This window comes from Antechinus flavipes, chromosome 1 (genome assembly GCF_016432865.1).
Source record: "Antechinus flavipes isolate AdamAnt ecotype Samford, QLD, Australia chromosome 1, AdamAnt_v2, whole genome shotgun sequence".
Lineage (NCBI taxonomy): Eukaryota > Metazoa > Chordata > Mammalia > Dasyuromorphia > Dasyuridae > Antechinus > Antechinus flavipes.
The window spans coordinates 544,964,599-545,108,777 of NC_067398.1; positions in this window are offsets into that span (position 1 = coordinate 544,964,599).

A 144,179-nucleotide genomic window follows, 5' to 3' on the forward strand; every position below is an offset into this window, starting at 1 on the left:
TTTGGGTTGTTTTTTAAAAGCACACTTTCACAGTTTTAAAATCACTTTGCTAAATGAGGAACATAAAAATTATTATGTACAATTCAGTTTGTTCATAAAATTGTCTCACTTGGCACATTATATTTAAAATTAAGTTTTAATTTGTTCAACAATTTCACAAACATTTATTAAGAACCTACTATGTGTAAAGCATTGTGAAAAGCATTTGATATGCAAAGATATACAGCACAAATCCTATTCTCAAGGATATTGAAAGGTATAAAAATAAGTATGGCTCAAAGAAGAGAGCAATAAAATCAAAGTATAGGCAATGCGTCAAAGTTTATTCTGAGGTTGTAAACTCAAGGGACTAAAAAATTGGTAAGGCCATTAATAGAAAGATGGTAATTGGGAATGGGGGAGGGTAATATTATGAGTTCAGTTTTGAACATGTTAAGTTGAAGTGTCTCTGAATAATGCAAATAATATCCAGTACTTTGTTGAGAAAAAATACTAGAAGACTGAAGAAATTTAGAAAATCTATAAAGGAAATGTAGATTTTGAAGAAATCTGAATAGAAGTAATATTTGAAGTCCTGGAAGTCAAAATATAAAGAGAGGAAGCAAAAAGAGGAAAAAGAAGAAAATCGAGGACAGAGCCGTGAGGGATAAATGAGATACAGGAAAATGAGAGGTCAGCAAAAGAGCCAGAGAGAAAAAGGGAGGTTAAAGAGAGGAAGAGCACAGTGTCATGGAAGACTAAAGGATAATTTATCAAGAAGGAAGAAATATAATATGAAAATGTTTTGCATAATTGCATGAGTATAACTTATATCAGATTGCTTACCATCTCAGGGAGGGAGGTAAGTCAGGGAGAAAGGAAGGGACAGAATTTAAAATTCAGAACTATTTTTTAAATGTCAAAATTTTTAATATATAATTGGAGGGAAATAAAGTACTATTTTAAAAAGGAAGGAGTATCATGGTATCAAATATTATAGTGACATCAAGGAGAATAAATACAAGAAAACGTTAATTTTTCTTGATTTTATTTGAATATTTCTAAATAAAATCCAATTTCTTCCACTTGTTTTAGAAGTTGGAGGAATTTGAAATGGAAGGAATAAGAAGAGTCACAGTTTATGTCATGCAAAAGCACTTGACACCATGTTACTGGATAGATATGCTTGGTGGAAATCCAGACTACATATCCACATCAATCATTTGAAGATGTTCCACAACATGTTAATATTTCCTTTCTTCAGCCAATGAAGTAATTTATTTTATAACTTAATTTAATATATGGCTACCATGTGCCAGGTACTATGCTAGATAAAAACAAAGATTAAATAACCTCAAGGAGTTTACATTCTAAAAGGGAAGACAATATGCATAACATATACAAATAAAATGTATAAAATAAATACAAATCAATATAGGAGGATAGCAATAGATAGGAATATGACATATCTTATATAAGAGATGTTATGTGAGCTGACCTTTGGGGGAAACAAAAGACTCCAAGATACAGAGATGAAGAAGGAATACACACCAAGATAGCAAAGGCAGGAAAATGAAAGTTGGAGTGAATTTGTTGGGAATGGGAAGAAAACCAGTTTGGCTGGATCAAAAAATATGTGAAGGTAAGCAATGTATAATAAAGACAATATGGTAGATTAGAGACAAACTATAAAGTGCTTTAAATGCCAAACAGAAAACTTATTTAGTCCTAGGGATAATAGGAATCCCATGTAGGTTTTTGAGCAGAAGAATGATACAGTCTAATTTGTACTTGAGGGATATCAATTTAACAATTGTATGGGAAAGATGAAAGAAGGTAATGACTTGAGGCAAATAATCCAATTGGAAGACTATTATAATAATTGAGGAAAAGTATATGAGGGCTGAAGTAGAGTAGTAGGCATGTGAGTAAAAAAAAAAGGGGGGGCAACAGATGTGAGAAGTAATGTGGAGGTAGAATCAACAATAATTGAAGATTAAATGGGAGCACGGGAGAATAAGGAAGTGAGAATGACTTCTAGTTTGAAAACAGACTACTTATAGGAAAGTTCAGAAGAAGTATGTGAAAGGGAATCAGGGGGAATATAATAAATTCTCTTTTGGAAATGATGAACTTGAGATTTCTAGAGGTTCAAAAAAGGATCTCAATAGAGAGACTTTGGCTGGATATATAGATTTGAAGTCATCTAGTTAGAAATGATAATTTAACTCTTAGAAACTGATGAAATCATCAAAAGAAAGAATGTAGGGAGAAAAGAGGGCCAGGACAGTTTGGGGGCATAACAACAATTAGGGGCACCATTTGAATAATGATTCAGCAAAAGAAATTGAGGAGTAATCAAATAGAAAGGAAAGCAAAAGAGAATAGTATCACCATAACCCATCATGGAAAGAATATTTAAGAAGAGCAGATGTGCAATGTCAAGTGCTTCAGAGAGGTCAAGAAAAATAGAGGAAAAAAACATTAAAAACCATCAGCATTTATTGATTAAGAAAACATTAATAAATTTGAGAAGGCAGTTTTAGTTGAGTGATAGGGTCAGAAACTAGATTGAAAGCAGTTGAGAAGTGAGAGAAAGAGAATCAGTGCAGATAGCTTTTTTTCTAAAAATTGGGCTGTGAAAGAGCCAAGAAAGGCTTATATCAATTAATAGAGATGAGCAGAACCAAAATAATGTATATTATATAACAACATTGTAAAAACAAATAACTTCTAAAAGATTTACTAATTTCCAGGAAAATAACCAACCAAAATTTCAGAGGGTTCATGATGAAGCATGCAATTCACCTGCTAAAAGACAGATGAAGACTCAGGGTGAAGAATGAGAATTCTTGTTTGTTTTTTTAACATGGTCCATGTATGAATTTATTTTGCTTGACTTTATTCATTTGTAACAAGTTCTTTCTTTCTTTTTTTTTCTCAGTGGGATGAAGAGATACTGGAGGGAGGGAAAGAAGGCAATTGAAAAAAATTAATTTAAAAAAGTATATAATTGGAGACTAGTGAAAATTTTTTTTTGCATTTTATCCACACAGTAATATAATCCCAGGTATTCAGTCAATGCTCATTTTAAGCATATATTATGTACTTGACATTGTGCTAAACACTAAGAATACAAAGAAAGGCAACTGATAGTTCCTACTCTCAAAAAGCTCATAGACAAGTGTAGGAGACGACATGAAAACAACTATTTACAAACAAAATACATACAGGAAAAAATAAAGATAATTAACAGAAGGAAGGCTTTAGTTTCTTAAAGAAGGTGAAATTGTAACTGGGACTTAAAAGAAGCCAGGGAGTAAAGATGAAGAAGAAAGAGTTCCAGGCATGAGAAATACCTAGTGAAAATCCCCAGTCAGGAAATGGAGTATCTTGTGTGAGTAACAGCAAGAAGGCTAGTGTCAACAGATTGAAGCATACATAGCATCAAAGAAGTGCAACAGTAAGATCAGAAAGAGGAAGAAGTCAAGTTATGAAGGGCTTTGAAAGTCAAATGGAGAATTCTCTGTTTAATCTTCAGAGTGATAGGAAGTCCCCAAAATCTATTAAAGCTTTAAGTGACACCTGGAATTTAAGGATGGACTAGAGTGGGGAGAAATGAGACAGAAAAACCAATCATCAGACTATTGCTAAAGTCTAGACATAGAGTAAATACTTAATATATGTTTGTTGATCAATATATTATTTTCTGGGTATAGCTTGGAGCATATAATTTTAGCAATCTTTTCTAATTTGGGGATTCTGGGATTCTGCAACCATGTGTTATTTTTATTATCATCCCTAAAATACTTTCAATGACCCTACAAAAGATGGTTGCATAGCTAAATAGTAAGCTAAGTATTGAAGGTGAGATTTGAACCTACTCTTTGCTGATTCCAAGTCTAACAAGCTATCTGCTACATTATGCTGGTTCTCAAGCTAATGTGACATTTTGCTAATTAAAGAGACATATAATATACAGAATTGGGAAGGGAGGCAATAGGACTACTTCCAGCATTTCCTCCCCTGACCACATCTGCCTGTTATCAGTGACTATACTGTAGAAAAAACTATGTAGTGAACAAATAAAATAAACTGGACTTCCTGGGTCACCACAGAGTATTATCTGCCCTGTAATGGTGGTGCTTTGGTCTCTGATTCTCTCAGTTCTATAACCCATCTCTGTTCCAAAGCTTAGTTCTGTTCTATTGCCTTAGATAGATTCCCCCACACTTTTCATTTCTGCTAGGGAATTGGTCTAATTATAGTGACTGCTTTGGAGAGAGCAATAGTTTCAAAACATTGCCTGAGGGATACAAAAGTTGTTTTATTTCATAATTAGGTGTTTCTGTCCCGGGGGCATTTTATAGCCGTGCCTTGAAATAACAGCCATTATTTTATTACAATTTTCTATTTTTTGCACATAAAAATATTTAGAACATGTTTTTAGCTGAGCTTTATTACCCATAACACCAGGAGCTTCCTGGTGTTAGGGATGATGGAATGATCTTTGAGGGCTTCCCTTTACTGTTATTTCTTTCTTATAGTGTATGTTTTCTCAGTATATGGTACTATAGAAGAGATTTACAGTAGAAAACATCTATCCTATATGTGGGGAGTAACCCCACATGTTGGAAAAATGACATACAAAGGGAGAATGAATGGATTCTGTTCCCACAATTTTTAACTGTCCTTTGTCTCTGGCCAATAGGAAATTATCCATAACTAATGGACTTAGGTTTGGTCAATTCTCTACAGGCAGTAACATTCCAATAACTGTTAGAAATAACTAGACAGTGAAAGATAGACTTTTTCTTTCTGTTGGATTGCATTTCATACTTTGTCCTTTTTATAAACATTAAGCTATTCTGGTATGCACAGTGATACTTTTGCTTATTTGTCATCCATTCTGGAAGATTATGCAATCCCTCATGAAAATGAAACCTCATTCTCAGTCATGCCATAATTTCTATCTATTCCCAGGTCAGATTCACAATATGCAGCCATGATATTTTGTAGGTACCATGTCTGCATATGCACATCCAATCTTCCACATAGGAGGTAGATGAAATCAATGTGATTTAAAGGATCCCAGAAAAGCACCCTTTCTTCTGAAATATCTATTCCAATGAGCCTCCTGTATAGTCTGTAATTCATTCTTCTGAGTCATGAAAATAATTACCCCCAAAGGAGAAACATATTCAATTCTATCAAGCAGCATAGTATTCTAGGAAAAGCACTTGTTCCCATTTTCTCCTCAAGCTATTTTCTTATAACCTCCCTCTCTTAACAATTAGACTTCTGAAGGGGGTGGGAGCTACCTTCACTGCCTTTGATTTATCACTTTCTATTCATTTTTTGACTCATCATAATTGAACTTCCACCCCATCACTTAATTGGAATTGCTCTAGCCAAAGTCATTATATTATTTAATGCCATGAACACTTTTTCAATCATCTCCCTTTCTTCCTTTGAATTCTTTCTCCTCTTTTTTTTATCATACTGCTCTCTTTCTACCTTTTAGACAATTTAGACAATTCCTTCACACATCCATATCTTGCCCATTAGTTGCCATGGATTCAACTCTCATTTTTATATAAATAACTCTCAGATTTATGTATGTAGCCTTCATCTTTCTCCTGATATTTAAGGCCACATCTCTAATTTCTTGCTTACTTTCTCCACCTAGATGTCCTTAAGTTTCTCAAACTCAATTCATCTAAAACATAATTCATTTCTGCCTTTCCCACCTATTAATTTCACTATTTCTCTTGAGAAAATCATCATCAGTTTTACAAACATCTCTCATATTTCTCTTCTTCTCTCTATTCTCCCTTCTGCCGTCTTAGTTCAGGCTTTCAGCACCTCTGGTCTAGACTATTGCAATAGACTCCCAACTGGCTTCCCTGCCACAAGTATCACTCTACTTCAATCTACTCTCCATACAGCTGCCAAAGTGATATTACTAAAGCACATCTTACCATGTCACTAGACTGATCAAGAAACTCCAGTAATTTCTTTTGCATAAAATACCAACTGTTAAGGACCACACCTAAGTGTGAAGGGGCAGATCGGTTCTCCAAAAGCCCCCACAGAGCTCGAGAGCAGCATATGATTATGCTATTGGGGGAATATTAAAAGAAAAAAAAAGAGGAATTGTTAAGGACCATGCCTAAGTGTGAAGGGGCAGATTGGTTCTCCAAAAGCCCCCACAGCTGTGAATCATAACATAAGACTCCTGAAGGAATTGCAAATCAGCCTTTACTGACACAGACATTGCTTGTGGATTGGGAATGAAATAAATTGGAGGCAAGAGAGAAGAGGAGAGAGGTCAGAGATTGCAACTACCTCTCAGTCTCCTTGTATTATTATCATCCTCTCACATGAAGGGATCCATTCTGCTGATCTGAGTTGGATCCCCAGCAGCCACTGGCAGGTGGCTCCCATAACATTCAGCAGCCACTAGCACTTGCTCATGTAACAACCAACTCCTCTGGCCTTTAAGCTTATCAAAGTCTATTGTAATAGTCCAGATATAAAGTGATAAGACCACAGACTGAAGTAGCTGTGATATGTGTTATGTGGTGCATGAGTTTCTTTGGAGAAGATACCATCTTTTGACATTTTTGTATTCCCAGAACTTAGAACAGTATATTGTACATAGGAGGGGCTTAATAAATGTTTATTTATTGATTCTCTTAAGTATGAATGATATGTGTGAAGCAAAAAGCAATGGAGAGAAGCATGGTGAGCACAGATTGGCTGTAATATCTTTCCATTCTTTACCATGGTAAAAGGAATGACATCCAAGAAATGTGCAGTCAATAAGGAGGTGCATACATCATTCATCAATCAATCAATAAGCATTTATCAAGTACCTACTATGAGCTAGACACAATGTTAGCCACTAAATTTACAAGCTTAAAGAATAAAACAATCACTATTCACAAAGATTTTACATTATCCATTGAATGATTGAAACAGCATTAATTAGTGCTTATTATGTGCCAGTCACTATATTAAGCAATGCAAGTACAAATACAGAGAGAGACAGTCCTTGTTCTGTAGGAGACAATCATCTCCTGATACAGAGAAAGGAGAAACAACTAGTCTGGAAAGTCAGAGGAATGATGACTTGGTATAAATCCATGAATGGACAGTATAGAATAGTTCTGTACCTAATTTTTTTAAACCTAGGAAACCTTCAGTTCCTTGGAGAGAACTTCTATAAAACATCTAAGGATCAACATAAACAAGAATCAAAATTATTGATTGAATTCCTTTTATTTTGTTTCATCATAATATGAATGTCAAGATTGACATGATGGAATTACTCTAGTAATATGTCCACTTATAATTAGTCATTGAATAGAGATCTCATTTAAAATACATTCATCTAAATTAAGGTTTCCAAATGATCTAAAAGCTACATGATTTTTGGTCCCATTAGTTCACTTTTTTGCAAATGCAGAAGAAGACTTCCTGTACATCACTAGAGATTACTCTATTCTCTTTGTTTCCAAGTTTGTCCTAGTCAAAGAAATCCTCACCCAGGGACCACCATATTGGTGATGGGTCTCTCTATTCTTACTTAAGCTAGTTCTTTGAAAAAGAATATAGTCTTTGGGCCAAGGTTGTATTCAAAGCCTCCAAAAATTCTAGATTTCCTTTGTTTCAATGAGACTTGAAAGTAGGCCTATATGAATGGTTCATACAATATGTACATTATATGGCTGTATATTGACATTTGCAGATAGCATATTTCCCTTCACCAAATTGCTTCTTGGTAATTTCATAATTTGAAAATTATTTCTCAGGAGCACCTTGGTTTTATGTATTTAATGATGTTAGCCTACTTCGCATAAAAATTAGGTTTACTTTTCTGTATTTAAGACCTGTTACTCAAATTGAATACACTGAAATGGTACATTGCACACACTTGACACACATACACACACACACACACACACACACACACACATATTCAGAAAGGCAAAAAATTAAAATCTAAAGGCTTTTAAAGTCAAGTAAAAATCTTAAGACCAGGATTTGTATAGAAAAGTAAATGGTTAGAATGAACCTGAAGAATAAAAGTAAACTATAAAGTTTAGTTAATATTTGAGCTTGCTTTATATTTTATAAAATGTTGAAAAAACAGCCATACAAAATCTTATATGAAATGTAAATGAATAGTCATAATCAATTTGGCACCAAGAAAGTTTAGAGTAATTTCTATCAGATCTTATTTTTGTTATTAATTTGATAGAAGAATTCCTGAATCTGCTACTTTTTTGGAAAATAGAAAATAAGTACAACAAAACACATAGGGCCACAGAATCTCAAAGCTGACTAGAAACCCAGAAGTCTACTAACCAGCTCATTCCAGTAGACAAGAATCCTCTTTATAATACCCCTGTCAAGTTTGTCAAGTACTAATTTGAAGACCTTCAATGATGGGGAACTCACTATTACATGGGGCAGCTGAGTTCACAGCTTCAGAAGAGTATGAGGAATTTTTATCTTTAAATTAAGTTGAATATTCTGAGTGACTGTATAGAAACTCTGCTAAATTCTTGGATGATTCTATTGTTTATATCAAGTCTTCTGTATGATATACTATAATTGCCATGAATCTAGAATATCAGAGCGAAAAATTACACCAGACATTATCTAAGCAACCACTTTCATTTTACTGATGATGAAACCTAGATCTTGAGAGGAGTAAGTAAATTTTCAAAGTTCCCATAGCTTTCATGTATTATTAGATCTGAGTCATCTGATTCCCATTCTAGTGGTATTTTCCATTAGAATATACTTCCATCCAACTCCAACAAATTCTCTCAATAAATTCATGCTCAACAATGGCAACTTCATTATTTGAAAGAAGAGAAATGACTGACAGAATTAAGAACTTTTTTTGCCAAGAGAAAAAGTTCCTCTGTACAACAAAAACTCAGTTTACTAAACAGATATTAAATGCTTACTAAGAGAATGATTGAATGAAAATATGTTTATTAAACTCTACAATGTGCCAAGCACGCTGTTAAACACTAGGGTTTCAGATAGAAAAGTCAAACAGTCTCTGCTCTCAAGGAGCTCACATTCTAAATTCTCTAACTGTAAAAGAAATCACCATAATAATAACTAAAATTTAAAGAGATAGGTTAATTGCTTGGGGAAGAGGGTCTGCTTATATTTCCACAGGTGGAGAAGGAATCAGATGGCTGACAATGAGACTGTTAAAAGAATTTTAAAATCTTCAACTTTCAGTTCCTGAAAAACCAGCAACAATCATTGGATTCCCTGAGATGAAACAGAAAGAGAAAAATTTCAAAACAAAGGAAAATTAAGAAGCATCTGACACTGAAAGAGCATGGCTGACAATGAGACTGTTAAAAGGACTTTTAAAATAGTCAGAAATTATTGGATTTCCTAACACAAGATGAGACTGTTTTAGTTCTTGAAAAACCAGCAACAATCATTGGATTCCTTGAGATGAAAAATTGTTGATGAGACTATTGCAGTACTTCAGAGCTTACAGGAACTATTGGATTCCTGGCACATGAACTAATGGACAATGGATTCCTTTTGGACTATTTCTAGAACTTATGGACATGTGTAAATTCTCAGGTTGATTCATGTTATTTGTTACATTACTACTAGCCTGTGTTATATTACTATGTGCTTATGTGTTTTATGTAATTGCAAGAATCATTGGACTTCTTAAGATGAAAAATTGTTGATGAGACTATTGCAGTACTTAAATTTTCATGTTGATTCATGTTATTTGTTACATTACTACTAGCCTGTGTTATATTGCTATGTGTTTATGTAAATTATGTATCATGCCTCCCATATTGATGGATTTACGTATACCATGTATATCTGTTTCAAGTTCTGGTCCATATTGATGGATTTATATGTACCTGTTTCAAGTGAGCCCCTTTAGAAACCCGCTAATCTGATTTGACTTCCTATTTCCTTTGGTGTTTTCATCTCCCTTCCTGAGGTGTCAGGGAAGGCGTGATCCCCTTTTTTGGGGGGTTCTCACCTCCTTGAGAAGTCAAGTAGGTCATGACCACCCTGTGTTCTAAAACAAAAGAAAGGGGGAGATGTTGCAATCTTTACAAACTGCTAACTCATTAGAGTTGATGTTTTGGGCCAGAACCTGAAACAAGGTACTAAGTAGAACTAATTAATACAATGCTTGTGTTAACACCTTTACTCATTGGAATTCACAAGTATGGGATATTCACAAAGTAAACTGTGTAACTTTGTGAATTCACACCTCCCTTGAAGCTCTTAGGGCCAGAGAGCACTATGGGAGAAAACCCATAATCCCTCTCTCTCTGGTATATAAGAAGAAAGCAGAGGCCCAGTGGGGAGAATCCAGCCAAATTACATGGAGAGGGGAGCATCAAGTCAGAAGAAGCCACGAGTTGGAGTTGAGCTAGAGCCAGGAGAGAATTACTTCAGAAAGCAAGAGAGACAGATTCATCTTTGTGCTGTGGTGGTGCTAGAAAACTGTAGGATGTAGAGCAAGACAGATTAAAAAGGTCTGGAAGATCTGACAAGAGAGCAGCAAAGCAAATAATAAGGCTCAGTGATTCTCTACTGGGAAAAATTAAATTGTTGATCCTCATCTCAAATAAGTCTGCTGGGCAGTCAAATAACAAAGGTGAAGAAGACCTTCTTCTCACTTCCATCTCCTGCTGCACCTGTCATTTTTGTCACGTTTGACTTTGTGACCCCATTTGGGGTTTTCTTGGCAAAGATTCTAGACTGGTTTGCCATTTCCTTCTGCAGCTCTTTTTATATTTGAGGAACTGAGTCAAACAGCATTAAATGAATTGTGCAGGGTTACAAAGTCAGTTAAGTGTTTTAGTTCAGATTTGAACTCATGAAGATAAGTCTTCCCCAAACCTGACTCTCTATACACTATGACACCATTTAGTTGCCACTGATAGTGAGTAATCCTCTCATCTTTCTTATTAATTCACTATTCCCTCTCCACATTGGCTCTTCCATACATTTTCATCTTTCTTCAAACCCCTCATAACTTTCCCTCTCACTATCTTCTCAGTTGAGAACTTTACCTCATATTTTATTTTTTAAATGAAACCATTCTCTATGAGTCTTTTTTTCTTCTCTCTTCTGTACTTTTGTTCATTTCCTATCATTTAGATGTTTTCTGTCACCATCTTCTCCTTTACTCCTATCTCACTGAAACCCTGTCTCACTTATTTTTTTACCTTTACTTGCACAAGTGATCCCATGCCACCCTATCTATTCCAATAAATTGCCTCTTTCTGTCATACTTCTGTCATTTATCTTCAATCTCTCCCTATCTAATGGCTCATTCTTCACTGCCTATAAACATGCCCATGTCTCTCCTATTGTTAAAAAACAAAACAAAACAAAACAAAAAACCTTACTTGATCCTTCAACTCACACTATTGTTTTCCATCTCTTCAGTCCTTTGTAGCCACATTTCTTGAAAAGGCTACCTTTATTAGGTGCTTTCATTTCCTCTGCTCTCATTCACTTAACTTTTTTATAATCTGATCCCATCATTCCACCAAAACTATTCTCTCCAAAATTGCCAGTGATCTCTTAATTACCTAATCCAATGGTCTTTTCTCAAATTTCACACTTCTTCATCTCCCTTCAGCCTTTGGAACTATTGTTCAGTTTCATTTCCTTGATATTCTTTTCTCTCTAGCTTTTTCAGAACATTAATCTCTCCTGGTTCTTCTGTCTGTCTATCAAACCACTCCTCTATCTCCTTTGATGAATTCTTATCTAAGTCACATCCATTTACCATGAGTATTTCACAGGGCTTTATTATAGGCCCTTTTTTTCTCTCCCTCTATTCCACTAATTCACTTGTTGATCTCATCATCTCTAATGAATTTAATCATCATCTCTATGCTGATGATTCTCAAATTTACCTGCCCTGCTCTAACCTCTCTGCTGACTTCCAATCTAATATATCCTACTTCTCTTCAGATATCTCAAGCTGAAGGTAAAGTAAAACATCTTAAATTAAATATGTCCAAAATAGAGCTCATTATGTTTCCTTCTAAATCCTCCCCACTCCTCACTTCCCTATTGCTGTAAGAGTTTGCTATAGAGGACAACACTATCCTCCCAGTCTCTCAAGTTTGCTACCAAGGTATAAACTTCTACTCCTACTCTTATCACATATATCCAATCTGTTGCAACATCCCTCAAATATACTCGCTTCCCTTCCTAATATACTATGATGCAGGTCCTCATCATCTTATACTTAGACTATTGCTGTACTTTGCTGATCTGCTTGTCTCGAGTCTCTTTCCCACTCAGTAATGAAATTGCTTTTCTTAAAGTCCAGGTTTAACTATATCACACACACACACACACACACACACACACACACACACACACTCTCTCACTCAACAAATTCCAATGGCTCCCTTTCAACTCCAAAACTAAATACAAAATCTTCTATTTGCCATTGAAAGCTCTTCATAAACCTGATCCCTTTCTACCCTTCCAGACTTCTTGTGGTAGTAGGAATCAATCAATCATAGATTGTAGAGACAGAGAAATGAAGAGGAGACAACCTCAAGGAATAAGAAGATGAGGAATAAGCAAAAGAGACAGAGAAGAAACCATTAGAAAAGTAGAATAGAACACATGTGTGAAAGGAAAGCTAAAATGGAGGGAATATTCAAATGAGGTGTGGATGATTAACAATATCAAATGATGCAGGGAATTAAAGGAAGATGAGGATTTGGTGATTAGTAGATAATTAATGACCTCAGAGAGAAACATCTTAAGAGTGGTGGGTAGGGAATCCAGATTGCAAGAGATAGGAGAAGATAAATGGATGGAAAGGAAACAAATGTAGCCAATGAAAATCATTCCTAGAAATTTCACAATGATAGCTTTATTTAAAAAAAAAAAAAAAAAAAACAAAGAGTGTCATATAGTATAAAGGGATAACTAGATTAAAAAAATATTTCTAGGATTTTTGAGTCTTGGGTAATTTTATAGGACTGAGAGGAGATAGGTAGAAGTTTGAAAATATATTCAAGAGAAGAGAGGATTGATGATGGACCAAGGTTCTACAGAAGTTTAGAAAGATTTTTTTATAGAAATAGATTGATGATGTAAACTCTGGAGATCATCATCTCCAAAGATCGTAGAAGAGTTATTCTTCAGGCCCCAGATTTACTGATAAATGCAGATTGTCATTTGCATTTGTGACAATCTGCATTTATGCAAATCAAATAAAAACTATGCAAAATAGGAAGGAAGAGGAGAAAAATAAAAAGGATGAGGAGAATAAAATTAAGCAGGAGGAAGAAGAAAAAAGGGAAAGAGAAGGAACATAAAAAGGAGGAAGAAAAGGAAGAGGGGCAGGAGGAGGAGAAGAAGGAGGAGCAGTAGAGTGAGGAGAAGGGGCGGAGCAGTAGGAGAGGAACAGGAAGGGGGAAGAGGAGGGGGAGGAGTTAATATTCTACACGGGGAGCTCACTATTTTTCATAAACTGACCGACAACAAATCCCTGTACAACAAAATCACCTTGAGAATTTGAGGAATAAACTTCAATAAAATGAGAGTTTTATTCCAAGCAAAACTATTGCCCCAAATAAACTTTTATTCATAAAAATTAAAGAGCAATATTTTTAAAAAGTAACTTATTGATGTTTTTTGCTTTTTAAATTATCGTAACTCCCACTAATATCCTTTCCTCTCCTACTTCTCAGAAACTTATCCCAAATAACAAAAGCATTTTTAAAGACAAAAAAGGAGAAAAAAATAAACATAATTAATCAATACATTTAAAATACATGCAATGTATAACATGTTAAAAGATTCTGCCATCTAAAATATTCATAATCTCTAGGATACTTGAAAAAATGCTTTCAAAATATAGAAATATAGTGAAAGAAATCAAAACCACATGGGAGCAGAATGAAGTATTTATTTCCTTGATATACCATCTGCTCCTGGAGTTGTCCTGAAGCTGTTTTCAGTGAGTCTGCAAAAAAGGAGCATACATCCCAATATTTGCATTTGATTACAAAAAAAGCACTTATTTTAGCAACATATGCAATTATTCACACATTAAACATAGCATTAAATATAATATCAGGAAAGAGACTAAGAGACTTGTCTGTCATTTCTATTGATCTCTGTCAAAAAAAAGATGAGATTAACAATAATAATACACATATGTATGGTACACACACACTATATATGTATATATGTTATATATGTTACATATATAGTATGCAACTATAGTTACAAAGCACTCTTCTATACATTTTATTTTTTAGAATTATGGAATTAAAACTTTGGCATTGACCTCAAATGTTATTTTGTTCAACACTTATCTAAAGCATCAAGAGCTGCCTCCCTCTTACCTCCTTAAAGTCTTGCTCCTTTTGGAGGCATTTAGAGAAAAAAAATTAACCACATTCAAAGTCATCCATTCCACTTTGGGGCAATTCTAATCATTAGGAATTTTTTCCTTATTATGAGCCAAAATCTTCCCTCTTTTTAACTGCTGCCAATTTGTCCTAATTTTGACTTTCTATAAGTGGAAGAAGTTGAATTTCTTGACATCACTTATTTATGTCTTATCTCATAAGCTAATGTTCACAAATGACAAGCAAGATGGTTTCAGAAAAATCTGGAAAAAACTAATATGAAGTCCTGCAAAGTGAAACGAGAAGAACCAGAACTTTGTACATAATAATAGCAATATTATAAGGAGATCATCTGTGAAAGAATTGACTGCTGTAAGACAATAATTCAAGACAATTTCAAATGACCCATGATGAAAAATCCATCTTCAGAAAGAGAACTGAAAAAGAGAGAACTGATAACTTTGAGTGAAAATTGAAGCACAATTTTTAAAACTTTTTTTTATTTTTATTTTTCATTTCTGTGTGTATGTTTTCCTTTATATCATGGCTAATATGGAAATATTTATCCCTTTTTTTCTCCTCCTTTCTCCTGCTTAATTTAGTTCTTCTCATCCTTTTTTTTCCCTCTTCCTTTCTATTTTATATAATTTTTCTGATTTGCATAAATGCAGATTGTCATAAATGCAAATGACAATCTGCATTTATCAATAAATCTGGGCCTTGAAGATAACTCTTCTATGATCTAGAATACAAGCAATTCTTAAGGGGTAGAAGAGGTATTGGAGGGAGGGAGAAAATTTGAAACACAAAGTTTTTTTTAAATGAATGTTAGAAATTTTTACATGTAATTTTTTTTCATTTTTCTCTATGCCACTATTTTGTTCTTTTTTTAATTAAAGCTTTTTTATTTTCAAAATGTATATATGGATAATGTTTCAACAAGTTTCCTTGCAAAACCTTGTGTTCCAAATAATCCACCCTTTCTCTATCTCCTCCCTTAGATGGCAAGTAATCCAATGAATGTTAAATATTATATGTAATTTTAACAGAGTGAAAAATATGTATTAAAAAGGAAAGAGAACAAAGAGAGAGACAAAGAGAAAGAAACAGAGAAAGAGAGTAACTTGCCCAGACTACCACAGCCAGTATATCTAATAGGCATAACTTGAATCCAAATCTTCTTGACCTCAGTGCTAGACTTGTGTGTATTACACTATACTGCATTCCCTAAGTACTGCCTAAGGGAAATAATAATGGCAATAGCAAAAAAAAAAAAAAAAATCTGAAACTTTGATCTTGCCTTAAAGTTTGCAAAGTTCTTTACATTCAGGATCTCTCCCATGATGACACAACTAACAAGAATTAGGAGGGTTTGAATTCAGGTAATAGGATCATCGGCCTTCTCTTTCGCTGCTTTTTTGCTGCTTTAGTTCCTCCTTCGGCTTTTGAGAGATATACATACTTGAGATACTCAGATCGCATTTTTTGCTCTCTCTTCCTCGCCTTCTGTCCCCCAAAAAGCGGTTCCTATTTTTGAAATCAGAAGAGCTGAGGTCAAGGCCTAACTTTGGCTGTTTAACCACGGATAATCACCTTCTTGGAGCCTCACTTCTGAGTCTCCCACAATAATAATACTGGAAGCTCCCCCTGCATGCAGGAGCTGTGGAAGAAAACATCTTGAACATCTTATAGTGTTACATCAATGTGAACTCTGATTATTAAATAAATCTCCCTGCCCAACCACACTGCTCCACCCTACACAAGGGGACCATTGGGCTCCCTTTGCTCTTTGCCTCATTTTCAAATGGCTCCTATATAAAAGCTGAACAAATTACAACCCACCCACCAGCTCTGCCAGTGGGTCTGAAGCATGACCATAATTTTGTGCCAAAAGTACATATGCAATCAAGGGAGAACGGGGGACCCTTCCTGTGATACGTAGCCAGCAATCTCTCAGTTAGGACCAAGGGTGTGGTAGCCAACCATGAAAGGTTTTATAATGAAAAGTGGGGAGAGCCAAGACCAATGGGGGAAGATCTATTCTATTAGAATAAAGAGGTCATAATGAAACTCTTTCATACACGTATTGTTGTTCAGTACTTTGAATCATGTCTAACTTTTTGTGTCCCCATTTGGGTTTTGTTTTTATTGTGGTTTGTTTGTTTGTTTTTTTACAAAGATACTGGAGTGGTTTTTCCTTTCCTTTTCCAGTTTATTTTACAGATGAGGAAACAGAGGCAAACAGGGTTTGTCCAGGATCAGCTGGCAAGAGCCTGAGGCCATATTTGAACTCAGATCTTCCTGATCCTCCAGGGCTAGCACTCTATCTCCTGCCCAACACAAATAACAACAATTAGGAAAACTCAGAGAAAATACAACCAATCCATAAGTCAAGACAACTGAATGACCTAATCCAGAAATTCAGACCAAAAATAGGATAGTCTGATTATGCTCAAACTAGAGGTCACTGGTTGAATAACAGCAGTATCAAAGAAACTTCTATAATGCTCCTACACCTTGTAAATTTTTCTGGCTTTTTAGTTTTTGCTTAACTTCCATTGAAACAAGTCATCCGATTTTTTTGAAACAATGTATTTGATCACAGGCCACATTAAATAGTGTCTAGTCTCATCCAAAGACTGTCTTAGTCTAATTAGCAACAGTATTCTTCCTTACGTTGTTGGCATGCAGGGTGATTTGGCAACATGAACAAAACATGGATTCCAGGAGAAAAATACAGAGAAGTTTTTTTTGGATTGGGTTGAAAACCTTTGCCCTTCTTCCTGCATGTCCGTATTTCCATTAAAAGTCTCACACCAATCTGAGTATCATTAGGAAAAAGTACAGTCTGGTATTTCCTTTCCTTTTCTTGCAATTCAATGGTTATTTAAAGAGCACTGATACTCCCAGGGAAACAAGGGCTATTTTAACTGCACCAGAAAATGCACTGAAAACCTCAACAAGCTAGCTGCAGCCATATCTTTGTTTGGCAACCTGAGTATTCTCATCATTTAGGCCTGTTCATAGCAACACATAAAAGACTACTCCGTAGCCAGGGGTAATAGCTGATCCCATAATCTGGCACTAATACTTAGAAAGATTAATTACCCTATTAAAATCTTAGACATTCCTAAGAAAATCTTTGTAGAAACGTTTTAACTCACAACAAATGCAGCCTCCTTGGTGCCATCAGCTTGTTACACAATAAAGGCTCTCACCCTCCCACACTTATTCAGCACTGTTTCCTGGTGTATTCAGCAATATACAAACTGGGGAACAATAGTGCACACACATACACACACACACACACACACACACACACACTCTCACAAACACACACTGACACACGTGCATCCACTCACTCACACACATACATGGGCCGAGAGGTTGAGCTGCTCCCCAATACAAAGGAATAAAGTCGAAATGTGGCTGGGTCGTCCAGATAAAGTAAAAACTCCTCCTGTCTATAAATTGGCTGCCTCAGAGATTAAGCAGCAGGGGGAAAAACACTGACTGATTCAAAAGCTGCTGCTGTGTCAGAAACCAGAGGTACCTAAGAAGATTCAGGTCATAATCCCCACACAAATTATACAGCCAATTTATGAAATGATGAGAAGGGTTAAATTCTTGGAGCTTGGTATCAAAGTTTCTTCCCAGAGTACATCATTACTGATTAGAGTTGAGGGGATACTGGGCAGTTCCTAGTCTCAAATCCCCTGTCAACTTGGAATCCCCTAAAATCTCTGGAGTTTCTTCCTCTAGGTGATTAGAAATATAATGGTGGTCTCAACAGAAATATAAACTTTGGAGAAAATGCCGATTTAGAGAAACTGATAGACAAAAGATTTCATTTAGGTAACATTGAGTTTGAAATGCCTACATATCCAGGTAGAAATATACAAAAGGCAATTGCTAATATAGGGTTGTCATTCAGGAGAGAGAATAGGGATAGATATAAAGAGTTGAGGGTCATCGACATAGAGATAAAAGCTGAGCCCATAGGGGCTAATGAAATCATCAAGAGCAAAAAAAAAAAAAAAAAATCCCAAGAAAGATCCTTGAGCAAAACCCACAGTTAAACAATAGATAAAGATAGGAGAGTGATGCAGCAAAGGTAACTAAAAGGGAAAGATAGGATGAGAACTAGGAGAGAGAGAGAGTCTGAAAAGCCCAGAAGGAAAGAGTACATAGGAAGAAGGGGTGGTTAGCAGGGGCAAAAGCTAGCAGCCTAGGAAGTTTATCCGGAGTAAGAGAAAACCATACAAGAGCAATGAAAAGATCATCGGTAACCTTGGAAAGAGCAATTTCAGTCAAATGGTAAAATTGCAAGCCAGATTGCAAAAGGTTGGAAAGTGAGTGGGAGGTGAGGAAATGGAGGAGAGGAGTCTAGGTTGTTTTTTCGTCTACAAGTTAGGCAATTAAACATACAAGAGATATGGAATGATATCACATAAGGGTGAAAGAGTCAAATAAGATTTTTTTTAAAGGCTAAGAATTCTAGAAATATTTACTGTCAGCAGAGGAGCCAATAGGTAAGGAGTGACTGAAAATGATAGAGGATGTTAGAAGGGGCAACTTCCCAGGCAATTATCCCAGGATACTGGAAGGGATGATGTTGAGGGCACAAGCGGACCTATTGGTCAGACACTGGAGCAAATGATATCAAGGGGTTTTGACGTAGAGAATAGGGAATAAGTTCATACAGAATCATCTTGTTTTTATAGAAAACTAGGAGGAAAGGATTTCTATTGAGAGAGTAGTAGAAGAATGATAAAGAGAAAAGGAAATTTGAAATAATATCTTCAAGAATGTGATAGAGATATAATAAGGAAATAATAAAGGGAATGCAGTGAGATGGTGCAGTAGCTAGAGTAACTGACCTAGAGTCAGAAAGAGCTGAGTTCAAATATAGCCTCAGAGTCTTACTCATTGTGGGACTGGCCCAAACACGTAACCCTCTTTGCCTCCATTTTCTTATCTGTAAAATGAGCTGAAGAAGAACATGGCAAATCACTCCAGTATCTCTACCAAGAAAACCCCAAATGGGGTCATGAAGAGTTGGGCCCAACTGAAATTACTGAACAACATCATATAAATAAGGTACGAAAATTTATATTAAACCTGTTCACCACCATTGTACAACAGATCTTCTCTAATAGTAACCAAGATGATGATAGCTGGGATGTGGAGCAGCCTGAGAGTCAATAGGAGCAAGACGTAATTCAAAAAAGTGGAATCAATAGTGAAACTCTAACTATAGATCCAAGACCACAGAAGAGAGAAAATGAAAGTATGACCTGAAATAACAGGGTGGGCTTGAGTGATTGGAAGTTAGAGGTAGGGTGGGCTGAAGTGACTGGAAGTTAGAGGTAGGATGGGCTGGAGTGAGGAAGTTAGAGACTGGATGAAAAATGGATTTAGAAAAATTGAAGGACAGGAAGAGATAGAAGAGAAAGTGGTAATGAGAACAGAACATCAGAGTTCTGGATCACGGAGAGTGAATACTTAGGAGTGATTGTCAGATCAAGTAAATGAACATCCTAATTTGTAAAATGAAGGTATAGGTCATGGGAAATAGTTGATTAAAATGCCAGAATGTCTGAAAGGACATCAATGTGCATATTGAAGTCAATAAGTAAGTGAACAGAGATTATGAATGACAGCAAGATTATAAATCAGAGAACTACCCAAGAAAGGAAAAGAAGTGGTGTGGGGGAAATAGCCTGAGTCTGATAGCCTGAAACAAAGAATCTTTGACTATTCAAGCTAGAATATCTAAAGTAAGAGAAAAGAAACAGGCAAAGAAAATGAAAATGGAACAATGTGACCTTATCTTCATGTTTTGGAGCTGCTGATGAGAGCAGTAGAGAACACAGTAGAAGTAGTCTTTTTAATGTCAAAAAATATTGCTTTATTCCACAGCATCACCAGCCAAAATAAACACATTTACTTCTGAACTTTGTATGAATGATAAGCTTTCCTAATCTAGCCCTCTCCTGCCTTTCCAGTCTTTTTACACCTTACTTCCCAACATGTAATTTTTGATCCAGTGATTCCAACCTCTTGGCTGTACCACAAACAAAATGCTTCATCCCCCAGCTCCAAACATTCTTTTCTGGCTATCCTCATAACTGGAAAGCTCTCCCTCTTCTTCTCTACCTACTGACCTTCCTGGCTTCCCTCAAGTCCCAACTAAAACCCTATCTTCTACAGGAAGCCTTCTCTAACTCCTTTTAATTGCAGTGTCTGACCTCTGCTATTTATTTACAATTTATACTATATATAGCTTGCTTTGTATATATTTGTTTGCGTGTTGTCTTCTCCTATTAGATTGTAAGCTCCTTGAGGGCAGGGCTTATCTTTTGCCTCTTTTGTATCCCCAGTGCTCAGCACAGTGTTTAGCACATTAAGCAGATAATTAATATTTATTGATTGATTGATTCCAAGGATCAAGGCAAAAGAAAGAAGGGCAAAGGAAAAGGAGATATTGCTCAGGAAATTCTAAAATATATAGAACATTTTCCAATTAACTTGTATTTCAATCTCTTCCATAACATATAAGAAAAAAGACCATGAACCAGAATACAAAATGCTATACTAGGATTTAGAAAGTATGGACATAAAAATGACCAAATATATTGGCAGCATTCCAAGTCTGGCAAAAGGATAAATTTGATTATAAAGACTTTTTCATCTTTGAATTGCATCATGGTAAAGTGAACCCTTTACAAACAGAATAAAATAAATTTGACATTGATCACAATAGAAAGTTCAGCATGCTATAAAACAAAGAGCCCTCAACTGGAATTTAAAAGACCTGTGTTCTTCCACTAACTAGACATGTGATCTTGGGCAAGTCATTAACACACCTGACACTCAGTTTTCTCAGTCATATAATGTGTACTGAATTAAGTTAAATTAAAGAATCCTTTTATTTCTAAGGTGTGATATGTCAGCCTATGGCCTTAAAACAAACACAGATCATAAGAATAAAGGGGAGGGAGGAAGACAACTTGCAACTTAAACATGATTCTTGTCCTGCTTCATTCACAACAGTCTGAACAATACATATCTTTCCATCTCAATTACATTTAATATTAAGTAAAGCATACTCTAAGAGTCCCCTTTTTGACTAAATGCGTCTTATAAATACAGAGTCAACAAAATAGATTAGGAGTAGAATTTTGCAGCTCTACCCAAAAGTTACCAAAGACAAAACACGTAAACATCAGGTTTTCTTGCTTAGCAAGAAATTGATAGAATACCCAAAAAATATCAGGTTAAGTTATTTTTTTGCTAGCCTCATTTCCTCTCCTGCACAACCTTACTGCAGGAATATTTTTGGCAAAGATCAAATAAGACAAAAAATAGTTAAAAAGATAATTAGCAACACACAAGAAAACAATATATAAGAAACGAAACAGAAATAAAAACTATATCTTCAATTGTCTTCATACAAATTCTCAAATTATAACTAATAAAAAGGTGAATGGGAAACAATTCAAGGAAGCTACTTTAACAACATTTATATGTATATATATATATGCATATGTGAATATCTATAGATATATGTAGATATCTTAATTGGAATATATGTATATAAAATACAAACCTTAATTGAATCCTATTTAAATATATATTTAAATCCACATAGATATATGTCTATAGGTATATACATATATATCTAAATAGAAAAAGACTATATATATATATATATATATATATATACAGGCATATGTATATATTTATGTATTATCGTTTACTCCTGTAAAGCAGCCTGCAATTCCTATATTTTAAGTCATGATACATAAATCCAATTCTCTTTTTTACTGCAGATATCATCTTATTAGGTACTCAATTCTCTTCCTATTTCTATTTTGCCCTGTCATATCTCAAATTCTGGTTTGGCCATTAATTACAAAGAGATTGTATTCAGAAAAATAATCATAGAATCCTAGAAATAATGGTACAACAACATACTTCAGACTCTATTGTCAGGAAGATAAAGTTTATCTTCAATATTTCCAACTCCATGTTTCTATTACCATTAACCATATTCTCTTTTAATTGTCTAGTCTTTCTCTACACTCCAACCTTCAAAATTTTACTCTTAGGAAAGAAAATTATAAATCTATTCTTATAAGATAGCCTGACCAGCCTACTCACATTTTAACAAAAGATAAAATTTTAAGACAAAGAAATGACTCTAATTGTGAAATTTCAGGAACTAGTGAGAAGGTAAAAGGATATTTTAAAAGAAAAATCTTTCCCATAATAATGTGAAATCACATTATATTACATTATTGAATAATTTGATAATCATACCTTAATTCTACAATATGATGTCATATTATGTAGATGATCACCTATTTTACTTAAATGTAAGGCTGATCATAATAAGAGACTTCAGGAGGTCATCTTGTCAAGCCTTCAGAAGCCATTGGCAGAACTGCACATAACAAGGATAGATACGGTTCAGCGATCTAGAATTTTAACAAGAATGTCATCTCCAAAATAATAGGGAGCTTTTGGATGAAATTGTAAGGAGGGAAGCCAAGATTATTCCGCCAATGAAGAAAAAGTATACCATCCTAAAGACACTTGTACAGTTCTAGAGTAAACTCAGGTTATTGCTGAGAATAATTTAAAAGAATAACACAGATATTCATAATTATGTAAGGAGTTTAAAAACTCAGATTAACTGAAGATGGAGATGAATGATAAGGATAAGCAAAAGAGATATGTCATAATCTCAGTTAGGGGCAAGACAGGATCAAAATATAGGTAGATCTATTCCTTAGAGTGGGTAGGATAATGAAAATGATTGACAGTGACCCTAAAGGTCATATAGACAATCTGATAAAGGAAAATGAACATAAATACCAACTTGTTAAAGTTGTAAAGGTCTTAAACAGGTACTTAGGAAGAGTTAATATACACTGACTGCCTGAAAAACAAATAGGAGAAGCTCTATCAGGGTAAAAACCAAAAAAGATGTTTATTGCAACTTGTCTTGAATATTCAGTGTTTGTATTTCAAGTGACATGGTGGAAAGATTCAAGTAATTCTTTGCAGCATTCTAAATTATGTCCATGGACAATGGACAATGAAATACTCCTCTATTTAGGAAGAAAAAAAAAGTAGGATTTCAATGGGGAAAGAAGCATGTTAAGGAAAAAATAAAAGGAAAATTTGTTGACCTGATGACAATAATAGAGAAGTCTGTTGTTTTGCCAGGGCATGTGTCCAAGACATAACAAAGAACCTCCCAAGACTTGTTAAAACAAATGACTACTACTAAATTTGGATGATTCATGGGGTCACAACTGTTACTGCCAGAAAGAATCAAAATAATATTGCCAAATATTACAAAATCTTGGGTATGAAACTTGAGACCATAGGGGCAACAGTGTTATTTTCATCATTGCTGTCCATTGAAAGCAAAGAATTACAGAAGAATAAAATTGATCTGGGAAAAGAATAGCTACCTAAGATTGTATCTGTAAATGGGAATTGTATTTCTTAACCATGGTTTAAAATAGAGGCATAATAGCCACTTTGCAAGGACAGAACAAAGCAAAGTAATGGAAGATTAAGAGTGCAGAATGAGACATATGTGTGTGTGTGTGTGTGTGCATGTCTGTGTATATACAAAAAAAATACATAAATACACATATATACTTATATACAGCAAAAAAAAAGGAATTTGTTTTACTTAACTATGCAAATTTGTGGGAGAGAATGAGTTTTTCTTTTCTATTTTTCAATAGGGTAGGGAAGGTAGGAGGAAGAAAAATATATTTTTATTATTAAAAAAACCCAGAAAAGTAGGGAAGAGATGCTACAAATTTGGAATGTTCAATATACCCTCACATGAGTATTGTTAGTTTTGCATAGCTATTTTATTTTTTATAACAGACTTACCATGGAGTAGGAATAAGTTATGAATGTTTGTAATGTAAAAATAAAAGACAACAATAAAACTTCTAAAAATAATAATATATTTCCTGGTATCTTGAAGCTAATCAAAAGGGATTAAAAGTAGAAACAAATGGGGGGGGGGAACTGTTTATGTATTTCAACAGGTAGATAACATGGGAAACAAATAACAATGAAGGAAGAAAAATAGTAGCTGGGACATAAAGAAGACAAAACCTCAAAAAAGAGACTACTGTAATAAAACTCATGCCTCAAATGTCCACAGGTTAGACAATAAAAAAGACAAACTAAAAGCTCTTTGTAAGTAGGTTAATTTGACCTCAAAGGTATTACTAGTATCCCATTTGATAGATTGAAACCTATAACTGGAATATGACTCTGGATGGTTTTTGCTTTACCAAAAATAAACTGTAGGATAAGAAGGGATAGAGATGGGAAAGGACTCATATTAAGAAGATATAATTATGTAAGAAATTCAGGAACTAGAAGAGAAAAGCATACTGAAGGGCATCTGGATAAAATTCAATGAAAGGACAAACAGGAGGAATTTTTTTTTATCAGTTTACTATAGATCACTTGATCAAAAAGAGGAAATAGAGGAGTATGAAAAATAACTCAAAACTTAGCACAGGGATAATATATAATCAAAATGGGGGGTTGTAAATTGGAGTATTCTCCTTCATAAAAGCAGAGCAACTAATAACTCTTTGACTTTCCCCAATGACAATTTCATCCATCAAAATTTAGAGAAACTAACAAAATATTATTCTGGATTTGATTCTGTCTAAGGAGGAATTGATTGTGTGGAAATGACAGAAAAATTATGGGAATATGATCACACCCTCTTTAAAATTGTTATAGAAAACAAGACAAAAGCTGGACATGGTTTAACATACACCTTGGATTAAGGAGAAAAGTTTTCAAAGCACCAGAAGATACTACAAAGGAAGTCAGCTTCAACAAAATTCTCAAGAATCAAATTATGAAGGCACCAAAACAATTCTGATAAAAAGGAAAAATAGGAACTGTCTGAAGAAATCAGTGTGAATGCACAAATAGCTCATCAACAAATATATTCAAAAGATATCTATGTATATTATATATATGTATGTATTTAAATTGTGTATAACCTTTGATGAAGCTACAATAAAACTAGTTATACATTCCACAGAAGTCAAAGAAAGAGAAAGGATACATATGTATAAAATAGATACATAGATAGATAGATATAGCTATATAGATATACATAATAGATTTTTCCATAATAGCAAAAAAATTAAGTGGGTGTATACACATAATGAATGTAATATTATTGCATCATAAGAAATGACACAATGGACAGTTTCAGAAAAAAAGAGAAAGGTCTTCAGTTATAGAATGAAGTGAAATGAATGAAGCAGGAAAGCAATTTATAAAATAGCAACAACTACATTATAAAGAAAAAAAATTTGAACTTAATTTTGAAAGACCTTGGAACTCTGGTCAATGCAACAACAAATCATGATTTCAGAAGATCATAAATAAAGTAAGCTACCCAAATGCTAATGGAGAGATAACATATTCAAAATGTAAAATGTGGCATACATTTTTTAACATAGCTAATGAAGGATTTTTATTATTTGACTGTGTGTTTGTTATGAGATTTTCATTTTCTTTTATTATTATTCAGTTTGGGCTGGGAGACTAAATGCAGAAGGGAGAGAAAATAAATGCTTGTTGATTGAAAAATAATTAACATAAAGAAGGAAAGATGGAATCTATAACTCAAAAATTAGTATGTATAAAAGATGGGCAACAGGATGCCTGACACAGAGCAAACCCTTAGTAAATGTTTGTTAATTGATAATCAAAAAGAGTTGCTGTAAGAATAATTTGAAGTAGACTGAAGTTCAGAATGAGCTGTGATTGGCCAGAACTAAAGACAAGAAAAAAAAATGGATCTTAATTTGTTATTTTAACTGTATTGAGAGAATTGGGAGGATCAAAGAGAAAATAAACCACTTTTTCAAGGTGCATGGGAAAATGAAAACTAACCACACAGAGAAAGTAGAGCTGTCCCCCTCTTATTTTCCTTCTGTTTTCTAATTTCCATTTTGAAATGGAAAGGACAGAACAAAAATGGGCACTAAGAATCTGACATCTCACTCACTTAAGTGAGAAAATAGAAAATATTTAGCCACTCTTGAATTCAAGTCACCTGACCCAGATAAACAATATCTTTAAACTGTTGCTTGTGATTACTGCACTACTATCAGGGATATCTGAAAGACTGTAGAAAATATTAGACTAAAGAAGCAAAAATGTCCCAGTATTCAACAAGAGAAAGGAATTGAGTATGCAAGCAATAGACCAGTGAGCTTGACATCTATTTGGGAGAAAATTCTAGGATATATTCTTAATGAATTGATTAGGGAACTAGACAGCTGGGCTTCATTGAGAACAGACTAAACTTATTTCCTTATTGAACAGGGTTACTTAATTGATAGATCAGAAGAATGCCGTAGATTATATCTACTTAGATTTTAGTCATTTATTGTATAAAGTATCACACATTATTCTTGTAAAAAATATGGAAAGAAGGGTGCTAGATCAAAAAAACAGCAAACTGAATGGACTCACAAATAGTTGAATGATTAGTCTCAAAGAGTAATTCTTAATAACTGTCAACTGAATTGGAAGTGTACAATAGAATGCTACAGGACTATTTAATATTTTTATCTCTAACTTAGGAAATCAACCAATCAATACACATTTACTAATCACTCATTATACCAGGCATTGTGCTAGGCACCGGGAATACAAAAAAACAAAAACAAACACACACACACACAAAAAAAAAAAAAACACTCCCTACCCTCAGGAAGCTCACAATAGGGAAGATAATATATAAATAATTGTATGCAAACAAGGTATATAAAGATAAATAGAAGTAATTAACAAAAAGAAATCTCTAAAATTAAGAAGGATTGAGAAAGTCTTCCTATAAAAAAATGAGATTTTAATTGGGTCTTTAGTTAGGAGGATAACCAATAAATTGAATAATAGAACAAAGATCCAAAAAGATTTCAGCAGGCTAGAATGATAAGCCATATCAGATAAGATAAAATTTAATAGGGATAAATATAAAATTTTACATTTGAATGGAAAAATCTATTTCCCATGGGCAAGATTATAAAAGCTGGACTAGACAAAAATTAGTGTAAAAAGAAAAAGATCTGAATGAATTGTGAAAACTGTGCTGTGGATGGCAAAGTTTTGAAGCTAATGTATGGTTGGGAGGAATTAAGAAAGACAAAGTGACGAAAATGAGGGGTAGGAATAATTCTGTATTCTTCCTTGGTCATGTCACATACCTGATGTAATGTGTTCTGTTCTGGTACCATAATTTAGAAAAGATACAGAAAACCTGTACATCCAGATACAGATCATCCATAAGTCAATCACAATGGTAAATAGGAGCATATAAATGTCAAACTAGGATCAAGCAAAGTAATGGGCATACCAGGGAGGAGAGGAAAATATTACTTTTGATCAAGTATTTAAAGTATTTTCATGTGGAAAATGAATTAACTTGTTCTGATTGTCCCTATATTAAAAGAACTAGGTCATATGATTAATCATCTCCAGAAAGAGAACTGACAAATTCTTAGTACAAATTGAAGCATAGTTTTTTTTTTCACTTTATTTTTCTTTGCTTTTTTCTTTCAACATTACAATATGAAAATATGCTTTTGCATGATTTCACATGTATAACTAATATCATATTCTTTTCCTTCTTAATAGATGGGGAGGGGAAGGAGGGAAAGAGAGAATTCAGAACTTTTTTTAAATGAATATTTAAAATAAATTAATTAATAATAAATTAATTTTGAAAAAATTAAAAGAAGACTGAGTCAGAATTCTCACAGAGGCAAGATTCAGCTTTTTAAAATCACAGCTAATAATAGAATGGTATGCCTTTGGAAGTAGAGGGTTGGCCTTTACTGGAGGTCTTAGGGTTATAAACTTAAAACTGAATAGGAGATCATCAATCAGGTGTAGCCCCTAAGGTGTTTAAGCAGAAACTGAATGACCACATATTAGTGATATCTCAAAGGAAATTCTTATTCAAATAAAAGATGAACTAACCAAAATAATCTTTCTCAGATCATATCAACTCTCCGCTACAGAAACTTTTGGTGACTTTATATTACTTATGAAAGAAAGTATAAACTTCTTATCCTGGAATTCAAAGACCATCACAATTTGATTCTGATCTTCCTTTGGAGATGTGTCTCATATTATTCCTGATTCAGATACTCTACATAAAACCAAAACTGAAGTTATTATCCCTGTTCTCATCCTGCCCTCTTCTGGCTCTATGCCTTTGCTAATGTTTTCTCATATGCTTGAAATGGACTCCTCATATCCTCATTTTATCTTGTTGACATTTGTCCCTTACTTCAAGACCTAACTTGTCTTATCCACGAGAAACTTGAAAAATCCCCCATGCTTTGAATGTACTTCATGCTTGCCTCTGTCTCAGGAAGTGATTTTTTTTCTTTGTTCTCTTCCTTCCACCACATTCTAACCTACCTGAAGTTTTTTGTTTTTTTTTACTCCTTCAAATGTTGGTATACAGACACACACCCACACACATACTATATACCATACTACATTGTAGTTAACTACTTTGAATTTAGTTGTATTTTCTTCATATAATTATGCTTACATTACATTATATTACATCAAATATACATTATGTATATTTATTTTGTATATACATGTACTAATACAACCAGGTCCCATTTAATATGAGTAATGAATACTCATGAAGTGGTCCTGTGAATTCAACTGTGTATTATTTGAAGTTATAATTGTATAATTTTAATGGGAATAAGCAACTCAAATTCAAATATGTGCTCATCATCATTCTTCCACCAATAGAATGTAAGCTCTTTAAGTGAGATGAATTGTTTCATTCACTACATTTGTACCTACAAATAGATTCTAGCACAATTAATAAATATGTGTTAATTGAATTACTCACTGATTGCCCTCTCAACTCCTCAAATGTCTCTGAACCTCTCCTTTACCCTTATATTTTAATTTGTTTTATAGGGATTGTGTGTGTGTGTGTGTGTGTGTACATTTTACCTCCTTGTCCTCCACCAAGAATTTGACAATATGCTTGTTGAGGTTTGGAACTATCTTATTTTTGTTTTTTTATTCCTAGTGCAATTCTCAGACAATGCAATTCATATGTAGGCACTTTAAAAATACTCTTTAAACGATTGATTGAGAAAAATCCTTATAGATCACCACTATCAATTCTATCACTTGAAAAATGACAAACTCATCCATAATTAGATTTTAAAAACCACATGGACTCTGAATGCAGATCAATGCATATTTTTCACTTAACTTCTTTTTCATTTTTTCTTTTGATTTGCTTCTTCATTCATAACTGTGCTAAATAAGAAAATACATTTTACATGATAGCCCATATAAAAACTATATCAAATTGCTTTGCTTACCATCTTCAGAGGAGAGGAGGGGAGAAAGGGAGAAAAAAAATGGAACTGAAAATCTTATAAAATTGAATACTAAAAGTGTTCTTGACATGTCACTGCAGGAAAAAAAAATACTATTTTAAATAAAATTAAAATTTTCAATTGCTAGTGCTTCTGGCTATTGCCCAGATACCATGACCAGATTTTATTGACAAGTCATTTTGGCCTGAGTTTCTAACCCTAAATTGCCCCAGACCTCTGCAGTTTCCTAATCTCATAAGTCTGGATTCCTGATCCTACCTGCCTGTCAATGTTACCTGCTCTCTCCTCCCTACCTTCACTAAATTTTCTGGACACAACTCCTTTCCTGCCTAGATCCACAAACCCTACCCGCTCTTTGCCTTTGCTAACTTCTCTGGTATTGACCATTAACCTTCTTGCCTTATTGTATCTGTCAATGTTATCCTGCATGATAGAGTCCTAGTAGACTTTCCAATCCTGGCAAGAATCATTGTCTCCCATGTCCCAGAATTCCATAGCCATAGAAAGTAAAATCTTTCTGCATTTAGTTGCCCTTGATTATCCCAACAATGGAGAAGGGCCAAAACATAACAACTAGAGATTCCCATAATGGATAGTTTTACCAGTCTGGAAGCCTTTTTTAGTTTTCATCATAAAATAACAGCTACCATCTTGGCGTGGTCTGCCAGAATCTGTTCGAGTACCGTCTCATTTGGAATTCCACCTAGAAAACAAGCATCTCTTCAAAAACATGAGCTATATAGTTTCTCTGTATTCTTTGTGCCTAGAACTTAATGGACTTAATAAGTAATTGTTCAAGTGATAGATTTATTTGGAAATATGCCATCTTACAATATCTAGTCCATGCTTGAAAGTGGGTACTTCTCCCACTTTGCATCACAAATCTTGAAACTAGAAGGAATCACAAAATATTATTTAACAACATACTTAACAATAAGGAATTAATAAGGTCATCTTACAAATGAGACCTAGATACTTTGAACATTTTGCCCAGGGTCACACACCTATTAAGAAATCAAGTGGCAAGGAAATCTAGGTCCCCTGGTGACTTTTCTGCTCTACTCTACTCGCCCTTGTCCAACAATGATTTATTCCTGAAAGCCCAAATTTGTAATCGTTTACTATTAAATATATAGAGATTGTATGTATTTGTGTGTGTGTGTTCATGATTGTCCCAATTAAATGAGATCATCTAGCATGGACAAAACTGGAAAGAAAAGGAACCTTTAACAATTTGTACTCCCTGAACTCAGGAGCAAAAACCATAATTGCAGATCAAGATTTCAAATCTTTGCTTCAAAGTATTTGAGAAGATTTTTGTAACATGGAAATGTTTTGCATGACTACACATGTATTCAGTCCTTTTTTATGTTTGATTCTTTGTAACCCCATTTAGGGCTTTCTCAATAAAGATAACTGGGGTGATTTGCCATTTCCTTCTTGAGTTCATTTGACAGATAAGAAAACTGAGGGAAAGAGGATTATGATTTTCCCAAGATCATACAGCTAGTGATTGTCTGAAGTCAGATTTGAACTCAGGGAGATGAGTCTTCCTGACTTTAGTTCTATATATTGTGTCACTTAGATACACCAAACAAGCATAATCTATGTCAAATTGCTTGCCTTCTTAAAGAATGGGAAGAGGAGGGAGGAAGAGACAGAATTTGGAAAAAAAAAATTGAAAATTGAATGTTAAAAATGTGTTTATTTGTAATTAAGAAAAATGAAATAAAATAAAAATCAATTACATACATGTGCATATATTTGTATGTATTTAATTGTAGAAGGTGGCAGCTGAATCTGTGTGCTCACCTGGCTCCATGTCCATGCAGATTGAACCTGAGCCCTTACCATCACTTTGGGACTTCAATTATTAGGGAATAAATTGAGGAATATATTGGGAAATCAAATGATGATATCAGTAAAACACTTAAATGTTTTTAATTATTAATAGAAACAAAAACCAAGAAAAATTATGGGAATAGAACCAGTTTCAAACTTCAACTTTATCTAAAAGATTAATGGATAGCTATGTCCTCTACCATTACACTCTAATGCTCACTAATGAATTTAGGGTATAATTATATAGTTTGCATATGACAAATGCCAATTTCCAGAAGATTTTTCAAAAAGTAGTTCAATTCAGGTAATAAATCCTCTCCTGCAAGCTGATAAACTTTTTTCATTGCTCTCCCCCCCACTCCAATCCACTTTGGAATTACCGGCAGGATACCAAAGCATTGATCATTTCAAATAGACAAGTGACACATGTATAGAGCTGGGGTTATAGAAAGAAACATGTTTAACTTTGGTAAAAGTCTTTAACCAAACCACTTTGAATCAACTTTGCCTTTCCTGGGCTCAGCATGTGTTTAGACAAGGAATCGATCAATCAGCCTAAAAGGATTTGCTACATCAAACATCTGTCTTTGCATTACACTGATAGCATCATCCACGCTCTCAAAGGCTGTAGATAACTTCATCCATCTTCCTTCTCTCCTCCTTTGGAACAGGGGTTGTATTGACTTTAGTTAGTGCTTTATTTTTCCGATCTAGAAGAAGCTATTTCTATGATACTTCCACCAGTCCTTTTAAATCTCCCAGCATGAAGACTTCCCAGGGGTAATGGTTCATTTTCACTGGAGATGATGTTACTGACATCTCTGGTGTGACAGAAAGTCCACAGGACTTGGAATAAAAATATCTGAATTCGAATTTCACCTCTGACACTTACTAGTTATATGAGATTATGGGCCAATCACTTCATCTCTCTGAGCCTCAGTTCTTCTTCGACAAAATGGGGATAATGTCTATGATATCTATCTCACATGGTTATTGGAAGATTTAAATGAGATCATGTAAGGAGTTTCACAAATCTTTAAGTTCCACATAAAGTGTCAGCTACACACTTACTATGTGTGTGACTTCATGTAAATTAGTTCATCTTTTTGAATACTAGTTTTTTCTTAATTAAATAATGCCCAAACTACCTACTCCTTATGGCTATTGTAAGACTCAGTCGAGCAATTTGACCTTATGTAAATATAAGCAACCATCAAACTATCAAAATGTACTAAGGCATAACTGCATAACTAACTTGCTTAGAAAGGGAAAACCCACTCACCTATCTTCATGATTAGTTTTCTACTACCCTCTACTCAAATGGCTCTTGATTGTCCAATCTGGATTCATCCTACTAAGTGGGACAAAAGAAAGAAAACTATATTATTATTTAATAACCCAAGGCAACCTGGAATAATGGGAAGGGCATTAGATTTGAAGTTATAAAAACCAGGTTCATGTCCAAACATTGCCCCACAAATCAGGTGACGTTAGGCAGGTAATAAATTCTCTAGACCCCAGTTTCCTCATCTGCAAAATGAAATGATTTCTCAGATCCTTTACATTTCCAAAACTATAGTTACTCCCCCATATTGTCACTGTAGAAACAACTCAAATGGGCCAGAAGAGGAGAGAAAGCTCCAGGTCCTGAAAGGCTTTGAGAAAGCGGTTGGCTTTAAGTATAGAATAATAGGAAAAGTTATAATCTTGTAATACTTTGAAGCCAGAGGCTTGCAATGAGTAAAGTGGAACCAGTGCTATTAAATCTGGGACTCTGCAAGGTTTAGGTCCCATTGAGCCTGCCCTGAACATCACCACAACAAGATGACTTTCCAAGAGTTGGATTTGTGTTGTAATGAGCCACCTGTCTCCCACTGTTGGAACCCCAAGGGGAACAGCACCAGCCAGCAAATACATTACTTTTTTTCTCCTTCTAAACTTTTCTAGGTGACAGATGCCAAAAGCCCCTCCAAAGGACTTCCAGAGGACAGAACAGCTCCAACCCCAACCTGTGCCTCATCAGGAACTCCCAGGAGTAACCAATCTCATTATTTTCCCTAGTCCATCTATTGGGAAAGAGAAACAAGCTATTTCTTCCCTCCCCCATTTTTCCCTTCCCCCATGCCATTTCATCTCTTATTCTAGCTACACATGATTCATTCCTGGGTTGTTTTGCAAACAAACCGGAACCCCTAGGCAATTGTTATCCTCCTTTGTAAAGTTGGGTGCCAGGTCCCTGCCCCAAGGATTTGAATCCTGTCATCCTCCTAAGGATTATTCTCCCCTCCAAACCTGGGTATTTGCCAAAGAAAGTTATTGGCTGCCTCCCAGAAGGATATATGGGCTGGGGGACCAAGGTATCTGGTTTTATGATTCTATAAGTAATCTGCATTGATCTCCTTGGCCAATTCTCCTAAGGATTCCTTTTCTTGATTTTGCTTTTCTTATATTTGTGCATCTTCCTTCAGAGGCTTAATCATTTTTCCCCCATCAAAGACATATCCTTGGATATTATTCATCTCACTTCAAACTTCATGCCCTTCCTGCTCAATCCTCACATAAAGCAAATAAATGAGTAGTCTATTTCTCACCCATCATCCTACAATTATCCTCATGATGAAACCTGATCGTTCCTACCTGTCTGATGACAGGGAATCATTAAACCCTTCCTGGGCCTTAGCTTCCTCATTTATAAAACTAGAGAATTCAATTAGATGGTCCCTGAGATCTCTTTCAACTCTAGACCCATGGTCTTTGACCCTATAGCTGGATTCCCCATTCTCTTTGATAGGAAGGCAGCACTAAGCATTGCTTTCTAGAGGCTATCCGACTTTCCACCGTCCCTCTGGCCAGGAACAGGGAAGACTGAGTTATTTCACTTGCAGCCAGTTTCTTCCTTGCTGGCAGCTGGCATGTCCTCCTGCATTTGATGGGCTGGGGCAAAGTGCAGTGATTCTAACAGCCTCTAAAACAGCATCCAGCTCCATCCCATGCCTTCCGGCCCACACTGCTCCTGTCGCAGTGATTACCCAGGCAGCAGTTGTATGGTAATTAGGATCCTCCTGGGCCAGCCAATCTGAGTCAACGGTGGATGCCAGCTGCTCCATCGCCAGCAACATCTTCTTGGCATCCATTCCTCCTCGGCACTCTTCCTCTCCCCAACTCCATCCACTGGAAATATTCATTTGGGGCTAGGTCCAACTAGACCTCCCCTCTGCCACTGCAAAACTAAAGTCATTTAACTCGCATTTCAGGATCCACACCTGAGCTCATTGCGCTACGGCAGAGACGGCTGGCCTCCGCTGCTTGCTCCCCCACAGCTGCCTTGCTCCTGCTACTGCTGGATTTGCAGGGGCAATCTTAGCACCATACAGGAATCTGGTTTTTTGTTGGTCTACCCACGGAAATACAAATTTCAAGAATATTAGAGTTGAAAAGGTCCTGAGAGGTCATCTAATCAATCATCCAACATTTCCCAAAACTACTTTCCTTGGCATCCCGATGTCCAATATAATCTGAAAGGTAGTTCTGTCTAAAAATGTCCATGCCAGTAATTTTCTTCCCCTTGAAAATGTCAGAAGTGGAGAGGGAGGGAGAAAAATTTGGAACACTAAGGTTTTTATAAGAGTGAATGTTGAAAACTATCTTTGTGTATATTTTGAAAATAAAAAACTATTATTAATTTTTTAATAAAATAAATGGCAACCTTAAAAAAAAAAGAAAATATCAAACAAGAAGCAGCATAGGATAGTGGATGGAAAGCCAGCCTCAGGCCTAGGAAGATTTAGGTTCAAGACCCATCTTTGATATACATGGACTGTGTGGCCCTGAGCAAATCACTTAACAGTTCTCTAGGGAAGGTGCTAACCTGCATTGATGGCAGGATTTTCTTTATTCAATAACTTTCTATATTAGTATAATCACAGATATAGTCCCAAACTCTACATTATGAATTTAAAATTATATATATATATATATATTCATATACAAAATAATAAATTGCTCATTTTTAGTATAAAATGGATAATTTTTTCTTTTGATATTTCATCTGGCCCTTTTTATTCTGGGTGTAATCCAATATCCCAAGCTTTTCCAAAACAAACAACATTTGGAAGGGATGTGGGAAAAATAAGATATTAACACACTGTTAGTGAAGTTGTGAACTGATTCAACTGTTCTTTTTTTTTTTAAATAAAAGCTTTTTATTTACAAGTTATATGCATGGATAATTTTACAGCATTAACAATTGCCAAACCTTTTGTTCCAATTTTTCCCCTCCTTCCCTCTACCCCCTCCCCTAGATGGCAGGTTGACCAATACATGTTAAATTTGTGCAAGTATAAATTAAATACAAAATAAGTATACATGTCCAAACAGTTATTTTGCTGTACAAAAAGAATTGGACTATGAAATAGTCTACAATTAGCCTGTGAAAGAAATAAAAAATGCAGGTGGACAAAAATATAGAGATTAGGAATTCTATGTAATGGTTCTTAGAGTCCTTTCCCTGGGTGTAGCTGGTTCAGTTCATTGCTACTCTATTGGAACTGATTTGGTTCATCTCATTGCTGAAGATCCATCAGAATTGATCATCATATAGTATTGTTGGATTCAACCATTCTTTACAGCAATTTGGAACTATGCCTAAAGAGCTATAAAAACCATGTTGGTGAGATGGTTCAAGCACCAGCCCTGAAGCCAGGAGGACTTCAAATCTGACCTCAGACACTTAATGCTTCCTAGCTGTGTGACTCTGTGCAAGTCACTTAACCCCAATTGCCTCAGCAAAAAAACAAAAACAAACATATATACCCCTTGACTTAGTTAAATCACTATTAGGTCTTTTTCCCAAAAGAGATTATTTTTTTAAAAAGGAAATGGACTTATATACTTATATACACAAAAATATTTATGGCAGCTATTTTGGGGGAGATGGCTGAACAATTGTGCTATGTGATTGTGATAAGCAGGATGCTCTCAGAAAAAACCTGGAAAAACTTACATGAACTGATGGAAAATGAAATGTACTGTCTACAAAGTATGTCAAAGTTGTGGAATGATCAATTGTAAATGACTTAGTTTTTCTCAGCAATACAATAATCCAAGACAACTCAGAAGAATTTTTGATAAAAAATGCTATCCATCCCCGCACAAAGAACTAATGGTGTCTGAATACAGACTGAAGCAAAATTTTATGTGTTCTTTATTTTTCTTGATATAATAGCAAGAAATTTTTGATCGGTATCTCCTTTCACATGGCCAACATGGAAATATGTTAAAGCACGACTACAAAAAAGATATTAATGATTTAGGAGGAGGAGGAGGAAGAAGAGGAGGAAAAAGAAGAAGAAGAGAAGAAGAAGAAGAAGAAGAGAAGAAGAAGAAGAAGAAGAAGAAGAAGAAGAAGAAGAAGAGGAGGAGGAGGAAGAGGAAGAGGAAGAAGAAGAAGAAGAAGAAGAGAAGAAGAAGAGGAAGAAGAGGAAGAAGAAGAAGAGGAAGAAGAAGAAGAAGAAGAAGAAGAAGAGGAAGAAGAGGAAGAGGAAGAGGAAGAGGAAGAGGAAGAAGAAGAAGAAGAAGAAGAAGAAGAAGAAGAAGAAGAAGCAACATATCTCAAGCCCAAAAAAATGTTCTATGAGCAAATTAGCTAGAAAATGTTGGTTTTGATTTTACCCTTTATTTGTTAGATGAAAAACATGAAGCTCGGGGAGGTTGAAGCTTTTTCAAGATGGTCATAATTACTATATGTATAGTGCTTTAAACTTTGCAAATTATCTAACAGTATTGAATAATTAATATTCAAACATTATTTCATCTAAAGTCCACAATATCCTTATGATAATATCTCTATTTTAAAGATGAAAAAACAGAGACCCAGAAATATTGTTATTTACCTATGGTCAAAGAGCTAAAGAATATCATAGGTTGTATCCAAGGTTCTATTACTCTGTTTTCAAAGCTAGCACTTATCAAATGAGATAAAATTTGTAAAACATTTAGTTCAGTGTCTCTCACATACTAGACATTTAATAAATGCATGTTCCCTCCCTCCTTTCTTTTATCCAGCTAGGATATCCAGTTCTCCTCTCTTCTAGATAGTTAAGTGGGGCAATGGGTAGACTCCGAGGCCAGAGTCAGCAGAACCTGACTAGAATCTAACCTGAGACACTAATTGGTTTATGTGACATTGCATAAATCACTTGACCTGTTTGCCTAAAAATGTAGGTGATTATTAAATGAGGATAATAATAGAACCACTTGCCGAGTTGCCATGAGGATCAAATTAGATAATAATTGTAAACCACTTAGCATGATATATAATAAGTGCTATATAAATTATTATTATCCAATTTATATTGCCATACAATTCACAAAGTGTTAGGGAACAATCCTAGAAATAATTGAAAACATTACTGTTGAGTCATTTTCAGTCATATTATTTGTGACTCCATTTGAGGTTTTCTTGACAAAGATATTATAGTAGTTTGCCATTTCCTTCTCCAAGTCATTTTACAGATGAGGAAACTGAGGTTAACAAGGTTAAATGACTTTCCCAGGATCACACAGCTGGTGTCTGAGGCTGGATTTGAACTCATAAAAATGAGCATTTCTTATTCCAAGTCCCGTGCTTCATCCTCTATATAACCTTGCTGCCTCTGCTATAGGACATGGAAGTACATATTTAAAATACATCAAACATAGTTATTTAAAATCTTTCCCCTACTTACTCTTTTTTCCCTTTCACCAATTCTGTCTGTCTCTGTCTGTGTCTCCCTGTTTCTGTGTCTCTGTCTCTGTCTTTGTCTCTGACTCTTGCTCACTGGCTCCTGTACGCTCGCTCGCTCTCTCTCTCTCTCTCTCTCTCTCTCTCTCTCTCTCTCTCTTTTCTCTCTCTCTCTCTGTCTCTCTCTGTCTCTGTCTATCTCTCTGTCTTTGCCTCACTCTCTGTCTCTGTCTCTGTCTCACTCTCTGTCTCTGTCTCTGTCTGTCTCTCTCTCTTTCTTGCTCTTTTGCTCTCCCTTTCTCTCCTCTCTCTTTTCTCTCTGTTTCTGTCTTTGATTATCTCTGTTTAACTTGTTCCTTTTATATTTGTTCAATGGATTACAATTATCATGATGACTAACTTACACAAGCTTTAAAGAATCTTATAAAAAATGTTTTTGTGGTTCCATCTTTCTAACTTTACAATGATAATAATCCCTTTAGATCTATAAAAATGCTTATTAAAACCAACATTAGAATTAATAGAATGTGTAGTCTCATCCAATCTAGGCAAAACTCTATTATTACTATTAGGATTACTGTCAGTGGGTTTTTAATTCTTTCATTAAGGGGGCAGTGTCAAATTAAAGACATAGAGGTCCCAGTTCTACACTTGGAGACCTATTAAAAGCTCTTCTTGTGAAGAACCCAAAGGCAAGATATCACTAATATATTTTTAATATCCTCAAATTTATTATTATATATTTATGACTCTTTAAACTAGCAGAAGCACAGTATTTTCACCCTAATATTTTACACCAAAATGGCAAAACTAATGGCCCCATAGTGCCATGAAAAGGACTGTGGTTCTTGAAAGCTCAGACAGCTACAAGCCAGTTCTGGCTGATCCTCCCAGCCTGAAAAGGCTTCAATTAGGGGGCCCCAAACAGAGTAGGGTGTCCAAGGACCAGTCTCAGTAAGTACCAAGAGGCTCCTCACTAGCTGGTTGACTGTGACATGACTGCTTTTTTGGTCAAAGCAATTCAAGAAACAGTTCATGAGCAAGGTCTTTTCATCTGAGTCAGTGGAAGGAAAATCCACTCTGAAGAAATCACATATCTTCAAAGCTTAGCAAAAGCTTTCTTCTTAGGTGTGTTTGTTTCCTTTCAGAATGCCACTTAATACAAATAAATCCTAAATTAAATTAATAATATATATAATATTGGATTAATATTAATATATTATAATATGAAATAATAATATAAACTAATATATAATAAAAATGAATATAATTATAAATTAATATAAATCAACCCTACTTATTAAATAAATTCTCTGGTCATTTTCATTTGGAGAAGCAGTGTGGGACAATAGAAAGAGTCCAGATTCTGTTATCATATAACTGGTTTCAAGCTCTTCCTTTAACAATTACTGCCTGGGTGGGGTTGAACATATTACTTAAACAGTCCAGTCTTTGTTTCCTTATCAGTAAAATAAATGGGCACGGCTAGATGATATAATGGATAGAGTGCTGTGCTTTGAGTAAGGAAGACTTGAATTCAAATATGTCCTTAGGCACTTACTAGCTATGTGACTCTGGGCAAGTCAGTGCCCTGTTTGCCTCTGTTTCTCATCTCTAAAATGAGCTAGAGAGGGAAATTGGAAACTACTCAAGTATCTTTTCCAAGAAAACCCCACGGGCGATCATGACGAGTCAGACATGACTGAAGTAACTGAACAACAAAATGAATAGGATGGATTCAATGAACCCTGAGGTCTTTTCCAGCTCTAGATTTGAAATCCTACTTTACAATCAACCTTCTTCCTTCTACAGATATTGGCTTGAAATGCAAAGAATAAATAGATTTAAAGGGTGAACAAGTCTTGAAAGATGCTGAGAGAGCTGATGTTGAGTTTCTCTTCTCTTTGCATTCCACAACAAACGTGTACCATGTCATTTGAAGGTAAAACAATTTTTAAGATAGCTAATCCCTCAGCTAAGTTTTGAACAATTCTGGTTACTTTTTATATGAATAATCATTTACATAAAAGCCCTGTCTCCACTTTAACCATAATCAATCAATCAATAAACATTTATTAAGTGTCTATTACATGCCAGATACTGGCATTACCTTGCAATTACTATTTCATTTGACTCTGACAACAAGCCTCAGATGTGAGTGCTATTATTATCCCCATTTAACAGATGTGGAGAGTGAGGCAAATAGAGGATAAATGACATCTTCCAGCTCATACAGCTAATGGCTGTGTCTGTGGCTGAATCTGAACTCAGGTCTCCTTATTTCAAAACCACAGTTATACTCTGCAGTCCCACTGTGACCCAGAGGCAACCTTGAAGATGTTGGAGGAAAGTTCCCTGATTTAATGTAATTTAAACTAGGTGACATCAGTCCAAATCTAAGCCTGGTATTCTTTGTAACCTGGTACGTTATTTTCTTTAAATTACATACAAGAGCAAAAGATCACATGCATACATGAGAAATATGAATATGTGAAACGGAAATATTCTTTGGACTCCTGACCTTGTCAGTTTAACATTTTTACCTCATACGCGTTTCTATGAATATTCTGCAATTTGATATTTTTTTCTGAAAACTAAAGTTAGGTCCAAAACTCTACCTCACTATAAAATCATCATCCAAGGTGACTTCTGCACCTGTTAAATAATACTTATATTACTTCTTTGTGGCAAAGAGTTGTTTTGAGGAAGGCTATTTGTTACCTTAAAATGCTATGCTTAGGTAATCTGTTTTGTTATACTAGATGTACTGGAATTCTTTAAAGTTGAAGTGGGTCCCTTGCCTAAAGGCTATGCCTTCCAGTTCTGTACTAATTTCTATGACTGTCAGAAAGGATTATAATAATAATAGCTAATATTTAAATCACAAACAACTCCAGTGTCTTTGCCAAGAAAACCCCAAATGGAGTCATGAAGAGTTGGACACAAATGAAACAAATGAACAACATTAGGTAGATTTATTATATGCTACATTATACTAAACACTTTATAAGTATTCTCTTATTTGATCCTCACAATGACCCTAGGAGATAGGTGCTTAGGTGATCCCCATTTTACAGATGAGGAAACTAAGGTTAAGTGACTTGCCCAAGATAACACAGCTAGTAAATATCTGAGGCCATATATGAATTTCCTTCATATATGAGCCTTTCTGACTCCATGTAATACCTAGATGCCTCTATGTGTAGGATTATCCATTCTATTGGTAGGAAACTAAGTATATTGAAATATAGACATCAAAATTTTTAAAGCAAATTCATGTAGCACAGATTATGAAACCACCCTCACCGCCAACCTCCCACCCATCCCCTTAGAGTGCTGACTATTGAGTAAGACAGGAAAAAAAAAAATACACCATATGACAGTTCTTAGTACCACCATTTAAGAAGGACATATATACTTTCTGAAGGACATTTATCCCGTTTCACATAGTTTTCCCATTTAGAAGTTTGTTAGTTAGTAATGTCTGACTTGCACATGTTTAATGTATATTGGATTGCTTGTTGTATAAGGAAGGCAAGTGAAAAGGAGGGAGGGAGAAAAAAATTAGAACATAAGGTTTTGCAAAGGTGAATGTTGAAAACTATGTATGCTCGTGTTTGGAAAAATAAAAAGCTATTTTAAAAAAGAAGCAATCTCTGAGATGATTTTGGGGAGGCAAGGAAAATTAAACCAGAATTGAACTTTAAAGTTTCAAATTTATATTTAGATGTGGGGGGAAAAAAGAGAAAGAGAATTTAGAATAAAGTAATATTTTCATGGGTTTTATACTAATGAAGTTCATTAAAATGTAATTAATGAGTTGGATGTGAGGGAAGAGGAACTTAATGCAAGTGTATAAGAGTGTGTGTGTGTGTATGTGTGTGTGTATGTCCACTCAAATATATGTAAGATTTATAGTGGAAAAAACATATTTTGATTTAATGGGTGCCCTCACAGTGAACATGTTTGCATTTTAATAGCGGCTTTCTGGAAGTACTGAAGCTTAACCCAAGAAGTGAGCATTTCAGGTAGTAGATTGTAGAGCATGAGGACCGTCAAATCACACATATAATAGTGGGCAACTAACTGCTCATTTACTATATTCACTACGTGAATTTTCTTTAGAAGATGATGATGTGCATTGAGAATAAGATTTAGGATTGGAAGCTTCGGGTCCAAAGCTTGGCTCTGCTATTTCCTGTCTGTGAGATCTTCCGCCAAATCATTTAACCTCTCTGAGCCCTAGTTTCCCTAGCTGTAAAATTAGGGAATTGGACTAGTTGGCCTCTGAAGTCCCTTCCAGGTCCCAATCAGACAACAAGCATTTATTAAGTACCTACTGTTTGCTAAGCATCACGCTAAGGATCCAGTACAAATAAAGTGAAACAACCCCTAATTACAAGGGGAATTCTAATGGGGAATACAACAAAACACGTGTATAAGTATAAAAAAAATTAGTATGGGAAGACTCAATGCCTACTATAAACCATTTTAAAAAGCCAAAGAAGTCCAAATTCATTTCGGTTCTATTTCCATTTTTGAAGATGGATGATTACCGGGAAAGCCTTCGGAAATTGAGCAATTCCATGTAGTTGCCCTCCCTCTCGTGGCCAAACTGAAGATTGCGGCTTTGCCAGGAAAGGCGCTTACAGAGGAAGGCAGCAACGGGGGCTAGTTATTGCCCAGTAATTTATGCTAGGCTAATATTAGCCCCTCCGTCCTAAGCTACTGGACAAGGAGCTTCACAAGGCCCGCTGCTCCGTCGGAACATTTTGCTTGTTTACAGTGATCGTGGCGCTTCTACAAGACCATATGTCCTTGCCACACGGCTTGGCAAGGCTCCCCCAGTGTTTACCAAATCTATTTTGTATCCCTTGCTAATAATAGTCCGGTGGGTCCCTAGGCAGTGTTGGAAACTGTGGGGTTCTTGTTTCTGCTGTTATTCCGTGTTCCGCCTTCAGCATGTGAAAGCCTTCTTAGAGCCTGTGAAAGGGCTAACACAGAGCTCAAAGTTTCCCCAACGCCGTTATTTTGGGAAGCGTTTATTTCCAGGGCTAAATTGCACTCTTTTGACAAGTTAACATTGTGTGAGGTTCTGCACTTTGTCATGTGCATGCTTTAATTAAACTATTTCTTTGCAAAGAAACTTTCCAATTCAATTAGAGGTGGGTGTAAACCATTTCTGCTATCTGTTTCCTGATCAGGGTGATAGCATCCTAATATTTACTTGATCCTGCGCTATTTGAAAGAGCAAATGATAGTCATTGACTCAGTCTACATAGAAAGCCAGGTTAAAACTGAAAAATGCAATCAAGGAGTTGTTCCAGGTTTCCTGTTGTTTACAGGACAGAAAATAATTAACTAGCTTGAATTATTTATTTCACTCAATAGTCCTCCAGTTTTGGTATCATGGAGACATCTCGAGACACCGTCATTTATTTCCCCAGTTCTATTTTAACATTAGGTTTCATACACTTGGAAATCTATTTTTCAGTCTTTGATTTGAGACTCTTCTATGACATTTGGGGAGAATGTATCCCTTTAAGAATGGGCAAACAGCTGTCTCCTTCATTACTATACTATCCCCCCAAATCAAATAATTGGATGCCACATTTTAACATTTCTTTTATAGGAAAAAGAAAACTGGGAATAAGACCTGACTCTCTCTCTTTCTCTCTCTTTCTCTCTCTCTCTCTCTCTCTCTCTCTCTCTCTCTCTCTCTCTCTCTCTCTCTCTCTCTCTCTTTCTCTCTGTCTCTGTCTCTCTCTATACACACACACACACACACACACACACACACATATACACATACACATACACATACATATATATATATATACACATATATATATTGGCACAGGAATAAGAAATAAAACTCAGAATAACAACTTTAAAATTCTAAATCTCCCTCTCTGAGTTAAAATTTTCAATACCAAACATTAGAGAAGGGCTTACATTTATTTGCTTTAATTTTAAACAAAATTCAAACCCTTATATCAGAACATTTTTATTAAACTAGTTTCTGTTAATGCCTTTAATTCTCAAGGGAGAATATAGAATGTCATTTTAAGAGTAGAAAACAAGGGATGGAAACTCTGAGAGTGTGAGCTGTTTCCTTTAACTATAAAAGTCGTTTTCAGTATTGGGAAGTCCTAAGAGGAATGCAGTTGGTTTGGAGAAAGTTTGTCCTCTATTATGACTATGGTTAGAGGGAGAAAAAAAGTCACAGTGCCTGAATTGGTGCCAGAAAAATTAACAACAGTCCTCCGTGGTGGTGAGTCAGCTCCTATGGGGTGTAGTTGTAATTCTAGGAAATTTGGATGGAAGCCAAACTGAAGAGAGTCATGTATCTCTCAAGGCTTGGAGAACACCGTAACAGCAGCTCCAAGGACACAAAATACCTAGCATAAAAGCAGCTATATATAGCTATAAGATTATGGTGACTAAGAAAAGAACAATTTGTCAAAGCTTGGTGTTTGCCACAGAAAGGCGCAAAGCCATATACACAACCCCACCTGTCTATTCCACACGTACACTTGGTTGTTTTTCTGTTTGGATTATTTTTTCCTCATGTTGCTGAATCATTTTTCAGTCATTCCTGTCTCATTGTGACCTCATTTGGGGTTTTCTTAGCAGAATGCTGAAGTGGTTTGCCTTTTTTTTTTTTCTGTAGCTCATTTTACAGATGAGGAAACTGAGGTTAACGGAATTAAGTGATTTGATCAGGATCACCCAGCTGGTGTCTGGGGCCAGATTTGAATTCAGGAAAATGAGTCTTCTTGACTTCAGACCTGGCACTCAATCCACCGTACCACTTGGATGCCTCTTTTTTTTTTTTCTTATGTGCCCAAACTCTTAAAAAATATGAAGATCCTTAGTTTTCTGCTTTATTGAACAAGTCTATGTCCACTCAATATCAGTAACCTAAAAAGCAAGTTAAATGTGTATTTAAACATAACAGAAGTTTTGGTTCCATATTTCAAAGTGAACAATTTACTGAATGATTCCCTTTCCATTTAGCTTCTACTTTCTCTTCTTTAAATTAAAAAATAATAATAATTAAAAAAAAAAAGGCTCAGGGCAGTGAGTTGGTGCAGTGAATAGAGCATCAGCCCTGAAGTCAGGAGGACCTGAGTTCAAATGTGATCTCAGATACTTAACACTTCTTGGCTGTGTGACTTTGGGCAAGTCATTTAACCCCAATTGCCTCAGGGGGAAAAAAAAGCCTCCATTGAGAAATTTGGAGCTATGCCCAAAGGACTATATACCCTTTGGTCCCACAGTGCCATTACTAAGCTTATATCTCAAAGTGATCATAAAAGAGGGAAAAGAACCCATAAGTACAAAAATGTGCATAGCAGCTCTTCTTGTGGTAACAAGGAGTTGGAAGTTGAATGAATGCTCATCAACTAGAGAATGGTTGAATAAGTTATGGTATATGAATAAAGGAATATTATTGCTTTATAAGAAATAATGAATCTGCTGATTTTAGAAAAGTTTGGGAAATTTTACATGAACTGATGCTGAATGGAATGAGCAGAACTAGGAAAACATTATACTCAGCAACAAGTCGTATGATAACCAACTGTGATAGAATTAGCTCTGCTCAGTAATGAGGTGATCCAAGACAATTCCAATAAACTTTACATGGAAAATGCCATTTGCATCCAGAGAGAGAATTATGGAGACTGAATACAAATCAAGGCATGCTATTTTCCCTTTTTTTTTCTTGGTTTTTTTTTTCTTTCTTGTGGTTTTTCCCTTTTGTTCTGATTTTTCTCTCCCAGTGTGACTCATGTGGAAATGTATAAAAATGAATGTACATGTATAACCTAAAATATATTTTTAATTATTCTACTAAAAAAACCTCCTTTTAAAATAAATAAACCATCTCCTTAGCACTCATCCCTTCTGGGAAGTTGTCTGTAGTTAAGTTTAGGGATAAGGACTAGTTCAGTAATTTCATTGAAAGTAACCTCCACACAATAGTGCCCGCGCCTTTACCCTGTATCCTCCTATAGTTGTAGTGTTAGGTGAACACTGCCAAAAACACTTAAGAAAAAAAAACAACTAGAAATGTCCAGAATTAGACATTTTTCCATAATGATTCCCTAGGCATTATGGAATAATGAAAAGATCCTGGATTCAAATCAAGTCTCTGAAGTTTATTACCTGTGAGACTTTAGGTGAGTTCCAGTGCATCAGTTTCCTTGCCTGTAAAATAGAAATCTTGAACTACATAAAAATAAGCACTTATTAAGTTATTGCTAAGTACTTGACATATCTTATGTGATCAAAGCAACATTTTTGGGAAGTACATGTTTCTATTTTATGCTTTGCTTGGCATGAGTAATCAGAAGGCCAATGAACAAAGTTCTTTCTGTTATTAAATCTTTCAAAAAATTATGAATGATTTTGATATCAGCATGAGGGGTGCCTTGTTGCAGAAAAGCTTTAAGGCATCCTTTTGCTCTAGAAAATCAAGTACAGAGCCCATCAACAATAAACACAGGGAGATCTTTTATTCTCTTCAATTTTTATCAACTATGTGACCATAAAGATGGTGTCTACTAAAAAAAAAATTGTGAAAGCCTTTCCTTTTCCTTTTTCATACTTTTGACAATGGTGCATGTACAAATTTTTCTCAAAAAGATTTTGCAGAGGTAAGAAATTACACATATAGGACTACATCTATTGAACTTTATTCATTTGACTTTTTTTCAGAATTGCTAATGGGAAAAAAGCAATCTCTTACTAGACCAAACCAATAGAATAAGAAGGCTCTAAGTATTTTACAAAAACATAGAACTTGGAGTATGTTTTCCCTATGAAGAAGCTAATGATTTCATCTTGAAAACCAGTAAAATCATGTACTTGGAGCCTTCACTGTGTGCTTTGCCCCCAAGCAATGTCTAAATTGGGATTGAATGGAGAATAAGACTGAGAATAGGTTCTCTGACCTTTTTTTTTTTTTTTTTTTTTAACAGACAAGCCTGAAATGATCACTACCTTTTACATAATTGCCCAAGGGGACTTTGCCTGTTTTTAAATCATTTCACTAAATCAATACACCAACTAATATAATCCTGCTTTGTGCTTTCTCTTCAAATGTTAATTATGGGTAACTCATTCCTCATATATTTACTTCTTCAAGGAGCTGGGATTTTATTGATGAAGTCTAACTATATGGACCTCAAATCCTCTGAAACTTAATAGATCACCTCCAAAAATTGCTGTGCCCAAAAAATTTATAATTCTTTTTTTTTTTTTTTTTTGCTGCTGCAGTTGGGATTAAGTGACTTGCCCAGAGTCACACACTTAGGAAGTATTAAGTGTCTGAGGCCACATTTGAACTCAGGTCCTCCTGATTTCAGGGCCAGTGCTCTATTTACTGTGCCATCTAGCTGCCCCCCCCCAAAAAAAAACTATAATTTTATAGCCAATCTGATAATTCTGAGGCAGTATTACAGGGTGACTTCTGTGCTAAACTTGTAATCAGAAAATTTTGGAACGTTTGTGGTAGCTCCTTTTGTAGTGGCTAGAAACTGGAAACTGAAGGGATACCCATCAGTTGGAGAATGTCTGAATACGTTATGTTATATGAATGCTATGGAATATTATTGTTCTATAAGCAACGATCAGCAGGATGATTTCAGAGAGGCCTGGAGAGACTTACATGAACTGATGCTAGGTGAAATGAGCAGACCCAGAAGATCATTATTCAAGGTAACAATAAGATTATACAATATTTAATTCTGATGGACATGATTCTTTCCAACAATGAGATGATCCAAGCCAGTTCCAATGATCTTGTGATGAAGACACCAACTAGAGAGGAAAGAGAGAGGACTGTGGGAATTGAGTGTGGACCACAACAGCATTTTCATTCTTTTTGTTGTTGTTTGCTTGTATTTTGTTTTTTCTCATTTTTTTCCTTTTTTGATCTGATTTTTCTTGTGCAGTAAGATAATTGTATAAATATGTATACATATATTGGATTATATATACATATATTTAATTTGTTTAACATATATTGTTATATATGTTCATGTATATATATTAATATAATTTCCTTAAATGGCAACATATATATATAATGCCATTTAAGGGACAGGGTAGGGGGAAGGAGGGAAAAACTTAAAACTCAAAATTAGAAAAAGAATAAGATAAATTAATTGCTGTAAAAAAAGAAAATTTGGGGTTCAAATACTACCTCAGATAATTGCTACTTGTGTTATTTGGAGTAAGTTACCTCAACCTTTCTGTGTCTCACCTTATTTATCTGTTAAATGTGTAGTTAGACTCAATAATTTCTAGGTTCCTTTCCTAAGAATCTCTGTGTATTTGCCTGGGGTTTATCCTTGAATATTCAGCATATAGTCATCTCTTAGGTCAATACTTGAAGCTTTTACAAGTTGGCAGCACCTGTCAGAGCTCACATTCCTTTGGCAAAGTCTTCTAGGACCCAGGGTCACCCCAGGCAATGATGGTGAGGCATCAGATGAGAATGTGGGTTTCCCAGGTAATTTTTATAAAGCAGGTCTGGGTGAATCATTTTGCAGTGGCTATTTTCCTTTCCTATGAGGTCCATTGATTTATTCACCACACCACCTATTTGCTAATTGAGAAAGGCTTCATGCAGGTGGCAGGGTTTGAATCTCATCACCATGAAGTCTGGCAATCTGACAGTATTACTTCCCACCCTTGACAACGGTCAGAAAACTTTCTCTATGGTTCAGTCTACATTTCTACCACAAGTAATTAAGAAGAAATCTAATAATTGCTTGGTTAACTTTATTGCTATAGGGAAGCAAAGCAGATTATTAAGGTTCCAAAGTAGAATCATTCTCAGAATGGGTCAAATTAATTGAATAATTCAATCATAAACAAATATTTATGAAGCATGTCCCATGAAGCAGGTACTGGTCCAGTTCTTGGCAATACAACCACAAGAATGAAACAATCTCTATTTTTAAGGAGTTTACACTTTATCAAGAACATGTTTAAGAAAATATAAAATGAGAGAATAAATATGAACAGATCCAAGGTAGTTCAATTAGGACAGAGGAGTACTAGCAGTTGAGGAGACTAGAAAAGGCTTCATTAGTTTCCAATTTCCTCCTTTGCATTACTCTATGTTCACATGGCTTCCATGTGAATATTCAACAAAACTAGCTTTGATCATTAAAGGAAAAAAAGCCCTACTCAGCATTCTAAGTACTATTGCAGCCAGCTTCAGTAGACTGTGATCAAGAAACTGGGCCATTTTAATTTGAAATCATTCCAATTTTTCATAGTGTTTCTACAAGAAGGAATAAAGAATTAGTTAAGAACAATGGCACTAATGCATGTCTACATAGCATAAGGTAATGTGAAGGGCTGAAAAGCATTTGGGGGATTGGGATCACCTGTGGCACTGGTAACAACAGCAAACATGGAGACCGAGATCATGAGGAGCAGCACTGTTGGGCAATGGGAAGATAAAGAAGTACATGACATAGTTCTTGCTTATAAAGGGTTCACTTCCTAGACAGAGGGACAGAGTATATCCATGAAAGGATAAATAACTATTCTTAGTCTGTTTAGGCTATGAAGGATAGAAAGAAGGGAGGGAGGGAGAGATAGGAAAAGAGAATAGGATGAAGGAAGGAGGAAAAGAAAGAAGAGCAGATAAGGACAGTGGGAAGGAAGGAAGGAAAAAAGGTTAGATGGGAGGGAAGGAAGGAAGGAAGGAAGGAAGGAAGGAAGGAAGGAAGAAGGAAGGAAGGAAGGAAGGAAGGAAGGAAGGAAGGAAGGAAGAAGGAAGGAAGGAAGGAAGGAAGGAAGGAAGGAAAGGAGAGAAAAAAAGGAGGGAGAGAGGAAAGGAGGCAAAGAAGGGAAGAAGGAAGGAAGGAAAGAAAGGAGGAAGGAAGGGAGAAAAAGATTCTGTACTAGGCACTGTGCTTATCACTTTCCAAATATGATTTTATTTGATCTTCACAACTCTGTGAGGTAGGTGCTATTATTATTCTCATTTTACAATTGAGCAAACTTGGACAGACAGAAGTTAGGTGACTTACCCACAATCATATGACTAGTAAGTGTCATGTATAAGTTTGGATATGAAATCAGTCTTACTGACTCCAGGTCCAGTGCTTTATCCACAGCATCATTTAGCTATATTTGAGGAATGCTTCATGCAAAAAGAAGAGCTTGAATTGGGTTGTAGGAACTGTCTAGAACAAAAGCTCTGGGCTGAGAAAGAAATCTATCAGAAATGATCTATATTACCTGACTCATGAATCATCTATACAATTATCTCCAACAGGTTTTTCAACCCCCAATACACAATCACAAAATAATTAAAATCCATCTTTTAAATATTGTTTTGACAATGACAACTGGAATCCCTAATCCTGGTCTTCTGTACATGTAGCAGAAAGAGTAATGGTCAAGAATGGACGTAGCAAATTCATTGCCAGTGCAAAGCTTCCAAGTGTGTTCAGAACAAGATTAAAATATATTTGGGGAATGTTTAACAGAACAAATTTTTAAAATAATACAGCATAGGCATTTGTGATATTCTAAGTGAAGATGCTTCCAGAAGCATACATTTTTCTATTTGAATTTGACACCCCTGATCTAAGAGTTGGGAAAAACTAGATTAAAGACTAAGGTTTGACATTTTGTGGGCAAGTAACAGCTCTAGACCTCAGTCTCTCCCTTTGTAAAATGGGAGCATTGAGCTAGATGATCTTCAGATACCTTCTAATTCTAAATCGATAGCTCTGTAAACTTCCAATTCTGCCATCCACAGAGGATATATGACATCATGATATAAGAGCATTGAACTAGAAGATATAAAATTCCTGAGTTCCACTTTGAGTTCTTCTTTTGCTACCTGTATGGTCATGGGCAAATCATTTAACTAATCTGTTTCAATCAATTTCCTCATTAGTAAAATGAGAAAGGGAAAAATTTTATGTTGTGTTCCAACTTTAACATTCAATGAGAAATATTTCCCTAAGAAAATTGTCACCATTAGACACATCACTTCAACTTCAATGGGAGAAGGGGAGAAAATCAAAATCAGTCAAGAGTAATGAAAAAAAAGTTAATGTTGATCTAACCATTCTGTAGAGCAAGTTGGAGTAATAATAGGAAAAGTCCAGGTCGAATAGATTGCCTGGTGCAGGAAGGGAAATAATGTCCAATGAGGCTGAAAAGATAAGTTGTAAATATGCTTAGGCCAGGTGGTAAAGGGCTTTAGAACTAAACATAGGAGTTTATATTTAATCCTAAAGGCAATAAGAAGCTACTGGTGTTGATTGAGTAGAGGGATGATTTGGTCTGTTTAAGGAAAATCTTTTAAATAATAGTATATGTGTTTCTGGAAGGTGAGAAATCTGAAACAGGGAAACCACTGAGGAGACTGTGGCAATAATGTAGGAACTAGATAATGGAGCCCTGGACTGAGATGGCCATAGTAGATAGGACCCCCAAAACTTGTTAGTTATCATAAAAAAAAATGTCTGGCCTCTTGGGCTAACATTTCTGGAAAGTTTAAAAAAAAAAAAAAAAGCTGCGAGATTCATAGTCCATTAATTTTCACTTCCTCCAGAGAGAAAATTTCTACTCTATTCACTTTGCTACTTGACTCATCACTGTTTAGCCCCTAGCATTTCACCAGTGCTTAGTCTTACTTCTTGCTATTCCAAAAAAACAAACCTATACATGCCTGCCTCGTTCCCATTTATATTCAAATCCACCTCAGACACATACTAGCTTGCTGGGAAACCCTAGGCAAGTTATGTAGCCCACCTTTCCTCATCTGTAAAATGGATGTAACAACAGAACCTACCTCCCAGAGTGATAAGGATAAATAAGAGATAATATTTGTAACGAGCTTTTTTAAACCATAGTATGCTACATGAATGCCTAGCTATTATTATGATTATTTTGTAGTAGCAGTAATAGCAACAGCAGAAGCAGCAGTAGTTGTAGTAATAGCAGTAGCAGCAGCAATAGCTGGAGTAGTGGTAGCAGTCGTAGTAGTGGTAGTAATAGCAGCAGTAGCAGTAGTGGCAGAAGTATTTTTATTAGTTGTACTAGGAAGAGAAGCAGGAGCAGTAGTGATGTAGTAGCAGTAGAAGTACTAGTAGAAGAAGGAAGAAGAAGGAGGAGAAGGAGAAGGAGGAGGAGGAGGAGGAGGAGGAGGAGGAAAAGGAGGAGGAGGAGGAAGAAGAAGAAGAAGAAGAAGAAGAAGAAGAAGAAGAAGAAGAAGAAGAAGTAGCTAACATTTATATAGTACTTACTATGTGCTAAGTACTATATATAACAGCAGCAGGAGCAGAAGCAGTAGTAGTAATAGCAATAGCAGTAGAAGCAACAGTAGTTGTAGTAGTAGTAGCAGTTGTGATAGTAATAGTAGTAGGAGCTGCAGTAGTAACAGAAATAGAAGCATTTCATTTTTCTTCACAACAACCAAGGAAATAGGTGTGATTATTATCTCAGCTTTATAGATAAGGAAGCTGAGATAGATAGAAATTAAGAGATTTGTCCAAGCTGACAGAGTTAGTAAGTCATATTTAAATTCAGGTCTTCCTGATTCCAGATCTGATTCTCTATTCAGTAATAATGAGGAGGAAGAAATGGAAGAAAGGAGGAAGAGAAAGAAGAGGAGGAAGAGGAGAGGAAGAGGAGAAGGAGAGGAAGAAAGAGGATGTAGCAATGGTGTTGGCGATGGTTCATAAGGGAGAGAATGTGGTAGAGCAAGAGAAGGAAGAGGTGAAGAGGAAGAGGTTTTATGCTTTCATCTGAAATCACCTCTTCCCTTCTTTCCAATCTTTCATGTCCCATTCCTTTAAAAATCTCCTTAAAATCAATTCTTCCAGGAAATCTTCCTTAGTTAAAGACAGAAATTGGGAATGAATCTTTGATTTCCTTGATATTTGTGTACAATAGTGTACTATCCTTTCCAATGATTTTTCCTGGTATGCATCTACATTAATCTAGTAGAACAGCAAGGAAGGCAGGGCAGTAGAGTATCTCCAAATAAGAAGCATTGGTTTCTCATTCCAGCATTTCCACTGACCAAATGAGGGACTTCCAATTTTTTATTATCTCTCTGTAGCTTCATTTTCATCATCTATAAAGAAAGGGTTTCAAGCTAAATTTTAAAAAATACTTGATGATGATGCCCTAATAATGCAATGAAAAGGTTTCTAAATAATCTCAACATAATAATCACGCCAAACAAATCTTAATGTTGATCAATTTGACTTACCATTCTAGATGGCAAATGGTGAAGAATGCTAGCAACTTCCAGAGAAAAACTTGGAGCAGAATGAGACATGCATTTTGGTACAATATGGAAATGTGTTTTCTTGAATAAATACATATATTAGAAAAACTGTATTTTTCTTATTTTCACTGAGGAGAGAAAATTAATGCTACCCAATTGAAAAAAAAAGTAAATTAAAATAAAAGTGTATTTTAAATTTATCTAATTGACATGTAACATCCATCAAGAACTTATCTTGGCTTAATGTAAGGCCTTCCAGCTCGATACCTGAGTTGGAGTTTCAATAATTTCACAACCACTTCACTTAATACAATTAAACCTCAGTTTCCTCTTCTCTAAGTTGGGGACAAGTAATCCCACACTGCAATGTGAAAAGGAAAGTAGTTTGTTAAGTTGTAAAGTGTTCCACAAATGTGAGCCATTCCTGCTAGGCTGAGGATGATGCTTTTGTGAACCTACTCAGATAAAAGAATGTAGGTCAGCCTCTTTACTGTTTGCCCACAGCAGCCAAAATCCTAAATAACAGCAGGGCCTTTTTTAGTGCAGGGATCAAAGTACCCCTCTGTGTAAAGTGCTCATTGTTCATTAGTGAAATATTGCTTGCACCTGCGCCTCAGAGGTGTATCACTTTCTGGGCTCCCCCCATCCTTCACCTCAGTTTCAGCAGGCTGTAGCGAGATCACAGAGGCCAGTCACTTTGGTGACGACGGAAGCCACGCTCTGCCAGTCAAAAGCTGGATCCAGCTGTGGCTTAGGTCCTGTGTGAACCAGGTGTTCGTTGCTTACTCAGGATCCTGCTGCCAAGACCTGGCTCTGGGCTAGGCCCACAGCTGTTCTTCCAATCCCAGGCCCTGTCTCACTTCTTGCCTCCCCAGCAGGGGCCTGAGAACACAAGTCAAGCCTTCTAGGAAACTCAAGGTAAAAAGGGGGAGAGGAGACTGGAAACTTTGAAAAGGCCAGAGTTAGGGGCTTGAGTCACTGATGTTTTATGGAGGCCATTAAAGAGAGAAATCAGACAAATGGGAGAAGAGCATGTCATCTTCCATCCCATCTCTCAGAAGGATGCCATAGGAGTACATGCTGGAAAGGCAAGAAAAGAACATCAAGAAATAATGATTACAAAACAAATTGTTTTGTGTTTATAATCATTAACATTAATAATATTATTAATATTATTATTTATGATCTATATGGTTCCCTACCACTGAAACTAATGCCAGCATTATTTTCAACATAGTCATCATGATAAAATAAAAGTCTTAGATTGACACATAAAGTCCATTAAGAGCTTTAATTCTGTCTTGTCTTATAAAACTATTTAGTCTTCTTCTAGACCTCTGATTTTATCAGGGCCCCTCAGTGAGGCAACTTCTCTACCAGAGCTAATCAGCAATTATTCTTGCCGGAATACTGAGATCTCAAGTCTTGTCATCCAGCCAAGGGGTATCCAGAAACGGGAGTTTCTGATTCTGAAATTAGTTCTCTATAGGTTGTCATCCAACTCTCTGTAATACTAATACTTATAACTGAGCATTATATTTATTTTAGGTTTGCAAAGAATTTTTTCAGAGCAACTTGCAAGGTAGATAGTGTAAGCATTATGGTTCATATTTACAGATGAGTAAATTGCTGACTAGTGATATTCAGGATGAAGGCTTGTCACTATAATATACTTTTCAGTGATTCAGCATTCAGATTAAGCCTCTAGGATCGTAGTTCTAAGGCTGGAAAGGACCCAAGGAGCTTCTCAGTTTACAGGTAAGAAAGTTGAGGCCCAGAGAGATTTAGTAACACTGGAGGATCACATAGGAAGTGTAACCAAAGTGAGATTTGAACCTAGGTTTTCTGACTTCAAATCTAGTATTCTTTTCATCCCACTTCTCCTTGGAAAAAAGGTAGCAAAGGTTAAAATAGACACAAGAATTCAGTTATATTAACCTTCCTTTCATGATGCTTAGTATACATTCTAATAGAGGGGCAAGATACAAGCACCAATAATTCCACCACAGAATCTGGACTACCAATAAAAACAAACAAACCAAAAAAACTTCATTATTCACACATTTAAACAAAATGGAGTCAAGAATTCTTACCATCTATCCTATTTCTGCAGCCTTGAGATCCTAGAACCACTAGGAGCTGTCATCTAACCAAATGATTCATCCCAAAAATCTTTGGACCTTGATATTTATCCCAATGCTCAATACTTAGGATTTCTGCACTTTGTACCCACCCCACAACACAATTCTTTTATGCTTTATCACTTCCCTAGTTCACCTTGCTATTGCTTTAGTTTAGGGAACTTATTAGAGAGAAAACCTCTTTTATCAACACAAATTGACCCTTCTTCTAGAGTTTTAAGAATTGCCTCCGGCACTTAGAGACCGAGTAACTTATCCTGGATCATCATGTGTTAGAATTAGGATGTGAACTCAGATTTTCATGGTATCATACAATCGGATCAATAATCATTATGCTTCTTCTTATGGCACTTAGTACTTAAATATTTTTTCACATTCAAACAGAGGTGCAAAAAAAAAATAGTGTCATCTAATATTTGAAGTAAGTGGTTCTTTGAGTAAAAAAATTTCAGTAGTTTCCTCATCTGTAAAATGGGAATAATAATAGCACCCATCTCCCAAAATGTTATCCATAAAGGTCAAATTGGGCAGCAAGGTGACATAATGAATAAATCACCAGGCTTGGAGTCAGGAACACACTCTTACTAATTGTATAATTCTGCACAAATGACTTAAATTCTATTTGCCTCAGTTTCCTCATTTGTATAATAGGAATAATAATAGGATCTAACTCCCAGGAAGAATGTGAGGATCAAATGAGAAAAAAAATCTTGTCATAGTACAATGCCTGACATATGGTAAGTATTATATTTAAACAGCTATCATTGTTTTCCTTGTGCAGCATGATAATTGTGGAAATACATATAGAAGAATTGCACATGTTTAACATATATTGGATTGCTTACCATCTAGGGGAGGGAGTTGGGGGAAGAGAAGGAGAAAAAAATTGGAACACAAGGTTTTGCGAAGGTGAATGTTGAAAACTATGCATTTATTTTGGGGAAAAAACTTTATAACATAAAAATAAATAGTTATCATTTATGGTAGCTGTTTTAGAAAGTATGAAAACTGGGGAATATGAGACCCTTTGACAATTTATTGAGTTATATATAGTAGTAGAGGAAAGAAATAGAACTAGAGCTGTATTTGGGAGAGAGGTCACTATTTACTCAAAGAATATGATTGAATGTGTTGGTAATCTAAGTCCATGGACCAGAGAAAAAAGGACTTTTTATTGAGATTTTACTGTATTTATTTTTGTCCTTTTCCCCAAAAGCACATATAACAGACAAAAAACAGGAGAGCTAATGCATTGTGCTCCCTGAACACTACCACCTTGTCCCCAAACCAAAATGAATTTCTTCATTCTATAAACCAAGAAATAAGAAAAAATGGAAAACCTGGTGATTCCCAATAGAAAAAAAAAAACAAACACTCTTATTGGTAGAGTTCCTTAAAAGGTGGGCAAAGTACAACTCCCAGAGCTGGGAACCCAAAGACAGCAAATAATAATAACAATAATAAAATGTTAATAGTGTAAAAGACCTTCTAAATAACACTGTTATACAATGACTCATCCTTTCACTGACTTCATTAATCCACCAGTTGGACAGCTGTGTTGGCCATGTGAAGTTAGGGAATTTTTTTGTTCCAAAGAGAGGAAGATGAAAAAAAAAGAGAAAGAAAGAAGCCCCACAGAAAACAGCACTTCTATGTGTGTCTGCTGAAACCATAATTACTGTATGACTTCAGCTCTCCTGACCTAATAGTAGTCACTAGATTAGTCACCAGACTTGGAAGGAACAGATGGGCATGTATGGATTCAAAAAAAGAAAAAAAATGAAATGAGACAGGCCCTGCAATCCTGGCTCAAATCTAAGAAGAAAGATTTTCCTAACAGAGGGGAGGGGGAGAAAAGGCGGACACTTAAATAAGATGATACTGTGATATGCTTCCAGACTACCTTTGGAGAAAAGAAAATCAAAACCTAGTCTGAGAGAATGGCTTTCCCAGTTGCCATGTCTCTGCACGGGTCAAGTTTAGAGAGCCTGTATCAGAAATGGCATTTGAAATATCTTTTTATGTCTTCTTTTGAAATTTTCTTAGCATTTTCATTTAAATTACAGTGTGGGTTTGGTTTGTTTGTTTTTTAATAGCTGTCAAAATGTTGCCAAGATGGCGCAAGCTATGGCTACAGAGAAACACTGAGAGAGACATTGCCTTCTGGCCCATGATTTGCCCTGGCATCTGGGAGCTCTGAGTTCTATCTAGTCCTTTCCTTGCTTCAGGCCAAATCCCATTACAGTGGGTGGGCAAATTATTTCACTATGTTGGAATTTCACTATATTGAGTATTGGTCAAAGTAAGTGGGTTATTGGCTGAGATTTGGGAAAATGTTATAGTAAGATTTGAGGGATTGGATTTTAAGTAGATTTGATCTCTAATGACTCGACCCTTAGATTTGTGTGTTTCTCAGTACCTCTCTTAAGCAACTTGTGGATAATTAAATTTCAATAGTTCATAGGATTTTTCCTCTTCATAGAAGAATAAGACCAAGAAAATAGCTGGAAGGAAGTGTCAATTCAATCAAATTCAAAAAACATTTGTTAAACACCTACTATGTGCTCGGCACTGTGTTGGATAATGGGAATGCAAAGACAAAAATCAAAATAGTACCTGACTTCAAGAAGATTATATTCTCATTAGGAGAAAATAAGAGATACACAGATAATTATATATATATATATATATAAAGTTATTTAGAGAAGGAAAAAAATTAACAATTGAGAGATTCAAGGAAGGCATTACATAGGAGAAACTGAGGCTTTAATGAAGGTTTTTGTTGTTCAATCACGTCTGACTCTTTGTGACCCCATTTGGGATTTTCTTGTCAATGATAGTAGAATAGGTTGTCTTTCCTTCTCCAGCTCATCTTATGAGTGAAGATTCTGAGGCAGAGTTTAGTAACTTGCCCAGGATCACATAGGTAGCAAGTATTTGAAGTCAGATTTTGACTAGCAAAGATAAGTGTTCCTGACTCCAGGCCCAGCACTCTATCCCCAGCACTACCTGGTTGCTTTCCATCTCCAGTAAAGACAAAAGAAAAAAAAAAGAAAGGAAAAATTTTTACTTATTTATTTGAAAGGTAGAATCCTAAGATACATTACCACACTCACCTCCTATTAGTATGCTATCATCAATTGAAAATGAAAAAATTTCTAAAGAATAGTAATTTACAGTGGATGTCTAAAAATATTGGTGGGCTGGTTTAGGGTTTTTTGTCTTTGAAGGTGAAAATTTATATAAATGCCATAATTAGCTCAAAATGATAATTTCAATAAATACCATGAGTTGGTACTAAACATACAAACCCCAGAGATTATTAGTGATTTAAATAATCAATGCTTAAATTTTGTCCTCTGTCATTTTAATCCTATGTAAACTATATTTACATAGAAAAATTGATAACTCAAACTGTGCATACCCTTTGATCCAACAATGTTTCTACTGGGCTTATACCCCAAAGAGATACTAAAGAAAGGAAAGGGACCTGTATGTGCCAAAATGTTTGTGGCAGCCCTGTTTGTAGTGGCTAGAAGCTGGAAAATGAATGGATGCCCATCAATTGGAGAATGGTTGAGTAAAGTGTGGTATATGAACGTTATGGAATGTTATTGTTCGTTAAGAAATGACCAGCAGGATGAATACAGAGAGGACTGGCGAGACTTACATGAACTGATGCTAAGAGAAATGAGCAGAACCAGGAGATCATTATATACCTTAACGATGATATTGTTTGAGGATGTATTCTGATGGAAGTGGATCTCTTCGATAAAGAGAGCTAATTCAGTTTCAATTGATCAAGGATGAACAGAAGCAGCTACACCCAAAGAAAGAACACTGGGAAATGAATATAAACTGCTTGCATGTTTGTTTTTCTTCCCGGGTTATTTATATCTTCTGAATCCAATTCTCCCTGTGCAACAAGAGAACTGTTCGGTTCTGCACACATATATTGTATCTAGGATATACTGTAACCTATTCAACATGTAAAGGACTGCTTGCCATCTGGGGGAGGGGGTGGAGGGAGGGAGGGGAAAAATCGGAACAGAAGTGAGTGCAAGGGATAATGCTGTAAAAAAATTACCCTGGCATGGATTCAATAAAAAGTTATTTAAAAGAAAGAAAGAAAAATTGATAACTTAGCAAATAATAAAGTAAATTCAGTTGAACTCCTCTAAGTTCCAAAGTAGTTAGAAAATGTTAACTTGAGTACATACTAAAGAGAAATTGCACTGAAAAAATATCCATCTGAAAGGTCGGTGGGAACCAGGGACAGAAGGGATATTGGTACTACCCTCTGCTCCTGTTGATTGTAACAGTATATGGACAATTTAACTCTGAGATTTCAAGGTTCCCAGAGACAATATCTATTCTCATTTTTTACTTGGGCAGGTCAATTACCATATGACAACTATTTAAATTCCTGAAAAGACTAGATCACCTTTCTTATTCTACATTCACTTGATACCAAAATACTAACATACACACCTAAAGCATATTTTATGAATACAGTTTTCCATAAATTATTTTCTCAGTTATGTACAATCCCTAGGTTTTGCTATCTATAATGTCTGTCCATAAGCTTCTTCTATGAGAAAAAACTAACTCAAAGATTTCTGGAGTTGAGCATTCAGAAATGTCATTATGTTTTTCATTCTTTAGTAGTGGATTGTCAAAGTCTTGTCGATTCTCTGCCAAAATATTCCCCAGATCCCATCACCTTTTTCTAACTCCAGCCTCTGCTCTAGTTGCACAAGGAATGTAAGGTGGGTTGCCTAGACTCAGTGAATGCCTCTGGTCTCTGGCCTTTTTCAGATTATCATCACCTGCCCCGTCCATTTCACCAACCTTTAAATTGCTCTCCCAGCTTCCAGTTTACCCCCTCTGCATTCCAAGCTTCAGAGAGTTGCTATTTGTACAATACAGATCTGACCGTGTTACTCCTCTATTCAAGAATCATCAATTTTGCTGCCAGGATAAACTACAAGATTCTCAACCTGCCATTCTATAGCTGATACTATATGATTCCTATATACCTTTTCAAATCAATCAATACATATTTATTAGGCACTTACTAGGTATCAAAAATTGCATTAACTCTGGGGATACAACACAAAAGCAAATATATTACATTTCTGATGAGAAAGAAAAGACATTAGGCCCAAGGACAGATTTCAAAGGACATCCACAGTTGGGAGCCAGGTCATGGATGAAGATCTAGCTAAAGAAACTAAGAAGTGGTTAGGAGGAGAACTAAGAAAGATGAGCGAGACACAAAAGTCCAGAGAGAAAAGAATATTAGTATGAAGAAACAATTTTCAAATAAAGAAAGCAAACCCATCTATAGTAATATAAATATGCTCTAAATCACTTTTGATTAGAAAAATGCAAAGGAAACAATTCTGAGGTACTATCTCATCCCTATCAGATTGACTAAGATGACAGGAAAAGATAATGATAAATGTCAGAGAGGATGTGGGAAAACTGGCACACTAATACATTGTTGGTGGAGTTGTGAAGTGATGTAGCCATTCCGGAGAGCAAAAAGGGGTTATAAAACTGTACATTCCCTTTGACTCAGCAGTGTTCCTCCTAGGTCAGTATCCCAAAGAGAGCATAAAAATGGGAAAAGAACTCACAACATGACAAATATGGAAATATGTTTAAAATAATTATACATGTCAGATTGCTTGTTGTGTCGGGGAAGGGGGAAAGGAGAGGGAGAAAAAATTGAAATTCAAAATCTTACAAAAATGAATGTTGAAAACTATTTTACATGTAATTGAAAAATGAAATATTATTGAGGAAAAATAAAAGAAAAAGAAGAAAGTATCCAAGAAGAAAAAGTCAACAGTACTATGTTGTACAGGGGTCATTTGACAGTTAAGAGATTATTGGTAACTTTAGTAAACATAATTTGGTGAGCTTGGAAGTCAGACTACAGAGGATCTAAAAGAGAGTAAGAGGAAAAGTGGAAGCACTAATTATGCTTTTTCAAAAAGTTTAGTTAAGAATGGTATGAAAAATGTTGGAAGATAACTAGCAAAAATGGGATCAAGTGAGGTTAAAGACTGGGCATGTTTATAGGTAGCAAGGAGAGAACCAGGAAAGAAGGAAAGACTGAAGATCAGAAAGAAAAAGGGTTGCAGAAGATGAAAGAATATGGCATCACAGATGCATGTAGAGGAGCTGACCTTAGAAAGTAGAGGAGATACTTACCTTATCATCAGAGATTGGAGTGAAGGTAGTAGTGAGGTGCAATGTGAAAGGAGTGTGAAATGAGGAGAAAGAAAGGGAACTCTCAGAGTATAATCTTCATTTTTGTTGAACTGCGAACTAAGAGGCTCACAACCAAGAGGGTAGGAGGAGACAGTGGTCTGGGAGCCTGAGGAGAGAAGAAAATATAACAGCTGATGTGGTATCCCTATGTAGTACAGTGGATAAAGCACTGGACTTTGAATCAAGAACATTTATCTTTGTAAATTAAAATCTGATCAGATGCTTATTGACTCTGTGACCCTAGGCAAGTCACTTTAACTCTGCCTCAATTTCCTCTTTTATAAAATGAGCTGGAGAAGGAAGTCCCTTTTTCAAGGAAACACCAAATGAGCTCACAACTGAAAACAATTAAAAAACAAAGACGTCGTGAGTAAAATAGAGAATCAACTAAGGAAGTATAATAACATTGCTTTGCTTTAATGAGAACTCAAGTAAGAATAGGTAGCATAAATTTGTAGTGGGTTAAATAAGCACAGTTTCAAGATTTAAGTAAGTTCCATTCAAGCACATTAGTAAGAACAAAGGAGATTAATGGGAAGATTAATCCAGAATTGGGATTTGGCAAGACATGATCAGCAATAATACAAGGGAGAATGGTACTGATGAGTGGAGAATGATGTAGAGTTGCACTGATTCATCAATAAACCATCATTGGGAAGGGAGAAGAGTATTGTCAAAGCAAGGTGAGAGCTTAAGATAACTGAAGGATAGAAGGATTGGCAGTCACAGTAAGAATAATGAATGGTTTAAGAGGAATGACACATAGAGAAACATGGAAAGATAAAGGATTAGAATCACATAAAGGAAATTCATAGTTCCTGAAAATGGAAGTGGAAAATTTATGGGTAACATCAAGATCAAAGGTATGACCATTTGTGTGTAGCTGACATTGAATAAAGGAGGACATGGCACTTGAGTAAAATGAGGGACTGGGAGGTAAAGGTGTTTACTCTCCATCCATCTCTCCCTAGTCAGGAACTTGGACTCTAGGTTCCCTGTCTTTGATAGGTGAGTTTTTTACTTCTCTTTTTCAAGGACCCCTCAGCCTCCATACCACTTTCTGTCTGTCTTTCACCGTGTCTCTACTTTCTAGCACCCATTTATGTGTTTTTTCCCCACACTATAATATAAACTCCTTAAGGAGAGATATTGTATCGCATGCTTATAATTGTAACCCCAGCACTTGCCTGGTACATAGAAAACTAAATCAATGCTCTATTATTTAACATGATAGACATATATCTATATATAGACATATAAATACCAACAATAACTGTATATTGAAGTCCCCTAGAATGAGAAAAGAAGTTGGGTTATAGAGGAAGATTGAATTTATGGAGAAAGGAGGGAGATTATCCTGGAAGTATAACTGTCATCTAGACTTGGTATTAAAATTAAGTTGAATAAATTTTAAAGGATGAGAGGTTGCTGAGAGATGTCAATAAAGGGAGAGTCTAGAAGTAGCAAATTTATGGGAATGGTTTTTTTTAATAATAGCTTTTTGTTTTCAAAATGCATACAAAGATAGTTTTCAACATTAAACCTTGCAGAACCTTCCAAATTTTTCTCCCTCCCTCTCTCCACCCCCTTCACTAGACAGCAAGTAATCCACTATATGTTGAACATGTACAATTCTTCTATACATATTTACACATTTATCATGCTGCAGAAGAAAAATCAGACCAAAAGAGGAAAAAAATCATACAACAAAAAAGGTGAAAAACTATGTCATGATCCACTTTCAGTCCCCACAGTCCTTTCTCTGGATGCACATGGCTCTCTCCATCACAAGACTATTGGAACTGGACTGAATCTTCTCATTGTTGAGAAGAGCCACGTCCATCAGAATTGATCTTTGTATAATCTTGTTGTTGGCATGTACAATAATCTCCTGGTTTTGATTATTTTACTTAGCATCAGTTCATGTAAGTCTCTCCAGGCCTCTCTGAAATAATCGTTTCTTATAGACCAATAATATTCTATAGCATTCATGTACCATATTTTATTCAGCCATTCTCCAACTGATGGGCATCCACTCAATTTCCATTTTCTTGCCACTACAAAAAGGGCTGCCACAAATTCTTTTGCACATGTGGGTCCTTTTCCCTTTTTATGATTTCTTTGGGATATAGACTGGATCAAAGGGTGTGCACAGTTTGGGCATAGTTGTTTATGGAAAATTGTGCTCAGGAAACATGCTGTAAGTCGTAAGCTATCATTTCAGAATCAAATGTTCCATGACTTAATTCTGCATGTTTTTGACTCATATCTAAAAATCATTTCTTCCTTCCTTTACCCTCTTTGAAGACCCTATCCCAAATCAATAGGTTGAGAAGAAACTATCCTAGACTGACTAATAAACCTTTACTCTGGATTTGTATTGATGAGCGAAAAGCCAAACAAAATTCATATTTAAATGAAATATGCAATATGAAACATTTTTTTAAAGTATACAAATTTTATAAACAATAAAATATCTAATAAATAATAAAACATAAAAACAAAAAATCAAAATCACATGTAATATATCACAGTAGTATAATTCCTGTTGCATTATTTATTTGTAAACTACAATCTCAGAAATTTTAACTTTTTGCAAATTGAAATAGTGATATAGTACAGAGCTTCTTAAACTTTTCCCACTCATGATCCCTTTTCATCCAACAAATTTTACATGAGTCCAGGTAGATAAGTATATAAAATAGGTATATATATATTAAACATTTACTGATAACAAATCATAATTTGGCAACCCCAACATTCAGTTATGAGACCCCATATAGGATCATGAGTCATAATTTAAGAAGCTGGAGTGTAGTAGAAGGTATATAAAATTAACTACTGGTCTGGTTAAAAAAAAAAAAAAGTAGCTGATTTTTTTCACTAGTTATGTTAAATTTGTATATTTTTATAATTTGGACATGAGATTTTACTTATTTGAAAACTAAAAAAATAGAAATATTGTAAATTGCATGCTTGTAAAATATTCATTTTATTATCACAAGTTTTTATTATTATATTATAATAAATGTTATACATGAATATTATATATGTATTATAATATATATTATATTATAATAAAAATATAAATAAAATTATAAAATATATATTTTGTCATAATAAAGTAAAATTGTACCCCAAATTCCCAAATTATAACTTTATTCACTAAAAGCTGTATTTCAAAAACCATTCTGGAAAGATGCAACTGCATATTAGACAAAATTGTGCTATCCTGCTGACCAAATGAAGAAGTTTTTGTAGAGTCAGAAATTCTTCTATATGCTTAGTTAATGGAATAAGCTCACAAGCTATTATTCAGAACTGTGCATTCATTGAGCATGGAATATATATATATATATATATATATATACATACATATCATGTTAAGCATTATATTAAAATATAGTTATATTTCATTCTTAATATGTATTCTTTGCTTTGTTAGAACCTAAATCAGCAAATAAGCAACAAAAATTTTTATTTATTATTTTCTTTGAAAGTCATTGAATTTACAATGATATAAAAAACAAACAAACAATAATTATATTAATGAGAAAGACAAAAAAAGTATAATGTTATTATCCCTAGACATCCCACTCATCAGCTCTCACCTGTATTATTAATAGGTTTCCTGGTTTCCATCTATTCTGTCTCTAATTCACTCCACTTCACTCTAATCCAATTCATAAAGATGCTAGAATAATCTACCTAATGAAAATCTTTGCTCTAGTAATGATAGTAGTAGCAGGCAGCAAGGTGACCTGAATAAATATCTGACATCAGACTCTTACTAGCTGTATGATCCTTGACAAGTCACTTAACCCCATTTGCCTCAGTTTCCTCATCTCTAAAGTGAGCTGGAGAAAGAAATGGCAACCACTCTAGCAGTTTTGCAAAGAAAACCCCAAATGGGGTCACAGAGTCAGACATGAATGAACAATAGAAGCAGCAATTGATCTCCATATTCGGTTTTGCAAAGAGTTTGCAAAGTGTCTTACATAAATTCTCTCATTTGTAACTCATTTACAACACTATTAGCTGAGTGGTCTGGGATGGAGAGTGATCAAGGTCACTTCCCCTAGCCTCTTATTAGATGGGACCTCCTCTCATAAAATATTCATTCCTCTCATTAACTATAAAACAATTAGAATTGCTATTCTCAGGAACAACCCCTCTTGCAAGGGCACATAAGCAGTTGAATGGGTTCCATGAAGAGTTTTTGGCAGTCAAGAGGGCCACTGACCCCTTTATTAATTATCTACTCATATGATTAATAAAATGATTAATTACTCAGAAATGATATCTTTTGAACTTTTTCTATATCACATAATGTTCTGGCCTGTATGTAGCAGATAGTAAATGCATATTTACCAACTTGAAATGTACAGATTAATCCAAGTACAATTTATATAGATTATGCCTTTGTTAACTATATCACTATAAAGTGTTAATAATATTGGAAACCATTACCAGGAATAAGAAATCTGACTTTATACCATATAATAGCTTATAATAGCATTACTTTTGCTAAATTACTATTGCTTCTTACCAAATATAAAACTTATTTCAGGTACACATCTGTATTAGATCTAATAAATTAATATGATGCTTAGCATATAATAAATAAACACTTGTTTGTTTGCTAGTAGATTAATTAATGAAAGCTTAGATATGTAAAGGAACTTTGAGGTAGATGATAAAATGAAGTAAACATGACAGTAGGTCATCTAAAGAAGATGCAGGGGCCTTAATGGCCTGCAAGTTTGATATGAGATAGTATGGCATAACAGCCAAAAAAGAGAATTCTGTCTTATGCTAAACTGAGGCAGACATCAATTCCACTAATGAGAAAGTAGCCCAATGTACTTGGCCAGTAGAATCGGCCAAATATGAAATATTATATTCGGTCTAGAGAAACTGATGATCTGGAAAGCATCCAGAGAAAGGTAATCAGGCTAGTAAAAGACCTCCAGTTCATTTTATATCATAATAGGATGAAAGAAATAGCAATGTTTTCCCTGGAGAAGAGAAGACTTGAGGTGTAAATGAGAGTCTTTAATTATGTGAAGCAGTCTCATCAGGAAGAACAAGATTTGTTCTGCTTATCCCCAGAAGGTGAGACCAGAAGTAATAGAAAAATGTTGCAAAGAAATAAATTGAAGCTTAATGTAAGCAAAAATGTCCTAAAAGAGCTCCCTAAAAGTGAAATGGGTTGTCTTGGGGAATCATGTGGGTAGTTGCTCCTCAGAAATCTCCTAGCAAAGGTTGAATGACAACTTGACATGTTCTAGAGATTTTTTTAATGAATAAATCAGACTATATGGCTATTGAGGTCCCTTCTGACCCTGAAATTCTATGATCCTGTGATTTTCTCAGCAATTCAGCCTCGAAGACAGGCTGAATATAACCTATAGATGCTCACTACCACCAACAGTTCTGTTAGCCTGAATTGAAAAGTAACTGGTACACCTGCTGTCTGCAGCAAGAATCCAGAGCCGAGAGGGAGAAAAAAGTAGCAAGTATAGTTATCGAGTCTTAATACAATTACTTAAACAACTTGGAAACACATTGAAAACTTGAAACCACCCAGAGTGTTTGGTTTCAACCCCTGCTGAAGGCCCAGTTTGATGAAGTAAGAATTAAATCCGTAAATATGAAACACTAGGATAGTTAATTGGATTTCTTCCTGCTGCTATGAAAAATAATGTTGTGATAGGAAATACGATTAACCCCCTCAAAAATCTAATTTACCTTTTTTTTAAAAATGGCTGTCTAACAGGACTGTCAGAGGAAGCAGAAGAAACAGCAGTTTTAATTCTTGAAAAATAAGTCACCTTAATTCCACAGAACTTTATAACACAGGAAAACCCATAAAACAGTATTGGTATTTTAGTCATTTTTCAGTCGTATCCTACCCTTCATGACCCCATCTGGAGTTTTCTTGGCAAAGATACTGAAGTGTTTTGTCATTTCCTCCTCCAGATTATAGAAGAAACTGAGGTAAATAGAATCAAGCAACTGGCCCAGAGTTGCACAGCTAGAGTCTGAGGACAGATTTGAACTCAGAAAGATGACTATTCCTGATTACAGATTGATCATTTTATCTACTTCATGACCTAGTTGACCCAATAAAACAAGAGGAATGTTGATTTGTGATACTATCCCCGTTTGATTAAAACTCCACTTGATTTAATGTTAGAAGATGTGAGTTTAAGTCTTGATTCTGAAAACTATTTGGTGTATGACATTGGACAAGCAATTTAAACCTCTCTTTTTTTCCTCAAGATTAGAATGTATCTGTAGACTCCTTGATAATAGAGTTCCCTCCCATTTGGGGGGCCTTTCTTTGTATTCTCAGTGTTTAGCACAATGCCTGGTACATTTGTTAACTTATTTGGCTAAAATGAGGGAGTATTATAGAAGTCCTTTGCTTAAACATCTATGTCATTTTACCTCATTTGAACTTCTTCTCAACTTTATAAAGCTGAGAATATAAGCATGATTAGCCCCATTTAATGGATGAGAAACCAGAGGCTCAAACATGTGAGATAACTTAACCAAGATCATCAAACTAGATCTTGAACATTAAGTCTAAATATGGTACGTTTTTCTCCATTTTATGCTGCTTTATAACCAGTAGGTTCTTCTAAGAAATCCCTATTTAAGGTTCTATGGTCCTGGGTTGTCTATGATATAATAGGGCCCCCATAAAATACATAGAAGACTCCAGAATTTCATACCTACAATATAGAAACACATGACTCACTTTACATATGCACATGTGATTTAAAAGACCCCTTTATTCATTTCATCAGAGTGCTGAAATTCTAGATAATTTACCTTCCAGGAAACAAAGAATTAAGCTTTTATCTCCAGAGAGAGATTGTATAGTGAAAATTACTCTGTGTTTAAAGTCAAGATATATACTAAAGCCCAGGTTCTTAAACTGTGGTTCACAACCCTACATGGGGCCTCATAATTATACATGGGGGTCATGAAATTAAGATTTTATTTTCAGTAAATGTTTAATTTGTATACCTGTTTTTATACCTATATACCCAGGGTCGCATAAAATTTCTCAGGCGAAAAGGGGTAGTGTATGAAAAAAGTTTAAGAAGACCAAGACTAGAGTATTTGATTCCACTTACTTGCTACTTGGCCTTGGAAAGAGCCACTAATTCCTTTGCCTTCAACCCTCAATTTCCCCATCTTTAAAATAAGGAATAATAAAATATATTGATAAATATAAATTAATACAAAATATTTTTAAAATGTATAAAATATAAATTGTGTAAATATATAAATAAAATGTAATATTCGCCTTTCCTAAAATAATGACAACAATAATAGGAATAGAATAGATTAGATTAGAATAGTAGCATGGTGTAATAGAAAGAGAGATGGCTCTAGAGTCAAGTCCTGAGTTTAAAGTCAAACTCTAAGGCTTATTTAGATAACCACAACTATTTTCCTTAACTATTCTGAATCTCATCTGTAAAATAGGCATAATACCTATAGTCTCTACTTCCTAATGTTGCTTAGAGGATTAAGAATTTATTACGTGCCTACTAAATACCAAAAGAATCATTCTTTGCCATCAAGAAGCTTACTTTATAATCGAAATGAAATAATATAAGTACAATACTTTGCAAACTCATAGCACTATATATACTTTTACAATGTATAATGTGCAAATTTTCTCTTACCTTATCACCATTTTTTTTATTCTTTCCTTCTTTTTTATTTTGTGTGAGGCAATTGAGTTAAATGACTTGCCCAGACACTGATACATTGTTGGTAGAATTGTGAAGGATTCCAACCATTCTGGAGAGCAGTTTGGAACTATGCTCAAAAAGTTATCAAACTGCATTCTTTTTGATCCAGTGGTGTTACTACTGGATCCCAAAGAGATCTTAAAGGAGAAAAAGGGTTCCACATGTGCAAAAATGTTTGTGGCAGCCCTGTTTGTAGTGGCTAGAAACTGGAAACTGAGTCTTTGCCTATCAATTGGACAATGGCTGAACAAATTGTGGTACATGAATGTTATGGAATATTATTGTTCTGTAAGAAACAACCAGGAGGATGATTTCAGAGAGTTCTGAAGAGACTTACATGAACTGATGCTGAGTGAAATGAGCAGAACCAAGAGATCATTATACACAGTAACAAGACTATACGATGATCAATTCTGATGGACGTGGCTCTCTTCAACAATGAGATGATTCAAACCAGCTCCAACTGTTCAGTGATGAAGAGAACCATCTACACCCAGAGAGAGGACTGTAGGAACTGAGTGTGGACCACAACATAGCATTTTCACTCTTTCTGTTATTGTTTGCTTGCATATTTGTTTTTCTTCTCAGGTTTTTTCCTTTCTTTTTAGATCCTATTTTTCTTGTGTAGCAAGATAACTGTATAAATATGTATACATATATTGGATTTAACATACATTTTAACATATTTAACATGTATTGGACTACCTGCCATCTAGGGGAGAGGGTGGGGGGAAGGAGGAGAAAAGTTGTAACAGAAGGTTTTACAAGGGTCAAAGTTGAAAAATTACCCATGCATATGTTTTGTAAATAAAAAGCTATAATCTTTTTAAATGACTTGCCCAGGCTCACACAGCTAATAAATACTGTGTCTGAGGTCAGATTTGAACTCAAGTCCTATCTACTATCTAAGTGCTCTCTCTACCATGCCATCTAGCTGCCCTCCACCAGTTGTTTTTAATCAAGTACAAGGATCCAAGGTTAAGAACCCTTCCCATAGTACCTTGCAATCAATACTATGTCCTTACTTGGAGATTGATATGAAGGAAATGAGAGTTTTCTGGGGGAAAAGGAGGGTGGGAAGGAATAGGGAAAGATAATTTTGAAGCCAGAGACTCCTGAGAAGAGAGTAGGTCTGGACAAGGACAAATAGCAGGAAGCTTTGGACGACCTCAGAATGAAATCCTGAGATATGGAGGGAATGAGGAAAGACAAGGGCAGAAGAGGCAGTGCCAGGAGGTAGAAAGGAGCTTTGGAAGCAAAAACAAAACAAAACAAAAGTCATTATTGTGTCCTTAGGCAGGTCAAGAGCTCATAGCACTCCCTTGACTAAAGATTCATATTTCACAGTATCATAGATTTAGAGCTGGAAGAAATCTTAGATGCCCTCAAATTCAAACTCCTCCCCAACTTTTACAGATGAGAAAACTGATGCCCAGTGAGTTAAAGTGACTTCTCCAAGAATCACACCGCTAATAAATGCCTGAGGCAGGATCTGAACCAGGGTATTCCTGACTCCAAGTCAAATGCCCTATTAACTATATGCACAATAGGCTTTCTCAATCCAGTAAGCCTCCAATTTGAAAAATACAGTATTCTAAGTCACATAATTTTCTGATTCAGCTCTAACAATGAGATCATTTTGCTGACCTTTTTAACCAGACTAGCGTTGATCACTCAGAAGTAGATGAGGCAACAAAGAGAAACAAGGAACATGAGTTCAAAACTTTAGCAATGTAATTGCTATCCCAAAGACAGGGTAGAAAATTGGTAAATCATATAAGCCCTAGAAGAAAACCCAGTTTTTCCTATTTATAGTAGGATTTTCCTTGGCTCCCTCAATTTTCTTTTCTTTTCTTTTCCATTTGAAGAAAACCTATATAACAAATACTACGCATTATTTTTCAGAGCTACCCAGCTTTTCTTTATTTCCTTCTAGGTTTTCTTTTATTCTTTGCTGTAAACATACACATATACAATCATACTCTTCATTTGAAGAGTAAAAATTAAAATCTGACTTTTCTATGTCCTAATAGCTTTTCTTATGAAGAAATATATAGAATTCTGCCACTGTTAACAGTAGAGAGACCATAAGAATCATGCTTTATTAATCTATTAAGTCCATTAAACTTACTTTTTATTAATGTTGCAATTTTATTTTTTCAAGCAAACAAAAATGATAAATGGAACTCTGGCAATTTCAGATGGATGCCTGGAAAAGAAAAGACTGAAAAGTACATTTAGGGAAAGGTGATTATGTCGCCGCTGAATCACAGCTCACAAAGTACTTTCTCCCCAACAGCCTTATTGATAATGCAGATGTTACTACCTTCATTTGGATGTGAGAAGGATGAGCTCAGAAAAGTTGTGATTTGTCCCAAGTTACACAGCTAATAATAAAACAACTCATTGATATAGTGCTTTAACACCTTCTTCACAACAAATGGATACGAAAGATAAAATAAGCAAGTCAAGTTAAGGAGTAGAATTAAAGTAAAAGAGTTAGCAGGAATAGGAAATGATTCAATTAAGTGATTCTTAAAGGCTTAATTAACTTAAAGTTTAATTAAGTGAGAACTTGCAGATTCAATTAAGTGAGAAATCCACATTATATGTCAGCTATATTAATATTGTTTTAGATGCATCTGTACATATATGTAAATGTGTATATGTGTATACATAGGTATACATGTAGATATAAGTATGTGTATATATTTATATATGGATTTGGGTGTCATATATAGATAGAGTTATAGATATATGTGTAAAATTGTTTAAAAATACCCATGCTTAATGATAGCCTGCTTGGGGAAAGTGGGAGGGAGAATGAAAGAGAAAAGAAGGAATGAAGTCGAACGTACACAGCCGATAACAAAAGAGTAACTCACAAAGAAGCAAAGAAAAGGTGGACAATCATGAATATAATGTCTTCTATTATTATATATTCTTTCTTAAAATGGAAATTTATTATTACATATTTTAAATCCTCCCTGATGTTCTGCTAGACATATGACAATGTTTTGTTTTGTTTTTATTTTCTTTTTCTCGCTCTCTTTTTCCATTGTGTGTTTTTTCTTATTTTTATTTAGTTTTAAATAAATAAAAAAGATAAAATAAGTATTACCATCATCTCTGCTTAACATATGAGGAAATGGTCACGTAATGTGGCTGAAGTCACACTCTCCAAATTGGGACCTAAATGCTATGCCACACTGACTCTCATTTATGGAATAATCTAATAATGCCTGATCCTTTTGCCCAACTCTGCTCTGAAGAAAAGATTTTCCTGAGGGCCTTAGCCAAAAGAGCTCTGAGATGACTTCCAGCTCTAAGATTCTAGGACTGTCCCGCCATGGACCACCTCCCACCCACATTAGTTTCCACTGCTTTCAAAAGTCCCAGCCAGATGAGCACTTCTGGTCAGAGGCTATTTCAAAAAGATTCCTGGGCAGTCTGAATACTATTCATCCAAAGGAAATGTCGGTTTTTCCTTTGCAAGAGCCTGGTTCAGGAGAAATGATTCTATTTTCCATTGGAAGGTGGTGTTTAGGAACCTGGAGCAAAGAAATAAGACTGGGTTTTTATTATTCCACCCTTGTAAGTTGGAAACCCCACCCCTATGGCAAAGAAAGGATCTAAAATTTTGTGGCATTTGATGATGAATGCATTTGACTTTCTATGAGCTGATCTTTGTCATTTGGCATTTGTTTTATCCTTAACAGTCACAAATTGGATAGTCACAACTAGGGTTTAAACTGAGTTTGACATTCACCCACCAATGTTTGCATTAATGGTAGAGGTTCCTAGAGACCAGTGTTAGAAGTGACCTGTCAGCTCAGGGGTCTTATCCTATAGTTTTTCTGTAGTCTAATTCCTATGGGCTACTTTCTATGTAAATGGCTATCATCAAAAGTGTAATTTACAAGCTTTTTTTACTAGGTAAAAGACTTTCACATCATTAGGAAACAGCACCTTGAGTAATTTCCCAAAGGCATGTTCATTTCTATTTTTCTTTCTCTCCAGGTAAGCTATCTATTTGCAGATTGAAAAAAATTTTCTTTTCCATCCCAAAGGTTTAGAGTTTGGAATTCAGCCCTTTCCATTAGGCATAGTTTAAACAAGTTGGTTCTGCACAGAGCCAGTGAAGTGGGGGCAATGGCTAGAGCACCACACCAGGGAACATCTGAATTTGAGTTTGGGTTCTAACCCATCCTAGCTATGTGACTGTAAGTCACTTAACTTCTCTCAGCCTCAGTTTCTTCACCTGTAAAATGGAAATAATAATAGTGCCTACATTAAGGATTGTTTTGAGGAATAAATGAGATAACTTATGTGAAACATTATGTAGCTACTGAGTATCTAAATGACACAGTGGATATAAACTTCTTGCCTGGAGTCAGGAAGATTCATTTTCCTGAGTTCAAATTCTGACTCAATCACTTACTACATGACCTTAAGCAAGTCACTTAATCTTGTTTGTCTTGGTTTCCTCATCTATAAAATGAACTATAGAAAGAAATGGCAAGAAAAGGCTTTCCCATGTCTTTGCCAAGCAAACCCCAAATAGCATGATGAAGAATTGGACACAACTGAACAACAAAGTTCTCTGAATTACTGTTTTAACTTTCAGTCATCACATTTTAAAAAACATATTAAGATATTGTGGTACCACAAGAATGGCATAAGAACTAGAGCTCATAATTTGGAACTATGTGCAATAGAATTGTGTTTAACTATTGATCCAGCAGTATCTCTACTAGGTCTTATCCCAAAGAGATTATAAAAAAGGGAAAAAGTCCCACATATGCAAATTTGTAACAGAATTTTTTGTGGTGACAAGTAATTGGAAGTACATACCCATCAATTGAGGAATGACTGAATAAATTATAGTATATGAATGTAATGGAATATCATTGTTGTATAAGAAATGAACAGGCTGATTTCAGAAAAACTGAATTGATTTACATGAACTGATGCTGAGTGAAATGAGTAGAACCAGTTGAACATTATGCCCAGTAATAGCAAGATTATGTGATAATCAGCTATGATCGATGTAGCTTCTCAGTATACATTGATGCAAGACAACTCCAGAAGGATAACTATGTGGATCAAAACATACTATTCTCACCTTTTTCTCATAGTATGCCCAAAATGCTATAAAAACTATCGATACCCTTTGATCTAGTAGTGTCTCTATTGAGTCTATATCCCAAAGATCATAAAAGAGAGAAAAGGACCCAATGTGTGCAAAAATGTTTGTAGTAGTTCTTTTTATGGTGGAATTCTTTAATTGGAAATTAAGTGGATGCCTATCAGTTGGGGAATGGCTGAATAAGTTGTGGAATGGAATATAATTGTTCTATAAGAAATAATGAGCAGGCTGATTATGTGAACAATGCTGATTGAAGTGAGCAGAACTAGGAGAAAATTGCACACAGGAACAGCAAAATGATGTGATCAGATACAGTAGAATTGATTCTTCCCATCGGTGAAGTGATCCAAGACAATTTCAATAGACTTAGAATAGAAAATGTCATTTACATCTAAAGGGAGAACTATGGAGACTGAATGTGGATCATAACATACTATTTTTATCTTTTTTATTTTGTTTTGTTTTGTTAAATTTTGTTAAAATTAACTTTACATATATTTGGGAAAATAAAATACTATTGAGAAAAAACCAAGAATGAATGTTGAAAATTATCTTTTTTTATAACTGAAAAAATTAAATACTATTTTAAATGTTTTAAAAGAACCAGAGCTCATTCTAAGGATTTACTGAAGGAATTAATTATCCTGGAGAAAAAAGACATGAGACTATGCTGTCTAGTAGGAAGATTATGGAATTGGAAATCATAGAATCTGAGTTCAAATTCTAACTTTACTATACTCACTATCTATGTAATATTATTCAACTCAGTTTTCAAAGCCCTAAACAAGGCATTGGACTAAATTAACTCTAAGGATCCCTCAGGTTCTAAATTCTACGATACTATAGAAACTCTTTTCAAATATTTGAGAGGGCATACTATATCAGCAAAACTAAATATGTTTGACTTGGCCTCAGAGAGTAGAATTAAGATTAATGGGTAGAATTCAGTGGAAGAGTGCTTTCAGTTCATTACCAAAAAAAGATCAGACTTGATCAAGTATCCCCTTAGAAATCTTGCTACTAGAATTTAATTTCCTCTTGAAAGCCCCTAAAGAAATGAGAGAAACTCATTATCTTCCTAAGTAATCAACTTGTTTTAGGATGTTTTGTTACACAGTTTTTCATCACATTGGCTTAAAATATGTTATTCTCAGAGTTTCCACCACTTGTTCCTGGTTCTACCCATTAGCAACAGAGAACAAGTGAAATCTCTCTTCTAAAAATTTTCTACATCACCTCCAAACCTACCAACTCTTCTCTACTTCTGCTGAGAGGAAACTAGGTAGAGCCTTAGGCAGAATATTTGATTTTAAGTCAGGAAGACTTTAGTCATGGGCAAGTCACTGAGCAAGTGTTCCCTAAATCTATATTCTGGGCTAAATATCCCAAGTTCCTTCATAGACTGACATGGGGTTTGCTCTCACAAGACTTTTCAACATCCTGGTTCACTTGCCTTTGTCAAAGCCCCTTCTAAAATCTGGACTCAGAACACAGCACAATACTCTAGCTATGGATTGACTAGAACATACATAGTGGAATCATCATTCTAGACACTATTCTTATCCTTATGTAGCCTAAGGGGAGGAGGGGGACTTTTACTCAAAGATATTTTCCATACAAGTAACTACCAGCTAAGTAGAATAGTAGAGGGAGTGCTGGATCTGGAATGGGAAGACAAATTAAAATGCAGTCACAGATACTCTCTAGCTGTATGATCCTGGGCAAGTCACTTAATCTGTTTTTCTCAATTTTCTCAACTGTAAAATGAGGATAAAAACAGCATCTTCCTCATAGGGTTGTTATAAGGATCAAAGGAGATAATATGGTCAACACATTCAGCACAGTGCCTGGCATATAATAAGCACTATATGCAATTATCTCTTCCACATTGTAGTGCTGATAAATCACAGGTCAGTATAAGACATTAAGGGGGAATTTTAGGGGACAGACAATACCATAAAAGTTTAGACATGCAGAAAATATATGTATAGTATTGTATAATATCAACCCAAATGTTATAATAAGATACTATAATTACTTTATAAAAGAAAAAGAACAAATTCAGACTTCTTGCTGTAAAGGGAGGGCCAAAAGATTTTATATGGATTTTTCAGATTGCAAGGGCACTGTGCTTCTAAGCCCCACCATGTAGAGGGATAACTATAAATTCTTATTCCCTTCTTTTCTCTCCTCCAAGTAGTGACATTCCACATTATACTTGTACAAGTGATTGTTTTAACCCAAATATATAATACCTAACATTTATCCCTATTAGGCCTTTACAAATTTTATTTCTGGTTAGAAGCTATGATTTGGTTTTCTACCATACCAGCATGAATATAAGCAATACAACAATAATTCTAACAATATTTTTAAGTTGTTGCCCATAGAATCTAGCATGCCATGTCTGCAATTGTCCAAGTCATTAATTAAAATGTTGATTAGCTCAAATCCAAGGACAGGGCTCCAGGGCACTCCACTAGAGGTTTCCCTCCATGTTAACCTCAACTAATTAATGACTACTCTTTGGATCTGGTCCTTCAGTCAGGGAGTGCCAAACCCACATAACTGTATTATTACCCAGGCTGTATCTCTCCATCTTGTTCACATGGATAATATAAGAAATGTTAACAAACAATATGTAGAAATCCAACCATGCTATGTTCATGGCAATGCCCTGATCCACCTGCTAGTAATACCATTTAATGGGGAAAAATAGGATATCTTTGTTTTAGGGATCCTCGCTGCCTTAAAAATGATCTAATGTCCTTTTCAAGCATAAGATTCCATGTATACCAAAATCTCTGATACAAAGTTAAACATAACAATTGTTTCACTCTCTCCGAAAGAATAACTGTAAGGATGCAGAAACATAGTCTTCATCACTCTTCAGTCTCAGGGAATGAGAACTGATTGCACTATTTATTAGGTGCCTAGCACAGGGCTAGACACCACGCAATTGGGAGTAGAAGGGGGAAAATGAGCTTCAGTAGCCTCTCATTTACAGTTAGTTACACTGGGAAATTAAATGAATACATAAAACCCTTGGAGTGCATGCTAAACAAGGGAACAAGGTCTAGACTACACAGTAAAGAGTCTAAGTATCATTCAGGTAAACACAGAAAGAGAAGGCATAGGTGTGAGTCTAGAGTTAGTTGGCAAAATACATAAAAATAAAGTATTTCTGAAAGACAGTGTTTGAGATGTCCATAGAACCTTCAGATTGTTCCTATATTATTTGTTGCTATTCTTCCTCCTGTTTTGTAGCATGTCAGGTTGGTAAATGGGAAGATAAAGTTGTCCCAAAGGTATATTCTCAAAGAGTTTCCTGGCCATCAACATTTCAACTGTGCTCTTCTTCTCCTGGGCTTATTCTGAAAAGCTTTTCAGAGAATAATGCTGTTATAGGAAATTCAACCTCCAAAATAGCCATTTTTTAAAGTTAATAGATCTAGGCATCCACTAAATGAAAATTTGCTGAATCCTCTAAAGATAAGAATCCGGAATGAAATCAAGGTTTGGATAGAGATGTGATCTTTAGCTGACATGTTACAGGAGTTATAGCTGAGCATGTGTTAAGCCTTGTAATTTCTTTCCTTTAAGAAAGGCTGACTACTTTTTTTAAAAAAAATATCTTTGCAGAGGTATTATTTTGACAGAGGTAAAGAACTACAATCGACCACTTTGTAAGAGAGAATCCCAAGAGAGCTTCAATATGCATGACAACTCTCCCCACCAGGGCACACCATCCTGCCTAGATTCTGAATGAGGGGGTACTCCATTCGGATTGGCACCAGCCCCACCCATCCCTGGAGGAGCCTAGTTTTAAATATAAAAAAAAGATTCATTTTCCCCAAGTCTTTGGAGTCAGTACAGCTGGGAATCATTAGCTGTAATCAGGGGGCAGCCAGCATAAAGAGGAAGCAGTGGGTGAATGCTCTGTCTCTCTGTGGCAGCCATCTGGACAGAGGGAATTTGGTTTTAAACCCTGGGGGGTGGGGGAGTTATTGGGATCTTGTTATGTTTGGACTTGACTTCAAACCCGGAACAAAAGATCCTTTTTGCTGGGGATTTGCTTTCCAAAACTGGAAGCAAAAGATAGTTAATAGTAAGCAAGATGACATCTCAGGGACAAACCCTGGCAAATCACACAAATGGCCTGGGTATAACTGCAGAACACCTAACCCCAGGTTACCTGCTCATCCCAGACTTTTTGCAGGCTTATCCACCTCTGGTCCAAAGTTGTTAGAACATGAAAGAAACTCATTCTATTGTTCTCTACATCCTTGCATCTGCCATTCTTCTTCTACTTTCCTCTCCCTTCATACTTTCAGCCATATTTTTTTAATTTCAGGGAATAAAACAGATGCTTCTTTTGTTTCAATGAGATGGCATGTGTAAAATGCTTGACAAACATTAAATTGATATCTAAATGCTAGCTATTGTTTTATTATCACCTTAATACATAACTAAAAGTCTCCCCGATTTCATGACAAATTAGGGAACTCATTGAACAGTGTGGCTTTCTCCATTTCATCCAGTCTCTCCCATCATAAATAAAAATGCACATTTGTAAAAGTCTAAGAGGGATGCTTAGTTCAACAAGCCCCCCAAAATCTATTTGTTTTTCATCCTAACTCGAATATTGTACAGAGTTCCTGGAACAGAGAGTCAGACTGAAAAGAACCTTTCCCTAAAAGGAATAACAAGGGGACTTCGATAATTTTCACATCTGCTGCAACACCCTCATTTACCAAAAAAGAGAGCATGATGAATTCTTATTTTGCTTTGATAATTATTTTATTTTTCAAAAACTTAATGGAAATAATGGAGGAAACATATTCTTGCCCTGAATCTAAGGACAAAAATTGCCAAAGTAGAAAAGGCAGGAATTTTGACAGAATACTTAAAACAGTATAAAGATCATAGTAATTAGTGAAAGGGTAGTAGACAAAGTTGTATTTGGAATGAAGAAGACCCAAGTTTAAATAGCCCTAAACTCTTGCCATATGGCCCTTGCTCAAATCACTTAACCTGTTGGGTCTTTGTTTCCTCATCTGTAAAATGAGAAGGTAGGACTCCGTGATCTCTAAGGCTTTTTCTAGCTCGAATTCTATTGTCCTATAAATCAGAAAGGAAGAGAATACCAGATGAAGTGACAACCCTTTTACAAACACACACACATACACGCACGCACACATACACACACACTTTTAAGTACATCTAGATTTGCTATGGCCTCCAGGGCAACATTAGTGAATGACTGAAAGCTCAGTACTCATCATTATGCTTCAATAGATGAGAATAAATATAAAATCTTTTATTTGATTCAAAAATTAATAACACGAATACAGGATGAGGAAAAATGTTAAAAGATCAAATCCATTTGAAAGACCAGTTCACATATGAAATTCCTAGGATTTTAATGTACTAAGAAGTAAGAACTCAATGTGATTTATTTGTGTAATATAATAGTCCCCCCAAAATAATAATAGCTAAAATTTATATAGTGCTTACTAAGTGCCAGGCATTGTGCTAAACACTTTATAATTATTATCTCATTTGAGCCTCAAAATAACTCTGGAAAGCAAGTACTATTATTAACCTCTTTTAACAGATGAGGAAACTGAGTTCAAATGACTTTCCCAGGATCACATAGCTACTAAATATCTGAGATTGGATTTGCCTTATGTCTTCCTGATTATAGGCCTATGCTCTACCAACTGTATCACCTAGCTGCCTCAAAAAACAAAGTTTCTCAGGCTACACTAATAGCTGCATACATTCCAAGGCAATTCTTCCATTCTAGTTTGTTCTTGTTGGACCACACTTGGAGTATTATGTGATATCAAGTATTATATGATATTCTGAAGGTATTTTAGGAAAAGCATTGGCAAGAAAAAGTTTATCTAGAGAAAGGTCATTGAGATGGCTAGAATATTGTTTGTTGAAGGAATTGCAGATTTGTCTTGTCTTGAAAACCCTATCAAAAAATCGACATAGGATGAAAACTTGCAATATAGAAAATGATTAATTCACAGGAACTTACATCCAACAATAGAGCTCATGGCTCCAAACATACAATGCTTGAGCAATAAACATAAAGAGCTAAAAATTCTAATGGTAGAAAGTAAATTTGATCACATGGAAATCACTGAGACTTAGTAGGATATCACTCAAAATTGGAATACGGTTGCCGACTTTATTTAAAATGAATAAAATAAATAAGGGACATAGTAGGTAAGCAACATTTTTTTTTAAATATTTGGATAAGGAAATTCAAGAACCAAATTACATAAACATGATGGAGAATTTATAGATACTATTTAAGATAGGGAGAAACAAAAATAATGTTACCATGACATTATACTACAGACCACCAGATCAGAAGAAATAGATGAGAAATTCAGGAGAAATCAAAAATCTGGAATAGAAGCATTTATATATAGTATATGTATTTGTGTGTGTGTGTGTGTGTGTGTGTGTGTGTGTGTACATAGAGAGAGTATAAAACAAGAGGTATTGAATTATCTTGATTTCTTTTAAACTTCTTTCTTGCCAAAAAAAAAAAAAGGGAAAAAGGTAGAAGAACTAAAATAACAAAGGGAAAGAGAACAGCTATTTTTATCTAATTCTTTCATGGAGAAGGGAGTAATTGATGAAATAGAAATCATGGGATTAATGAAAAGTTCATGCAATCACTCCACAGTAGAATTCATGATAAAAATGGAAAGCAAAGTCAGGCATGGTCTGAGATAACCACTTGATTTACATTTATAATAATCAGAGATAGAGAAGACCTTAAAAATAATTTAGTTCAATCCCCTCATCTTATAGATGGGAAAAATGAGAAGAAAAGTAACTTGTCCAGTCATGCAGTAGAACCTCAATAAATCTTTTTTTTAAAGAATTTAGAGAACCTAAAGTCTGTGCTACATGGCACAGTGGAGTTGGGAAGATCTGAATTCAAATTCAGCCACTTAAAGTTACTAACCTTGTAACCCTGGGCAAGTTACTTAACCTCTGTTTGCCTCAGTTTCTCATATATAAAATGGGAATGATAATAGCCCCCATATCCCAATACTGTTGTAAGGATTAAATAAGATAATAACTATAAAGCACTTGGCACAGTGTCTGGCCCATAGTAAGCACTTTATAACTGTTAACTATTGTTACTCATTATTTGTTATTACTATTATTATTATTACAAGGCAAGTCTAGCCAGTATGGATAGGAAGTCTTCAAGAATCACATTCTTAAGATACAAATGAAAACAACTGTGTTATGGAGGGAAAAAAGGAAGAAGAACATAGAGACAAAGGAAATTAACCAGCCAATTTGGATCTTTAAAAAAAAAATCTATAGGAGATGAAAGGAGAGGCAAGTAATAGAAGATGAATGCAAAAAGGTGGCCAATTGTAAGAATAGGAGTAATAAAGCTCAGAATGAGACTGTGATGAATACTAGGGATAACAGAAATGAATTTTTTTTCATATGTTGGAGCAAAAGTAAAATCAAAGAGACAGACCTACTGCTTGGAATACAGAGAATTATGGATAGATTCAGAAATTATTTGATTCAAAAAGCATTAGTTAACATTAATATTAGCATGACAAGGAGGTCTCCAAAGTAATATCCTAGGCTTTGTGCTTGGTCCTGTGCTGTTTGACATTTTTACCAATTTGGATAAAGGCAGAAATGGCATTCCAAAATTTCAGATAATACAAAGTTGAAATTAATTCCAACACAAGTCATGATCCCAAAGGATCTTTGTAAGCTAGAGCAAAGCTTCATAAACTGTGGGTCACAACCCCATATAAGGTCTCATAACTGAATGTGGGGGTAACAAAAAATTTAAAAACAGAAAACAATAAAAAAGTATCAAATATTACACCAAGATTTAATTCTTTATGTAAAAAATAAATAAGCAAATAATCTCATCAGTATGCAAATTTGCTTTCCTTTCAAATAAATGGTAAAATTATATGTATATACATATATATATGCCAAAGAATTATTTTAAAATAAATTTCTGTATGATTTATTATCAGTAAGCATTTGATTTGTGTACCTATTGTATATACCTAGTACCTGGGGTTGCATAAAAATTTTTCAGGCCCAAAGGGGTTGTAAATGGAAAAAGTTTAAGTATTAAGCTAAAACTGAGCTAAATAGATAGAACAATGAGCTAAATAGAACAAGGTGAAATGCATTAGGGATAAATGTAAAATCTTGAACTTGGATTCAAAATATCAATTTCACAAGTACAAGATGGAGGAGACATGGTTAAAGAGCATTCATTCTGGAAAAAAAAAATAAAGGTCTAGAACTTTGAGTGGACTTCCTCAAATTATAATGCTGTAGCACTCTGCCCACATCAAACTTCTTCAGGGAATGCATAGTTTTGGTCACCATGGCTTAAGAAGAACACTGACAAGGGAGAGAATATCCAGAGAAAAACAACCAGGATGACAAATAGCCTTGAGTTCATGGCATATGAGAATAAGTTGAAGGGAAAAGAAGACAAAAAACATGATAATCTTCAAGAATGTGAAGGCTATGAAGTGAAAGGAGTAGTGTATTTAGTGTTTTTGTAAGGGCCAATTTAGGCTTAATATCAGGAAACAATGTTTATGACTACAGTTGTACACAAATGGAATGAGGATGATTTGAGAAACAGTACAATCCCCAATTTTTTTTATTTGTTACAGCAGATAACTTATTGTATGAATTGAGCTAGATGACTTCTGGTATCCTTTTCAATTCTCAAATTCCATGATTCCATGAACTAATATAAACATTCTCCCTTAAATACACTAAATTCACATGAACCTTGAAGCAAAAGAGGTTAAGAAATGTTTATTGGAAGATTTGCATGGAGAATACTGTTTTCCTCTTCTTGGTCACAGGGTAGCCAGACAGAAAAAATTACATGTAATTAAATAGAAAAAGTATCAATTAACACTCATTCTCTAATCTAAAGAGAAAAGTGACCAATAGGAAATGACTATTCTTTTCAGAGCTTTTTCATAAAGAGTGAAAGAAACTAGATCTCTACCTACCACAAGGGAAGAAGTCAAAAATAAATGAGAAGAGTCCCTGGATTTAGGATCATAAACTCAAAAATCGAAAGCAGGAAAGAAGCTCAGAGGTCACAATGAGTCCAGCCTTCTCATTTTACTGATTTGTAAAAATATTATTATCTGATTTACCCAAAGTAATAGAAGTGGCATGAACCATAAATGGCAAAGTTGGGATTTGAAATTAGTACTTTTTAAAATTGTATCATGTTAAAAAAAACTGGGCCTTTACCAATAAATCAGGATAGTACCCAAATATGTGTAATAAATTAAAAGTCACTGATAAATTATGTTTATATATAAATTCAAACTGTTGACTCCCAACTTCAGTAAAGGAAGAACTACTATACCTAGAAATGTTCCACTCCCTAATTTTGGTGAATCTTCAACACTTAACATGTTATAATAGAATACATCTTAACCTGGCACATAAAATGTTTGCAATAGATTCCCACTTGCACTCTTCCCCACTTCCCAGTAATGTTGGAGAATATTACTTCACATAGCATCCTCAAACAAAATGACCAGACTGAATCACGAAGGACATAACTGGACTTAGACTTTCTGTTCCTCCTAAAATGTTGCTGAAGGGGTCCCTCTCTGTTCCTTATCACCCCCTCCCTACACTTTCTTTTGTTCTTCTAGCTAAGTAAAAATAAGATTTACTTGTTAAATTAAATATGGTCCCAAAACATTCTATTTCCTCTTTCCAGGAAATCTGTATCACTGATCCTGTTCATTCCTCCTCCAAGTAGACCTCCTTTAGTTGACTTGGCTAATTTCTTCACTGGATTATTTTCTAAGACTTTATATTTAAGCTCATCAAAATGCATTAAAGCAAACACTGCCATTTCCCAATTAAAGCATTAATATTCACCTTGATTCTCTTTTTCCTTCTTTTGCTTTTTTCTTTCAGTCTGGTATTCTTATGTCCATAAATTCTGATTCTGAGGCATCCTCATCACATACAGCAATTGGTACTGAGAACTGGTATACCCATTTTTGTTATAATTCTTCTATCTAGAAATAAAATGCTGGGTAAATAATTTCATTTCCCTTTGATTTTATTTCTTTCTTTAAAATAGTGGATATTTCAACTTTACTTTCTATCAGCATCACATTATATGATGAGAAGATTATTGGATTTGGAGGCAAAAGACCTGGTTTTTGTCAGTTACTGTCTGGATGATCTTGGGTAAGAAATTTCAATCCTCTAGTCCTCATTTCCCTAATCAATAAGATTAAAGGCTTAGATTAAATTATGAAGGCAATATGGTTCAAAGGAAAAATAATTGGATTCAGAGAATCTGATTCAAATCTTCCTTCTGACCTTACTACCATATGACCTTGGGCCTCCACTTGTAAAATAAGGCAACTTAGACTATTTAATGTCTCAGATCCTTTTCTGTTTCCTAAATCTGTTTCCTGTTTCTTAAATGGTTATATTGTAATATAGATAACTACAAGGCATAGTTATGTGACACCATTTGTACCCTATAGTAAAATTCTGATACTTTTTTTTACTTAACATATACAATGTGATTATGGGTAACTCTCTTAACATCTCAGTGCCCTAGGCAACACTCTAATATATTAGCTCATTTCTAATTTGAGAATAAGGACATTGCATTCCAGTTTCCTCACACTAAACAGATCTAGACCAAAACAAAATATAAAAACCCAAAACAAAAATCTTAGTAATATTCATTATTGTTCTTTATTCTGGGACTTTGGCACCTCTATAGAAACAAGGAATCAGTATAACTATGATAAAGCCTTTGATCTCATCATCTATTTCTCTTAGTTTTCCAAAGAGTAAGTAATATAAGCTCTGTACTTAGAAAGCACTCAATGAATTTGACTAAATGATTTGGGGACAGCAAATAATGAGACTCTAAAAATTATTATTACTTAATACAAATACAATTTATACGTGAGCAGAATCTAGTTTATTTCTTTTTTCCTCTTCACAGTCATAGTATATTATTCTTTTAATGTCATAGATGTAACTAGGGTGGAGTAATGGGACTTTGTCTCTGATGTCAAAATATAGAAGTCACTAACAATACTTGTTGTACTATAGCATTTTTACAGATGCAAGAGTGATAATCTGAATCTTCTTTTCTTATAAATTTGAGAAATTTATTTTTAAATGGACAAGTTTACTGAAATTAGTAACTAATCATTTGAAAACATTCTCAAAAATGGTAAACATGAAAATCATATGTTGAGCAAAAATAGGTAATATCTACAATGAAATGGCACAAAAGTATTAATCCATGGCATGATGAATTTAGTTAAGCATAATGAAAAGAGCACTAGTCTAGGTATAAGAACACCAAAGTATTAGTCAATAAATGAATATATATTTATTACATCAGGCACTGTTGTAAGCATGAGGGTAGGGGAAGAAAAGTAAAAAATGAACCAGTCCTTACCCTCAAGTTTATATTTTTTCAGGCAGAAAGGGTTTATTAGACATGTGATCTCAGATAAATCACCTAAATCTCTCTCTTTGATTCCCCAATCTTAAAGTGTATATCCCCTATCTTTGCCTATCTTACAGAGTTATTAGGAGGATCAAATGAGATAGAAATACTGTGGGATCAGAAAAGTATTATATGAATTTAACGTTTTATTATATGAGGTCATAGAATTTCAAGTTAGAAGCGACCTTGTAAACTAGCCAATCCCAACTCCATTTTACAGATGAGGAAATTGGTGAACAAACATGGGAAGTGATCGGTCTCATATCACACGTAGGTAGGTTGGTTATTGTCCTTCATGCTAGAAGAAGACCAAAATTATATTACTATGTTGGAGTCAATCTATAGTGTGGCTAGCTATGGATAATTAGACCAAAACAAGCTCAGAATATTCTACTATAAGTCAGACACAAATACTCTGTATAAAATTTGGACCTAAAATGTCTTTAAATTTGTTCTTCTCACATTTCTTTCAAGCTACTTCAAATCGATTTTATTCAAAGAGGACAGCACCTTCTTTGATGCAGAAATCCCATGCTGTATGGTTCTTTACCTGTGTCTCCCTGTCATGCAATCAATTCCAAAGTTCTTTAGAGAGATCTTGAGAATGTCTTTGTATTGTTTTTTCTGTGAGTGTCTGTCTTGTGAGAGTTCTCTGTAAAATAGTCCTTAAAATCACTTGCAGTAAAGTAGTGGAGCCAGGAATGAAATCTTTTGACCCCAAAGAAAATTATTTCTGTTATTCCATAAAGAAGCTTCTGCTCCTTTAGTAAAATCTTACTCTTATGTGTTTAAGTAGTATGGAGATATCCTTGGATTCTCAAAACCTGTTCCAACAGAACACAGACTCTGGCAGATCCTAAGAAACTATAAAGACATTGAATGTGGATTTGGAATACAATGATCCATGACTACTCTGAAGGACTTATGTTAAAAAAAAAATGCTATCATACCCAAAGAAAGAGCTGATTGTGTCTAAATATAAATCGAAGCGCATTTTTTTAAACTTTATTTTTCTCAAGGAAATGGGAATTTTGTGGGGGGGAATCTATGTTTCATAACATGACTTCTATGGAAATGTTTGCATAACTTCACATGGGCCTTCTTAAAGAAGGATGGAGATGAGGAGGAAGAGAGAGAATCTGGAACTCAAAAGTTTTAAAAACAAATGTGAAAATTGTTTTTACATGTACCTGGGAAAATGAAAAAAACATTAAATATTTTAAAAAATTGATCTCAGGACAAATGTGCAATCAACAACTTGGATAAAGTCAGCTTAGAGTCAGTTTAAGGAGTGGAGGGGAAAGGAGGGACAATCTGAAGAAATTTTTTAATGTCTTATACTTGAAAATGGGAAAAATAAAATAATAGCAATAATAATAATGGCAACTATGATGATAATGATGACAGTGATAATGACGATGATGACAGTGATGACTCTTCTATCTATAGTTTCCTCACAACAGTTTTGGAAGGTAGGCAGATCGTATCCAACCTAGAGGGAAATCATCTACTTTTTCCCAAGAGTTCTTAATACTTGAACCTTGCTAAGAGCTATCTACCAAGTCATAGGAAGGTTGTGAGTTGCTGTGTTGGACAGAATTTCTTCATAAAGAATTCCCTCCACTATGATACCAAAGCCTTGTAAAATGGTCAGACCTCTGGCCAGTCTTAAAATAACAAGAGCACCTTAATGATCTGGCACTTCATGGTCTTTGAAGTAAGCCAGAAAAGGGAAAGCAGTAACTGTTACTAGTTTACCTAGACACTGTTATTCTTTTACATTCTATTTGAATTGTACCTTCAGGATTAAAGGAAAAGAAGTAAACACAAATAAAGGTAAAACAGAGTACCTAGCATCCTTGTGCTAGGAGCTGGAGACAGCAAGATGAAAATGAAAAACTCCTTGTTCTTGGGGAGCTTAAGTTTATCAAGGCAGAGAATATCTATATACCTAAGTACACATTTTCATGTGTATATACATGTATGTATATGCACATATTTGTACTGCATATACATATGTGTGTTATTTACATTCCTATAAGCATACATATACACACACATGCATTTGTATACGTGTGTGCGTGTGTATATCAAAATAAATGTAGTACATGAATGATATCAAATCCCTTTTCCTTCCAGATTTTCTCTTCCCAGGTAGGGGCTGGCTGCATCAATGTTGACTGGTTGAGATAGGTCCCAGAGGGGAGCCACAGCTGGCCACAATCACAACATTGCCACAACTCACTTCAGAGTCCTAATACACCACTAGGATGAGGGAAATAGACAACTACACAGATGACCATAGGTCCTAAGCCTCCACATTTTCTTGCCATTTATACAAATCAACCACAATGACATCAGTCACTCTTAAACATAAGATATTTATTAAATGAGAGGCAAAAACCAAAATAATTATATAATAGAATTTACTAAATAGAAGGCAATAGTGTCCTTTTGGGTCACACTTTCCTATCAATGTACACAGTGTCCATGGAAGAAAGAATAAGCACAAACACCCAAAAAATAAAAATGAGTAAGAAAAAATGAGTAAGAACAGCCCACAACTCTGAATTGTGAACCTTGATATCTTTGGACTCTTTAGGAAACAATCTGTACTTCACATCACCTTCTGGATGGAACCATTTCTTTTCTCAGTCTCTACTTATCTACTTGATGAAGTCATCAAAATAGTATTAAATTTCTTTTAGCAAAGAGTAGCTTTAAACCTGAGATGTGCAAACCTTACCTGGTCTATTCCCCTGGTTGGATCTATAAAGAGGGAATGATCCTTTTTCAGTGGAAAGGATTGATTTAATTAAACCTTTTAATTAACCTTGGAATCATTAAAAAACCATTTAGATCAGCTCTCTTTGAGCTTTGGTGAGTTTTTACTACTAGAGCCAGAGAGGGCTGTAAAGGACAAAGTAGGCAACCACCGGGGAGTTTCCCCTCTCTAAAACTACAGATGGCACTAACGAGCAGCACAGCTATTCTCTGAAAACTCTTCACATAGTGTATATATAGGATGCTACTTTCTCCAATAATCTCTCAAAGTTTTTCCTCCAATCAGAAAAAAAAAAGCCTTTCTGTTTCTTATAAACTGTCTAATCAATTTAGTCTAATCTGTTTCTAATCAACTGTGCTCAACTCCATTGGCATCCATCACTTTCAGCTCTGATTCCCCTATCTTTCCAGCTCCATCACCTTCTGTGTTTCATCTTTTGCAAGAAGCTTCTCTCCTTGACTTCTGTAGGTCTTGTCAGGTGGTATTTCAATTGGCTCCTCATGCTTCAATTAGCTGCTCTTGCCTCATTTGGGTGTCACTAGGATGATCTTAAGACTGGCCAACTTCCCTTTCCATGTATATTGGGATTATACTCAAAACTTTTCCTCAGATAAAGTGATCTGCTTCTCTCTCAGTTTGAGAAGCCCCCCATTCCCATTTCTGTCACATATAACCCAAATAATTTTTTTCTAGAATAGTCTGATATTCCCTAAAGAATTTATTAAATCAAGATTTCCCAGCAATAAATGTATGAGTCTTAAAAATTACTTATATGTTCATTAATTGCTGGGAAACAATGAAGTTATCTTTAAAATATCTAGTATTTTTGCATCTGAGGACTATGTTTTCATCTTAGTCCCCCCAATAACTTTATGTATCTTTCCTCAAGCAATAGCCCTTGGTGGAATCAAGGAAAGCTTGTGTTAGAAGCTTCCTGCTCAAATTAACATTTGAGATCATTTGAACTCAGATCTTCCTGACCCAGCTCAGCAAGGCATAGTCTTTAAAGAGGGCTAAGTGAAACAATGGATAAAGTCCTGGACCTAGAGTCCAGAAGAATTCAAACCTGGCCCCAAACACTTGCTACTATGTCATCTTTGGCAGTCATTTAAGCTCTGTCTATCCTAGTTTCTTCAAATATAAAATGGGGATAGATGATTCACTTGGTAGATCCTCTTTATCTTTGGATTTTTATGATAATATAATAAGGATAAGGAACTTGGGACTGCATTTCCCAGAATTCTGGGATCAAAAGTTCATTTGCTATCTATAATCATATGAAAAATGCTTTAAATCACTATTGATCAGAGAAATTCTAAGGCACCACCTCAATTCTATTGTTTAGCTAGGTAATAGAAAAGGAAAGTGACACTGTTGGAGGTGATATGGGAAAATAGGTACATTAATGTACTGTTATTGGAGTTGTAGACTGATCCAATTGTTCTGGAGAACAATTTGGAATTATGCCCAAAGGGCATAAAATTGTGCATAACTCTTTGACCCGCTGATACCATTCCTAGGTATGTATCCCAAAGAGAGCAAAGGAAAAGGAAAAGAATCTATATGTACCAAAAATACTTACAGCAGCTTTTTTTGTGGTGGCAAAAAAGTGGAAATTGAGGAGATTCCCATCAATTGGGGAATGACTGAATAAGTTATGGTAAATTAATATAATGTAATTGTTCTATAAGAAATGATAAGTAGGCAAATTTTTTAAAAACCTGGAAAGACTTACATGAACTGATATTGAGTGAAATGAGCAGAATCAGAACATTGTGCACAGTAACAGCAAGATTGTGTGATGATCAACAATAGACCTAGCTTTTCTCAGCAATACAATAATCCAAGAAGATTGCAATAGACTTGGAAAGGAGAATGCCATCAATATCAAGAGAAAGAACTTTGAAGATTGAATGCAGATTAAAGCATACTATTGTCACTTCTTTGTTGTTTTTTCTTTCTCGTGTTTTTTTTCCTTTCTCTCCCTTTTGTTCTGATTTTTCCCCACGTGATTAATATGGAGATATATTAAAAATAATTATATTTGTATAACTTATATAAGTTTGCTTGCTTCTTGAGAAGAGATGAAGGAAGAAAAGGAGGGAGAAAATGGAACTCAAAAATCTTACCAAAAATGGATGTTAAAAACTATCTTTATAAAAAATTAAATACAATTAAGTTGAGGTGGGAATGAGAAGTACAATACTTTCAGTAAAACCTTGGGTAGACTTATATGAATTGATGCAAAGTGAAATGAGCAGAACAGGAGAACACTGTGCACAGTAACAGCAATATTGTATGAGCTTCATTAAGAATAATTTGGCTATTGCCAGCAAGGCAATAATCCACAAGATTCCAAAAGACTTATGATTAAAATGCTATTTACTTCCAGAGAAAGAACTGATAGTCTGAATATAAATTGAAACATACTTTTTTTTCTTTCTTTATTATTTTTGAGTTTGTTGGTTTATGCTTTCTTTTGCAATATAGCTAATTTGGAAATGTTTGGGGGTTTTTTGTTTTTTTTTTTTTTTATTATTGTTGAGGCAATTTGGAATTAAGTGACTTGCCCAGGGTCACACACCTAGAAAGTGCTGTGTCTGAGGCCAAATTTGAACTCAGATCCTCCTGACTTCAGGGTTGGTGCTCTATCCACTGTGCCACCTAACTGCCCCTAATTTGGAAATGTTTTGCAAGATGGAAAATGTTTGATCTATATCAAATTATTTACATTTTCAAGAAGAGAAGAAAAAATTGAAACTCAAAAAATTTTTTAAATGTTGCATTTTTGTTTACGTGTAATTGAAAAAATTAAATGTAAAAAAAAAAAAAAGATCTCATTTAGAAAATTTTCCAAGGACTCCATTTATGATGACTTTTGTGCTTGTGGTACAGGCTGATTGAATCAGGGGGAGAAGATGGGTGATGAAAGAATAAGAAAATGATCACTATTGGGGTTTATGAATACAAAAAGAGATAATTAAATTAGGATAGAACAGAGATGATGTTGGCCAGAGCACCAAGTAATGCCAAGGCCAGGAAAACTGAGGATTGTGTGAAAATGCAGAAAAAGAGTGAGGGCTTGCAGATACCATTAGTAATTTTTAAGTAAGAATGACATGATTGATTAAAAATTCAAAACCTTCCCTATCTTAGAGATCTGAATCATGGAGGTGTTTGATTTCCCCATTATTCTGAGGAAAAGTTGGGAACAATGAAATTTTACTCAAGAATATGTGTGAGATTCTCTATTATTATACAATAAATTTCAAGACCAAATAATTGTTTTGCTAATTCAATGCTATCTTTTGTCTGAGACCTATCAATGAGTTAGTAATTATCTAGGACTAAATGATTTTAGAAGTTCCAATTGTCAAATGTAGTGGACCAAATAAACTAACAGAGATAAATTACTAATCAAAGAACACCCATAATTTTTTAAAACCAGAAAGTTAGGGTTACATAGATTATAATCTGAGTTTATTCTAGTCCACTGTCCCAGAGTTAGGCTTCCACATTGCCCCTTCAAGGTTCTAAGTGTTCCCCAAGTAGTTGAGGGATATCTCCTCTGATGTTGTCAGCTTAAATCCCCATAGGTCATGTTAGATACCAGTAACTAGAATCCCAATTCCATTTAATCACTCAATGTTAATTAGCTTTCATAAAGATATATTTACTTTGGAGATAAAACAATAACAAAATCACACTCTCCTTAACCCATTGAGCATACTTTCCCTTATTCTTTCTCTCTGAGAAGAGAAAACTCAAACTTAGCTCATTTCTGACATAGCATTGGACCCACCAAACTCACATCCAGATGAAATATTATTGTCAAATAAGTCCTTATCTGAGTCCCAAAGGTCACCTCCTGTTCCTTAGATCATTGTGCCAATATGATCGCAAAATCCAAATACTGGGATATTTGGAAACCAAGATTCTTGCTCTCCTGATGTTTGAAAATTCATGTTGGAAATTGTAGACATGCAATAGAAAGAATGTTGCCTCAAAGTTCCCTAGAGACAGACTTTTCCTGGATTTCAGAAATTCTGTTCCAACTTGATGCCCAGCCAGTAGAAACTTGTTCTCTCTCTCTCTCTCTCTCTTCTCTCTCTCTCTCTCTCTCTCTCTCTCTCTCTCTCTCTCTCTCTCTTTCTCTTTCTCTCTCTGTCTCTCTCTCTCTCTTTCTTTCTCTCTCTCTTTCTCTCTCTCTCTCTTTCTCTCTCTCTCTTTCTCTCTCTCTCTCTCTCTCTTTCTCTCTCTCTCTCTCTCTCTCCCCCCCACTCATTCTCTCTCTCTGTCTCTCTTTCTCTGTCTTCCTCCCCTCTGTCTCTCTCTATCTCTCTGTCTCCCCTCCTTTCTCTCTCTCTCTCTCTCTCTCTCTCTCTCTCTCTCTCTCCCCCTCTTTCTTTGTGTGTCTCTGTCTCTCTCTGTGTCTCTGTCTCTGTCTCTGTCTCTGTCTCCCCCTACTCACTCTCTCTCTCTGTCTCTGTCTCCCCCTACTCTCTCTCTTTCTCTTTCTCTCTATGTTTCTCTCTGTCTCTGTCTCTGTCTCTCTCTGTTTCTCTCTGTCTCTATCTCTCTCTCTCTTTCTCTCTCTCTCCCTCTCTCTGTCTCTCTGTCTCTCTCTCTTTCTCTTCTCTCTTTCCACTTGTCTTCTGGGCCCTAGTTAAATTTCCAAAAACACATCCCCTCACTAGATTTTCATATCTTAAGGCAAAGTTACGTATTCCATATATGTCCTAGATGGGTATATTCCCTTCTCTCCAGAGACCATCTGAGCTGATACAAGTCCAGGCCTCTATTGTCCCTATGACTGAGCATGGTAGCCTCATGCTTTTCCCAATGTGAACACTCTCTACAGGTTGAGCATTTGCTTAAGTTCTGACCCCAGATCCCTTGTAACCTTGCAGCCCCTCCCTGGCTCCTACCTCATTGACTAAACTGGGATAACAGCCATAGCCTGAGGCCCACGAACAGTGGACATCTGTCCCTCATCATTTGCTGGCTCCAACCAACTTCTTGCCTTATATTGCCACGTAAAATTCACTCTCCCTCCAACAAATACTCCTTTCTAGAATACAGGCTACAATTAGAACAAAATTGCATAGCAATCAACTTTGGCTCATATCATCCCCACCCATAAGGTGAGAATAGCAAGCAAACCTTCTTCATGATCTTAAGCCAGTTGCTATCATGGAAAGAACACTGTATTAGGAAGCAAGAAAACTGGTTTCTAGTCCTCCCTTCTATCACTAACTATCTGTTTGTCCTTGAACAAGTGACACAAGTTTATGGACTCTCAGTTGGCTCATCTACAAAATAGCACTAATATCCTCTCTGTTAATCTGAATTGTTGTGAGGGTCAAATGAGATAATCTTTATGAAAGTTTCTTGAAAAATGTAAAGCTCTATTCAAATAAAATATACAATTATTTACATCTCTCTTAGGGCATTCTCACACTCTGCTTTGAATTAGAGTTATTTGTCTACATGTCATATCTTTCCTCCCTAATCTCGTCAGAGCAGGGACTATGTTTTATTCTGATTTTTCTCATCTACAATGCTTTAAACACAATAACCACTAAATAAGTTTCTGTTGAATAAATGAGTACATATTTTACCTCACAATTGCAAGAGTATCTGGTAGGGATGAAAAGGAGAAAATGATAATATTTGTTATTTGTGACCTTCCACAAAAAAAAATAAAAATTCATCTTGAAATAATAGATAGTAAATGTCAAATACTATATATGCCTAAATCTCTTATACTCCTATGATTCCAAATTTCTCTGACAAATAAAGGTAAAATCTATAAAATAGACATAAAAATTAACTCTGTCTGACTTTCAGTTGTATTCTCTCAATATAAATACTTGGAATGTTGAATTTTGCAGTCAGGGGATCTGAGTTTGAATCCCAGCTCCTACTATATTGGAACTTGAGCAGGTCCTATTTGAACATTCATTTTCCCATTTACAAAGTGAAGGGCTTTATCTAGATTATCTCTAGGGCCTTTTCCAGTTCTAGATTCTAGGACACAGAAGACTCTAGATAAACTTTAAAGCACCACAGTCCCTTTGGTTAGCCTGCCCTGTCATTAAAATCCCTGTCTCCTTCTAGTACTATCTTGACTAGGAAGCTTTCCCTTACCTCACCCCAGCTACTAGGGATCCCCCATACCTGAACATACTCTGGATTTATTTTGTATATATTCTTCATGTACTCACTTATGCATATGCTGTTGTTCATGAGGGCAGGAACTATTTCATTTTTGTTTTTGTATCCTAAGAATCTAGATGTAGCCTGGACTAAAGTAGACACTTAACAGATTCTTGCTGATTCATTGTTAAATCAAAAATTACTTAATGGCACAGGTGGAAGAAAACAGAATCTAGAATAGTCAACATTTTTATGTGCTATGTGCCAAGAACTGCATTAAGTTCTAGATGTGCAAAAACTAGCAAAAAGAAAGATAGTTCTTGCCCACAATGAGCTTACATTCTAATGGAAAAGACAACACATAAAAAGGAGGCTGGACATCAGAGGAATAAGAAAAACATACCTTCAAGGGAGGATATTACCTTGACAAAAAATCTGGAAAAAGAAGTACAGAGAGTAGGGAGCAGAGCTCAAAGAGGAATGAAAGAATGCACATGGCTCCCTGAGCACTTCCTTAGAGTTTCTGTAAAGAAACTGTAGGGGTGGAAGCATATTTCAAAATGAAAAGGCTTCTCAGGATCAGAAAAGAAAGAATGAAAGACTAAGAAAAAAAATATTGTTCTTCACTGAGAATATTGTCTTATTCTTCAATAGTTCAAAGATGTGATTTCACCGTGTGAATACTGCTTCCAGTGCAGTCACTCTATATTTTATCAGCCTCCTGTAAACTGGAGCTGAGCCCTCCATATTTAGGTAGGTGGTCCCTTGGATAACAGATATAGAGACTATCACTAATAGGCCTATACTGAAGTAGAGGGAAGAAATTTTAATAATGCTATAGGACAAGGAAGAGTTTTCCTCATGATGAGAGGCAATGACCACATGGCAAATATGGAAATATGTTTAAAATAATTGTACATGTGTAACCTATATCAGATTACTTGCTGTCTTGAGGTGGAGAGAGGTATATTTAGGAGGAAGAAAAAATTGGAACACAAAATCTTACAAAAATAAATATTGAAAACTATCTTTAATGTATCTAGAAAAATAAAATACTATTGAGGAAAAATAAAATAAAATAATGAGAGGCAATGAAATATTAGCTTGAATGAAATTTTTCTCTAAAGATCCATCACAATAAGAGATTCACATTCATGGGAGAATAGCTTAAGGAGCTTAGATGAAAAGGGGCAGAGGTCTTAGAACTCAAAAGCTAATATTGCTTCTTTCTGTGAAATCAACTGATAAATATGGAAAATGACCTTTCTTACAGCTGTGTACTGCTCTCCACTGGAAATATGATTACATCAGTCATTTGACATCTAGCATTCATAAATACCCCTTATATTATTGAATATAATAATGCAAATATTATTCTTTTTTCCTTGAGTCTTGTATGGTATGACATATAGCTGACCTCTTCTGTTGATTTTTAAAGGATCTAGTCTAGTTCAGGCCCTCATCACCTCTTGCCTGGACTATTCCAGTAATCTCCTAATTGGTTTATCTCCCATTCCTCTGCAGTCCAATCCATTTTCTGCATTGCTCCCAGACTTATATTCTTAAAATACAGGTATGATCAAAACACACATACCTCATCTCTGCTACCGACTCAAAAATCCTCAGTGGGTTCCTATTGCTACAAGATAACATATAAAATTCTCAGTCTGGCATTTAAAGTCCTCTACAATCTGGCTTCCACTTACCCATCCAATTTTATTTCGTATTACTCCTTTTCACACAGTTTCTGTTTCAATCTGGCCTACTTACTGCTACTCTTACTTAATATTCCATCTTCCACCCACATGCTTTTGCATAAGTGGCCTTCCATGTCTGGAAAATCCTTACCTCCATGTCATAAAATAGTAAGTCTTCCTTCAAAGCACAACTCTGGCAGCACTTTTTACATAAGGCCTTTCTTGATCCCTATTCCCTCATTCAATTCTCTATTGTCAGCGCTCACTCCCTTTTGAAATTAAACTGATTTTGTTGGAACATATTTTGTATTTGCTTATTTTTGCATATATTATAACCCAGACAGTTAACAGGCATTTATTAAGCACTTACTATATGCCAGACTTTGTGCTTAAAAAACTGAGAATACAAAAGTGGTGGTGGTATCTTCTACATAAATAGAAAAGTTAGGAAGAGTGGAGGATTTAGGGGAAAGATAATAAGTTCAATTTTGGACATGTAGAATTTAAAATGTCTATGGGACATCCTGTTCAAGATGTCTACTAGGCAGCTGGAAATGGGATGCTGAAGTCAAAAGAGTGGTTAGGGCTCGTCAAGTAGAGCTAAGTCATCTGCAGAGAGATGACAGCGAAATCCATGGAAACAGATGAGATCACTAGGAAAAATAATGAACAAATCCCCATATATAAAGTGGGCACTTATCTTACACAGTTGTTAGGATCAATTGTGTAATATAAAGAACTTTGCAAACTTTAAAAGGGTATATAAATGATAGCTGTTATTATTATGATTTCAAAGTGCATCATGTCCTATGGAACCTTTTAATGTGATTCCTGCCCTCTGGAAGCCTGTCTTTAAATAATAACATAGTGTTTGACCTAGCAGAACTAATTTTACTATTATTAGATCTTATCTTCATTACCTATTTTTTAAACACACACACACACACACACACACACACACACACACACCCTTTTCAAGATAAAATTATTAGAGGATTCTGTGGTTAATGAGGAAGAAAGGAAAAAACTGACCCTACCATCAGCAAGAAAAGATGAAGAAAGTGTATCTGACAAGCAAGCTGGGTGCCTTATAGATGGTGCTATATTTTGCTGGTTCTGTTAATCAGGCAGCATCTCACTGTGTCTGTTCATTGCTAAAGCCATTACACTGTTGTACAGTAAATCTGCTTTTCTAGAGAGGGTCTAAAATAGAAACCCCATGCTAGCTAAATTTGCTTTGGGAAATTTCAGGCAACAGTAAGACATTTTAAAACTGACCAACTTAACTCTACTAGTGCTCTGAATGGATTGATGAGGAGAAAAAGCTAAATGCAAGCTGTTATTTTTTGCCAGGCTAAGGTTAGAACCTCCGGTAAAAGTGTGTAAATAAGGAACACTACTAGCAACGAGGCTTAATTTCAGAAAGGAAATAGATAAGTGGGGTAAAACAAAGGGGAAAAGAGTGGGAGACACCCCAATTTTATCTTCAACCAACTTTATTTCAAGACTGTAGCTGAACAATTAGTATACAGCAGACCCCCCAAAATCCAAATATTAAGAAGCAATATTTCTCATGAGTGAAAGGTTGTTCAGATAATTGATTAGCAGATGAATGAGTTCTCTCTCTCTCTCTCTCTCTCTCTCTCTCTCTCTCTCTCTCTCTCTCTCTCTCTCTCTCTTCCCTCCCCCTTTCTGTAATACATGATCAACCAATAAAGTGTGATTGATTGATTTGTAATATGCAGTTTGTGGCACTGCCTCTGAGAAGGGGGCCCTCAAGAGAGAGACAAGCCAAGCAATTGTTTGGCTGCTCTCATGTTAGCAAGTGCCCTGCGGTAACCCTCGTGCTCTGAAATACTCATATTGGTTATTTCAAAGTTGGGTGCAGAACTGTGTTTTCCCGTGTCTGTCACTAATGACTTGCAGCTGTTGCTAATCTGTGCCTCTGATTTCCTTTGATTACTATGTGTATTGATGCCTGTGGTAAATAGGCATCTGCCAGGTGCCAGCACAATCAGGGGAAAAATATAAAAAGTTCCCTGTTTCAAATTCAATGTGACATTGTACAAGTGGAGAGGCAGACATTTAACTATTTAAAGGGAACAGCTTCCTGGGACCATCTCCGGCCTCCTGGCCAGGGACATTCCTGCCATATTTCTTTGCCTTGTGAGAGCCTGTCTTTCTTTAGGGTATTGTCTTGGGGCCGAAGGACAGTTTCCAGATTATATGTCAGCATCCAAGGGTAATGAATCTCCAGGGTGGGCAGTCAGGACTATGTGATTGCTATGTGAGTATTTTGCCTGTTGACAAACTCCGGCTAAAACTGAACTTTCCTGCTTTACCAAGTTACAATCAACTTCTCTATGATTTTTGCAAAAATACGACTTATTCGCCTGAGCAGCTTTCACCCTGATGCTTCAAAATCCAAAGCAATAGCTTCAGAGAGGCCTGTCACAGTCAGGATGGTGCGAATGCATCTCCTGTTCTCTCCAGGAGAAAGAGAGAGAGAGAGACAAGTTGAGGCTTCCCCAAGCCAGAAGACAAAAGCATCCAACCCTACTCCACTTTTTCTCTGGGCTCTTGCAGATATAACCTTTCTAGAGTTTATCCATTACCTGCTTGATTTATACAAACCTAGGACCAAGAAAGGAAGATGACAGAAAAGAGGTCTCTAGTTGTAGATTCATTTTTGTACCTTTGCTGCAGCAAGTCCCTTCTGCTCATATGTGTGAGCTGCTGATTCTTTCTCTCCAGAAGTGGAAGTTAATTTTCTTTTCCACTTCTCCTTTCCAGCTTTTAATTATCATATTTTTGACAAACTTTGGGTTTTTTTTGTTTATTTCAGTTGTTTCTAATGGTGAGGAATACATAACAATCAATTGTTTGCTATTGCCAGGAATGAGTAATAAAGGCTAGGTCTGAGTTGTGGGTTAGGTAGACAGGCCAGAACAAGGCCCAATGTAGAGTTTTTCCAGATTCAGCAAGCTTTGATTGGTGTAAAGGGGCAGGGGTATTGAAAGGAAAAAACAGGGAAAACAGAAATTCATAAATATATAATTTATGGACCATATGAGACAAGATTTAACATTTTTTTTTATTTTTTATTTTGTCCTGGGAGAGAGAGAGACAGAGAACAGAGACAGGGAGATATGCAAACAGACAGACACATACACAGAGAGACAGACAGTCAGATAGAGAACCAAGACCAGAAGTTACAGAGAAGAAATATCTAAGTAGCATATTGGATAGAGCACTAGCCCTGGAATCAAATAGACCTGAGTTCAAATTCAACCTCAGATACTTGATACTTATTAGTATGAGACCCTGGGCAAGTAACTTAACCTTGATTGCCTCTTAACTTTTAGAGAGGTATATTACACCGGTAAAAAGATATTCTTCACTGGGAAGTAGATAGATAAGTGGGTGATTGTTTAGTCATTTCAGTCAAGTCTAATTCTTTATGACCTCATGTGGGGTTTTCTTGGCAGAGATACTAGTGGGCTTTGCCATTTCCTTTTCCAACTCATTTTACAGATGAGGAAATGGAGGCAAAGAGGGTTAGGCAACTTGGCTAGATTCACACAGTAGTAAATGTCAGAGACCAGATTTAAATTCATGAAGAAGAGTTTTCCTGATTCCAAATTTAACACTCCTACCTATGAAAGAGACAGAGATAGAAACAGAGAGACAAAGAAAGAGGGAGCAAGACAGAGAGACAGAGACAGAGATTAACAGAGACAAAGGAGAGAGGGAGACAGAGACAGAGAGAGATATGCTAGAGACAACTGTCAAATTTTGGTTGCGACCACTTATCCTTCAGAAATTAGCAAACACTACATCAGAATTTGATTTATTGATTTGTTTATTGTCAAGAATTAATAAAAAGATGTTAAAAATGTTAACAATGCATATTAAATTTAAAAATGTGTCATGCATATATGTTTTGTTTTGTTTGGAGAGCTAGTTATTAAACATTTACCAGCACATCTCTGATAACATAAATAGACAGTTTATAAAAATGTAAATAGAGTGAAGTAGAACATGTATAAATATTTTACATATTTCACATATATAAATGTGTGTGTGTATATATATGAATGTCTATATTAGGACTTCTTAAACTTTTTCCACTTGCAGTCTCTTTTTGCCCAAGAAATTTTTATATCTCAAATCTGCGCCGAGAAGTTCCTGATAGTGTTGATGCATGCCCAATGCAATGTGTGCATGTTGTTTGTTCAGAACCAAAGCTGCAGGGAGGTCACACGATACAAGATGGATAAACTGCCAGAAACACCTCGGATTCATCACATGTTTGATTTGGAATTAATTTTTGCTCATTGCATTCAGAAATCTTTTACTGTTGCCAAATTTTTCACAGCCCCCACATTCAGTTATGTGACCCCATGTGGGGTCACAACCCACAGTTTGAGAAGCTTGACTGCAATAATAACTTTTAGTTTCACAAAGGCATTAAGGCACTTGGGTGGTATAGTGGGTAGAGAGCAAAACCATGAGTCAGGAAGACTCATTCTTGTAAGTTATCTCATGTTTTACCAGCACAATACATTCAAAAAATGGGGTACACCCACATAAGTCAGAGAAAAAAGTTAAGAATTTAGAATCAGAAAATTCAGTACTCTTCTGGGTGTTGCATAGATTAAGAAAAATGGGCACTTCGTGTTATTAAGATATTGACTATATATTAAGAAATTTATATCTCACCATGATAGAGCACTGAAATGAGGAAACAACTTTTAAGGGGAAGAAGAAAATAAATTAATTAAAATTTTTCTTCTAATCAACATTAATCTAGATTAGATAAAGCTATTGGTGCTCTTAGTCTAATCTTTGCTCTATATTTTTATTACTATTATATATATCTGCCACCAGTAAAACTTTTACTTCTGTACCAGATTCTGGCCAGCACAAATTTATTGCTCTCCCTTGGCACAGAAGCCATGAGCACATAGTAATATCAGTACATTTCTTTTAATTCAAAAACAGTTATCAAATTTCTTGCCTCAAACTAAAATATAGCTACTTCCTAAGAAATTTTAATAAAGGGAAATGAAGAATACTTGTTCAAGTTGCTGCCAAAATGAATTGAACATAAAAATATCAAAATTTAATTATACTTGATGCCCTCCCATTTGATCTGAGGCTCACACAAACATACACACATACTCATCATATATCATTTTTCCCATTCTCAGGTGGTAAGATAGAAACTACCAGATCCAGAATCAGCCAGCAATACAGAAGTAGAGGAGAGATCAAGAGACTTACCTTGCATAGATAGTGTCAGAGGAAATTGCTTCCCCCAGAAGAAAGTGTGAAGTCAGTGAAAATATTTTCTCCCATAAACAACTTCAAAGCAATGATACCTATTTTGATCCAAATGTGTGTTAGCAATGCATCTGAATGCAATAAGTTGGTAAGGAGCTTGAAAAATTAAGGGCCTTGCTGTAATGACATCTCTACCAAGGGACTGAACCTTGCTGGAGTTTTAATATCGAGTAGAATCGAGCCCAGATATTAAGGAGATGCTTGAAGTTCTTCTGTAATTATCACAGGAAAAACATAAAATAGGTTTTATCATTTGATCAAACATCCCCCTCAAACCAACCAAACTCCTGAATGCTCAGGAATCTGAAGAACCAGTAATCCATTATATATGTTTTTCCTGTATAGTCCAATCACACACTTTGAACCACTTTCATAACTGGGTAAAGGTGAAAATGCAAGATTAAAAACTGTTTTCCATGGACTGGGAAGGAGGAAGATGACAACTGCCCTTTGACCAAGAAGAGCTGATGGACAACGTTCAAATATGTCATTCTGTATCTGTCTTAGGAGCATTAGAAAAATCTGACTTCTCTGCCACATTTGGAACCATAGTGACATGACAGCAAGCCATAAACCAATCATAGCCTCTAAATGAATAGAATGATACAATATGAAGTAGATATCATTAAGCATCAAGACCAGCACATGTATATTTTATGGGTATTTTGTGCGTAAATAAAGGTGGAATTGGAGAATGACTACTGCCTCCTCTCTGGGATATGATGCAATGAAAGGTAAAGATACCAATAAGTGAATTCTTTAGGGGAAGAGAGAGAATGTAATAAGATTGCTGGGATCAGCTTAGCCAAAAAGGCATTGATCATAGACAATGATCAAATTGTTGGTCAAAAAAAAAACAAAAAAAACATTAAAGAAAAAGATCTGGTCTGAATGATTGAGGATGAGACACCCAAAACTAATGGAGGAAAGTTTGCTCAGTCATCAAATAGATCATGAGTGTTGACAAATAAGGTTGAAGCACATCTTATCAAAAGATAAGCTGCCCTAACTCTGGTAGTTGTTTGTGTGTGTGTGTGTGTGTGTCTGATTGTTCATGACCCTATTTAAGGCTTTCTAGGCAAAGATCCTGAAGTGGTTTGTCACTTTCCTCTTTAGCTTATTTTACAGATGAGGAAACTGAGGCAAATAGGGTTTGACACAGCTGCTAAGTGTCTGAAGCCAGATTTAAATTCAGAAAGATGAGCCTTCCTCCTTCCAGGCCTGGTACTCTATTCACTAGGCCACCTAGTTACCCTAACTAGTTCTAACTAAAAGTGTGAGTGTTGTTAAGACTGTTAATTTACTCCAACAGTAAGTAAATGCATTATTGAAAACCTTTCACATTAGCTTTATGTTATGAAAGGATGAGCTATAAAAATTAAAAATTTTTAAGTTGCCAAATTGTTACAATCACCAAAGAATTCACCATAGGGTTTTTTTATTTGTCTGAATTAGACAATGCTATGTACTTGCTGGCAGCTAGATGGCATAGTGGATAGTGTGCCAGTTCTGAAGCCAGGAAGGCTCATCCTACTAAATTGAAACCTAGTTTCAGATACAGACTAGTTATATGACTCTGAGCAAGTCACTTCTTCATCTGTAAAATGAGCTGGAGAAGGAACTGGCAAACTACTGCTGTATTTTTAACAAGAAAACTCCAAATGGAATCACAAAGAGTCATTCATGTGACTGAAATGACTACTGAACAAATGCACTTGCTCTTGTTAAAATAACTTTTACTATGCAAAACTTTTATTTTAGGTCATTTCTTTGAAGATAGAAACGGTTTTCATTTTTTGTACCCCAAGTATCTAACATAGTGCCAGTATTTAATAAATGCTTGTTTATTAATTATATTACAAACTCAAAAAATGTTAGAGAAGGAAATGATAAACTCAATGGAGTGTATCAGGAAATGTACCAATGTACCAGGAAAGAGACTTGATAACGGATCAACAAACTCTGCCTAGAACCAAATCATTCTGCTGCTTGATAAGCTTAATAAAATGGGTAAATTCATGAATACTGCTATTCACTAAGAAAAAAATGTTCTCAGGAAGCACCAAACAAAGCTAAGGAAATGTGCTGGTCTGGCAGAGGAGTAAAAGAAACAGAGACATAAGAACATCAAAGTAAATTCAATTGCCATATTGGCCATTAGAGTTGTTTCACATATACTGATTAAAAATCTATAAAAAGTCAGAGATTCATGTATGGGCTTCTACCCATTCAGAAAGATTCTCCTTATTTCACAATATTATCATCTTCATGACAGTATTATGAAATAAAGAAAATCCCAAAGTTCCCAAAGAATTTAAAGACTCACAAAATGTCCAAGTTAGAAGGGAAACTTATTGGGAAAGCTCTAGCAGAGGTAACTATCTTTTATGGCTACCCTTTATGTCAACTTTAAAGTACCATATAAATGTCAGCAATTGATGTTAATCTAATTAAGGATTTTTTTCAATAACAAGTTAAGTTTTGGCTAATATATCTTTGGCTAATGACTAAACTGTTATATCAGAATCAGAGTTGAAAGGGGTCTCAAAGATTACAAGGACACTCTCCCCCACCATTACCACTACCCACCACCATTTACAAATGAGAAAATTTTAGCCCAAAGAAGGGAAAAGAGTATTAATAACATGTCCAGGACTCTATCTCATCAGTTCTCCTGTCATCACAATGTGATGACACCTTTTTTCAACTATACCTTAGTGTCTTTCAGTGGCAAGATCAAATTAGCATGTTTTTTTAAATTAATTTTAAAAAGAAATTACAAAATCTGAGGATTTAGCCCTCTGCGTGTTTAATATAAGAATATAGTGTGATCTTGACTGCTAAAAAGGTAAAATGCCTCCTTGGACTCTACTAATAGAAATATAGAGTTTATATTACAGGAGACATTGAGCAGAACACATCTGGAGTATTATGGGAATAATGTAGAAGAGACTCAAGAAGGGAGAGCCCACAAACTTTTTTTAAAATATTTTTATCACAAGCAGAACCTGGAGATTATTATACACTTTGACAACGATATTGTATGAGGATGTATTCTGATGGAAGTGGATTTCTATGACAAAGAGACCTAACTGAGTTTCAATGGACAAATGATGGACAGAAACAGCTATACCCAAAGAAGGAACACTGGGAAACGAATTGAACTATTTGCATTTTTGATTTTCTTCCCGAGTTATTTTTACCTTCTGAATCCAATTCTCCCTGTGCAACAGGAGAACTGTTTGGTTCTGCAAATATGTGTTATATCTAGGATATACTGCAACATATTTAACATATATAGGACTGCTTGCCATCGGGGGGGGGGGGTGGAGGGAAGGAGGGGAAAAAATGAAACATAAGCGAGTGCAAGGGATAATGTTGTAAAAAATTACCTTGGCATGGATTCTGTCAATACAAAGTTATTATTAAATAAAATAAAATTTAAATATATATATTTTTATCACTATATTTCTATATAATTGCTTTCCTTTGTAACTCTATATATCTTATGTTATGTATTTAAATACATGCTTCATTAGAGTGACCATGGATACAGAAAAAGTTAAGAACCCCCAACTAAGACAGCAATCAAGATGGTCTAAAAACTGTCTTTCAAGCAGCAACTGAAGGAATTAGGGATGTTCAACCTAGAAAAGAGATGACTAAAGGGGAGCCATGATTGCTACCTTTAAATATCCAATGTCTCTCAAAGGGAACAAGAATAGATTTCTTGTAAAAGACCAGAGGGGCCAGAATTAGGACAAGAGAGTAAAAGTTCAGGAAGATGTATCTTGGTTCAAAATAAGAAGGAACTTTCTAATACTTGGATCCAACCAACAATGGAAGTCATTCTTTCATGAAAGAGTGAATGTTTTCTAATGGAAATCTTTAAAGAAAAGTTGGATAACTGTCTGCCAAAAATGATACAGAAGAAATTCATTCATTGAATAGAAAGTTGCAAGTGATGAGCCTCTAGGATTCCTTATAACTCTAAAATCCCTGATCCTATTAACAGCCCAGGGTCTGGGTTTAAATCCCAATTGTTCCACAAGGCTATCTGTGTGATCTGGAGTAAGCCCTCTTTAGTTTCAGTTATCTCATTTGTAAAATGAAAGGTTGAGTCTAAATGACCTCTAAGATCTCTTCCAGCTCTAAATATGTGATCCTACCTAATGCTGTAAGTCCTGTAAGCAATTGGGACAGATAATATTTATGCACTTGTGCCCTCTAGTGGCCATACTACAATAGCTTAAAATCTCTAATACAAAGACCACTAATGAAATCCTCACACAGTTGCTACACTGACTCATAAAGTCACCCTTGTATTTTATTTTAAGAAAACTGAGGCTGGGAACAGGAAAGCAACCTGCCAAAGTCGTGTAGCTGAGATGAGAACTTAGATCTCTGGATCCCCCTTTTGTTTCCTCACACTCTTTGTAATGTGATGTGATTTCTTGTTTTCTTTTTCTGGAGCCCAAGTTCCTTGATTCTGATTCTACAATTACACAAATGAAGCTTCCCTAGATTTCATGAACCCTATTTGTCCCCACCACAAGTTCAAACTGTTACAGCCATTTTGGTGGAAAAGGGAAAAAAAAAAAAAACAATGGTTAATGAGGCCTTGTTGAAAAGAACAGTCCGTTATCAGGAAGATAATGACCACTCATCCCACAGCAGGGATGCCAGCCTACAATTAGGTCTGCCATGCTGTACAAACAGAAAAGGGCTTTATTTATAATTAAAACTGAACCTTCAGTCCAATTGCTCATTAGGAAACAAAACAAAACAAAACAAAAATCCCACAACAAGAAAGCTTTAACAGGGGGAAAAAAGTCTTTTGGGTCCAGAGATGAGGAAGTTTTAGGCCATTGACCCATTAGCCAATTTCTAATCAACTCTGAAACAAAGCTTTGGGAAATATTGATATTCAGTTAATTTTGTCATGGAGAAAATGTAAATTGTACCAAATTGATTCCAAAAGAGTTTAGAGGGGAAAGAATCTAAATTTTAAGGTTCATAAAATAATGCAATTGGATATACATAATTTTTAAATGATTAAAAAAGTAATTCAATCACATTGGCCCATAAAAATACTCATTCCTTGTCCCCATAAAGTTGAAGATATTCAGATATGCATGTGGATATACATATATATGTATGATGTGTGTGTATGTGTATATTGTTCTTGTCATTACAAACAATAACAATATTTAAAACATCTACTATATTGAAATAAAAACTACTATATATAAGCTATGGGGTTTAAGAAGAAAAAGAGAAGAGAGAATGAGAAAGAAAAATAGTAGAGGGGAAGAGGCTAAAGGAGGAAGGAGAAAGAAGAAAGGAGAAAGCAGAAGAAAAGGAAGGAATAAGGACAAGAGGAAGAAAAAAGAAAAGATTAGGAAAAAATGAAGAATCAGAGCTATTATATCTTTTAGCATTTCTGATTTTTATAGACATTTGTAACAGTTGTTTGATAGACTCTTACAGGCAGGTAAGGCTGTGCTGAGAATCTCATGGGGGAAGTAATTTAGTCTTGCTAACACATTTCACTTTGTAGTTTGGACTCATCTTATTCTCCCAAGAATCCCTTGGTCCAATAAACAGGAGGAAGTAGCTGTAAGTCCTAAGGCCAGGACTGGACAGGCCCCACAGAGCTGGAGCTGGAGGTTAGTGGTACTCTGTCCATGGTGTGGGAGACTGCTTGCAGTTTTAACAGAAAATGACCCACATGGCTTCTAGACATGTCCTAGACATGAGGAAAAGCAGGCAAAAAACAGAGAAGTATAGACTACTTTAATCAATGGTAAAGAATGCCAACTGAATTATTCTTATTCCCTTCCTTTTCATCTAAGTGCAACTGGGAACTCTCTCTAAAATATGTTCCTTTATTCAAATATAAAGTGTATCCTTCTGAACTAGTTCTACTTCCCAGAAGCATCCATGACTGATTCAGGCACATGTCTTTCATTGGGGCCATTTTTTTAAAGCATCAGTGTGAAGTGGCCAGCTCTGGTTGCAGCACAGAGACAGTGAATCTTCCTAGCACAGGGCTAGGAATTCTCTTGTAGAGAATTTGCTTATTATAGAATCTCTCTGTCTCTCCGGACTCATCTTTGTCTCTGTTTCTGTCTGTCTCTCTGTCTTTGTGTGTGTGTGTGTCTGTCTCTGTCTCTCTCGCTGTCTCTCTCTGTCTCTGTCTCTCTCTCTGCCTCTCTCTCTCTCTCTCTCTGTCTCTCTCTCTGTCTCTCTCTCTCTCTCTCTGTGTGTGTTTCTCTCTCTCTCTGTCTCTGTCTCTATGTCTCTCTCTGGCTCTTTCTCTGGCTCTCCAGTTCACACTCTGTGTTGTGTGTGTGTGTGTGTGTGTGTGTGTGTGTGTGTTTTGTGTGTATGTGTCCCTTTGTCTCTCTCTGATTGTGTCTCAATTTTTCTGTCTCTGTCTCTCTCTGTCTCTCTGTCTCTCTCTCGCTCTCTCTCTCTCTCTCTCTCTGTCTCTGTCTCTGTCTCTGTCTCTCTGTCTCTCTCTGTCTCTGTCTCTGTCTCTCTGTCTCTCTCTGTCTCTCTCTCTCTCTCTGTTTCTCTCTCTCTCTGGCTCTCCAGTTCACATTCTGTGTTTTGTGTGTGTGTGTGTATGTGTGTGTGTGTGTGTGTGTGTGTTTTGTGTGTATGTGTCCCTTTGTCTCTCTCTGATTTTGTCTCTATTTTTCTGTCTCTGTTTGTATCTCTGTCTTTCTATCTCTCTGTCTGTCTATCTGTCCTTAGCTAGCTAGCTAGCTCACTCTCTCTCTTTCCCCTTCTCTCAAAATCACTAGTCATCCATGTTTCCCACTAGATGCCCAATGACAATTAAAATGAAACTTGGACTTTCCTTCTATTTTCTCTTTAAATCACATGGCTATATTTTTATTTTGTCATTGCAACTCAAATGCCTGACTCATTAGAAGCAACAGAACCCTGAGCCTTAATTCTTTCCCTAATCCTAGAAACTAGAGGAGAGTGGTAGGAGAGAAAAGGGGGAAGGACTAGAGGAAAGGGCATCCCTCCAAGCTGTTCTCAACAGATAGGGTCTGTAAAAATTTCAATTACACGTCTTTCATGGATAGGAGGGACAAATGAGGAGAATACTAACTCAATCCTTTGGCTTCCTAACTATACCCAGCATTGCTAGATCTATTTAAAGTTAGGCAAGAAGAATTGCCTCCAAGAGAAAGACAAAGGAGGAAGGAAGTAGATGGGGAGTTTTCTTCTTTATTGGAATCAAAAGAAAAATTCAAAACTTTCCACTTCTACTGAAAGTAATGGAAATAATCTTCCGGGTTTTAGAGATTAAATCCTAAGAGAATGTGTTGAAAAATGGTGGTTGTTAAATGGGAGATTTGCAGGAGAAACCATTCAAAAGGTAATAATAGGGAAGGCAGAAGTTTTTGCCTTTCTCTTCCAATATAGGTGCTAATGCATTATGAAGATATGACAATAATTCAAAATATCCGAACACATTACATCGGCAATCACATTCTAATTCCCCTTGACATCCTATGTTGTCAAGCTTCAACAGCACCATCCCATGGCTCTAAAGGTCACTATGTCCTGAAGAGATCAATTGCAGTTCACATAGGAGAATTACACTGGCAGAAACAAGAAAGTTCACATTGTCTACAATTTCAGTTACGAATGCTAATTAGCAATAATTACAGCTCACGTTTATAGAGTTCTTTTTAAAAAACAACAACAACTGATTTCCTCAAAACAATCCTACAAGGTAAGGAATGGAGATATTATCACCATTTTGCAAACTAGGAAGCTGAAGTTACCTGCCCTGCCCATGATCACATAGCTGGTAAGAACACTGAAGTCCCAGGAGCTGATTTTGAAGCCCAGTTGTGTCACAATCTAGGGATCAATAATCAATTAATCATCAAGCATTTATTAAAGGTCCACTATATGCCAGATGCTGATAATACAAGTACAATTAATAAAATGATCCCTATTCTTAGGTTGCTTGCCTTTTAATGGGAAAGACAAGCATATGCAAAAAAAACACAAATCAATCATCTTTCTGGGCCCTAATTTCTTTCACCTATAAAGTGAAACAGGAAGTAATGTGACAAATATGGAAATATATTTTAAATGATTGTACATATATCACCCATATCAGACTGCCTGCTGTCTTGGAGAGGAGGAAGTAAGGGAGGAAGGGAGAAAAAATTCAAAACCTTACCAAAAAAAAAAAAAAAAAAGAATGTTAAAAACTATCTTTACTTATTATTGAAAAAATAAAATACTATTAAGAAAAAAAGTGAATCATGAGGATTAGATGACCTTTAAGACTCTTTCTAGATGGAGAGCTATAATTCTATCAGCCTGACTGATATAAAGAAAGGTACATGGGAGCAGAAGACAGGAGACCTTAGGTCTATCTGATTATGAGTTTTTAGAATTTCATACTAGATCTTATTCCTTGGCAGTTAAGTGGTGCAGAAGGAGGGAATGAACCTGAGTTACTGACCTGCGTCAGGAGGACTTGAGTTCAAATGTGATCTCAAACACTTACTAACTGAGTAATCCTGAACAAGTCACTTAACCTTGCTTGCTTCATTTACTCATCTGTAAAATGAGCTGGGAGAAGTAAGTGGCAAACCAGTCCAATTTCTTTGCCATGAAAACCCCAAAGGAATCACAAAGAATCTGATACAAAATATAAATAGTTGGTCAAAACAGGTCATCCTGCATTGTTCCAAGCATATTGTTAATCTCTTGGGAATGTAGAAAGAAAAAAATATTCCCTGCCCTCAAAGAGTTTACTGTGAAAAGAGAAAGATAATACACAAACTATGTACTACAACATATAAATGAAAAGGTGATTTAGATTAGTTCCAATGGTCTTATGATGAAGAGAGCCATCTGTACCCAGAGAGAAGCTTGTAGGGACTGAGTGCAGACCACATCATAGTATTTTCACATTTTATTGTTTTTTGTTTGTATTTGTTTTCTTTCTTGATTTTTTTTCATTTTTGATCTGATTTTTCTTGTGCAGCAAGATAATCATGGAAATATGTATAGAAGAATTGCACATATTTAACATATATTGGATTACTTGCCACCTAGGGAAGGGGGGGAAGGGGGAGGGAAGGAGAAAAAATTGGAACACAAAAAGTTTTGCAAGAGTAAATGTTGAAAACTATCTGTGCATGTGTTTTGAAAATAAAAAGCTTTATATAAAAATTAGAAATAATATATATGCAAAACAAATTAGATACAATCAACAGAGAAAAGGCATTAGTAATTGTGAGGATTGTAGCAAATAAGATTTTAACTAGGGCTTGAAGGAAGCCAGAAAAGCCAGGGAACAGAGATGAAGAAGAAAAATGTTCCATACATGAGGGGCAGAATAGTGAAAATGCCCATGGATAGCAGAGAGAGTGTCCTGTGTAAGGAATAACTTTCAGGCCAATAGAGCAAATCATAAAGTACATGGCAGGAAATAAAATGTAAAAAAAAAAAAAAAAAAAAAACTGAAAAGACATAAAGAGACCAGGTCATAAAGGTCTTTAAATAAAGAGGATTTGGGTATATAAATTATGGTAAATATATGGCATATAAATTATGGTGTATGAATGTTATGGAATATTATTTTCTTTAAGAAATGACCAGCAAGATGATTTTTAGAGAGGCTTGGAGAGACTTACATGAACTGATGCTGAGTAAAATGAGCAGAATCAGGAGATCATTATACACAACAACAACAAGGTTATATGACGATCAATTCTGATGGACGTGGCTCTCTTCAACAATGAAATGATTCAAACCAGTTCCACTTGTTCAGTGATGAAGAGAACCATCTACACCTAGAGAGAGAACATGGGAACAGAGGGTGGAACACAACATATCATTCTCACTCTTTCTGTTGTTATTTGTTTGCATTTTGCTTTCTTTCTCAGTTTTTCTTTTTCTTCCTTCTTGATCTGATTTTTCTTGTGCAGCAAGTTAACTGTAGAAATATGTATACATATATTGGATTTAACACGTATTTCAACATATTTAACATGTATTGGACTACATGCCAGTTAGGGGATGGGGTGGAGGGAAGAAGGGGAAAAATTGGAACAAAAGGTTTGGCAGTTGTCAATGCTGTAAAATTACCCATGCATATAACTTGTAAATAAAAAGCTACAATAAAAATTAAAAAAAAAGAATGATGGCTATATGGGGTAGCTAGATCACATGGCAGATAGAGGACCAGCCTTAAAGTCAGGAAGACCTAAGTTTTTAACTTAACACTTACAAACTGTATGGCCTTAGACAAGTTATTTAACCCCAATTGCCTTGCCCCTGCCAAAAAAAGAAAAGGATGGTTATATGAAAAGAGAGATAAGGGAAGCCACAAGATTTTATAAAGATAAAAACAACTAGATTTGGCAGCAAAATGGATATATGTGGGATTGATGCAAGTGAGGAGCAGAGGATGGTACCAAGGTGATGAACCAAAATGAATGGTTGGACGGTGGTTCCCTCAACAGTGAAAGTTGTTGAAGGGGAAGGCAAATAAAGGGTTGAGTTCTGTTTTAAATGACCTGTATTTAAGTCTACAGAATATCCAATTCAAGATGTAGGACTGTTAACTCTGGAGAGAGATTAGAGCTGGATACATTGATCTGGGAATTATCTGTATGGAAATGAAATCTCTAAATAGGGAACCCATGATTAGCTGATGGGATCAGCAAATGAGATAACATAAAAGGAAAAGTGATAGAGCACTGGGGAATATCCACAGTTAGAACATGACCTGGATAAAGATCCAGAGAAAGAAACAGAAGGAACCGTCATAAGGGTAGGAAGAATAAGGCAAAAGCATTGTCACAAAAGCCTTTGGAAACTTTGGAAAAAGCAGCTTCCGTGGCAATGTGATGTAGGAAGCCAGAATACAGTGGATTTAGAAAGAAGTGAGAGGAGAAATGGGAAGTAATGATTCTCTCAAGGTGAAAAGGGGAAGTGAGCTATTTAAAAATGGCTAGCAGGGCTGGTAGGATAGAGTGAGGACTTTTGAAGTCACAAACTCTTTAAGTCCCTGGCAATTCTCTGGGACTATTTTACTAAGTCTTAGACAAGTTGCCTACTAAGTTCTTTACTAAAATGAATTCACACCTTTAAAGTCTATAAACTTGTATACATGATTTCATTTGCTTTCCTGACAACCCCATTACATAGGTACTATTTGGATGATCGTTTAGGGAAATGATGCCCAAAAGGAAGATTTCTCTTTTACTATACCATAATTTAAATGGGAAGAGATCAGGAGGAAGGGCATGCCAGAAGAAGGCATGAGTTGGGAACTGTGGACATGATGACATCTTATATTCCTTGAACTTATTATGTTGTGCAAACCTTTACTGAATGAATGCTACATATTATCATTATTGCTATCCAAGAACATTTACTCAAAGGCAGCAAGTATTGTATGTAGTACACAGAGTGTAGAGTCTAGAGTCAGGAAGACCTGAGTTCATATTTACTAACTGTGTGACATTTTTGTCTTTTGACCTCTATTTGCTTCAGTTTTCTCATCTGTAGAACAGGGATAATAATAGTACCTATCTCCCAGAGTTGTGCTGAGGATCAAATGAGCTAATAATTATAAGGTGCTTAGCACTGTGCCTGGCTCATAGAAAGCACTATAAAAAATGATAGATAATAAGAAATGATGAACAGGATGCTCTTAGAAAAACCTGGAAAGTTTTCCATGAGCTCAAAGTGAAATGCACTGTGTACCCAGAATAGCAAAGTTGTAGGCTGATCAGCTGTGAATGACTTTGCTATTCTTAGCAATACAATGATCTAAGACTACTCTGGAGGACTTATGATGAAAAATGTTATCCATATCCAGAGAAAGAACTAATTGTGTTTGAATACAGACTGAAGCATGCTTTTTTTTACTTTCTTTTTTTCTTGAGGGGTTTTTTTTGGGGGGGGGAAGATCTATGTTTTCTTTTGCAACATGACTTTTTTGGAAATGTTTTACCCAACTTCACATGGACCTTCTCAAAGGTAGGGGGGATGCAAGTGGTTGTGGAGAGGAAGGCAGAAAATCTAGAACTCAAAATTTTAAAAAACAAATGTAAAAAGATGGTTTGCATTTAACAGGAAAATAAAAATATTCACTTGTAAAAAAATTAGATCTTAGGTAAAATTGTCATTAATTATATTGGCCTTTCCTACCCATGAACAATAAATATTACTTCAATTATCTAGATATAAAAAATAGATAGATAGATTTATAAATGTATGTATTTTTATATTTTGTATTATGTACATGATATATAATATATATTTTCTGAATACATCTCCATTGTCATTATTCCTCTGCAATATTCTTCAGACAAAGAGGGGATCAAAAAATTTTGGTCATCCAATATCCCCTCTAAAAATCCTGACAAAGGACAAAGGACTAGAGATGAACCAATTTATAAAACTTTGCTGAAGAGCTTCAATTTTAAGCTTTTCCACTTCCCCAGTGAACATGTCCTGGGTGTTCCAATTAAAGGAATTTAGGAAGCCAAGCTACCAGAGAGTAAGCAAGCTACCTTTCTTTAGACAAATAGAAGGAGAGTTGTGTTCTTGGGCCACTGAAATGAAGGGGACAGATCAGACCGTGAAAGTCGCATACTCAGGTCTAGCATCATTCTACTATGGTCTGTTACACATATGATTACAAGGGTTTTCTTTACACCTGTTCAGGCCATGGAGATGTGCTGATCAAATATTAATTAAAGGGACCTCTAAAGAGGGGTTGAAAACAATTAAACCCAGGCATTTTGTGCTTGTCCCAAGCTTTCCCTCAGTGGCCCTTCATCCATAAGTGACAATCCACTGAGGATAACAAACTGCACTTCACTCTAATTAGGGAGGGGCTAATTATCCCCATTAATTAACATTGACACCACTTATCTGAAAACAGTTGCTGGTGCACAGTACAGATTAGTGACTAAAGGTCTAATTAATATGAGATAATGAGCTCTCTCCTATGCAAGGTGGAAGAGGGTATATGCTTTCTCTCTTCATTTAAAGAGTAGGGACAGAGATGTCCCAAAATGGAAGGGTCATACAAGAGGACTATGACACACAACTTCTTTCTGAGTTGAGGAGAGTGCATGATTCTTTCATAGTAAATCTGTAGATTTACCAAAAGTAAGTTTTTAAATAAAAAAAAATTGTATTCTTGATTCTGGCTTGTTATTCTTATAACTAAATGAATTCAAAGGAAGTCAAGATAATGGGAGATTGGAAGAGGAAGTTATTTAGGGACTTCAGATTTTTTCTGATCACCCTGGAATTCTTGGGTCAAAGAATTACTGTTCTTTAAGGGACTTTAAAAATAATATAGTTTGTTCTGGGTCATATAAGCTCCAACATGGGGGACTAGATATTTTCACCTAGTGTCAGGATCTCTAAAAACTTTCCAGAATTATAGAGCAGAGATTAAGTCCGTTGGGCTATCTCCTTGATGGGAACCATTACCACCATGCTCCTGGCAAAACTGCACAAACCCAAGGATTTACAACTCTAGATTCCTTCTACCAGTGTCTCAGAGATTCAAACATTATAAATTTGCTCAGACGATGATAGCAACAAGGAAGGACCTGTATCACAATAGAACTCGGCCAAAAAACTGAGGAAGAGGGAAGTGAGGCAGGACACATATATAAAGACCTGTGTGGACATCCACCAAGCCTGAAGGAAAGTACCTAGCATCCTCTTGAAGCCAGCACTGTCCTCTGAAAAATCACTTAGAGTAGGGTAGTGAACTGTGAATTGCCCATGCAAAAAGAGATTGAGACAATCTTAAAATCCAATCCGGAGGGAAATTACCATCAAAGGAAGGAGGAAGAGGAGAAGGAAGAGGAGGAGAAGGAGGAGAAGAAGAAGGAGGAGGAAGAGAAGGAGGAGGAGGAGGAAGAAGAGAAGGAGGAAGAGAAGGAGGAGGAGAAGGAGAAGGAGGAGAAAAAGAAGGGGGAGGAAAAGGAGGAAGAAGAAGAGAAGGAGGAAGAGGAAAACTTCCAGATCAGGGAAAAGAGTTCAATCATCTATGGATAAGGATTAAATGTCTTCCAGAACATGACAAGTGAAAAAAAATGAAATAGAGAATTTGAGAGGTGAAAATGTTGAATTCAATTTTGAACATATGAGTTTGATGTGCCATAAAACCCCCAAGTAAGATGTGTAACTGGCAGGAACATTGTGACTTAAAAAGCAAGGGCTGGAGATACAGGTTTGGGAATCATCTGTGTAGAGATTATTATTGAAATAATGGAAGGAAGAGTTTGATAATGCAAGCAAAAGAATATATAGAATGAAGAAGCATGAGGTCGGAGCATGGGATGATGTCCAACACTGAACTAGCAAAATAATAAGGCAGGTATCAAGTAGGTAGGAAAAAAACTAGAGGATAGTATTCCAGGACAGAAAGTCAAAGCAAGAATGTATCAAGGAAAGACTAGTCAACACTAACAAATGTTGCAATAACCAAAGGCAGGTTTAACTTAAAAATTCCTCTGGATTTAGCAATTAAATGGTCGCTGGAGACGGTAGAGAGAATAATTTCAGAAAGATAGAAATAGAAGTCAGATTACAGAGGACAAGGTTAATTGAGGAGAGAATGTATGGCAACAAGAGAAGTGGAGGCAACAAGTATAAGCTATTGTTCCTGGAAGTTTACCAATAAAAAGGAGGAGGAGAGTTATAGGACAAAATTGTGAGAGGTTATCAGTGTCAAGGGAAGGTTCTAACACCTTTATTTTTAGAGATGAGAAACTGATTCAGAGAAGTCAAATGATTCTCACAGCAGCCATGACTCATCACTATAATGTTTTACGTCTTTCCATATTCTTTCCACTCAACAACCCTACAAGATGAGTGATGCAAATTATATTGAATCCACTTAAATGATTTGCTCAGGATCACAGATAGTAAGCACCAAAGCTGGGATTTCTTGGATTCTTGTCCTTTCTTGCAGCATTTGATCCTGTTGGCCACCTTCTCCCCTAGATTTCTCTTTTTAAAGTACTTTGGTTTTTTTGAGAGGCAATTGGGATTAAGTGATTTGCCCTGGCTCACACAGCTAATAAGTGTTAAGTATCTGAGACTGGATTTGAATTCAGGTCCTCCTGATTCCAGGGTTGGTGTTCTATACACTGCACAATCTATCTATCTCTTAGACATTCTCTTCTTTCTGGCTTTTCAAGTTACTGCTCTTTCTTGGTACTCCTACCTAGTTGACTGGATCTTTTTAGTCTTCTTTCCTGGATCTTCATCTGCATCCCACCCACATACCTACAGCTCTATTCTGCACCCTCCTCTCTCTTTACTTTCAGTGACCTTATGGGTTTAATTATCATCTCTATGCTTATGGTTTCCATATCCATATAAGTGGCAGTAGAAAGGGCACTAGATTTTGAGTCAGAAGACATGGTTTCAAATTTTGCCTCTCATTTTATTTATGTATTATAAATAATAACTAACATTTATACAACATTTTTAAATTTACATATCACTTTACATCTATAAATCTGGCAAATGATAAGTAAGTTTTAAATAACTATTTATTGACTGGCTAACATATATTGTAGCATTTGATCCTAACAACAATTTTGTGAAGTAAGTACTATTTTTTCAATTATTTCAATTGATTTCATTTCAATTATTTCAATAGATGAGGAAACAGAGGATGGAAGAGGTTATAAGTTAAGAAAGTTTTTGATCATTCCAGTATTTGTTAGTGTTGACTATTCTTTCTCTGTATGATTTCCAACTCCACTACTTTATCTATTCTGCCAGTGTGGGACAAATCACTTAATCTCTCTGAGTTTCGGTTTCCTCATCTATAAAAATGAGAAAGTTGAATTAAAAGTTCTCTAAAGTTCTTTCCAAATTTCATTCTATAATCCTGTGATCTAGACAAGCCAATCTCTGTGTTCCATTCTTGTAGAGGGCAGAAACTCTGCTAAGGTATACTTGAATCAAGGACAGCTGGGTGCTTATGTTTTTTTTTTAATTTTTATTTAATAATTACTTTATATTGACACTCGTTTCTGTTCCAATTTTTTTTCCCTCCCTCCCTCCACCCCCTCCCCTAGATGGCAAGCAGTCCTTTATATGTTGGATATGTTGCAGTATATCCTAGATACAATATATGTTTGCAGAACCGAACAGTTCTCTTGTTGCACAGGGAGAATTGGATTCAGAAGGTATAAATAACCCGGGAAGAAAAACAAAAATGCAGATAGTTCACATTCGTTTCCCAGTGTTCTTTCTTTGGGTGTAGCTGCTTTTGTCCGTCATTTATCAATTGAAACTCAGGTCTCTTTGTCACAGAAATCCACTTCCATCAAAATATGTCCTCATACAATATCGTTGTCGAAGTGTATAATGATCACCTGGTTCTGCTCATTTCACTTAGCATCAGTTCATGTAAGTCTCGCCAGTCCTCTCTGTATTCATCCTGCTGGTCATTTCTTACAGAACAATAATATTCCATAACATTCATATACCACAATTTACCCAGCCATTCTCCAATTGATGGGCATCCATTCATTTTCCAGCTTCTAGCCACTACAAACAGGGCTGCTACAAACATTTTGGCACATACAGGTCCCTTTCCCTTCTTTAGTATTTCTTTGGGATATAAGCCCAATAGAAACACTGCTGGATCAAAGGGTATGCACAATTTGATAATTTTTTGGGCATAATTCCAGATTGCTCTCCAGAATGGTTGGATTCGTTCACAACTCCACCAACAATACAATAGTGTCCCAGTTTTCCTGCATCCCCTCCAACATTCATCATTATTTTTTCCTGTCATCTTAGCCAATCTGACAGGTGTGTAGTGGTATCTCAGAGTTGTCTTAATTTGCATTTCTCTGATCAATAATGATTTGGAACACTCTTTCATATGAGTGGTAATAGTTTCAATTTCATCCTCTGAAAATTGTCTGTTCATATCCTTTGAGGTGCTTATGTTAAAGCACCTACTCAGTGTGATGGATGGGATAATAGTTCTCTAGTTAAGCATATACTTAGTGTGATGTGGTGATGTAATGGCTACAGTTGGCACATGCTCAGTTTCTGTAGTGATGTAATCATTCTGAAGTATTTAAGGGTTGAGAGGACTGGCAACTGATAGTCTCAGACACAGACACAAAGAATTTTCTAGACTCCATCTTTGGCCATCCTCCTCATGGTGGTCCTCCTGCATTCATCATCACTTCTCCACCTAAAGACCAAGGCCCATCCAGAGAACTTCCAGAAAGCTAGAACAGACATTACATATTCTCATATCATTAACTGTCCATTAAATTATTCAATTAAATATCCCTTAGGTATCTCATATTCAGTAAGCTCTGTCCTCAAACTAAATAAATCAACATCCCCAATATATATCCCCCCAATACACCTACCATTCTTATGAACTTTCCTATTTCTATTGAGGACACCATTATCATTCCAGTTACCTAAGAGTACAATCTTGCAGTCATCCTTGATTCTTTATTCTCCTTTATTCCCCATATCCAATCAGTTGCCATCTTGTTCACTCTAAGACATCTCTTACTATCACTCCCTTCTCTTCTCTCACTGTCACCTAATTCAGCAATTCACCTCATCCTACTTGAATTATTTCCTCCAAATCATTTTCCCTGCCACAAGTCTCCCCCAGTCCAATCTACTTTCCACATAGCTGCCAAAGTAATTTTCCTAAATCACAGTTTTGACCATGTTATTTTTCTTGTTCCATCATTTCAGTCATATCCAATTCTTAGAGATTTAGTTTTCTTGGCAAAATATTAGAATATTTTGCCATTTTCCTCTCCAGTTCATTTTTCAGATGAGAAAACTGAGGCAAACGGGGTTAAGTGACTTACCCAGGGTGATACAGTTACTAAGAATGGGAGGCCAGCTTTGAACTTAGGTCTTCCTGACTCTGGACCCCCACTCTACCATTTCACTGTGCCATCTAGTTGGCTCCTGACCATGTTATGTCCCTGGTCAATTAAGTTCTTATTGTCTTTTACTGTATCTAAGACAATATTCAAAGTACTTTTTTGTAATTTGGGACTCTATACAATCTGTCTACAACATATTTTCCAGGTTTATTACATGGAAGAGGTTAAAAATGGTGAGAACCAAGAAAAGACCATCAAATCTAGAATTTAAGAGATCGCTGGTAACTTTGAAGAGAGCAGTTTCAATGGAATGATGAAATGAGAAGCTTTATTGTAAAGAGCTGAAAAGTAGAAAAAAGGGAGCAATAAGCCTATAGGATTTTTCAAGGAACTTGATTATGAAAGGGAGGAAAGATACAGAACAATCATTTGAGAAAATAGGTGGGAAAGGTTTTTAAAAGCTAGAAGTGAGCAGAACATAGTTTTAGGGATCACAATAATAGGTCAATAGATACAGATTGAAGATTAGAAGAGAGTCCAGAATGCTTTTGAAAACAGTTTTCCAGGATAGGAGGTAATAGGAAATCAAGATCCCAAATAGAGGAATTTGTGTTTACAAAAAGAAAGGTCTCCTCTTTCTTTAAGATTAGAACAAGGCAGGGAAAGTGGAGAATGCATAGTATTTAGCAGGATCTTTCTTCCTGTGTGAAATTAACTGAATGAAAATACTCTCATGGGAATATAGCCTTAAACTATACCTTAATTGTAATTGATAATTTATAATAACAAATAGAGCCATAGCTAAAAAAAAAAAAAAGTTTCAGGTGTTTGTTCCCTCCTGTTTCCCACTGCTTCTTCATTAGTATTTAAGTGCTTCTTTTAAAGGTGATGATACTTTGAATTCTCTTATCCCAGGATATCTACTCATATAGCAGTTCTCTAATCTATTGATTTATACTCTTTTGTTTCTGAAATAGATTTCTGGCTTTAAGAGTAAGCCTAGACTCCCCTAAATAATAAAGGTCAAAGGATAGGGGCCTCTGTCTATTTAATCTGGTATTTTGTAGTTGATACTTGGCACTCCTTACTGACAAACACCTTCTCAGATGGGAGATGCCCTTTCTCCCTAGATCTTAATAAACCCTTTTTTGCTTCTTATTCTGAGAGTCTCTGACTGTTTTTGTGGTCGATACTGTCCCACACATTCCTTACAGGCAGATAGGTTGAGGAAAAAAGAGAAAATTCAGAACAGATTTTAAAGTCAGTACAATAGTCAATCAGATAAAAATAAAAAGGTTGGCCTGAATGAGGAAGGGCCCAATTAAGATTATATATCAAAGTGATTATGTCATTTTCTTCACCTTCATTCAGCAACATATGTTTCTAGAATGAACAAGGCCTATGGTGGAAGTGATCCAGAACTGGAGTTTTGTAAAGGAATGAATGGCACTAGGTAATGACCTATTAGTTCATTAAGAGTTAAAGAGTCCCAGATTTTCTGACTTAGAACAACCATAGCTGACACTTCCTGATCCCTATACTTGGACATAAGTTGAATAGAAGTCAGAGGAGAAATGTACATTTGAGTTTTAATCCACCTTTGGTAACCATATCAGAAGCCACTGGTCAAAGTTGTTGTTTGTCCTGGACCACAGCATCGGGGAGGTGATGCCATGGCATGCAAATGAATTGGATTTACATGAGAGAGGGCTGTGCAAGGTCACCTGCCTCACTTTCCCCTCCAGAGTTATCTGGGTCCAGTGCCCAGATATAGATCAGGTCGATTGGAGATGGCTCTGGATAAAATAGGAAACTTTGGCCTTGTTAGCTAAGGTCTTCAACAGGTCTCAGTTTGACTGAGGCAAAAAAAAAAAAATCTCTTTCATCTAGTCTTAAAAAATCTAAATAAATAAATAAATGAATCTGGGAGGGGAAGATTCTGTTCTATTTAATTTGGTATTTTGTAGTTGATACTTGGCGCTCTTTTCTGAGAAACACCTTGTCAGATGGGAGATGCCCTTTCTCACAAGGTTTCTGGCCAAAGCAGAAATGATTGCTATTTACATTCAATCTGAGTCAATCGGGACCCAAATGATGGGCTTGGCCTTGGACCAATTAGTGGTCAATTAGAATTAGTAAGTCAAGGTAGTATAAGTTATCTTTGGTAATTTTCTAGAATCAACTCACCCAAAAAATACAATTCAGTCCTCAAATAAAAATGCTGTTACTTTGAGACTCTAGACAAGTTGAATATTTCTATCATCAGTCACCTCTATTTGACCCTAAATTTGTTGTCTTTCTCTATACTCCCTTTTTGGTCTGTGAGACCATGACTAATATCATTCTTCTCTGCTTCTACATTGAATGCAGGTTGCCAAGCTTCAATTCAATTAAGGATCCTGATTATTCTGCCAAGAGCTTTCCAAACCAGCCACTCCTGCAAGTTTTTTCTCAACAATAGCAGAACTACTGGATTATGCTTCTGCAGAGACAAATATGTCTTTTTCTTGAAAGACAGATCTCTCATTAGACTGTCAGATAGCGTGAGTGAATCATTCCTATTTGTCTGCACACAAGGCCCCACTGGAATATATTTGTACCTTATGGGTGATGGAGTAAACCTACTGATAACAGAAAAGTTGCAAAAAAAAGACATAGCTGGCTCCCAATCCTCCAAATAAATCACTGAAAGATCTTTGACATTTGCATAGAAAAAGAGCCAAGGTTGGTAGAGAAAAAGGAAAAGTCACTTTGAGAAAGTAAAGTTTTATCAGGCCATATTGAATTTTTCACTCAGAACATTGTTTCTTTGGAATGACCAGTTTGGTATACACATGGCAAGTAGGTAGCTCAATGGATCTAGTGCTAGGTCTGGAGTCAAAAGGAACTGAATTCAAATCCAGACTCAAATATTTATTAACTATGTGACCCTGGGCAAGGCGCTTAACTCCTGTTCCCCTCAATCCATTAGAGAAAGAAATAGTAGACCTCTTCAGTATCGTTGCCAGTAAAACCTCATGAACAGTGTTTACATGGTCTATGGGTTCATGAAAAGTTAGACACTGCTAAATGACTGAACAACAGAAGAAGCATAGGATAGTGAGAATGAGAGATTAAACCATAGAGGTATGGCATATTACACTTCTCCTAGGTAAGATTAGAAGAGGGCAGGAGTACTGGTAGAAATATTGTTTAATGGATTTGGAATATTTTGATAAACTATTGTCAGTCAACTAGGCTCATCTAGGTTGCCATAATTTCAAAAAAAAGTCTCTCTATCGGTAAATTTTATCCCTACAACCAGGATTTTTTTGCTAGGGCATTTCTGTTCTATCCATGGAGGATTTGGCTGGGGAGGTGAGGGTGAGGGAAGCTAAATTCCCTACGGATAAAAAGGAGTTTGTCAGTACACAACTTAATATGTGACAACTAACAGAGGGAATGGGATGTGTCTATAGTTCTCTTATTATCCTTATGTTGGAACCTCTTTTGCTCTCCTATATACCCAGAGTCACATAAAAATTTCTCAGGCAAAAAAGGGGTTGTGAGTAGAAAAATTTAAGATGCCTTGCTCTAAACAGTGTCATAATTCCAAAGAACCATAGATGAAACATCTTTCCAACCTCCTAAAAGAAAGATAATGGACTCAAAATGCAGATACATTTTTAATAAGGCCAAAGAGGAATTTTGCTTTCCTTTACTATATTTATTACAAAGATTTATGGTTGTTATTGCTACTGTTGCTGTTAATTTGGATGAAGAGAGTAGGAGGGAAGAGAAAATGAATGTTTAATAAAACATATATTTAGAAAGAAAAGAGAGCATGGAGAAGGAGAGAAAATAGAATTTTGTTCATTAAAAATTTTTAATTTCTTAAAAGTAAAGTAAAAGTTTTTTGTTTTGTTTTTTTTTTTTTTCTGCATGACCTCTAGAATTTCTTCAAACTCAAAGCATTTAATTTAGAGCCTAGAGGGTTTGATTCAAATTTTGGATTCACTACTTACTGTACCCAAAGTATGTAACTTTGCTCAGTCCATTCCATGCATTTGGGCCAAAGTATCCTCATCTATTAAAAAAAGGGGGGGTCACAGTATCCTCTAAGGCTAAAGCCAGTGATCCTGTGACTGCAGGAATCCTAAGTTCCTAGAATTCCTGCCAACTAGAAGAGTGATCTGTGCTTAGTATTTTAGTTTCTATGGATGCCCTCACATTCTCTGATTGATCCCTAACATCTATTAAGTGAGCTAACAAGATAAATCTGCAAAGCCATAGACGCTGCTTTTCCTAAAGTGATAAATAAACAATTATTTAAATAAAGTGATCTTGGACTTGGTGTGATAGAAAATATTATATAAGTGCTAAAAAAAATTATTATAGTGGTATGCTTGCAAAATGCAGCATGTCAGTAACTAAGTGCAAAAATATACAGAAAATCAATTTCAGAAGAAATTTCATCAAGGCAGGGAAAAAAGACTATTAAAGAGTCCTTCAGAAGATCCTTTCCTTTCATAAGTATCCCAATGAAAGTTCCCATTCCTCTCCCACATCCCAACTTCCTCATTGAGTAAGGAGAGGAGTTATAGGTATTTTGTTCTGCTGGGAAGGTTAAAGCTGCCTCTCATTGTTTTACCTCAAGGGTTCAAGAGAAAGCAGGAGTTTATCAAATTAGAATGGCCTTTGTTATTTGCGTATTTATTTTGATAGGCACCAAGGGATGACAAGGACGGACTGACTCTGACTGACTGCCTGCGAGCAGCAAATTCTAAATGTGCAGTCAGACTAAAACCCTGGAAAACACAAAAGCATTTCCTTCACCTTGTGGAAGGATATGACTCTTTAGAGAAAGCATTCCCGCATTGCTATTTGTGTTTTGACTTTGACCACCTGAAGGTAGCCAGCCAAGCCAACCAGAACTTTCTGACTTTGAATCAGTTCAACTTTCAAAATGCCCCTGTGTTCAAGAGGCACCACAAACCTGCCATGGAAAAGATAGATGTGCCTTTGGAGAGCAGAAATATTACAGCCCTACCTCATTATGAACATCTCCTTTTTAATACTCCCCCAGCACATGGCTGCCTGCTCCTTCCCCGCCTTTTAATTGCTTTCCCCCATGGAATCAGCTCTACTCCACACCACACACATATAGGGATATATGTATTTTATCTGTTCCTTTTTCAAATGAACAAATATTCATTAGACTTCAGCTGAGCACTGGGCAATGTATTGGGTGAATTTACTGACATGTGGTCGAATGTGAATATTTAGGTTACGGCTCCTATTCTTACAGGACCTATTTACATTCTAACAGGGTGATGTGACACATACAGAAATAAGCTTGCTAAACATATGGAAAATATAGGGAAAGAGAGTTTCAGAGATTCCACCAGTTGAGTCTATCCCTTCAAAGCCATGAGACAGAGCTTCATACTTCATTGATTCACATATGAATCTGTATAAATTTACACAAATTAATTTAATGGACAAGAGATATTGAGGATAACTAACTATTCACCAGCAGGTTTCCTGCCATGCATTAGTCATTTTGTGGAAGAAAACTTGAAAAGGAAAGAAGGAAAGAAGGAAGGAAGGAAGGAAGGAAGGAAGGAAGGAAGGAAGGAAGGAAGGAAGGAAGGAAGGAAGGAAGGAAGGAAGGAAGGAAGGAAGAGAAGGAAAGAAGAAAAGGCAGGAAGGAAGGAAGAAAAGGGAAGGAAGGAAGGAAGGAAGAGAAGGAAAGAAGAAAAGGAAGGAAGGAAGGAAGGAAGGAAGGAAGGAAGGAAGGAAGGAAGGAAGGAAGGAAGGAAGGAAGAAGGAAGGAAGGAAGAAAAGGGAAGGAAGAAAGGAAGAGGAAGAAGGAAGAAAAGGGAAGGAAGGAAGGAAGGAAGGAAGGAAGGAAGGAAGGAAGGAAGGAAGGAAGGAAGGAAGGAAGAAAAGGGAAGGAAGGAAGGAAGGAAGGAAGGGAAGGAGAATATATTCATATACCATCTGTTTTTTCTTGGAAGAATACTAATTATTATTAACTCTCTCCTTCTTCAAGGAAGGGACCCATTCTAAGAAGACCTAATCACAAGGAGTTAGGAGATGTGATAGAATGACGCAGGCCTAGAATCAAAAAGACCTGAGTCCAAAGCCAGCCTCAGGTTCTTATTGTGTCACCTTGGACAAGTCACTCAAGTTGTTTTCTTGGTGTCCTCAGGTGTAAAATAGAGATAATAATAACACCAACCTTCCAGGATAGTTGTGATGATCAGATGAGATAATATTGTGAAGTAATTAGTGCAATACCTAGTGTGTAGTGATAAATGTATGTTTCCTCCTACAAACCAAGTTGTATTTGAGGTCCAAGAAGATAATTGAGTATCTGTACACATAGGTATGTCTGGAAATCTCTATATTATGACTGAGAGCACCCCCAGTCAGTCACACTGAGCTGCCTTTCATTTCTGTCAGTATTTCTGGACATCTATTTGTCAACTTCTCCCTCATTTCTCCCTCTATTCTCCCTATATTGCCAGTTCCGGCAACTGTATGTAGAGATTTCCAGATACACCTATGTGTAAGGATACTCAATTATCTTCTTAGATGGAGGCAGTAACTAATCAATTCATTTGGGTTCCCATCCTTTTAGCTACTCCTCATTGCTTCCTTCAAGCTATAACCTATCAAATCTCTTTTACCAAGACCATTATTTTATAGAAATATTCTATCAACATGATAAAAATAAACTCAAGCTTGTTAATAGTAAACACAAACTACATGAATCATAAATTGCATAAATTTCATTTTATCCCATCCAAGTAGGATTATTAAAATTGGAATCTTTCTCTACTTCCCTGTTCTCCTAAACAGAGTTCTGAATCACAGTACCAGTCCTAAATATTTTAGCTTCCAGTAAACTTAAATTTAGACTTATAGAGAAATGGGGGATATCCCTCCTAATTACACTTATATCAGCCCACAGAAGACTATATTCCTGGCTCTCTGGCTTTCATCATTGTCATTCCAGAGTATCTGAAATTTCTCTGGTCTGTCCCTATAAGCTAAAATAAGGTATTGGTAAAATGTTCCAAAATCTACAGCCCTTTAGTACATCTTGACTGTCATAATAATTCTAAGGTCTACATATTTAATTTATGTCAGATTGCTTGCTATCTTGGGGAAGAGAGAGGTAAAGGAGGGAGAAAAATTTAGAACACAAAATTTTATTAAAAAATTATCTTCACATATATTGGAAAAATAAAATACTATTGAAAAAAATAATAATTCTAATGTCCAGTGGCAAAAGAATATATGATATCTTGAAAATTATATCCTTTTTTGCTAATCCTTTATTTCCAAAAGCTCACCCTGAATCCAACATCACCATCATCTCTCTACCATGTTTCCAGATTCTTGTATATAAAATGGATAAATGAAGTAAATTTCAAAATCAGAATACTGGCAGAATGTAAAATGTCTCTCTACTGTCCCCCTCTACAGAAGAATTTGTAGACCCTGGAAATTACATGGGGAAACATATATGAGCATATGTCATAAGCATCATAAATTAATATGTAATATAATCGCATGTTAATATACAAACTGCATGCTACAAGACATATGGTATTAAGACATTAACATTTTAAGTGTGTATAAAAAGCATGAACTCACATGAATTTACAATATGTAGCATATAATAAAAAACATATGATATTATATGCATTAGACCTAAATACAAGACTCATCCAGCATACAAAACATAGTTACATTGCAAAGTTTCTTGCTGTAACAAGTATATGGATCACATACAGAAATATAATAATGCACATATAATAATAATTTATGTATGGCATTGTAGCTTACAGATAATAAGCAAAACAAGGAAAAAATATTTCATCACAAACATGCAAATTCTATCTTAAATATTATAGATACTCCATCAATGGGTGTCAATTGACTATATTGCTCCCTAAACATTGGAAATTAACTTCTTCAAAGACCAAATAGTCCTGACAGGATTCTATAACGTACTGACAGTTCTGAAATGCAACCTGAAAGCTTATTGCTGGATCAAGATGACTATAAATCATGTTAGGCTCAGGGATAGTTCTGGAAGGTTCTTGCTATCTCCAGCCCTTACAGCTCATGTAGTCCTTGTAGGACCTTCAGTAGCCAGAAGAGTAAGTAGTAGGGGTTCAAGGGCCCCTCTGCCTGAACAGAATCCTCCCTTGCCCTGCAACAAAATTAATTAGACAATTTCCCTGACCCTACAATGCTTACCAATGTACAATGTATACATGTCTTCATTAGCCATTGTCTAGCTCTACAAGTCCATCACCAACTAGTGGAGGATACTTTCTTGAGAGTCGTTTTTGAATGTTTGACCATTTCTTTCCTCCTCTTCACCAGAGAATCTAAGAAATGCCTTAGTAGGGCAACTGATGCTTATAATAAGCTGTCTCTGTAAGACCCAAATCACTCCCTGGGGTTATTGCAAATTGTGTAGTCTTTCAACTATGTGGTTTGAAATAACTTTTTAATCATTCTATTATGCATGTGTAAGGGTAGAATCAAAATCACTTTAGTCTTGTTATTTTAACTTAGTAAGACTATTTTCAGTCTTTAAGACCTTAGATTAAGGGCCTTTTACGTTTGTGATGAATTCTCTCCCTCCTCATCCCTCAGGATGGGACTCCTGCTGACTACCTTGACATCCTTCAAGTTCCTGCTAAAATCCTATTTTCTATAAGGAGTCTTTCCTAGTTCTCTTAATACCAGTGCTTCTCCTTGGGATTGTTTGTGGGGATATGTATCTGTATGTATATATGTATAGTCATACAGATATGTACATGTATATATATACACATATATATGCATATATGTCAGATTATATAGAGATATAAATACAGATAACAGAGATTGAGTTGTAGACATAGATACAAATATCAATAGATAGAGATCTTTTCTGTACATAATTATTTGCATGTCTTCTCCTCTATTAGATGTAAACTCCTTGAGCTGTTTAAAGTACTTTCTGCCTTTCTTTGTATGTTCAAAGTGTAGGACAGATCCTGACTTATATGTTCTTAACAAATACTTGCTGAATAACTAGACTGTTAATATAGATGATTAACAATAACCTGTATCAAATTGCTTACTAGTTCAGGGAGAGGGGAAGTAAGGAAGTGAAAGAGCAAATTTGGAACTCAATTTTTTAATGAATATTAAAAATGGTATTTACATGTACAATAAAATGTTATTTAAAATATATATAAATAAATATTTGTTGACTTATTGACTTAAACTAATTATATTCCTAGAAATTTATAGGAGACAAATTAAAAAGAAAACAATAAAAATATGAGCCAGCATCAGACAAACCCAAAGTTTGGGGCATCTACATGCAAATGCAGAAAATATAAATTCAGGACAGAGCTGCATTTGTTTTCTAGGAAGAGAGATTTTTAAAAATGCCTAAGGCTCCATAACTATCAATCTCCCAGATTCTAAACCTTTCAATAGCAGCATTCTGTCTAGAACCAAAGCTTCATACATCAGGCTTCTTTCCAGCCTCCTTTTTTGAGAGCAGGATCTTAAGACACCAGGCTACAGTAGGCATCAAGCATATCTTCTGAATGTGTGAGTATATCAGTCATTCATTGCCATTTTGGGATTGGATAAAAGAACTGATGATGAGTATGAATTCCATCAGCCCCCAGGATATTTGAAAAAGAACATATTGATACCAGCCTTCTATTTTTCTGTCCCTGGAGGACTGTATGTAGTTACCCAATCAAATGGTGCTTACCTATTATCTGGTTAGCGGTTTTCTTCCCCCTCTTTTCCTAATCCCTTTGATTCAGAGTTGCAAAGCACCCTATGTTAAAATTCTTTCCTGATTATTCCTCTATGCTGAATCGCTATCCTGCTTTGCCCTCCCCTTCTGTTGTGCCTTCTAAAAGCCCTATTTTACCATTTTAAAATGTCTTTTCATCTTTTATATCTTCGTCTCACATTTTCTTCTATAGCCTTTATCCCATCACATTGCTATACTCTCTCCTATCCTTCCAACCTGGTACTTTAGCTCTCCTAGATTCTGAGCCCCTGATTAATGGGAGTTCTCCATATGTAGCTAACCCTAAAATCACAATATTGCCCACCTGCTATTTTCCTACCACACCAAACAGCACACACCATCTCCCCTAATACCACCACCTTCTTCCTACCTCTTGCTTTGGGAGTATAATCAAATCTACAATGCCATTCCTGGAAGAACATTCAATCATATGCCCTACATCTGCTCATCATCTTTGCAACTTCCAATATCAAAATACTCTGGCCATTCGTCTTTATATAAATTGTTCTCACTTATTAGAACATAAACTTTTTAAAGGCAGGCACTATATTTTTATTTTTATCACTAGCACTTAGAAAAATTTCTGATATAGAGAGAGAACTTAATAAATGCTTTTTTATTCATTCATCCATTCATACATCTTGCACTCAGAGAAACCTGCACCCTCCATTCCTCAGAAATGATGTATTCTTTTATCCTGCCCAGTACTGGGTACACCTCCTATCATAGTCCCCCAAACTCTAGGCCAGAAGGAAGGTTAAACATATTCCTCACTCCTCCTTACCACTTCCAGATTCTCCCTCTGCCACCAGAATCTAGTCATATCCTCTCCTTTGAAGTTTATATCCCAACTGTTTCAAGAACTGTGGTTCTCAATCCCATATGAGATCTTGTAACTGAATGGAGTGATCATGAAATTATGATTCACTATCAGCTAGTACTTGATTTGTATACCTATTTTATAGACTTATATACCCAGGGTCACATAGAAATTAGGGAGAAAGTTTAAGAAGCCCTGGTTATATGACCCTATTTAAATCTGTTTTTTAGATATTTGTCAACCTCTGATCCTCTCCTTTTGCGAGGAATTTATTACCTAGCTCACAGTCTTTTTCTCCACTTCAATTTCTGCCTTCACACTTGAAGGCTTCAATATTCTTGTTGATGTGCCTCAAACACCTTGATATCCCAATTCATCAATTTCCTTAACTCTGAAACTACTTTAGGTGACTATAGCTTTTTATCCTCCCATCTCTTCCTCCATCTCATTCTTTCTAAATCTATTTTTCATCCTCATTAGTCACCTCCAGACATTCTATTTCCCTCTTCTCTCCCAGATCATCTCTCCTTCTCTAACCTCATAGCCAGAGATTACTCTCTTTGTAATCTAATCCCTGCTCATTCTACATGAAAGTAAAGTTATTCATAAATGAGCTAATGAATTTACCATGATTTCTTAAGGATGTATCATATGACTTCACTATTGATTATCAAGTATGTATTTCATTCATCTCTGCTATCTCACAGTTTACACATATGTGATGATGGAATTGCAGTGGGATACTTTAAAGATAAAACTTTGTACTTGAGGAACTGCCCTGAAATTCTGGAGAAGAGTGATCATATCTAATAATTCTGACCCTTGAACCAAATTCAAAGAGCATAGAGTATAAGAGAGTAGCTAGATGATGCAGTGATCAGTGAGGTCAGAAACTCATCTTTGTAAATTCAAATGTGGCTTCAAATACTTACTAGTGCATGACCTTGGATAAGTCACTAATCCTATTTGCCTCAATTTCCTCATCTGTAAAATAAGCTGGAAAAAAAATGGCAAACCATTGCAGAATTTTTGCCAAGAAAACCCCATATGGGGTAATGAAGAATCAAACACAACCAAACAATTTAATAATAACAAATATGATCATCCTGTATATGGTTGAGGTAAACTCCAGACAAAGACAGGGAGTGGAGTTTGTTGAGGAATTTGGGATTCTAAGATGTTTCAAAGGGGGCAATGGAGTTAAGTGAAGAAAAAACTGTGAATCAGATATTAAGGAGGTAATGTGAACTGGTGGTCCTTCAGTGACAATAACAAGGACCAGGACAGGATTGGATAAACTTTAAGGGAGGAGAGGTAATTGCTAAGTAATAATGGCAAAGGAAGCATCTATCAGTGTTAATTCTAAGTCAGGAATAAACATACAGTTCTTCCTCCTGGCCCCATGTCAGAAAGCAGCCAGTCTTAGAGAGAATACCAATAGACACGGTGACTTTAGGAGAAATCTAGATTTCAGAGAATACTAGAAGATGAGGGGAATGTGAAAAGAAAAAAAAATCTATGGTAAAGGGGAATTTGTTAACCACAGAAGAGGATTCTAGAGGTCAAAGTATGAGAGAAAGATAGTTGGTGGTGGTTGTCCTTTGTTCTCAAAGAGGACCAGGATGACTTCACTATGCTGGGGTCAAGGTACAGTGTGTCTGCTTGGAGTTGCTCAGATCAATAAAAGGTTAAAAAGCCCTACCAAAAGTTAGGCACAAATAGTCCAAACACAGCAGGAATGGGGAATGTCCAGATCACGGGTCCTATTGGGGCAGGGAAATTGATTGGTATGGCCCTGCCAAGGCAGCCATAGGCAATGATGAGCTGAAATCTAGGTATAACAATTTTCCACTATGTGAGTTTTTAAGTTGATAATTTTGGATGGTCCATGAATAATGTTATAAATATTCAAATGTCCCTTGGCAGAAAACAGGTTCTCCAGACTTCATATAGAATGAATTTAATATGAGGAAAAAAGAGCAGCAGCAGTTAATGGACACCACAGTCACTACTGGTCCTTGTGCTAATGGATCCCAGATGTTTTGTGTAGCTCAGTTTTCCCAATCAAGTGGTACATTGGGGAAAGTCATTCTTGTAGAAAAGTGGGCTACAATAAGGGCACTGAAAATACATAGAATCATAGACCATCAGACTTAGACTTAGAAGAGACTTTGAATCCACCTAATCCAACTCCACCATTTTACAGAAGAGAAAACTCAGGAGGATCCAGAGAGTTTAGATAACTTGCCTAGTCACACAGGTGGTAAGCAAGTACCCTGAGGCTTGAACTAACATCCTCTGACTTCAAAATAAATATGCTTTCTGTGAAGAGGGTAAAAGCCCGGGGAAAGATGAAGAAGGCCACAAGTCAGGCAACTGACTGGAAAGAAGATAGATAGACAGACAGACAGACAGACAGGCAGACATTTCTCTCACTTCAGCCTCTGGGGCCAAACTCTACCCAGCTCAAGCTCAGAATAGAGGTAAGCAAATGAACAGGAGAAAAAAGAGCCAATTCATTGGAAATTCAGAGTGCATTTTCATATTGTACTTCTACAAAGAAGAAGGTTAATTTTTCATAAAGACTGTTCATTGCCAAAAAGGTCTTGCCAGAAAGAATTTCTCTAGGGTCTCTCTACTTTGTTGCTTCACAATAGACAAACTTTATAAGTTTTTTTTGAGACTTATGGGTTCTGTATAGAAAATCTATTTAAATGGCACTATATGAATTGGACTAATCAACCTTTTTTCAGTATCTTAGAGTTTAGAGATATTGAATAGGATGGGGGTAGTTGCTCCATCTCAAACAGTATCTTTCTCACACTTATACATACAACCTTGTTAACTTTTCCCCATTTCCTTTTGGTTCTTCCTATCTATCCCCTCATTGTTTTTATGAGAAAAGTCTTAAAATACTTCACAAATTATTTTTCCAACTCACGCAATTAGCTAAGGAAGAATTAGCTTTCCTCTTTCTTCCCCTCTTTGTTTTATTCATGAGTCCAAATAAAAGATTCTATTGATAGCTGATAGAAGGCAGCCAAGATAGTGGTTAGAGAGACATGTTCAGAAGCAGGAAGGTCTGGTTCAAGTCTGGGCTCTGAGACATCCAGGCTGAGACCTAAAGTAACTTTGTTTCTTTTTATTTTTGTTGTTGTTGTTGTTGAGGCTATTGGGTTAAGTAACTTTCCCAGAATCACACAGCTAGGAAATGTTAAGGTTCTGAGGTTGGATTTGAACTCAGGTCCTCCTGACTTCAGGGCTGGCACTCTATCTACTGCATCATCAAACTGCCCTGTCAACTAACTTTTAAGACTATAAGAAGCTAAGCATAAGTGGGCAGCCATTGATGGAGGAATTTATTATTCTGCAACTCCTTACGCCAAAAAAAAAACCCGAGAGGTATAGTTTTTTGGGGTTTTTTTGTTTGTTTTTTTTATGCACAGATGGTCCTAATGATATCCTTATATCAAGGAAAATGGAAGGCCCAAGTTTTTAAATAAAATGTGAAATAACAAATCAGTGGGGCCATTCCTTAGTGAAACCCTTGAAAATACCCAGTAGCTGCCTTTGGTACATCCAAACTGTCCCCACCTGCCTCCTCAGCTGAACAACAAAGAACATTTACCAAGAGACCTGTTTCAAACATAATAGCTAGTGAACAACAAAAATAAAAGTTTCATGTACACACCAAAGTATTCATAAGATACTCTCTGTAATAGCAAAAAAAAATGGAAATGAACTGAGAGGTTGTGATTTGGGGAACAGCTGAACATAGTGTGGAATATGAATTTAATGGATTCCTCATACCATATAAAATGATGAATATGAAGCATGAAGGGAGAGATCATAGGAAAACTTGAATGAAATGATGATGCAAAGCAGAGAAATCAGAATTAAGTCTACAATTATGTAACTTAAAAAGACAGCCAATTAAAGGCAATGAGCAATCAAAGGGGTTGATAGAAAACATAGGTCTATCTTTTCCTTTAAGAGATGGGGAAATATAAGTGATGGATGTCACCATATGCTGGCAATCACAAGTACTATCAGTTAACTTAATAGCTAGCATTATAAAGGCTTTCAGGTTTGCAAGGTGCAAATGGGATAATATAAATCTTCATCTCCCTTGATCCTCACCAAACCCATGAAAAGTAGGTATTATCATTATCCCCATTTTACAGAGAAGTTACATAAAGAAGTTATGACTTGATCTGGTTCACCTAGCCAGTTTGTATCTGAGACAAGATTTGAACTCAGAATTTCTGACTAAATCCTAGGTTTATCCCGAAGCTACTCAATTGATTTGTGTTTTTCCTTTGTGAAAAGAAAGTGTTCTAAAGGATTTTATGGGGATATCAGAAAATGTCTACACATTGTTTTACTGAAGGCAGTCAGGGTTAAGCCACTTGCATAGAGTCACACAGCTAATGCTGCTCTGAGCCCTGATTTGAACTTAGGTCCTCCTAACTCCAGGGTCAGTGCTCTATCCACTGTGCCAGCTAGCTGTCCCTTCTATGATATATATTTTTTAAGTCAAAAGGCATTAATAAAACTTTTTTAAAACTATGTCTGCACCTGATTATTCCAGGACTTTAAAAATCTTTCATTTTCTTTGTCTCCCAAGAATGATGTTTCAAAAGCTGTTGTTTCTACAATTTCACTTTTTGCATTCCTTAGCTTTTTTTTACTCAAGGCAACTTAATTTTTTTTAATCACTAAATATCACCCCCAAAATTAGGGAGAAGGAAGAAAAAAGATAGACCATGTGACCCTCAGAGATTTCTAATTTCTGGTTCCAAAAGAAGAACTAACTATACCATTCAAGATAAAAATAATAATACAATTTTGCGCACCCAAAGTCCCAACAAGAAAATGTTGGGTATGGAAGGTATACCTTTTTTCCATACAGATGCCTAAAATAATACCTTGTAGTCCTCTTTTAAAATGCGTATACTTTTAATTTATACTTTAACATATTTAACATGTATTGATCAACCTGCCATCTGGGGGAGGGGATGAGGGGAAAGAGGGGAAAAATTGGAACAAAAGGTTTGGCAATTGTCAATGCTGAAAAATTACTCATATATATAACTTGTAAATAAAAAGCTATAACAAAAAAAATAAAATAAATTGCATATACTTGGGCAACTAGGTAGTATAGTGGATAGAGCACCAGCCCTGAAGTCAAGAGGACCTGAGTTCAAATTTGGCCTCAGGCACTTAACACTTCCTAGCTGTGTGACCCTGGGCAAGTCACTTAATCCCAATTGCCTCAGCAAAATAAAATAAAATACATATACTTATAGGAATAATTTGTAATGTATACAACAGGAAGTACTGCAATTGGACCTTAATTATTTCCTTCTGGGTTTCTTAGTGCCTTATTTCCATAGTTAAAGACTGTAGGAATCTCTGAGATGAAATTTTGCCCTGAGAAATTTAGAAACAACGATTCCTGTTTATGACTTCCTTATCCCCTGACTATTTACTGATACCCATCATTAGACTTCATTCCCACCTTCCCTTCCTTGATTATCTCCAATTTATCTTGTTTGTACATAGTTGTATGTTATCTTCCCCCACTAAACATGAATTCCTTCAGAGCAAGGACCATCTTTTACCTTTCTGTTTATCTCCATCCTTAGTATGGGGTCTGGAACATAGCAGGTGCTTAATAATTACTTATTGGCTAACACCTTATTTAGTTATTATTTTATTCCCCAACTGGATGGCAGTATAAAGAGTGAGATGGTCATAGAACTTACCAGGACTTTGACATTGGTTCATTATCCTTTCTAAAACCCTTTCTTCAATAGGCCCAAAGGACTATCAAATTGTGAATATCCTTTGATCCAGCAGTGTCTCTACTAGATCTATATCCCGAAGAAATCATGAAAAAAGGGAAAGGACCCAAATGTGCAAAAATGTTTGTAGCTGCCTTTTTTGTAATGGCAAAAGAACTGAAAACTGAGTGGATGTCCATCAGTCGGGGAATTGTTGAATAAGTTATGGTATTTGAATGTTATGGAATATTATTGTTCTATAAGAAATGACAAGTAGGCTGATTTCAGAAAAGCGTGGAGAAACTTACATGAACTGATGCTAAGTGAAGTGAGTAGAACCAAGAGAATATTTTACACAGCAATAACAAGATAATGTGATGACTTGACTCTTTTCAACAATGAGGTATTTCAAAGTAATTCCAATAGACTTAGGATGGGAAGAGTCATCCACATGCAGAGAAGAACTATGGAAAGTGAATATAGATCAAAGCATAGTATTTTCACCTTTTTGATTGTTGTTGTTGTTTGCTTGCTTGATTTTTTCTTTCACCTTGTGTTCTGGTTTTTCTTGCACAGCATGACAGATATGGAAATACATTTACAAGAATTGCACATGCTTAATCTATATTGGATTGCTTGCTGTCTTATAGGAGGAGGGAGAGGGAAAATTTTGGAACACAAGGTTTTGCAAAGCTGAATGTTCAAACTATCTTTGAATGTATTTGGAAAAATAAAAAAGCTATTTAAAAATAAGTAAATAAAATAAAACCCCTTCATGCTCTTAGCCAGAAAGCATGACTTTATCATAGAAAAAACTCTCTATAGACAAAAAGGACCTGGGTTCAAATCCCTCTTAATCCCTCTGGAGTTTATTATCCCTTGAATTTAGACAAGTAATTTAACCTTCCTGTGCCTTAGTTTTCTCTTTTATAAAATAAAAGGTTCAAACTTCCTGGCCTTAAAGGTCCCTTTCATCTCCAAATCCATGACACCATGATGTGGTTCCTTCTGTAGCCAAAAATGCCATTATTTCTAAAAAGCACTAGATGGCACCAGAAAGCTGTGGACTATAGAATAGTTGGAATAACCTTAGTTAAATATATCAGTCTTTCCTCTTGAGAACCTTAAGTACTTCATGTATTCTATCTCTTCCAGTTCTTGCAGCATCTTTATTGGGGAACATGTTTGAATTTATTCAAAATATCATAGATGGAGAAACAAAGAAAACAATGAATCCAACTTCAGCCAATAGAAATGGTACTAATGTCTCATAATTCCCTTTCCGTAGGAAATAAGAGTGGGGCCATTCGTGTAACAAGGTCCTGATATTTGTAGCCTCTCCATTTTCCCATCATCAGCTTGATTCACAGCTTTGGATAATGCATTCCACCTAGCTTATCACATTTAAGAAATAGAAAAGAGCAATGATGGCATTTAGCCAAGATTATGAAGTCATACTAATTCAAGGAAACTGAAAATTATTCAGAGGTTGAGAATAATGCCTTGTTTTTTACCTTTCCTATCCTAAGCCCATGGGAAGGCCTCTATTTAAACAGTAATGGACTGCTTTATGGATCTATAGATGATCACAGGAAAATATGATCAGGTGCTTCCTGAATCAAATTAGATATATATTCAAAGGACTGTTTACAAGTTGGATGTAAATAGGACTGAGCTACATGCACATGCCCAAGGCCCTTCTCTAGCTATTTTAATACAATGGAAATAATGGATACAAAAAAATGTATTAAGTATTTACTATGTACAAGCCTTGATGCCAAATAGTGATGATATAAATTTTAAAAGTAAGACAATCCCTACTCTCAAAGGGTAAAGGGGGAGACAGTATATATGAAAGATTTCTGACAGATAGAAAGGTCCCCTGATTCTTATGGTATGATGGCAAAGAAGATGATAAAATCTCTTCTTTAATGTCTCTTTCACTGATAAAATCATATCTGTCTCTGATATTGAAAGACTTTGGTGATAACTTTCTTTTCTAAAACTTTGGTGTATGTGACTGTCCCCTTAGAGGAGCCACAGGGATTATTTCCTAGAATAATTCCACTAGATTGAAATCACTGTGGCTATTCCCCCGACTCTTAGGTTTAGGCTCTTATTCTGTCTTTATTGCGATGAGGAGAGATGTGGACAACTTAGTGATGATGTGTTTGACTCACCTGGCACATCCTGCCTCCTGCCTCCTGCCTCTCCCTCTAGATATCTTGCCACTTCAGCTAGCTGGCTTGCCCCCCCTACGAGTGGCAGTTGGTAGGAATGACTAGTCCCTTCTCTACAAGAGTTTTTTGATGACTGTGAAAGGAGAGCAAGAAGCAGAACTGCTTGTCTAGAGACGGCTGCTACAACTCCCAGGGCTCCTTTATTTATCTTCCCATTGTTAAAATTAAAATATGATCTTGTGGATGTAACTATGAATTTCCATTCTTATGCATTAGTGTAGGAAGCTCTGGATGAATTTTCTGTATCAGAGAAGACTAGCACCTACTTTGAAATGGATAGTCTTAGATCTCCTAGGATACTTTGAAGTAAAAATGCCTTATCCAGAGCCAAAAAGCTGTCTCAAGGCAGCTCTTTTTAAAAATATAGCATTTATTTAGTGCCTTCTCCTCATAGGAATCAGGCACCTAGGAGTCAGATGCTAAGTACTAGGGATACAAAAGACAGTTCCTGCCCTTGAAAAGCTTACAGTCTAATGAGGAAGAAAACATTAATCAACCAATAAATATTTATTAATGGGACTTCTAAAGGCTAGACACAGTGCTAAGTGTTGGAGATGGGACACAAAAAGAGGCAAAAGACAGTCCCTGCCCTAAGAGAGCTTATAATCTAGTGGGGGATATAACATGTAAAGAAATATATACAGAGAAAGCTACATACAGGATAAATAAGAGATAATAAACAGAAAAATGGCAGTAGAATTTAGGGTGAATTGTAGAAGGCTTCCTATAGAAAATAAGATTTTAGTTAAAACTTAAAAGAACCCACGGATGTCAATAATCAGAGCAGAGGAAGAGTGTTTCAGATATGGGGGGACAATCAGAAAAAATATCTGCAGCTGAGAGATGGAGAATCTTGTTCTTGGAGGCCAGTGTCATTGAATTAAAGGGGATCCTGTTGGGGAATAGGTTGTAAAAAGACTGGAAATGTAGGAGTGAGCTATTATGAAGGATTTTGAATGCTGAACAGAGCATTTTGTATTTGATCCACAGCTCCATTGGGCTGGTCACATTGTTCAAATGCCAAAAATGTAAAATGTATTAGATCTAATGTGATATGGAATCAATTGAGTTTTTGTCCATTATGATATGATGTTTCTCAAGAATAGTTTTACCTGAGGCAAAAAAAGTTGCAAGACAGGAAGAGCTAAGACATTGTGATGGGGTACAACTGAGATGGGAAGAATCCAAAGAAGTCTAACCCATATCCCAGAGTGTGATGACCGTGTATTTAAAATCAGCCAGAGTCAGGAATTCAGGTTAAGGGGAAAATCTTTAATCTTTATTCTCAGTAGAGATGAAGAAGGATTGTGATAGCAATATGGGCAGACAGGAAGCCAGCCAGCAGAGGGGGATCAGAGGTGAAGGGCGGTCGCGATAGCAATGTGAGTAGCTCTGACAAGATGCCAGACAGCAGTTTCTCCTTCCACTTCCCAGCCTCCACCCACCAAAAACTTCATTTCCTATACAACACATCAGGACTTACACAAAGAGTGGGCGGGGGCCATTCTTTCTCCAAGCTTATATATTAATTGAGTATGGTCCAATTACTATTTAGCCTCAAGTGCTGGGGACCTCAGTGCATCAACTTAAGCCTCAGCCCATTACACCAGAGGGTACTTCAAACGGTACTGGAAGAACTACTAGCAAATCTGTAAGGAGGAATCATTTTCCTCCATTCCTCCATAAACTTTCAAAACTCAAAGCAATCCTCCTCACTCTTTGCTAGTTATGGCTGTGACGAAACTGATGTCAAAATAAAGACACCAGAAGTAATAATGCGAAATAGCTTTGGAAGAGGATAGTGGTTAGCAACATGGTACACCATGACAGAGATATTCATCCCAGATAACAGAGATTTGCAGCTTATTACATGAAAGAGCTCACAGACTCAAACTGTTGCTACTAGGCAAGGCAGAGTCATAATAAATGAGCAACTTGCTTTTGGGAGGACACAACTTTTAAAATCTCAGGGAAGAAAAAGGAGTCGGAGGACAGGATCTAGGGAGTAAGAGGAGGAATAAGAAAGGAGTTTGGCTATCTAAAGATATATGAATCAATATAGTTTCAGAGTTTGAAAACAGGATGGTTAGATTAACAGTGGACTCTGGCTGCACACCATTCTATGAAAACTGGAAAGTCTGGGAGAACTGACCTGATTATACGATTAATAATAGGAATGGGATGAGTCCATTTCAGGAATTCCTGAGAATGAGCTGGTTGAGAATTCACAAGCTGATTCTCATCAAAACTGAAGCACAGAAATGATAAGTGATGGGCCCCAAATTACAGAGCTAGTAAGTGGAAAGAATGTAAATAAATAAGCTGTGTCATAGACTCTTGAAAATGAACTCTGTCTCATGTTCCTGAAGGTTTTCTCTTGGCCCCAGTGCCTATATTTGGTGGGAGGGATGGGGAAGGGGAGTTGTTCTTGTCATTGCTACTACCATACATGTAGTCCAGAAGCCATCATCTTCTTCTTGTGGCTCTCTAGAATTAAAGAAGCCCCTACTCCCCTTAGTTCCTAGGATCACAGATATATAACTAGAAGGAACTATCTAGTAGTTCATCCCCAGAGAAAGTAATGGATTCTGAGGGATAAGGAAATGAAGCACCTTGCCCAACATTCACGGGAATCATTAAAAAAAAGAGAAGACAAACTCAGAATCACTACTCTTCCTACTGTATTAAAATAATGAACATTGTGACTTCGTGAGGATCCTATTCTAGTACTTCAGCATATCATAGAGATGACTCTTAGTTTTCAACATCGATGCCGGTAGAATTTAAATGCTGGCATGGAGAAAACAGCAGCTTTTTAGGACAAGAAAATCCTATATCCCCTGTGAATTCTTTATTAGCTATTAGAGATACATCAATCTAAAAAGTCTTCATCCAACCCAGGATTCCAGAGATACGTCTCAAGTCCTACAGATATAATAGGATAAATAAATCAAAACATGTTGAAATGAAGTTCAGAAGAGCAGTCCTAGAATTTTTTACCCAAACTCAACCTGAGCCTTCACACAGGTCACTTCAGGAGAATGATTTGGGATCAAGAGTGAGCAGGTTTTAAAACAAATTCTCTTTAAAAAAAAATCTTATGGTATAGTTTTGAGTTTAAGCTACATTAGTGACATGTTCTACATCTAGACATTCTGAAGTCTGGACAATCAACCCAGCACCAGAAAAACATGAGTCCTTGAAGAAGGGATAGAGGATGACCAGCTATACTCAGGATAATGCAGGTCATGCCCACAGCATTAAGTTGTAATCAGAGATAGATCCAAGTATGGATTTCCCATGAATAACCAAAGAAACTCAGAATACCAAGAGAAAATACCCAGGGGTCAAGCTTCAATGAAGTCACCCCAAAACAAATCCAAATATCAATATCAAAGAAAATCCAAAAGTTTGAAAAACAGAAGAAAATTAAAAAAATGTAATAATAAAAATAAATGACATGGGAAAGGAAAGGCATTCTAAGGACATAAGGATATGACAGTTCAAGAAATTATAAATGAAAGTCTCCCAAAATTCATAGAACCATAGGGCAAAGTGAAAATAGAATCTAATGGGCATGTCCTAAAAGGAATCTCAGAATGAAAATTTCCAGCCCATTGTAACCAAACCCCAAAGCTTCTATGTCAAAAAAAAAAAAAAATAGTCCAAGCACCTGCCCCCTAAAAAAGAATTTACCAAGATGTCACAATAAAAATTACACAAAAATTTACAACTGCAACTATAAAGAAACAAAAGGTTTGGAATACAATATTCCAAAAGACAAGAGATATGGGATAACTTATCTGAAAAAACTAAGTATAATCTTACAGGGAACAAAATGGATCTTTAATGGAATAGAGAATGTCTTTATTAAATTCTAGACTTTTGTCCAAAACTGATTAAACATTCTGAAAGAGAAATACACACACACCTACCACATACCTGTAAAGGGCTGAAACTCTGAATATGTGCACTGGAATCAGACAACTGAGCACTTAAGGCTAATCACTGATTGGACAATACTCTATTAGCATATGCTTGGAAAATGGCTATTCTCACTATTCTGTGCTGGCTCGATCTTTTGGTGTATACAGATAATTGTAGGAGGAATTAAGGGGTGGAGTAAGACAAGCCACGGAGCTTTGGTGGGAGACAAGAAGAAGGGAGGTCATGAAGAGCTTGTGTCCATCCTCTTCAATTCTACCCCTAAAGACCAAGAATAAAGACTAAGGACTTTTGCTTATCCTGACCTCAGCTGATTCTAAGGCATCCAGGGAGCTAAATCAGTCTTCACATTTGGTGCCCAACGTGAGAACCAAGGACCCTAATTTAACTGAAGAAGTCCCTGGTAACCAGAAATAGGATGAGTACTTTATTTATTTGTTTGTTTATTTGTTTTATTATAGCTTTTTATTTACAAAATATATTCATGGATAATTTTTAAGCATCGACAATTGCAAAACCTTTTGTTCCAACTTTTCCCCTCCTTCCCCCCACCCCTTCTCCCAGATGTCAGGTTGACCAATACATATTAAATATGTTAAAGTATAAGTTAAATACAATGTTTTGCTGTGCGAAAAGAATTGGTCTTTGAAATAGCCTATAATTAGCCTGTGAAGGAAATCAAAAATGCAGGTGGACAAAAATAGAGGGATTGGGAATTCTATGTAATGGTTCATAGTCATCTCCCAGAGTTATTTCGCTGAGTGTAGCTGGTTCAGTTCGTTACTGCTCTATTGGAACTGATTTGGTTCATCTCATTGTTGAAGAGGGTCATGTCCATCAGAATTGATCATCATATAGAATTGTTGTTGAAGTATATAATGATCTCCTGGTCCTGCTCATTTCACTCAGCATCACTTCATGTAAGTCTCTCCAGGCTTTTCTGAAATCATCTTGCTGATCATTTCTTACAGAACAATAATATTCCTTAATATTCATATACCACAA